Below are 138094 nucleotides of genomic sequence, written 5' to 3' on the forward strand. Positions count from 1 at the left end.
CAACTTGCCAGATTCGTCGACTGTGACAGTGATGTCTAGAAAGGTGATGGTGACCGGGTCTATAGTCGAGGTGAATCTCATGTTGATGTCATTATCATTCAACTTTTCCACAAAAGTGTTAAAGCTCTCCACTGTACCTGTCCACAGAATCAGCACGTCATCAATATAACGTAGCCAGAGCGAGATATATGGAGTCCATTGTTCGTGCTCTTCTGTAAAGACGAGGCGCTCCTCCCACCAGCCCAAAAATAAATTAGCATAAGTCGGGGCTGCAGAGCTCCCCATAGCGGTCCCCCGCTGCTGGTGGAAGAAGCGCCCGTCAAACATAAAGTAGTTTCTAGTCAGCACGAATTCTAGGAGCTCCAAAATAAACTCGCCATGGTCTGTTAGCTGAGTTCTCCTACTCTGTAGGAAGTATCTAATCGCCGCACACCCCTTGTCATGCGGGATCGAACTATATAATGCTTCAACGTCTAGAGACGCTAGAAACGAACCTGGTGGAAGATGGACGTCCTGTAATTGTCTCAGGACGTCCATCGTGTCTCGGGCATAGGAGGAAAGAGATGACACGAAAGGGCGAAGCACCCTATCTAAATAGATGCCCGCCCCCTGCGTCAGTCCCCCTATGCCCGAGACAATGGGTCTTCCTTTAAGGGGAGATACCCCTTTGTGGAGCTTCGGAAGGCTGTAGAAAGTAGGCACAGTGGGAGTTCTATTTTCCATGAACGCCAGTTCTTTTTTGTCAATGAGGCCAATTTCAAGGGCCCTTTTGAGGATGGAGTCTAATTCCCTTTTGAAAATACTTGTAGGGTTGCTATCAAGGACTCGATAGCCCTGGCTATATTATTTTTAGCTGATCAAAATAAAAGTTATATTTTATGCTAGTTAGAATTCGTTTGCAGCTTTTTTATTTATAATCCATGCTGGAAAATCAAAATTAATTCATATTTTGCAAATTTTAAAATTGACAGAAAAAATTCGGCATCAATTGCAGGAGAAATACATTTTCTCATTGACTATAATGCTCACGCTGGGTTCACACCAGCGTCCAGTCTCCGTTCTCAGGTTTCCGTCTTCTGCAGACCCTATCCGGCCATAAGCGCCGGTGAGCGTTTTGTGCTCTCCGCGGTGAAACTGTTTTTTTTTTAAACCGGACACAAAGTCCTGCATGTTCAACTTTGTGTCCGGTTTAAATAAACGGTTTCGCCGCGGAGAGCACAAAACACTCCCCGGCGCTCACACCTGGACACTTTTCAAACCCATTCATTTGATTGGGTTTCAAAAATGCCTGCAAGTTTCTGTCTCCAGCCCAGTTTCGGGCAGGAAACGCAAACCTGAAAGCGGAGACCCTGGGCGCAGATGTGAACGAGCCCTTAGGCTCTATTCAGATCACGTTTTTTTATATTCATTTAGCACATCCATTTAATGGATGCAAAAGAAAAAAATGGACTCAAACTGATCGTTATTAGCTAAGGGGGCGTTCACATTTGCACCGTGTCCGCCCTGTGCCATTCCGCTGGGTTTCCTTCCTCAGCCCCGAGAAACTGGACAGGGGACGGCTACCCGGGGGTCGGCTTTAAAACCTATTCATTTGAATGGGTTTTTAAAGGTGACCGCCGGTGTTCGCCTTCAGTCTCTCCGCGGGGAAACTTTTTTTTTTGGCCAGACACAAAGTCGGACATGCAGGGCTTTGTGTCCGGTCGAAAAAAACGGTCTCTTCACGGAGAGGCCGCAGGCAGATACTAGAGGTCACCTTTAAAAACCCATTTAAATGAATGTGCTTTAAAGCTGACCGCCGGGTAGCCGTCCCCTGTCCGGTTTCTTGGGGCTGAGGATGGAAACCCAGGGGAATGGCACAGGGCGGACACGGGGTGCAAGGGTGAAAGCCCCCTCACATAGACATCAATGTTTAAAAAAACAAAAGCGATTTTAACATTATTGTCTGTGTAAATGGATGACCGTCATTTGGCGTCCGTTTAATACATGATCTGAACAGAACCTACATTTCTCAAGTCCAACCTTGCAGTATCTGTATATTTGGTTACTTCAATGACACCCTGTCTACAACACATGCTCAAGGCAGCCAATCACTGGAATACAAGAGTCTTAGCAAGGGTTAAATATCAGATCACACACGTTAGATTGTTAGATTAAGGCGTAGGAAAAGAGGGGACAATGTTTGGAGCAGCTGCGAAGGGACTGCAGGGCTGTGGCCGCTATATCCTGTGTATCTGATGAGGTCCCAAAGTTCATTCTTCCCCCTCCCCCTTTCCAACAGTTGCTCACACAGTGTGTAGATAGCGATCTTTATAGGCAGTGTTAGGCTGCATGCCATTAACCATTTATGGTACTTCTCACACAGCCGAAATAGCTCAGTTGGGAGAGCGTTAGACTGAAGATCTAAAGGTCCCTGGTTCGATCCCGGGTTTCGGCAGTAACTTTTTACAGTACTGACAACTTCAGATTTGTCAAAGCTTAGATAATAAGAAAAAACATTGTCTCTAAAAGGAATCTCCCACCACTACAATCTCCTCTTTGCCACTTATATGCTGTTATAGGGGCAGTTAGTAACCTAGCAAACATAACTTTTGCTTGCCTGGAAATTCAACTTTTAAACCGGCGCCCCACGTTGCCAAAATGCAGTGTTTTATATTACCTGTAAAGTGGATGGGATTCTGGCTAATCCCATGTAAACATTGCAGGAAAAAAATCCACAACGGATAAACTGCGTTTTCAAAAACACTAGCATGATTGTAAATCACAGCATGTCAATTATACTTGCGTAAACGCTGGCGGTTTCTGTATCAGGAAAACTCTGCGGACTTTCTGTGAAAAAGGCTGCAGATAAAAAAATTATTTCGTTTGTTTCACCTTTTAATTTTATAGATGAAACATATATTGATCTAACATATCTAATGTTAGGTTCACACCTGTGTTCAGGTTTCCGTTTGTGGGATCCGCTTGGCGACCCCACAAATGGAAACCTAATCCGCTTAAAAAAGTGGTTTCCGCTGATGTTATACTACAGGGCTTTTCTTTCCGCCTACTTGAAGCAGAATGAAGTCCAGAGTCCCCGAACAGTAGTGTGAAGCTAGCGTTATACTGGGACTGTTGCCATATCCAGTATGTACAATCTGTTTTATTACACTATAACCCCCCCAAAATAAGTTCATTGCCAAGAACTGCCGAAACCCGGGATCGAACCAGGGACCTTTAGATCTTCAGTCTAACGCTCTCCCAACTGAGCTATTTCGGCTGGGTGATGGGATATTGGACTGAGATAAGAGGGACTCTGAGTGACATGTTGGCAATAGCTGTGGAGTGACTAGGCCAGATCACTGACTACGACTACAATTCCTTCATATGTGGCTGATAGCCATGGTCAGTCAGAGGCAGTAAAGATCCTATAATTCATTAACAAGCGAATGATAGAATTTCTATTAAATTTCCAGTAAATATGCAACAAACTAATTAATTATACAAATATACAATATTAAAAAGAGTATAATATCATTAAAAATCATTAATAATTTTATTATGAAGTCAGAGTAAGGCCGGGTTCACACTACCGTTGAATTTCGTTATGAAGGTGTCTGTTAAAAAAAACTAAATAAACAAAAACAAACAAACAAACCCTGACATCTATCATAACAGACATTAACGGACACTAACGCTCGGTTCACACCTGCGTTCAGGGTCTCCGTTCTGTGGTTTCCGTCTTCTGCATGCCAGAAGACGGAAACCACAGACCGGGTCCGGCCGTGAGCGTTTTATGCTCTCCGCTGCGAAACCGGATTTTTTAATCCAGACACAGAGTAATGCATGTCTGACTCTGTGTCCGGATTATAAAACCCGGTTTTGCGGCGGAGAGCATAAAACGCTCACCGCCGCACAGCTTTCTCACCCATTCAAATGAATGGGTATGAAAGAATCCTGCAGGTTTCTGTCTCCTGCTCTGTTTTATGCAGGAAACGGAAACCTGCAGTACGGAGACCGGGCGCAGATGTGAACGAGCCCTAACTGATGTTAATGTGTCAGTTTTTTTTAACTGATCCATTTAATGGATCAAAAAAATAAAAAAGGACAAACTAGCATCAGTTAGGGCGGGTTCACATCTGCGTCCCGGCCTCCATTATGCAGGTTTCCGTTTCCTGCCCGAAACTGGTCAGGAGACGGAAACCTGCAGTCAGTTTTCAAACCAATTCATTTGAATGGGTTTGGAAACTGTCCGGCCGTTAGCTCCGATGAGTGTTTTGTGTTCTCCATGGTGAAACAGTTTTTTTTTGTTTTTTTTTTAACCGGACACAAAGTCGGACGTCAGGACTTTGTGTACGGTTACAATAAAAAATGTTTCGCCGCGGAGAACACAAAACGCTCATCGGCGCTAACGGCCGGACAGTTTCCAAACCCATTCAAATGAATTGGTCTCACAGCTGGACACTGTCTGTCGGGTTTCTGTCTTCCGTCTGCAGAAGACGGAAACCCAACAGACGGAGATCGGGTGCAGATGTGAACAAGCCCATAAACTGATACATTTTAAACGGACAGCGTTTGCAATCAGTATGTGCATCAGTCCATCTTTAATCTCAAACTGAATTACCACAGACTGATGACATAAACATGTGTGATCCAAGCATTAGCGCACATTCATATTCAATGGCCTAAATAGACGTCACGCAGCCGCAGTACTTTCAATGTATGTGGATGGGGCTTATTCACATGAATATTTTTGGATACAGTTATGTATGAGGGATCCATGATAACAGCCACCCCCTGGGTGCAAAAGCACAGAGAAAAAAAAGGTGTTTTTTACTTCTGTTTTGCACCATAGTTGTGTGAATGTAGACTTAATGCCCCTTGGTGAGTCTAAACACCTGTGAACACTTAAAGAAGCACTTTCTGGCAAATCCCATCCCCACTTCCAAGTAAAATACACGCAGCGGACATGCTGCAATTTCCAAAAGCGTTGCGATTTTGGAGATCACAGAATGTCAATTATACCTATGGATACGGCGGCGTTTTCTCTATAGATATAATTGAAGCAGAAAGTCCACAGAGGAAACCTCTGCAAACTTTCTGTGTAAAGCGCTGCAGGGAAAAACGCAATGCATTGCCGCAACGATTTTTCCTGCATCGCTCTTTTGCTGTGGAACTCGCTGTGAGGCCTTCGTCCCTCTTTCAGTCCTGTAGTTCAGTATGGAGTAGCCTTTGCTCCACAGAAATTGTACCCAATTGGAAGCATTGGTTGCTGGAAACAACCCTTCAATAGTAAATTCCAAGGGAGATGTCTACTGTCTTTAATGAGACGCCACCTAGTGGAAGTCGTAAACACGACACAAGATTACTTTGTACTAGGATACAAGAACCATTGATATCGACAATATCCTCCTCAGAAATAACTAAAATGTGACTGTACGACCGGATCAAGTCCAGTTCTCGCCTCCGACCGACTAACCATGTGCTCGGCCCAGCCTTACTCCACCCACGTGGTGAGCGCCGCAGAAATTGCCGCATGCGCAGAGTCTAGCAGCCGCTTTACCGGAAGTGACGTACGCTCTACGTCCTTTTCCTTTTGTGCCCAAGTCAGACATGGCGGTCCCGGCTTCCAACGCCAACAATCCCATCGTGTTCTTTGATATCAGTATCGGGGGGCAGGTAATACGCAGGGGATAAAGAAGTGGACCCCACCATGATCGGAGAGGGGGAAACCCTGTAGTGCGCACTGGGAATAATGGCGATGAGATGGTCCATGTGACTCCATAGTGACAGAGACGCTGTGCTCACTACAATGTGGCGGACTGTTATAGTACAAAGTGTACAACACTGGAAAGATGGGGCTTTCATTCATTACATTGTAATTAGTGTATAGTGCTGGAGGAGAACTACAAGTGCCAGCATGCAGTGGATATTTGTGTGGGGGGAGGAGGTGAATTACAGGACCTGTTATTAAAGGGCTTGTCCTGGATATGATCGAAGTTGAATAAATAACTAGTGTATTACCTATTGGTTAAATCCACCAGTCTATCGCTGGTCCTGTGGTAAAGATGTTTCATATATCATTCACAGGATAGAGGACGAGTGTCCGACCACTGGCACCTCCAAACATCAGGGAAACGGGGGTCTGCGAGTGCCCAATGTGACTAAAGCGCTGGTGCAGACCTCAGCCACCGCTCCATTCTCAGAGCAGTGATCTCCTTCAGTCCTGTAGTAGAGAATGGAGCCGTGGCTGAGCATGTTCACCTCTCAAATCTGCAAAATGTGTAGTGCACTAATTTATATAACATAAGCCCTGCCTGTGCCCATATTGGCTCTGATCATACCCGGCCACATGCCTTTGTGCCCCAATACTGTGTAATGCCTCCTTCATAGGGGTTGCCACAGTATAATGCCCGCCCCTAGAGGCATAACTTGAAACTCCTAGGCTCCAATGCAGATTCTGTAATAGGACCCCTACCTACCAAATACTGATATATTTTATATGACAGGGATTTATGGGGCCCCCTCAAGGTTCAGTAGCCTCTGCTACTTTTATGCCCCTGATCTCTATAGTATAATTTTTCCCTTAAAGTTGCCGACATAGAAAAATTTACAAAAAAAAAAAGAACCAACACTGCACCCCCAAGTCCACTCTTGTTGAAAGCAGCCTAGGAGCGGTGTAATGGCACCACAACATTGCCCCATTTCCTTCCAAGTTGCTGGGAACAGAGATGGGCCAAATGGTAAAGGGAACAGACTGCTCCTGGCTTCACTCTTCTCTGGAGGATGCAGATAGGGTTGGAACTGGGTCTGGGTCATACTTCCCACTTCCCAGGACAGCACCTGAAATACAGGATGGTCCTGCTGAATACAGGATGGGCCTGATCTCTTGAGGGTTCCAGAAGTTAGACATTTTCTTTTCCCAAAGCAATTAGACCCTTATCCTGTGGATACAGGATACAACCACTTGTAATATAATAATAATAATAATAAAAAATTTTATTTATATAGCACCAACATATTCCGCAGCGCTGTACAATTTGTAGGGTTCAAATACAGACAGAGAGATACATTACAAAGAAAGTCATTTCACACAATGGGATTGAGGGCCCTGCTCGCAAGAGCTTACAATCTATGAGGTAGAGGGGGTGACACAAGAGGTAGCAGGGGCGGCATTGCTTATACAGGGGGTCAGACACTTTTGTAATAGAGGTTACTGTCATTACACTTGAAACTTTGTTACACAGCTTCTTCAATTCTCATTACACTACATCCTGGTTACACCATGCTGGCACTTTTAGTTCCTTTGCCACTCAATATACTAATCCTAGTTGAATGAATGAGGGTCCCATATTGGATATTCTGAAACAGTGCACTGTTACCATTCAGTGACCCATTCATTTCTGTCAGCCCACGCACATGACTGTGTATTACATAGACTGACAGTCTGGGCCTCAAAACTCTGGATAGGTCCTATTCCTGTCCGGTTTTGCTGCGGTACTTCTGCTATAACGGTTAATGGAAAGGTTGGGCACACGGATGACATCAATGAGCCTCCCCTTGCATCGGAGGGGCTGTTCCATAGTGGCCAGCAGTTATCTGCACACATACCCCCACAGAGCTAATATTGATGGCCCAATGTTATAAACCAGATAACACCTTTAAAATACATAGGAAATATCCAATTGAGGAATAACAGAATCTTTCTTAAAGAGGACCATTTACCACATTCAACAAGTCCATCACTGGCACCGAGACACAGATTTACGGATATGTGCTATGTTCTCATACACGTAGCAATAAAACTCCGATTTGTATTGGTTTATGTGATTATATATGTTCTTTTTGTTTGTCTGTTTTTTAATTCCAGGATGTTGGCCGCATGAAAATCGAGCTCTTTGCAGATGTTGTACCAAAATCAGCAGAAAATTTCAGGTGATGCTCCCTGCATGGGTTATGTGACTAGGAGTGGATATTCCTTTATTTCATTCTAGGCTATAGAAAAAAGATTTATTGTTCAGAAGTGAAATATTGGAATAGTTATGAGTGTCCTTCTACAAATCTACAGCCTCCTGTGCATTAAATTATGGCTCTGTACTGTCTGGTTAACGTAGCCTAAGTTTATATTCACATGCAGCAGACTTAGCGCAGAAGTTACTGCAATTTAGGCAAGACCATGCATTGAAATACAGCTTTTAGGCTACTGTGCGTGTCAAAACCAATGTGTACAGTCCCAGCAAAATGGAAAAAAATGCAGTGGAAAACGCAGTGTGCATATTTTAGTAGTGAAAACACTCCCCCCCCCTCCTCCCATGGACATAGGAGGTGAAAACACACAGTAAAAAAAACCACAGAATTTTTGCACTGGAAAATGGGTGCTTTTTTCTGTTGGGTTTTCTGCTTCATTTTATTTTCATAGCAGTTTTTTGTTGCGTTTTGCAACATGCGGCCTTATGGAGTAATTTTGGTGGCAAATACAGGGATTTCTGCCACTTCAATATAGGCAACGTCTCTACAACAAATCTGTTTATGAGTTTACCTTTACAGGGCCCTATTAATGTATTAGGGGGCCCTGTGCAAACTTTTTGAAAGTGGGCCCCCCTTTCCATGCTCCACTATTGTATTCAACCTCTATCTGTGTCCTAAGGATTTGAAATCACTGCATTCAACCCAGTATCCTGAAATGTGTGACTGTCATGCTTGATCCAAGGGGGCTCCTGCAACCATAGGACCCCGTTGCCACTGCACCATTGGCTCTGTGGTTAAAGTGACCCCAATTGCCCCAAAATTTAAATGAATCACCTATCTACATGACAGGTAATAAATGTCTACGGGTGTTCTGACCAAAGGAATCATGAAAACAGAGGTTCCTTGTCCACCCCATTAAATGTTTAGCATGAAAATAAATCCACTCATGCCATATATTAAAGCCTCATCTTTAGGCTAAGTTCAGACAACGAAAACGAAGAGTTATCTGAGGGATATTCCTCTTCATTTTCTTTCCCCACGATACTGGGGATCTGTCAAGATCAACACCAGATTCCACCGTAGGAATGGGTCCTTATATGTATAGTCCAATAATAGTCTTGCACAATAAAAATAACGAAATGTAGCTGTTCTTACTTTATTACAGTCATTAATAGACATGATTTCTTTTACTTTGTTTTTCAGGCAATTCTGCACCGGGGAGTTCAGGTCTGTATGTAGTATCTGACATGGACATCATGGGCACAAATAAATTCACCAAAAGATTAGACAGACCACCTATTCTGTAAAACAATATATCTTTGATAGGGTGTCTTGTATTACCCATATGAGTTAGATTTTTGGCAGGACCTGTTAGAAATGGGATCCTCTAATATTACTTGATACATTCTACAGAGGTATTGAGTGGGGGGACCCAGGTAGCCAAATTTGTTGCTTGGTGAGATCAGAGGTAACGTTAAGGTTTGTCCGGTAATATTGGGACTGGTTTATCTTACAATGGTTTATGTAATACTGTGGTGAATGTATAACATTGCTTATTCTTTTGCAGAAAAGATGGTGTTCCCATTGGGTATAAAGGAAGCACTTTTCACAGGCAAGTGGCAAGATTTTCAGGCAGGAGAACACTGGATAGTAAATCCTGATAACCCAGCTGTGTTGTGAAAGTAAATGTCTCTTTAGGGTAAGTTCACACGGGGTTTTTTGGTCAGGGTTTTGAGCCTGTATCCAAAAAGACGGCTCCCATTGAAATCAATGGGAGCCGCTCAGGTCTTTTTTCCAGGAGCCGTTTCTTCCGGCTCTAAAAAAAAAAGAAGTGAGATGCTCATTCTTCAGGTGGAGTCGCCTCTCGATTCAGTCTGAAGAAACTCCCTCGTCCAGACTAGGCCCATTCATTGGGCCTAATCTGGAGCAGAGTGCGCAGCTGGATGCCGCTGCAGTGCGCCGGCTTTCAGTCGCGGCTACCCAGTTTTTGGATCGGAACCTGAATACCCTGTGTGAACTTACCCTTATAGTGTAGGTGTCTCTTTGCTTCCTTTCCCTCCCCTCTCCTTAGGGGGCATTCACACTACCGTCTGTGTCTGACAGGTAGTGTCCGCTCCTACTGTCCGTTCAAAATCTCACGCGGACATTAGCAGCGGACACTAGCTGTGTCCATGAAAAACCTACATGTCGGGTTTTTCTGTCCGCTTGAAAAGTCGGACATCTTTACATGCGGACAGTGAAGGACAGGCACGGAGTGCAAAAGAACGCACCCGATCGCCATTTAAATGAATGACAAGTGTCACGGACACAGCTAGTGTCCGCTCCTAATGTCCGTGCGAGATTTTGAACGGACACTAGGAGCAGACAATACCTGTCGGACACTGACGGTAGTGTGAACGCCCCTTTAGACTTCTGCATTATGGATTTATGAAAAAGATAAAGTTTACTTAGTGGACATTCATACTACCATCTGTTGCTCCTATTCATCATAGCTTCTGTCATATTTTTTACATGGGAAGTGAATGCGGACAGACACCACACGGAGGGGGCTCCATATGTATATGGTATTTGTTGCTTTAAGGCTGCTATACACATTAGAGATACAGTCCTATGAAAAAGTTTGGGCACCCCTATTAATCTTAATCATTTTTAGTTCTAAATATTTTGGTATTTGCAACAGCCATTTCAGTTTGATATATCTAATAACTGATGGACACAGTAATATTTCAGGATTGAAATGAGGTTTATTGTACTAACAGAAAATGTGCAATATGCATTAAACCAAAATTTGACCGGTGCAAAAGTATGGGCACCTCAACAGAAAAGTGACATTAATATTTAGTAGATCCTCCTTTTGCAAAGATAACAGCCTCTAGCCGCTTCCTGTAGCTTTTAATCAGTTCCTGGATCCTGGATAAAGGTATTTTGGACAAACAATTCAAGTTCAGTTAAGTTAGATGGTCGCCGAGCATGGACAGCCCGCTTCAAATCATCCCACAGATGTTCAATGATATTCAGGTCTGGGGACTGGGATGGCCATTCCAGAACATTGTAATTGTTCCTCTGCATGAATGCCTGAGTTGATTTGGAGCAGTGTTTTGGATCATTGTCTTGCTGAAATATCCATCCCCGGCGTAACTTCAACTTTGTCACTGATTCTTGAACATTATTCTCAAGAATCTGCTGATACTGAGTGGAATCCATGCGACCCTCAACTTTAACAAGATTCCCGGTGCCGGCATTGGCCACACAGCCCCAAAGCATGATGGAACCTCCACCAAATTTTACAGTGGGTAGCATGTGTTTTTCTTGGAATGCTGTTTCTTTTTGGACGCCATGCATAACGCCTTTTTTTTATAACCAAACAACTCAATCTTTGTTTCCAAAATGAAGTTGGCTTCTCCAAATGTGCTTTTGAATACCTCAGGCAACTCTATTTGTGGCGTACATGCAGAAACGGCTTCTTTCTCATCACTCTCCCATACAGCTTCTCCTTGGCAAAGTGCGCTGTATTGCTGACTGATGCACAGTGACACCATCTGCAGCAAGATGATGCTGCAGCTCTTTGGAGGTGGTCTGTGGATTGTCCTTGACTGTTCTCACCATTCTTCTTCTCTGCCTTTCTGATATTTTTCTTGGCCTGCCACTTCTGGGCTTAACAAGAACTGTCCCTGTGGTCTTCCATTTCCTTACTATGTTCCTCACAGTGGAAACTGACAGGTTAAATCTCTGAGACAACGTTTTGTATCCTTCCCCTGAACAACTATGTTGAACAATCTTTGTTTTCAGATCATTTGAGAGCGGGCTGTCCATGTTCGGCGACCATCTAACTTAACTGAACTTGAATTGTTTTGTAAAGAGGAATGGTCCAAAATCCCTTCATCCAGGATCCAGGAACTGATTAAAAGCTACAGGAAGCGACTAGAGGCTGTTATCTTTGCAAAAGGAGGATGTACTAAATATTAATGTCACTTTTCTGTTGAGGTGCCCATATTTTTGCACCGGTCAAATTTTGGTTTAATGCATATTGCGCATTTTCTGTTAGTACAATAAACCTAATTTCAATCCTGAAATATTACTGTGTCCATCAGTTATTAGATATATCAAACTGAAATGGCTGTTGCAAACACCAAAATATTTAGAACTAAAAATGATTAAGATTAATAGGGGTGCCCAAACTTTTTCATAGGACTGTATGTCAGCTGAGCTCACTAGCTTGAATTATGTGCATTTTTAGCGGAAAAAAATGTTATGTGATGGTTTCTAAGATGACCATATGCTTTAGTTACCTATCAGCAGAACGCTCTTGTTTGACTACTTGGATTGGCGTTGCGGTGCATGTATACTGAACTGGAAGAAGCTTATATTCCCTAGAAAAATAAGTATCTGGCAATTGTAAACCATCATCTCAATCCCTCTCTCCCCCGTCATCTGCCATCAGGTGGAAATGGGGCTGACCCCCACACATATTAGATAGTTGGATGGTCCTGTTGAAATCGGTGGGTTTGTCTGATATACCTAAAAAAAAGTATGGCTTTACCTTATAGAGCTGTTTATTGATTTCTTGTCTGACTGAAGTAGAGCTGGGCAATTAGCAAAACCAAACATCAGCCAGGATAAGCGACATGTTTGTACACGTCAGTTATCTCAGATTGGTTCTTACAATATTTTCAAGGCCCTGCCTGCAGTTTCATTCAGACCGAATGTGTCCAAATTGGAACTGCTATTATATTCTGAGGTCTCTTCAGACCCCGGGGTATAAGAAGCGAAGGCCCAGGGTGATTCAACATAAAAAAACAATGTTACTCACCTTTCCTGGGCTCTGGCACGACTCTCTGCTGTCTTTGGCATTTCTTACTAATGTTTGGGATTGCTGAGGCCTGTGATTGGGCCTCAGCTGGTCATGTGCTTCTGACTGACCTCAGGTCACAAAAGTCACAAGCGTCGTGACACTTATGTCTGTGGGTCACCATCCTTGTGACCTGTCATCAATCAAAAGCTCCAAAATCATCAGAGAGTCGCACTGGAACCTAGGAGAGGTAGATGAGTTACATGGTTTTTTACGTTCACTCACCTCACCTGGGGCTCTGCTTATTATACTCTGAGTTATGAAGACAGCGGGAAGAATATGCAAATCTGTCTTCCATGATGTAATTAGGAAGTCAGCTGCTGCCTCAGTGTTGCAAACCAAAAGAGGGTGCTCACTGGAATGTGCAAGCCTGTCTTCCCTGATGTAGTTAGGAAGACAGAATTCCAGTGAAATAACCCACATCATGGAAGACAGATTTGCATATTCTTCCCATGGTCCTTTGGGAAGTGGAGTGCTAAAGGCTTAATAAGTCTCCACACACCTACATGGTGGTCTCTCCCCAAGGAGTGACAATATCCCCTTAACCTTATGAAGACAGCATAATAGAAGTTGCAATTCGGGCGTGTTTTTAACTACCACACAAACCTCGCAAGACAAATCCCTCATAGTTCACCCAGCACATAATCATACTGTAAAGAGGGTGTGGCCTAAATAATCGCCATTAATCATAATTGAGGTAAAGTGCCCAATTAATCCCAATTTTTCTTTAGGCCGTAATCACCCAGCCCTAGCTGACAGCTATTCCTTCTCTCACGTTTTTTCTCCCCGATACACTTGCACACTGGGCTTGGCAGATTGTTCATATCAATGGGGATGGGACAAAACATTGGGCATATTGGAATCCAATATGTCCCTTTTTTTGTCTCCTAAAATCAGTTCATGGGGAAGAGTCATTTACATGAGATGGTCAGTCCTGCCAGAGTGACAAGGTTGGCGGCTGTTATGTGCTTCACTGCCGTGTATGGACACCACAGACTGAGATTTCCAGCAGATTTCATCCTATTTAGCTGAATCTGCCAATGGCCTAATTGTCAAGTGATTGCTATTTTTATGCAACCTAAATGGTGCCTGTAAACAGGGTGATGTGCTGCCGGCAAACTGTACGGATTTCAGCGATTCATTCATCCCCATACAGATGGCGTGTTTGCCGTGAAAGTCAGGCAATGATTGGGAATAAATGTTCCTAAACATTTGTTTTCGATCATTGGCCCTCTCTTTCAGCCCATGTGAATGGGGTCTTAGTTGACTTGAAGGAATGGTCATCGTTCTTTCAGTGAACATTGTAAGTCTTTCATCTGGAGTGTTCCTTTAATGGAGGTGGGGGTCTCCAGCTCTGGAAAAGTCTTAAGATTTATTTAATCTACCGTCATTTTATACCTTGAAGTCCTAGGAGTCGGAGATGTAGCGACAGGGTAACAAATCCAGTGTTATTACTCCTATAAAGCCTTAGTCACTGGGTGTTTCATAGTCGTGATGCTGTTGATTTGTGACCTCTCGTTTCTTTGTATCTTCACTTTCTGTGTATTCATCCCTGCAGGGTAATAAAAGACTTCATGATTCAAGGAGGAGACTTCGTAAATGTGAGTTTTCTACTTTATTGTGGCAGAGTTTCCTTTATTTTGTAGCTTTTATTACTCGGTACGGTCTCATTAACACATTAGTGATTTGCATCAATATTTGAAAGGCAAAACCAGGAGTGGAGACTACACAGAGGTAAGGTGTAATGGAAAGACTGGCACCTGTTCTGTGTTTAACATTGACAATCAGGAAATAACCCAATCTCTAAGCTGTATCAGTCCTCTTCCATCCCTTGCTCCTCATTGGGGACTCTCATTATTTGACCCAGTAACAGAAGAAGTCTCCCAGTTCCTTTCTTCTTCTCACCCCACTACTTGCACAAGTGATCCTATCCTGTCACATCTCCTCCGGTCTCTGTCCCCTGCTGTTACAAGTCACCTTAGGGTGGGTTCGCACCAGTGCCCAGACTCCGCTTTGTGGGTTTCCGTCTTCTGCCAACGGGAGACGGAAACCCGGCAGTCAGTGTCCGCCCGTGAGCGTTTTCTGGTCTCTGCAGCGAAACCATTTTTTTTTTTTAACCGGACACAAAGTCCTGCAGGTCCAATTTTGTATCCGATTAAAGAAAAACGGTTTGGTTGCGGAGACCAGAAGACACTCACGAGCAGTCACTTTACAAACCCATTCAAATGAATGAGTTTGAAAACTGACTGCCAGTTTCCGTCTCCTGTCCAGTTTCTCAGGCAGAAGACGGAAACCTGAAAGCAGAGACTGGGCGCTAATGTGAACCTGCCCTTACTAATATTTTTAACCTCTCTCTTCTGGAATCTTTCCTTTCTACTTCAAACATGCTGTCATAACCCCGCTACTGAAAAAATCCTCCCTGGACCGGTCCTGTGCTGCTAACTACCGACCCATCTCTAACCTTCCCTTCATCTCTGAACACTTCTTATGTTCCCACCTAATCCACTATCTCTCTGCTAACTCTCTTCTGGACTCCTTACAATCAGGTTTCCCTTCACTACAATCTCTTGGTATTCACTTCTTATTCTTCTGGATCTCTCAGCAGTATTTGACGCTGTAGACCACCAATCCCTCCTCACTATGCGTCACTATGTTGGCCTCAGGGACAGCGCTCTCTCTTGGTTTTCTTCCTATCTGTCTGACCACATATTTAGTGTATTATTCGCTGGTAATATTTCTTCTCCTCTTCCTGTTGCGGATTGGGTTCCACAAAGCTCAGTCCTAGGCCCCCTCCTCTTCTTTCTGTACACAGCCCAAACCATCACCAGTTATGGCTTTCAATACTATCTGTATGCTGATAACACCCAATTATTCACATCTTCCCGTGACATCACCCGTGCACTAATACAGAACACCAGTGACTGTCTTTCTGCTGTCTCTAACATCATGTCTTCTTTTTATCTACGAATGTTCCTTGTGTCCCGCACGGGCCTTGCTTACACAGCTCCTTTCATTAAATGAAAAGGAACCACAGAATCAATGGCCGCAAAACAGGACAGGAATAGGACCTATTCAATATTTTGTGGCCCGGACACGCACACGGGACCGTGAAATTCACAGTCATGTGTATGGGCTCGTAGAAATAAATGGGTCCGTGTGCTATCCGAGAAATACACATTGATCACGGCCTATGGTTTTGCAACTGTGTATATGCCATTTAGAGTGTGTGTAACATTAGGTGATAATTCCATATGCACAAACCTCTCTGTCTTGTAAAACATTTTACACTGCATATATAGTAATATGATGATTTTAATGCAGGGTGATGGCACAGGAGTGGCAAGTATTTACAGAGGACCATTTGCAGATGAGAACTTTAAACTCAAGCACTCCGCTCCCGGTCTACTTTCCATGGTCAGTACTGCATTCATGTGAACATATAAGTGATACTCTATACATTTTAGCTGTTGGTATAGTAATATGCTTCTGTTACTGCTATTCCAGTAATGTAAAGGATTTTTCTAGGACTATAATATTGATGACTTATCATTAGGACTCCCACCACTCCTCTGACAAGCTGATAGAATGGCGTGACAGTGAACGCTACAGCTTTTGCTCAGACGAGTGGTGATACAGCTAATGGTCGCATGGCCATGGTGCAACTCAGTCCTGTTCAATAAACATTGATAAAGCTGTAATACCACACACAGCCACTATACAATATATGGCGCTATTCTTGTTTTACAGTAAAGAGGACACAGCGCTGAGCTAAATGCCCTAACCCCTTCAGTCTGATCTGCAGGATACGGAGGGTTACAGGGCGGTGGAGACAGTTGGGACCATTTTTTTCCTGGAGTCAGAAAAAAGTTACTAAATAAAATGGTTCATTACTTTTTATTATATTGTGTAATTATTACATAATTAATGATATGTAATTACTGAGATGAATAGTTTGTTGCATATTTACCTCCATAGGAATACAGTGACTACCTGGATAATGAATTAGCGGAGCTTTGCGGCTTCTTACTGAATGAGTTGGAGCTGGTTTGTGGTTTGGCATGTCACCCATAGTCTGAAAGTAATATCCTAAGGCTAGATCATTCATGTCATAGTGCTAGAGAACCCCTTTAGAAGAACATTAAAGATATTCTCATATAAAATGAATATTTATATATTCTCCACTGTCAATTTGCTGTCACCAGCATGCAACAGTGCATTTGCCAATGCAGCAGATAATGTGTGCGACATGTGACCATATAATATGTGACGCCTCATAAAAGAGATGTCACAACACCAGTTTGTATGCTGGACATGGTGGGAAGTAAGGCGAGAACTGACTGCTTAGCCGTTGGGATATCACATGCTTTTTATTAATTTTTTTTGTCCATAAGTGCAGTAGCTTCTTATGGCCTCTAGGTGTCACTGTTTGCATGATAAATGGCCTTAGATGGCACAACCCTTGATTCAGAATTTACCGTATTTTTCGGACTATAAGACGCACCTAGGTTTTAGAGGAGGAAAATAGGGAAAAAAAATTTTGAAGCAAAAACTGGTAAAATATTTAATATATGGGAGTTGTAGATTTGCAACAGCTGCAAGGCCACATTGACAGGTGACCCTGCAGCTGTACGGGGATGCATAGAGCGTTTTTTTTGCGGGGCCAGCTGTAATTTTTAATTATACCATTTTGGGGGATATCTATTGCTTAGATCACCTTGTATTGAAAAAAAAAACAAGAGGTGATTTAGAACTTTTATTTATTTCATATTTTTAAAGCTTTTTTTTTTTTTTACTATTTTATTCCCCCCCGGGGGCTTGAACCTGCGGTCACTTGATCGCAAGTCCCATAGACGGCAATACAACTGTATTGCCGTCTATGGGACATTCTGTCTATTAGTATTACGGCTGGTCATAGACCCAGCCGCAATACTAATATAGCCGTGACAGGCCGGGGAGCCTCATTAGGCTCCCGGCTGTCACCCGAACAGGTCGGCTCCTGCGATATCGCCGTGCAGGAGCCGGCCTGCAACTTTACAGGTACGGGGCCGGTGGGGACCGGCCCCGGGGGAGAAGGGGCCACCGATACTGACCCGGCATCCGCTGTACTAGAGAGGCGGATGCCGGGGAGGGATAGACGCCGGGGCCTGAGACATCGCTACGATCCTCTGCCCTGCATGAAGCCAGCGGCGGGGGCACGGAGGAGCTCCTGCCGCTGCTGGCTTCATGCAGGGCAGAGGAGCGCAGCGATGTCTCAGGCCCCGGCACCTGTAATGGCGTCTATCACTTGCCGGCTTCCGCCTCTCTATTACAGCGGATGCCAGGCGCCACCTTCAGACTATAAGACGCACCCTTCTTTTCCCCAAAAATTTTTGGGGAAAAAAGTGCGTCTTATAGTCCGAAAAATACGGTATTCATTTGCTGGAAGTTGTATCTTTGCAGCAGTTGCAGATCTGCATGTTAGAGAACTCAGTTTTAGGCTGCGGTCATAGTAGTGTTCAGGGACTCCGTCTCCAATTCCGATTAAAATTTGCAGACGGACGGAAATCAGGCAGAAAACTGTTATAGCCTGAGGGGTCCGCGGGTTTCTGAACATTGACACTTGTTTATATCTATTATTATTCCCAGTACTGAATAATCTGACAGCTAGAGAAAAATATGAGTCCCATAGGAGTTGTCACAGTCATTGATCTTAGTTTGGGTTTCATCCAGAGTCTTCATATTCAGGACTTCCGGCTATTCTGATAATTGTCCTTTTTGTGTATTTTTACATTCTCACCTGCTTGGTACCACATTGTACAGCACCATGGAAGATGGTGGTGCCATATAAATTATAGTACTATAATATAGTATGTGTAGATACATGATCACTCTCTATACTAAAGGCTTCCATTTTCTTATGTTGCTGTTGGATGGGATTTACCTGTCTGGATCCAGCCTAATACAGCAAATATTTCAGCATGGCTGGGGAAGAACATGATGTGTTTCAGCGATTTTACCATTTCAGTGAAGTGTTGCAGATCTCATATTCTTCAGTGAGGGCCTTGAATTCGCCTCCATCTTGATGCAGCTCTTCTCTCTGATTTCTAATCATGCCCATGTGATTTCCTTACTACCCTCTATGTTAAATGGGCAGATAGGTAGAATAGTTAAAGCTTGAAGATAAAGAGCGGTATTTGAGTTCCCAGCAGGGGGCTGTTTTGTTCCCGGACCACCTGCTGGGTACAAGGAAAGCAATCAGGCCTTGTTGTCAGGTATCCATTTACCCTGCATGCTAATGCTGGCCTCTCACATACAGCTGTCTGCTTATCATTACACTGCTAGAGCTTGACTAACCTTTAGGACGGGGATGCATTTTATACTTATCCTACCCACTAGCAGGTAATCTTAAAGGGTCTTTTCAGGACTGTATCATTTATAGGTCATCAATATCTGATCTGTGGGGGTCAGGCACCTGGCAATTGGGGTGGGCAAACTTTGCCTAAAAATAATATATAAGTTTTATGCAAGTTTATGGGCAGTTCTCAATCTTAATGTTTATTTTCATGTTTTTGCTGAAGTTCATTGAGCTGGTGTAGGAGGATGGAGTCGGATATATTTGATACAGACTTCCTGTCCTACCACCCAACCATTGACTACAGTGAATAAACTATTGATCATAGATTGTGATGGGGGAGAAAGCTTTCATGGAATATACAAGTGTCCAGAGCAGGGATAACATCGAATTTCGCAATTCCGTTGACAATTCAATTCTTTAATCGTAATCAAATGAACTCCATTAATAGCACATCCCTACCTGACACCCCACCCAGTAACTGAAGAGGTTGCAGCATTTAGGAGAGCCACGCTTCCTCTTCTGAGGCCAGTGACCAGGACGGAGATGTCAGTAGGCCAAACCAACCAACTCCAACTCCTCTACTTTTCCACAGCCTGACTTTGACTCCTTCATAAATGGCTGACAGCCATGATTAAGCAGAAACTGCAAAGTTCCTTTAATTTAGGAAAGACTAGTGATTGAAATACAATATAAATAATTGAATTTATTTTGTAATAAGTAACTTTTTTCTCGACTCCACCCAAAACCGGCTCTGACTTTACCTCCACAGCCCTGCCATGTTCGTTGTTCACATGGTCCCATTCATATAAGCACAATCACCATGTCATGTACAGCGCAGTAAACAAGTCCCAGTGCTTGTCCAAATGCCGCAGCCTTTTTGGACAGCTGATTGTCAAGGATCCTGGGCCCCCACTGGTATAAGAGGGTTAGGTCATCAGTATAGGCTGTACAGATGAGAAGTTTAAATGCTTCCTTTATATTTCTTTTTGAAGCCTCTCTTGATTTTGGCTGAAAACACTGCAGCAAAAAATGCAGCTTCTCTGCGATGTGTGGCCTCAGCCTTAAAGGGGTTATCTGGTTTCTATATCCTTAGGATAGGCCATCAATATTAGATCTGCAGGGGCTCGAAGCCCAGGACCCCCCACTGGTACTGAGAGAGCGCATTTTGCGTACAACTCACTCTCTATACAAACTTTAGCAGCGAGTGTAGGCACTGAGTGTGGGTACGTCAGCCGGGGATTCTGGGTGTCGGACCTCAGAAGGATAGGCCATCAATATTATAAACCAGATAACCCCTTTAAAGGAACATAAACACCTGAAGTGTTCTTAAATGAATAGGAATCCAGTAATATTCCTGCACCCAATGCTCACTGTTTCTTCTCTCAAATCCTTTACATACTTGTGCTATATTAGTAATTCTCTATAATGTAGTCCTATAAGCTTTGGGGTTAGTGCCCCTTTAAAATCAGCTCTACTTTTTTTTTGTTCTTATGTATCTGTGGTGTATACACATGTAAACATGCCCTGTGCTTTCTTCTGCAGGCCAACAGCGGCCCTGGAACAAACGGCTGCCAATTTTTTATCACTTGCTCTAAGTGCGATTGGCTGGATGGGAAGCATGTGGTTTTTGGTGAGTATTGGGTTACACAATAGCCCAGACCACACAAACACATTCTCTTAAATTCAGAAACAAAGGCTTTGGTTGTAAAGGCAGATCCTACAATACAGCTGTTGTAATCCCTTCACGGAGATGTACAGAGGTTTGATATGGGATTAAGACTATGGATGAATTATCTGTACTTGGTCGGACCTATTCCCCTTTGTCTTAAGAACGTAACCTCAATCACATCGCTGTTCAGAAATGTAATCTTATCTCCGTACTCCACACCGATGGCCTTTACCAATATTATCCTCCATTAATGTGCTCGCAGTTCATCTGAACATAGGTATTTAAAGGGGTTAACCACTTCATACTATTAATTCCTAAATACCCCTAAACTACCTGTGGTGGAATAAACTGTAAGCATACTCTTATTTTACCTGCAAAGGCAGCTACATTATTTATTCCCATTACTGATTTTTCGGGTGTCCCCGACTACATCTTCTTCTGTGCAGACTCTTCCTTACCGCAGTCCACAGCCGAGAATATAAGTGAATGAATTGCATGACCCCCCACCATATTGCTTTCCATAAATGTGGATGGCCATGTTTACATAGCCTGTAGACTGGCAGCCAGTCATGCTTCTAGTTTATTGTGTCACGGCATGCAGTTTTAGAGCATTTACGAATTTTATGACATGGCCAACCCTTGACACTGGTCATCTTGTTTCCAATGTCAAAATCAGCACCCAATCCTGCCTAAACTAGTCACTAAATGAATTCCAATAAATTTTTGCTGAGGCTAAGTTCACACTTGCACCAGACTCTCCAGCGGGAGACCTGAATAACAGAGAGCTTGTCCGCTAAAATAGCGGTTACCCACAGGCACCTGCGGATCCCATAGATTATAATACTGTAACCGTGCAGGACTTTTCTCTCCTTCAGTTTTCTTTTTTTTTTTTAAATCCCATATAGGGATCACAATCTGCATTTTTTCCTATCAGTATGTCTTTGGAGTGTGGGAGGAAACCCACGCAAACACAGGGAGAACATACAAACTCCTTGCCGATGTTGTCATGGCGGGATTCGAACCCAGGACTCCATGCAGGATGACACCTTTAATTATGTTTTTTTTTTTGTTGTTTTCAGGTAAAGTCATCGATGGACTTCTAGTAATGAGAAAAATTGAGGTAATTATCCTTACAAAGCAGCAGCTTTCAGTTTATGAATGAAGAAATGATTTACTCCTCGGCGCTGGGTGTGTCCACAGACTTTAGAATATGGGGCGTGCAGGAAACGGTCAGAGATAAGGAACAGATTATCTGCCTATAATACAATGTACTTTGTGATAGGATGACACTGCGAAGCTCAGTGCTCTTGGCTGCTCTCAACAATTGTCTTATCTGCCCCAAATCATGGAGTAAGAACTATAATACTGATGTTGAATATAGGACAAAACAAAGCCATCTTTGTCCCAGTGCGCCCAGCTGTGCTGCCCTGTTTACTGAGGGAGGGAACTTGTTTAGTTTGCTCAAAAGGCAAATTATATCACATAGAGACGTCACCATCAGTCAGGTCAGTGCGGAACGTAAAGGAGTCCGTGTACAAGTTCAGTGGTTTTGGAGTACCACTCGGCAATATAAGACCTTTCATGTCTTCGGGCACATGCGGTTTTATATACTTCTAGAAAGCCGACAGTGCGCTGAATTCCTAGTATGTGCCCTGGGGCTGGAGATATCGATGATGCTAGTTTGGGCATCAATAACTCCCCACTGTCAGAAGGGTGTTCCTCACAGCTCACCGTCATTGCTTTGCAGTGAAGTACGACACCCCTCCCCTCCCTGACAGCTCTTGTCCATAGATTTTTACTGGGGGTGTTCCTCACAGCTCAGCATCATCTGTGGGCGGTAAGGCATTGCCCCTCTGACAGTATGAGGCTATATTATAGTACTGCAGGGGGTGACACTGAGCTATGAGGAACGCCCTTCTAACAGTGGGGATTTATTGATGCCGAAACTAACGGCACAGATATCTCCAGCTCCTGGGCACATAACAGGAAAGCCGACAGTGTACTGAAATCAGCTGTCGGCTTTCTAGCGGTATATAAAACCGCATATTTATGAGGACATGAAAGGTCCTCTTTAAGACTGGCAGATAGTATGCGAGTCTTAATAATCGTCAAAATATGCCAAAATTATTAAGAGGCTCATACAAACTCCATGCAGATGTGTTTCTTGGCCGAATATGAATCTAGGACTTCAGTGCTGCAAGGCATCAATGCTAACCACTTAGCCACCATGCTGCCAGAAACTGGGGTAAAATGTATAATTTCCCATGGGTTTTGGGGAATCCAAACTCTTCCAGGCATCTTGGTAACAAACATGAAACAAATGCTTAGTAGATCCTTCACTTATGTCTCCTAAGCTTTACTAACTGAGACTTGGTAGTAAGTAAGACATAGGGAACAGATGGAAGCAGGATCAGACTACACAGGGTTTGTATGCAGCGTGTTACCTATCGGCCTGTTGGGGAGACACAAAGCAATAGGAGATTTGTAATAAAGATGTGTTGAATAATAGAGAGCCTATTATATATAAGTATCATATCAGGCACCAAAACCACCTGCACTGAATGCCTGGGAATGGTGGACACAAAAGAAAAAATTCCAACCACAAGGATGCATAGAGCTGGAGTTGGTGAAAGATCCTATTTAAGACGCACATTTTATTATACCTACAGTTTCGTATTAAAATACTGGGAACAAAGATCCTAATGATATTTCTGTTCACACATACAATTGAAGCCAGTTAAAGTATGTTTTAAAGGCGAATGATTCCGGGGGAACCAAAGCCATATTTTGTGCTATTGTCGTGAGTATTAGGAGTATTAAAGCAGGAACGTACAAGGTGTTCTCCTTTTGTCTACATTACTGTACAGCTCCTGTAGGATGCTTTATTCAGTGATAATTCAATGAACCCTCCAAGTTAGGACATCTGTATAATGTGTTGTGATCTGGTAGTGGGTACCAGACAGGTGCTGGGTGAAATGCAATCCCTATAGAGCCCTCTCAGGCCCTGTGTAACACTTTCTACTTGTCTAGTACCTAAGAGATGCCAATATGCAAACCCTCCAGGTACTTCCTAATAGCTGAAAAAGGACAGTAAGGGTAAGGTGACTCATATACTTACAGGGGACCTGCTACATGAAAAAAGCCGTCTAATCTGTAGGCAGCATGTAATAGAGCAGGAGGAGCCGAGCAGATCGATATATAGTATTGGGGGAAAGATTCAGTATAACCTGTCATTTATCCATTGAAATTAAGGAGGCGGCCCTATCAGTGACGGACAGCTATCTCTGTATACAGAGTCATAGAGGGGAGGCTATAAAAAAATCAGTCCATGGTCATGTGATGTACAGTCTACAGTCATTGATATACACATAGGTGCTGCTCATTATATATTACTAGCTGGTACCCGCGACTTCGTCTGCGGTGATTGTAGCAGTGGGTATATACAGGCGCGGGTAAGGTTTTCGTACTGTGTATAAGGTATGGGATATGAAATGTAAGTTTGTATCTTGTTTTTGCTGTAATTCAGAGAATACGTGAGACTTTTGTGTTGGATGTAATTTGTATTTGAGCTGCTATATATACACGGTGTTGTGAGAAACTTTACATAGTGACTTTGGGACAGAGGTATTTGAAGTTAACCCTTTCCCGCCGATGGCATTTTTTGATTTTCGTTTTTGACTCCCCTCCTTCTAAACCCCATAACTTTTTTATTTCTCCGCTCCCAGAGCCATATGAGGTCTTAATTTTTGCGGGACAAATTTTTCTTCATGATGCCACCATTAATTATTCTATATAATGTACTGGGAAGCAGGGAAAAAATTCAGAATGGGGTGGATTTGAAGAAAAAATGCATTTCTGCGACTTTCTTACGGGCTTTGGTTTTACGGCGTTCACTGTGCAACCAAAATGACATGTCACCTGTATTCTGTGTTTCATTACGATTCCGGGGATACCAAATTTATATGGTTTTAGTTACATTTTGACCCCTTAAAAACAAATCCAAAACTGTTAAAAATTTTTTTTTGAAAAGTCCGACAGCCGTAACTTTTTTATACGTGCGTGTACGGGGATGTATAGGGCGTCTTTTTTTGCGGGGTCGGGTGTACTTTTTAGTTCTACCATTTTCGGGAAATGTTATTGCTTTGATCACTTTTTATTCAAATTTTTATCAGAATCAAAACAGTGAAAAAACGGCGGTTTGGCACTTTTGACCATTTTTCCCACTACAGCGTTTACCGAACAGGAAAAATATTTGTATAACTTTGTAGAGCGGGCGATTTCGGACGCGGGGATACCTAACATGTATGTGTTTCACAGTTTTTAACTACTTTTATATGTGTTCTAGGGAAAGGGGGGTGATTTGAATTTTTAATCCTTTTTTTTTTTTTTTTTTTTAATATTTTTTTTACTTTTTTTTTTACTTTTTTTTTTGCATTTATTAGACCGCCTAGAGGTATTGACATGGGTGGGCGGTGTCGCGGATTGTCAGAGCGGTGGGGGTTGGCAAACATGGCTGCTCCGGAGCGTTAAAGAGCACCTCCTGGAGAATCGTTAAGGTGAGGGGCAAAGTGGTAAAGTCTATGTATATGAGATTGTGTGGGGTTAGGGGCGAGGCTGTAGAGGGTAATATGAATTTTGTGGCTTGCTATGGTCCAAAGTGTGTGAGATTGCAGAGATGGTGATGTGAGTTTGGGGTTTGTGGGGTCCTGGGAAAAACGTATGTGCGCTATTGTGACGAAAAGTAGCCTATTGCGCAATGGGGTGTATTAACTATGTTTGTGGAAAATTTCAGCCAAATCGGTCGAGCGGGTTTTGCGTGATTGACTAACAAACATCCGAACACATAAACCCACAAACATCCAAACTCACAAACTTTCACATTTATAATATTAATAGGATATTATAATTAAAATCAGACATCTGCCTGGTACCAGACATCCCATGACCATGGACCAGACATCACATGACCATGGACTGATTTGTTTATCTACTGGGTGTAAGCAGAATGAATGAAAACCAAAGAAGAAACTGAAAAATGGGAGGAATTGACACAGAAAGTATATTGGAAAATTATTGAACCTTTCATCAAGTAAACAATAACATTTGTCTAATATTTCTCTGAAACTGGACAACCCCTTTAAAGGGATTCTACCACTAAAACACATTTTTTTCTAGTTAACACGTCGGAATAGCCTTTAGAAAGGCTATTCGTCTCCTACCTTTAGAAGTGCTCTCCGCCGCGCCGTTCGTTCAAAATACCGGTTTGTACCGGTATGCTAATGAGTTCTCTCGCAGCGATGGGGGCGTCCCCATCGCAGGAGCAGCGATGGGGGTGTCCCCATTGCAGCTCGAAAACCGACCGCAGCGCCGCCTCTATGGTCTTTGGTATCCTCCCCTTGCTTCTTGCGTCCTGTCAGAGGCCTACGCAGTACGCTCTGTTCGGCGAAGATTGCCGAACGTACCGCGCATGCGCAAAATTGCAGTGCCCGCACTATGGCTGGGACCGCAATTTCGCGCATGCGCAGTATGTTCGGCAATCTTCGCCGAATAGAGCGTACTGCGCAGGCCTTCGACAGGACGCTGAAGGGGAGGATACCCAAGACCATAGAGGTGGCGCTGCGGTCGGTTTTCGAGCTGCAATGGGGACGCCCCCATCGCTGCTCCTGCGATGGGGATGCCCCCATCGCTGCGAGAGAACTCATTAGCATACCGGTACAAACCGGTATTTTGAACGAACGGCGCGGCGGAGAGCCCATCCAAAGGTAGGAGACGAATAGCCTTTCTAAAGGCTATTCCGACGTGTTAACTAGAAAAAAATGTGTTTTAGTGGTAGAATCCCTTTAAGCTTAAGGGTGCGTTCACACGATGTAAAATGGAACGTGATCTGGCACGTTTACGGCGTGTCAGAGTTTGAGCGCTCAAAAAGATCCCATTGATTTCAATGGGAATTACAAGCGCAAAATAACGCAGCGTATACGCTCATAACTCCCATTGAAATCAATGGGATCTTTTTGAGCGCTCAAACTCTGACACGCCGTATACGTTCCAGATCACGCTCCATTTTACATCGTGTGAACACACCCTAACTTTGTTTAACATGGGGCTTTGACATTAGAAATGGTACTCGTCTCTCAACAATTTCTTGTTAAATGTTGGTCTTTACATATCCATAGGGTAGGTCATCAGTATCAGAATAGTCAGGGCCCCTGAAAGCCATAATTTAAGGTATTAGGCCTAAAGATGCCCTGCTCCTATTCAAGTAAAAGGGAGCGTGGCTGCAGTCCCAGGCACTACCACTACAGTGTATGCTTCCGCTCCTTACAGTGTAGTGGAGGCGCCCAGGACTGCAGCCTTACCTTCTATATATAAACAGATGATCTGGAGAAGGGTCCGGGTGTCTGACCCCAACCATTCTGATGACCTGTCTTATATATAGGTCATCACTATCCACTACCTTCAGATCCTGGACAATCCCTTTAATGCTAGCTATATACTTCAGATAGCTGTAGGTCTACCTGACCAGCTATGCGCATGCACACTTGGTCCAGCCAAGAATGCCTATATTCTGAATAGGGAGAAGGAAGTAAGCTGCAGCCAAACATCCCTCCCATGGGAACAAGTGAATCAGGAATGTTGAAGTCTTACTGCCTGATTCTTCTTACAGGACACATTAGACAGCTGGCCGGAAGTCGCTCTCATAGTAACATTTGGTCACAGCATGCTGCATATGAACCTGACAGACCTCATTGTAAGCCAGTGCACAAGGCACATGTGAAAAGGGTCTTGCTGCGACTTGTGTGTAACATGACTGTTTTCCAAAGGGTGGAGAAAAAAAGAGGTTCGAGGAACATTAAAGGGATTGTCCTGTTATGGACACTTATGTCCTATCCACAGGACAGGGGGATAAGTATCCAATTTATGAGTCCGCCAGTGATCAGAAGAATAGGGGACCAAAAGTCTCCCTAAAGCGTCCTTGTGAATGGAGCGCTAGTTCGTTTGAGTGACCGCTGCTCCATTCACTTCAGTGAAGTTGATGGAAATGTAATGCCAGCAGCCCCATAGAAGTGAATAGAGCGCAGTCCTTTGGAGACTGTGGCAGTGTCTGCCTAAAATAGGTCAAGAATAAATTCCTGCATGTAGGACACCCTACAGACCTCATAATAGTCAATGGGGTCCACGGGGCTCCATTTGTAACCACTATTTTAGCGGTTCCCCAATGGACCCAAACGACAGCGACTTTTCTCTTCCTTTTGGTGCCGGCTGCAGATATCTGTCTTTCGGGTGGGGTACTGAGTGTTGTACTCTCTACTGATATCTAAATTCTGGAAGACCCTTTAATGTAAATATCCTGTGTCAAGGAAATAAAGTGGGGGAGGAATTAACACATTGGGTACAGAGGGCGTTGGTATCTTTGACGCTTTATATTGCACTTTTCACTTTTATGGCACTTTTTTTATAATGCCGTTCCACTGGGCACTGAAACTTATCAACATGTTCTTAAGAAATTATAGGACACCTGTCATTTGGCTCGACATCAACTCTCTCCTTCATATCATCTTGGCTGTGAGAGAGTGACAGATATAGTAAATGAGGGCACTCATGGGTCCTATCTCCTCCGCCTCCATGTACAGTTTCCATCTGCAGACTGGAGGACATGTTTACTAGAGAGGCTGACACGATTTCATCATCTCCTGCTTGTAGCAATCTGTATTTTACTCTTAGAAATCTTGCAGGAAGTTTCCATTATGTAATATTTTGTGTCATTTCTGGTCGTAACAAATGAAGCCGATTTTCTGGGACTGAAATATTGATGGATAGGGTAGGTCATCAATAGAGGCGTAACAATTGCATCTTTAAATAATGTCCGTGTGCTCCCTTAAATAGTACCCCTTATTAATAATGCTTCTGAATTAAAGGGTCATCCATAAAAAATCAGTGGGATTCTGACACCCAAGAACCCTGCTGATCAGCTATTTGAAGGGGCCACGGCACATGTGCAAGCACCATGACCCCTTCTCTATTTACATAGTCCTATACACTTGTATGGGACGAGGCTGTAGTTACAAGGCACCATGACTACAGACAAGGTATTACCTCTGTTTTACTGGCTAAAGTGTGCGGCTGTTGGTCACTAGATTGGTTGTTTGCCTGTCATGGCAGCCATGACATTGATACATAGCCTGAAGGAACCATGCCAAGAGTTTCATATTGCCTGAGCCACGGACGCCATGACTCTCCAACAGATTTCCTTGACAGAAACAACTATTGCGCCATTTCAAAGAAATCCTAGGGTGATAGCGAGGGGGGAACGGGAAGAAGAAGAGTCATGCAAGGTTGACAGCAGCAGAAGAGCTACTGTGATTCCAGCAGAAATATGGCGTCTTCAGTCACTATTGAATGTCCACAACAAAATTCAACAGCAGGATCATGCGATGGGAACCCAGCCTATATGACATGCCATTTTAGGGTGTGTCCCAACGCGATGTATACGCTGTAGATTTTCTGCTGCACAGTGTAAAGCAAAGTTAACAACTGTGTCGGAGGAACATCAAAAACGGCACATGGATGATAAGCTCCTATTCTGAGTTTGTCCCTGGGCTCACAGCCGTACGGGCTTGTGTATGGGACTGTAGAAACAAATGCGTCAGTGTACTAGTTGTGAAAAATACAGCCGGCACACTGACTAGTTACACGGTGTTGTGCATGAAGCCTATGTCTCATCCACTTTGCCACTGTGGTACATGCTGCAGATTTTCTGCTCTCAGTTCTATGGTAGAAAATAGCTTAAAGGTCCCATATGTAATACCTAAAGATGACTTATAAATATAAGAAGTGATGGCATATTGACCTCTTCTGACCTTCAGAATGAAGTATCTGCAAGTATAGCAAATCTTATCTATTTACTAGCAGATTCCCAGCAGAAACCTACAGCAGACAATAAGATTGTTGTGGGTCTGAATAAGGGTTTGCCCCATTGCTTTGGGCTGATACTCATAGGCAAATCCAAAGGCTTTTCTATGTGGAGTCCACATGAATAAGAAATGTGCCCCAGCCACATGCATGTGAATGAGGATACAGAAACTCCATTCAGTTGCATTGTAGGCAAATTTGATGCAGATTTTGCAGAATTGTTTTCTGCTAAATAACAACTCAATGCAAGCTACAAATAAAGCCTGTTCTTCCCGTGGCGTCTTCTTACTTCTAGGCCTCGGGCCTTGGACAGAGCAGAATGTGCATGCCCACAGGCCACGAGAAAATTGCCGCTTCGTCTACCTACCTACCTACCTACCTTCGATGATACGAAGATAGGAGGAATAGCCAACACTAGAGAGGAGAGAGAGTGTATTCAAAAGGACTTAGACACACTGGAACAATGGGCTGAGGCGAACAAAATGGTATTTAACAGGTACAAATGCAAAGTTCTACATCTGGGTAACAGAAATGTAAAAAACATATATAGTATGGGAGGAATAGAACTAAGTGATAGCATAGGGGAAAAGGACTTGGGCATAATAGTAGATCACAAATTTAACATGAGCCAACAGTGCGGTGCTGCTGCAAAAAAGGCTAATAAAATTCTGGGATGTATTAAGACAAGCATTGAATCTAGATCAAGAGAGGTCATTATTCCGCTGTACTCTTCCCTGGTCAGACCACACCTGGAATACTGTGTACAGTTCTGGGCGCCTCAATTCAAGAAAGACATCGATATATTGGAGCAAGTCCAGAGAAGAGCAACCAAAATGGTGGAAGGTCTGCAAACCATGTCCTATGAGGAGCGGCTAAAAGAACTGGGATTGTTTAGTTTGCAGAAGAGAAGGCTGAGGGGAGATTTAATAGCAGTCTACAAATATCTGAAAGGTAGTCACAGTGCAGAGGGATCTACCCTATTCTCATTAGCACAAGGAAGTACAAGAAGCAATGGGATGAAACTAAAGGGAAAGAGATACAGATTAGACATTAGGAAAAACTTTCTGACAGTGAGGGTAGTGAGAGAGTGGAATAGGCTGCCACGGGAGGTGGTGGGCACTCCATCAATGGAAATCTTCAAGCGGAATCTGGATAAACATATAGCTGGGATGATTTAGGAAAACCTGCACTCGCAGGGGGTTGGACCCGATGGCCCTTGAGGTCCCTTCCAACTCTACCAAAAAGAAAAAAAAAAAGAATACTGTGCAAGCGGCCATTTTCTCGTGGCCTGTGGGCATGCGCAGTCTGCTCTGCCCAAAGCCCGAGCCTTAGACGTTACAAGCCACCGCCGGAAGAAGAGGCTGAAGATGAAGCTGCTGAAGAAGAAGAGGCGGTGCTGGAGAGAGTTATCTCGCAGCATTGGAGATGCCCCCAGTGCTGCAAGAGAGCTCATTAGCATGCCGACAAGAACTGGGATTGTAGGCGACCGGCGGCACGGAGAAGACGACGAAAGGTAGGTAGACGAATATCCTTTCTTAAGGCTATTCTGACGTGGCACTTAGAAAAAATCATGTCTGAGTGATAGGATCCCTTTAACTCCATAAAACCACTATGGTTATTGTTCGTTAGTCACTATGTGATTGTGTCATAGGTGAAAAAAGTACAAAGAAAAGAATCTGAGTTGGTAAAATTGGGGAAATCGCGTCCATTGTCCTTAACTTGACTCAGGAAATAAATTTTTAACCTCAGAGTCAGTTGTAAAGAAAAAAAAAATTGTGAGATCAGATGAAAACGGTTGTGATGTAATTCTGACACTTTGGTTGTATTTTCCAACTTGTTAACCAGTCTATAATAATAATAATAATTAATAAAGACATATAAGACATATAATTAATATCTTTTGCTACAAAATCTATCAAAGTATTTCTATCAGTTTTTAGACATAAATACCACCCCCTGCTGCCCTAAACCTTTTCCTATTCGTTTCTGCTAGAGTACATTCACATGAGATGGTTTTTTGCTGGAATATTGTATTGTGACAAACATGCACCAATTTTTCCAAAATTATGGAAAAATTGGACTATGTCGCGATCGCACAGTGCACTGTTTTTAGGGTATAGTTATATAATGAGGTTACTTTTTCCAGACTCGCAGCCTGTTTTTTCATGGCACTTGGTTAGGTGTCTTTGTACTGACGGACTGTAGACTTTGGGCAGGGAGTGCCAGAGACTCGGAAGTGAATGAATGTGATAAAGACGACTACCAGAATTCCAGGCGTTTATGGTGCTGGGAAGATTATCTGTGTGTACACCTCAGTACTGTGCATGACCTGCAACTTTCTCTTCTCCATAGAATGTACCAACCGGCCCCAACAATAAACCTAAACTGCCCGTGGTTATTGCCCAGTGTGGAGAAATGTGATTAAAGGTAAGGGTAAATGTGAATACGGACCTATGATAATGGGAATAATCTGAGGCCTCGGATCATTAAATATTTCATCATAGACTGCAGCTGATATATACGGTATGTAAGGCTGGGCAGTTTTTCCTAAGAATAAAATACCAATTTGTTTTAGGATTAAAGGTGATTCTCAATTTCATCTTGATTTTCCTATTTTCTCGAGAAGGCGATAGATAGATAGATAGATAGATAGATAGATAGATAGATAGATAGATAGATAGATAGATGTAGATAGATAGAGATCATAGCCTGCATGGAATATGGAATTTAATTTCATACATTGCCCTAAATGTATATAAAATTGACATTTGTTTTTAGGCCCCATTCACATTTCGGCTTTTGCTTACTTATATTATGGGAACGTCCCTAATGAACGTCCTTTTGACTTCCTCTGGGTTTACTGCTCTTCGGTAAAAGAAATCACCTGACCCACCAAACTAGATGTAGGGCTAGGCAATTAATTCAGTAACAACCAAAGCAAATGTCAACCAAGATAACAAATGTGATATTTTTTTTCACATCTGTTATCATAATATTTGCAAGGTTCTGCTATTGTTATACTTAGGGGTTTTCAGACCCACAGTATAATGATGAGAGACACAGAGTAGGTGATCAAACATAAAAAACAGTGTTACTTACCTCTCCTGGGCTCCGACCTGTCCCTGTTATCTTCAGCGCTTCTGGCTGACATGGACCCCAAGGCCTGTGATTAGGTCTCGGGGTCTGTCCGCGGAGGAAACCTCTGTGAACTTTCAAATTCAAAGTGCTGCGGGATAAACCACAACGCATTCCCACTGCAGTTGTCCCCGCAGCGCTTTAGCGTGGCGTTTCCTACCCGTGGGGCCTTAGCCTAACTATTGAGGCGGAATCCATGTCAATCAGATATTGGGTATTCCATAAATGTCTACGATGGGTTTAGCTCTTTAGTCTGAAGACATTTTATATACTGGTGACATGGAGGGTGCAATCTTCGTTCTCCTGAAATTGATTCACTTTGTCTTTTTTTTTTTTTTTTTTTTGCAGACGTCCTTCCCCAGCCCCATGTTATGTGTCGCAGGAAGCCTGAACGGTCCACCTTGTATTTCTATATGTTATACAGCTGCCCATGCAGGAGCCTCCAACAAGGTTCTCAATGTGAAGGAGACAACTTATCTAAAGGACTGTGTCTTGTAAAATGATGGACTTTATGTGCAGAGCTGTTGTTCTATTATTTTCTGATATATTTTGTAAGTTTTCTAATTAAAGAGAAAAACATGAATTCTCTGTGGACCTGCTCGACACTGATGGACCTGAATACTCACTATGAATATATATCTTGTCTCTTGTGTTAGGAAATCACTGCACACAGATATCGGAATAGTATAGTATGCTTGTAGCTGTATACAGTGATCTCACGGCCCAGGAATGTGGTATACCCACACCTGTACTCTCCGCCACATTTAGCTGCTGGCAGGTTAAACATACTTGTAGGCAATCTTACATTCTAATCTACTATCATTTACTACAACATCTATTCACCTGTTAGGCTTTATGCACACACGCCAATGTGCTAAGCCAGTGCCTCCCAGGCTTCCATTCTGATCACTTTATAGTCAGTCCTATTTAGATTTGTCAGAACCCGTACACGGACCCAGAAGACAGGCGACTAGACTGTTATTAGCCGTAGATTTCAGGACTCCTTCAATATAACCAGTCAGGAGTGGATAAACGTTGGATATGGATGGATATTACTGTCACGAGTCCCCATGCTTTAGGGCAGGGGGCAGAAGTCTCAGCAGTTCATGAAATTACCCACCCTTACAGATGGTAACCAAATCTTACAAATATCCCATGTGTTCTCTTACTATATACCGGCAGCATGACCAGATCACACATGCATTTACTGACACACAGACAATGAATGAATACTATTCATTCCCAATACTTTACATCTCAGGTCCCATCTCTATACTGGAGGGACAATACCGGTTTGGCAACTTCACAGAGAGGCATAAGGGTGCTGTCTTTGCATGTAAGAGGCGGGGTGATGATTCATATGCTCCATCTTGGGTGCCCATCCTTATCTGTACTCTTCCTTCACTACCGTACCAATCGTGCCCACACATCTAGAAAAAATATACAGTGAATCCCACAGAAAAGTAGCATTTATAGGGGTGATGCTCTCAAAGAAAAAAATATGTACATAATGGTAGTTTAAGTGTCTCATGGAGTCAAAAAGTATATACAGACCACCCCCTTAAAAAACATAAAAACAAAAACAAGTCCCTAAGAAAATAGCAATGTACTGAATACAAGTCACCCAACCCACACAATAACCATAGGAGGCCCAAACTCTTTCTGAGTCTTCTGGTGACCTATGCATTTCCTAGTTCAAGACTACCCCATCCTCATTATCATTGGTCTCCAGCATGGTTTCCAGGTTTTTACAGGCCTAGTAGCAGCCAGCCATTTTAGACCCTCTTTTCTACAAGCTGCATGCTGCGGCCTAGTGGGGGCTGTATGGAGTGGTGCATGTACTATGGGAACAGCTGAGCAAACAGTAAAACCTCCATTCCTCTAATAGATGTGGCTACTAGAGACAAATATGCCATAAATGTCTTTAGTAAGAAATTCCCTTTAATGTACATGAAACATATGTGTGTATGAGGGCTGATCTAGGAATTTATTTAAAGGCAATGGGGCAAATTTATTAAGACTGGCATATCACAGGGGCCAAGATATTTATGAAGAGTCTGCAACTTCTTCATAAATCCACCAAAAGTCCCAGCGTCAGAATGACAATCCACGTTAGCAAGGAACTGGCGTACATTTACTTTGTAACTCACGCCAGGAAGCTGACATGAGTTTTAATAAATCAGCAAGCATTCGCAGTATTTGGAGGCCGAGGTGCAGACCAGGGCTTGAGGCTACATTTGGCGCAAAAAAGGGCCTAGTGCCAAACGTGTGCCTCAATATCATCCCTTCGCAACTGTTCTAGCCCCACTGCTGGGGACACAATAAAAATTACAGTGAGAGAGAGGAAAAAATTGTAAAAGATTTTTTAGTAGCTCTTTGTGATGGTTAATAAAACATTATACAAAAATGAAAACAACAAAAAAATAAAGCCTTATGTGTCACCGAAAAAAGCCGCAGAAATTAGTGATAAAAATGTTACAGTCCTCAAAACTGCACATGCAAAAAACTCAAAAATGTGGCTGGTCTCTGAACCAGAAATTGGCCCGGTACAGAAGTGGTTAAAATATGCAAGCAGGAGTTTTTTCTCTACTGATTTCAGGCAGAAACCAGGTGGACCCCATTATAGTCTGTGGGGTTCGGAGCTTTCTGTGAGTAACCGCTTTTTAAGCAGAAAGGATTTCCATTTTTCGAGTCCCCAAGAGGATCCAAAGAATGGAAACCCAAACACTAGTGTGAACCTAGGATAAGACTGACCCCCACAATCCCAAGCTTCAAGAAGACATTGAAGACTCGCCAATTCAGTAAGGCCTACAACCTTCAATAGCACTACTGCCATGACACCACCATCTGAACAGCTTCTACCTCCACCTACTGTCTCTATCCCCCTTCCCTCATAGACTGTAAGCCCTTGCAGGCAAGACCCTCAATCCTACCTACCAGTTGGTTACTGGTATTATTGTACTTGTTTTGTGTATTGTATGTATACCTTCAAAAGTGAAGAACTGTAACTAATATAATAATATACCGCACCATGGAGTTAATATAATAATGTACAGGACCATGGAATTAATATAATAATGTACAGCACCATGGAATTATATAATAATGTACAGCACTATGGAATTAATATAATAATGTACAGCACCATGGAATTAATATAATAATGCACAGCACTATGGAGATAATATAATAATGTACAGCCGCAAAATCACGGCTGCAAAATAACGCGGCGTATACGATCCTAACTCCCATTGAAATAAATGGGAGTGTTTACAGCGCAAACTCTCACACGCCGTATACGTGCCACATCACGCGGCACGTTACTCTGTGTGAACGCACCCTACATGTGTAAAAAAAAAAAATGCACATGCAAAAGTAAGACTCCCAATGACTTCAATGACATTTTACAGGAGTATTTTTACAGGCGTATTTTTACACGTGTAAAAAATATCATTGAAGTCAATGGGAGTCTTATTTTTACACGTGTATTTTGCAAAACTACACGTGCGTTTACTCCGTGTGAAGGCTCCCTAAGGCTGGATTTACATTTGCGTTGGAGACTCTGCCACAGAATCTGCTTAAAATCTGTAAGGAGGATTTTTTTTCTCCACTAGTTTCAGTACAAAACTGGGTGGAAACCCACTGTGCCCCATTAAAGTCTATTCTCCGCGTTAAACTGCTTTTTAAGCAGATAGGGTCTCCATGCGGACCCAAACAACGGAAGATGAGAGCCCCAGAGCTTGTGTAACAGAATCTTATACAAGGTTTGTTTTTTGTTTGTAGACCCTCTCCCACCAACCAGATTCCCCTCCTAAATCAGCTATATTTATGGTTACACATTGACATTTTGGGTCACTGCCAGTGGACTACCTTTGAAGTGTTGCGCGGTTTCCAGTGTTGCGCTGTCCATGTAAGAACACACATTTTAGCCTCCCGGTTACTCATACTGCTCTACACTATGGCTGCTCACTGCTTTATTTTGCATTAGAAATATGGAAATACAAGGGAAGAAGCCTTCTGGCTTTATTTAATATAAAAGTTGCTATAAATGGAAATTGTTTTGCTTGTATCATTTATTGTGGTTGTTTTAATGTCCATTGTTCTTATCATCGATCAAATCAGAACAATGGATATTACATTGCAAATAGGGTACATGAAATTGGGTGTTCAGAGGTTGTTTGCAATTTCTGTATAGTCAGAACACATGAATATGAATGAGACAGTACATATAGCTATAGGGTGATTCATTCTACACACAGCTATTCCCTCCAGCTCAGTCAAGTGTGCATGTGTTCTCCATAGGGAGAGGGAAGTAAGTCTCACATTCAGACATCTCTGATGTTGAAATCCAGCTTTCCAGTCTTTCTCTCCCCCTACAATGACCACCTGGAGGAGAGTCTAGTGGCCCCTGTTAACATTAAAGGATCAGCCAGTCCCTCCAAAATAGGTAGCCATACACATTCAACAGAATGTTGGGTGAATTGTGACTTCTGGATCCATCTACATTGCCTCCTGTCACCGCAAAGGTCCTTTTAATGTTCCCCTTATATAAATTACTAGCCTCTGCCTGCGACTTCGTCTGTGGGTTGTTGGCATCGATGAGCCGCCTATATTCAGCAAATTTCTGCCGTCGATGGTTTGCTTGTTTCGGCAGCTCTAAAGCTGTCCTGCTGCTGAATTTGTTCTTCACACCATGCCTGTGATTGTTCCAACATCTCAGCAGCTTGCTGGGACGCCATATAATGAGCATGTTGCTGACACTGATAAACCACCTGCTCCAGTGTTTCAGCAGCTGTCAAGCTGGCATGCTGCTGAACTCATTCCTCGTGTTGTGCCTGTGATTGTTCCGGCATCTCAGCAGCTGGCTGGAAATCCATATAATGAGTGTGTTGTTGGCGTTGTTGATCCACATGCTCCGGCGTTTCGGCAGCTATCAAGCTGGCCTGCCACTGAACTTTTTCCTCGCACCATGCCTGCGATTGTTACAGCATCTCAGTAGCTTGCTGGGATGCCATATAATGAGTGTGTTGTTGGCGGAGAGCATAAAACACTCACCGTCGCTCACGGCCGGACCCGGTCTGTGGTTTCTGTCTTCTTGCATGCAGAAGACGGAAACCACAGAACGGAGACCGGAACGCAGGTGTGAACCTAGCGTAAAGCGAAAGACCTTTCTTGCGCTCTACATTTACCTGACCACAGTCAGGCTGAATGTGGGCAGGACTGGTGATGGTCGGTGGACACATTCGCTTCAATGGGTGCGCCGGATATAGGTGAGTGCTGTACTTCGGCCATCTCCAGTGGTCCCAATGAAGTGAATGGGAGTGCCGACCGTCACCAGTCATCGCCCCATTCAGTCTCACTGGGGTCAGGTTGAATGTGGAGTGCGAGAAAGGTCCTTTCACCTTACTCTGTGGAACAACCCCTTTAAGTCACACCTCTGGCTGTAAGGGTAGAGTCTGGAGGCCTCTGCGCACATTCAGTGGTTGCTTAAAACCTCACAAATACAGGGTTCAGCGGACACACATCTGAAGTGTACGGCTTGCTCAATAGGCGGCCTGGGCAGAAGGTCACATAGATCAGTTCATCCTTAGGGGACGTAAGGCTGGTGTTATATGTGTATAATGTGACTGCATCCTCGCATCCTAAGGCTCTGTTCACACTGCAGGGTCAGTCAGGAGCCTGTGTCTTATAGTCCGACAATAACGCAATAGATAATATTAGGCTGCAGGACGGAAACCTGATGGATCCCACTATAGTCCACAGGATCAGTCAGTGGTGATATCCGCACTATGTGTATCAGTATCTGCCTCATTTCCATTGTTCTCTTCCTATGACCGAGCAGAACAATAGGAATCCAGGTGGACATGTGAACAGCGCCTTATTGTGGGCACATACCCAGACTCTCCTGAAATCAGGGGACAGATAATGAAATATTACATTCCCATGACAATGTTACTATATGTTACAGGACACAATAGCCTGGAGAGAAGAGGGGACCGGGGGAATTTACTGAGAGTCAATCGGTCCATTGCGATCAATGCAGCGAATCTCTAGGTGAAGAACAGCGCAGTGTGAACAAGGACTTGTCGAGTCGTCCATAGATCTGTCTGCAATGACAATTGTTTGCGCTAGTGTGTGCGATCAGTCATTACCCCTGTATTGTGTCTGTGGAGAGGAATGGTCTGATACTATTAGCGGGTTTTCTTCCAGACTGTACCATGGCTGACATTGGGGAATCCTGTCAGACATGGGGTACGCCCGGGGCGCCCCTAGATGTGCACTCGGCACGTTGTCCTCTCCCCTCCCCCACCGCGGCACTATGTGTTAGTATTCAGCACAGCTACGGTGCCGTCTGAGGCCACGGTCGAGACTAATCCCACCAATCCTGTGAGTGACACGTCTCCCACCCAATAGGAGCTATCCGCGGAAACCTGCAGCCAATCACAGTACACTAGCTCCAGACTGACACTCCCATCCACCTATCAGCTTGAGCGCTTTGGACTGACGAGTCTCTCGACCAATGAGAGCGCGCGTTAGGCGGGCAGTCTGCGATGATTAACCCGTCTGTAACGTCATTTCAGGCAGTTCGATCGGTAGCGGGAGCGGAGAGCGGACAGCAGGGAGCTCGAAGGCAGCAGCCCCCCACCGCCGGCCTAAGTTACCATCAACACCCGGGGTCAAAGTAAACAGCGAGCCACCGCCGGCCCGAGTCACCACCTCTGAAGGGAAACACAACCATTTATAACACCATGAGCGACGTCGAAACTCAACAGCAGCAGCAGCCAGCCGCCTTGGAAAGCAAGTCAGGCCCGGAACCGGCGGCCACTGTGGGGGAGAAGAAGGTCATCGGTAAGTGGAGTAATAAGGCGGGAGTGTGCCCGTAGTGGTCGGGGTGACGAGCCGGCGGGGAGGGGGTTAACGTGGCGCGTCGGTTGGTGCAGTCCGTTTAACCATCTGATGTGAGGCGCTTGCCACGCGTTGTGAGTGGCGGTTCTCCCCTCCCTTCCCCCTCCTCTTTCTCATCCGCCCGCCTGCCTGCCTCACGGCCGTGACGTCATCGCTTCCTGGGGCCTTCAAAATGTCCGCTGCCTGCTTGCGGCCTAGTCGTGTCTTCTCGGAAGCTTTTGTGTACCGGCTCCGCCCGCGTGGCTGTGTCTCCTCTGGTGTAGTGTCCGGGGGAGACCCCGTCTATGCTCGGTAGTGACTGGGGGTGCATGTGTACGCAAGGGCCTCAAGGGGGAGCCGCGTAGTGACTTGGCCGAGCTCCAGCCACGTGGTGACTGAGTGCTGCTTTCTATAGTGAAGGCTGTGCTGCTCCCTGACCTCCAGGCCTGAGGTGTCCTCATCCCATACACTACTGCTTATTAATCCTCTGCTATATACATGGGATTATAATATATCTATAGTGATTTACATCTAATCCGGTCACTGGTGTATACTAATCTATATCATTATATGTGGCCTGATGTGTCCTCACCCCATACACTACTGCTTATTAATCCTCTGCTATATACCTGGGATTAATATACTATAGTGACTTGCATATAATAATCCATATACTATAATCCTGTCACTGATGTATACTAACCTATTTCATTATATACGTGGTCTGATGTGTCCTCACCCCATACACTGCTGTTTATTAATCCTCCTCTGCTATATATGTGGGATTATATACTATAGTGACTTACATATAATCCTGTCGCTGGTGTATACTAACATATATCATTATATATGTGGCCTGATGTGTCCTCACCACATACACTATTGCTTATTAATCCTCCTCTGCTGTACACGTGGGATTATTATATACTATAGTGATTTACATATAATCCTGTCGCTGGTGTATACTAACCTATATCATTATATATGTGGCCTGATGTGTCCTCACTCCTCCAGAACTGGTTATTTGTCACCTCTGCTATATACGTTGTAATGGATTTATTATATCTAGATCTCAAACTGAATATTCCAGTGACTACAGGTTATATGAGTGCACGTGCTCCATGACCTCCAGGGCTGAGGTGCCCTCCCCCACCTCCGTAGCTTACTATTCCTCACCTTTGCTATATACTGTAAGGGAATTATTCCATCCCCTAGTTTCTTATACCTAATATTCTAGTCACTGCAGACACTACAAGGCTATGAGTGTTACATTCTCTCTGACATGCTGGCTTCAGGTGCCTTCACCTACTACATAGTGCTCATTCTTCACTGTAATATATTTATTACATTATATAGAACTTGCACCTCCTGCTCCAGAGTCTTCTGCAGAGTACATGACTACTTGGTTTACACTATGCTCTTTGACCTCCACCGCTGAGGTGCCTTCACAAGCTGAATTAATGTGTATTGCTCTCAGCTATGTACACTGTAATGGGATTTTTTTTTGTACATCCTATAGTTTACACATAATTCAATGAATATAAACCTGTATTAGGTTATACAATTCTATTATCTCCAGGCCTGAGGGGTTCTTGACACCCCCCCCCCCATAATGCTTATTCCTCACTACTGAATATATTGTATTGGAATTGTATCAAACATTAATGTGCACCTAATATTTGAGGCCGCAAGTTATATTAAGAGATCCTGATTACTCCTAATGCTGCTTTCAGTGATTTCTTGGGTTGTGTTGAGATTAATATTGAAATACTCATGGTGTTGTAGGCAAAGTTCACACATGACTATGCAGGGTTTGGTGTGTGCTGTCCAAATCTGCATTTTGTTAATCTTGCTATTTATACATCAATGGGTGACTTAGAATTTGTGCATCAGTAGAAATGTCCTACTGGTAGCTTGTGCTGCAGATCTCTATGGGTCACACTTGTGGCAGCGGGGGAGGCCAAGTGCAGACTATTCTAGTCTGTACTCTGCAAATCTAATGGGGGCGATGGCAACACTCATCTATAAGCAAGCCTGTCTATCCAGAGCAGGAAGTGCACGATGAAAACTTCCCCTCCTCACACACCTTCTACTGTATCTCACAATATACTCCTAAGGCCTTATTACACAGGCTGATGGGTCAGTTATGGCAAACGAACTTATGATGCCTGGTGTGTACAGGGATGTGCTGCTAACAGTATTTAGGAAGTATAATGGCTTTCAGCTTAGTTTGCTTTGTGTAAATGTTGTATTGATCACATCCTACAATGTAATAGTCTTCACTGCAGTATTTGTTATCATAGACTTTGTCCTCATCTGATAAGTGATTATGTGGATCTGACCAGCAACACAGATCACTGAACTTTTTTTTTTTTTTTTCTCTCCTTTGGCAGCAACCAAGGTTTTGGGCACCGTCAAATGGTTTAATGTGCGTAATGGATATGGCTTCATTAACAGGTGAGTGTAACATCTCTGGCATTGCTAACCCTTGTTTTGTGTACTTAGTGGGTACTTTGTATCCTGCATGTGACACAGGGTACCATGCTGTTTACCTTGGTGAACAGTGCTCATCTGAGCATGAATGTTCAGGGAAGCGGCTCAACATGTCAGGGGTGACCACTGGAGCCTGGGTGATGCTAGCTAGCACTGCTCAGCAAATGGTTAAATGACCTCTTAGATAACTGTTCTCACTGGCTTGTGATCTCAAATACAGATTTAATAGCTTTCATTAATATTTTAGCTCTCGCTCTGCAGGCCTTGTTGCCTGTTTAGTTACTGAATATGAAAGGACATGTCACGTGCTTTGCGCGGACTTTAATAGACCTACTAATCTGTTTTTGTCTTTCTCCTACAGGAATGACACCAAGGAAGATGTGTTTGTACACCAGGTAAGCTGTTTCTGTGGTCTTTATGCTGATAGTCTCATAAGTTAGGCTAGATTCCCCATGTTATAGGAACAGAATAAAAATGATGGCAGATCAATCTCGTGACTTCAATGGGGCCCATTTGTCCTTGTTGACAGTAGTGGGGTCAGTTAGACTTACATAGTGCAGCTTTTATGGTTCCTTAGCACTGAAAGTAGATACTAAGAGGCAGTAATCAAAGGTGTGGATGACATTGTTATAAAAGTGCCTTATTAGATGTAGTGATTCAGAACTGGTTTGGTCATCTCTTAAAAATAAAAAATAAAATTTTCTGCGTCCTTCACTTAGGCCATATTCAGTTATAGAGCGTTTAGTGTCAAATGTGGGAGCTATCTAAAATCCCACTTATATTATTCTGTAAACCACAATGCAGCCAAGTCTTAGGATCTGCAATTTTATTATGGACCCTTTCACCCTGGTGTGACTTACGAAACCTTGGCTGCTTTTGTCTCGGGAAGTGAGCTAATGTCCATTGTGCACATGGTGATGCTCAGTTCAATCCACTAAAATATACCATGAAGGTGTAACACTTCATGGTGGGAGAGCAAGGGCCTTCAGCAACTGTAAATGCATTTCTCATTTTGAACTTTTTTTTTTTTTCTCTAGACTGCTATTAAGAAGAACAACCCAAGGAAGTATCTTCGCAGTGTGGGAGATGGGGAGACCGTGGAGTTTGATGTAGTGGAGGGAGAGAAGGTAATGTCTCTTGCATTTGTCGTACAGCTCAGAATGGCTGCTTGTACTCTGACCTTTCAGAGGGTCTTCACTAGTAAAAATCATATTTGCCTTCATAACCTGAGCCAAATATGTGAGCATGTTATAGGAATAAATGAGAAGTGACTTAATCTATGCACAGGCAATTCAGAGGGCTGGTCACAGGGAACCTCAAACTGAAACCCAAAATTTATCTTGTCAAATGCAAGTGTAAGAAGCTTGCATACATGCTGTACCTCCTGTCACCAGTAGGGCTGATGGGGATTTGATGGAGTTCCCCTTTAAGTAATGCCACTATAGAATGCTTATCTGCTTTGGTAGTGGATTAGTTCACTTCTAGGTTTAGCTTTTAGCTTAAATTAATCTTTCTGAGCCTGTCAGTTTCCTATGCAAGTTTTTAGGAAGCCCTCTGGCCACCTCTAGGACAAGGCCTGAATATATATATATATATATATATATATATATATATATATATATATATATATATATCCTCTCTAACTTTTGTCCTTTCTTCAGGGTGCAGAGGCAGCAAATGTAACTGGTCCTGGTGGTGTTCCAGTCCAAGGCAGCAAATATGCAGCAGATCGCAACCATTATAGGCGCTATCCACGTCGCAGAGGTCCTCCACGTAACTACCAGCAAAATTACCAAAATAGTGAGGGTGGAGAGAAGCCCGAAGAAAATGAGAACGTGGTAGAAGGAGAGGGTGCTAACCAACAGCGCCCTTACCGGAGGCGTCGTTATCCTCCATACTACTTGAGGAGACCATATGGGCGCAGACCACAATATTCTAATGCCCCTGTTCAGGGTGAACCAGTTGAGGTAAAACTTCAATCCTAAGTATTAAAAAAGTAAAAAATGTAACTGTTACATATCTTATTTGTTTTCCTCTATTTTTAGGGAGAAGGCCAAGGCACAGGCGAACAAGGCAGACCAGTGAGGCAAAACATGTACAGAGGCTTCAGGCCACGATTCCGCAGGTATGTGTAAACTGTTGGCTTTAATAGTCTTGCTCCAGTCTAGGGTGTAATGTTAGATATTATTTGTACAGCTTGTTTGTAAAACCAAATTGAGTGATAAGAATCTAGTTACCTAATACCTACAGCAACAATACTTACTGGTTATATAAATGCTGTTCTTGTAAACTCTGTAGGGGACCTCCTCGTCAGAGACAACCAAGAGAAGATGGAAATGAAGAAGATAAAGAGAACCAGGGGGATGGAACCCAGAGTCAGCAGCCACCTCAACGTCGGTACCGCCGCAACTTTAACTACAGACGCAGACGCCCAGAAAACCCTAAACCACAAGATGGTAAAGAGACCAAGGCAGCCGAAACATCAGCAGAAAACACGTCCGCTCCCGAGGCTGAGCAGGGCGGGGCTGAGTAAATACCGGCTTACCACCTCTACCACCATCCGGGTTAGTGTCTAAGCCTGAGTACAAGTTTCATATTTGCAATGAAATTTTTTTTTTTTTGTACTGAAAGAATTTTCCCTCCCAGAGCTCCTCACATGAAAAGTGCAGTGTCTCCTTTTTACACACTTTGTTAAATAACTTAAATTAAAGAATTTTTTTGAAAGTATGAAGTGTGAAATGAATGTTAAGAAACTTGTTTTTTCCTTGCAGTTTTGTCATCAAAAAAAGTCAAGATTGAAATTCCAGCAATAAGAAATTGAACAAAGAATTGGAACTGAAGACCTTAAGTGCTTGCTTTTTGCTGTTGACCAGATAATGTCGTCCTGCATGGTTTCTTGCAGCGATGTTTTTATTTTTTATCTAAGATCTCCTTTTGGGAATGACAAGTTTTTTAAAAACATATTTTTTCGCAATCTTACCTGCAAAGGTTTTTAAATTGTTTCTTATCTGGTCAAACCAAGATTTTTAAGAACCTCATTTTTAATTTGTAATAAACGTACACCTGATTTTTTTCAAACAGTCAACAAATTGCAAGCATCTATTAATAAAGGTCTCAAAGTATCATATGTGTGGCTGGTTTGTGATAGGGGCAAAGCCCATGTTAGTGCAGGGATTTCTAGGAAGCCTTTCCTATATTGTGAAAGGTTCCTGAAACACTTAGGAAATACCACTTAAAGCATTTGTCTTGTTAGGGGAAGACATGGGTTGAGCACACGGTTGTGAAGCTTTGTTACTCTTCGGTATATCAGAATGTGGCAGAGGGGTCCTGCCTACTCCCTAAACAACCAAACTCGATGTTTCCCAGATCTCACTATCTAGGAAGTTGCAAAATGCACATCAATTTGATGTTTTTTGGCACATCTCTGCTCCTGTACCTTGCTGGCCCTGTCTCTTTAGGCTGGGTTGTTCATGACCTCCCTAGATTCTTACCCAAATTTTGCTAATACTGATATGCCAGACATTGTTAAACCACAATTTTAAAGAGGACCTTTCATGGTTTGCCCACAGGCAGTTCTATATACTGCTCGAAAGCCAACAGTGCGCTGATTTCAGTGCACTGTCGGCTTTCCTGATCTGTGCCCCAGGTAAAGGGCTATCTGCGTCAGTATCGTAGCTCTTCACAGTTAGAAGGGCGTTCCTGACAGTCTGTCAATAACGTCCTTCTCCACAGCAGTGCCTATCGAGCTGTACAGTGTGAGGAGGCGTTCCTCCCCGCTCACACAGTACAGCGTGATAGGCACTGCTGTGCAGAAGGACGTTAATGTCAGTGTCAAACGCCTTTCTGATAGTGAAGAGCTACGGTCCCGGAACCGATAGCTCTTCACCTGGGGCACAGATCGGGAATGCTGACAGTGCACGGAATTCAGCGCACTGTCGGTTTTCCAGCGGTATATATAACTGCCTGTGCCCCAAATTCATGAAAGGTCCTCTTTAGACCAGTTCTTGACTGGTATAATCTTCAGTTCAGATGCCTAAGGGTAGGTTCGGTGCCAAAAATCAGCATGAGAAGTTCTTCATGGAGGACTTTTCTCTGGCAGACCATTATGGTCTATGGCAGAGGTAAGCAACCTTCAGCACTCCAGCTGTTTGGGGGTGGGGGGGTCTCCCAGCATGCATGCTTGCTCTGCTGTTCTTGGAACGCCCATGGAATTGAATGGAACAACATTGGGGATGTAGTTTTAGAGCCGAAGATAACTGACTCCTGTCCTATGGAGTCCGCAGGCAATGACTGTTTTAGAAGAGCTTACCATTGTTTGGGTAACCTACAGATCTGAACGACTGACAGCCCACAAAGTGTGAGGCTAGCCTAAACTCATTCAACAGGAACAGTGTGCCAGAATTACTAAAACTGGCATGAGTTGCCATCTTAAACTTTTAGATTTCATAACTTGGCTTAAAGCAGACTGCAAACTACTGTACTTGGCATTTGCACGTGCGATCGGCTTAACTCTTAATTACAAACCATTCTGGCATCAATCTGCTATGGATGGAGATGTTCTACAGAACAGGGGCTGGATGGAGTCCTCAAGTCTAACTAGTGAAGCCACTGGGGATTCTGTGGATATTCTAGGGCTGGGAAATCAAAAAGTCAGCTCAATTTAACTGATATGAAGTTGTTCTATCAACATTGATGCCATGCCACCTTGTCTGACCCTGCTATTGGCTGAAGGAGATGCCAGAGCCTACACTGTCCAAGGGTTGCTGATATCACTAACATGGATAGGGGATGTGGCCTGTAGAGGGAGTGCCCTAAGACATTACTCATCCCGAAGCTAAAATGGTCAAAATTGCCCGGCCCTAGAATATTACAGATGACTGTCCATAATGAAGTAGCCCCTTAAACACATCTGTAGGCCTTCTACAGCAGATTACACCCTTGTGTTAAGGAAATATTTCATTAACACAAGGGGATACATCTCTTACCAGTCCAGCCACACACTACACGTCATTCTTCCACCCCTTCCTTCCCCCACTGCTGGTCTGTAACAATATATCAGAGGGCATTACAACTGCATACTTCCTTACACCAGGATGGAAGTCTGCACCAAGCAGGTACTGGTGTAGTTGATTTACTAGTAACTTCCACTAGTTTTCTAGTGTTAGGTAGAGGTATCACTGACCATATTGGCATAAAATGGCAGGTTAGGTGCAGAACAAGGGATGTAGCACAGCTTTGGCTCATGAAAGGTTTTTCTTTGTGCACATCCGTGTTAGAAACCAGGTGTAGATGGATCCACCCCATATAGTTTCAGCATGGTTAAGGGCTAGTTCACACTGAGTTGTATGAACTCCGCATGTACGCATTCCGTCACAGCATTCCATAATGGATTAGGCCCAAATGAATGGGCGGGAGCCTTGTGCCGCAGCTGATGAATCCGCAGCAAGATAGGGCAGCTCACTGCTTATTTCCGCTACTAGCTAGCAGAAAAAGCAAGCAGCTCCCATTGAAGTCAAAGGGCGGATTCAGTGTCAAAATCTGCTGCCAACTTCCCCCACATGAACTAACCCTAAGGGAGTTTGCTAGAAAAGGCAACTTGTCAGGTATTGCACACTGCCAAGTCTGTCCTCTGCAACCTCCCTTTTTCACAAGTGGTTTCTTGCACCATCTAGTGATCCAGGTTCTTGTAATCATTTAGGACTGTCTTAGAGCCAAGTGCTCTACTCCCCTCTGGAAATCTCACCATGTCATAGGCCACAGTGTTTCTCCATTGTCTGTGATGGGGATCTACGTTTTATCTGCTAGTGGTGAGCAGTGTAAGGGCTCGTTCACATCTGCGTTGTCCTCTCCGTAATGCAGGTTTCTGTTTCCTGCATAAAACAGAGGCAGGAGACGGAAACCTGCAGGACTCTTTCTCACCCATTCATTTGAATGGGTGAGAAAGATGTGCGGCGGTGAGCGTTTTGCGCTCTCCGCCGCGAAGCCGTGTTTTTTAATCCGGACACAGTCGGACATGCAGTACTCTTTGTCCGGATTTAAAAAATCCGGTTTCGTGGCGGAGAGCATAAAATGCTCACTACCGGACCCGGTCTGTGCTTTGCGTCTTCTGGCATGCAGAAGACGGAAAGCACAGAACGGAGAGTAGAACGCAGGTGTGAATCTAGCGTCAGTTCTGTGGCCACAGGAGGCAGACGGGTTAGAGCAGGGGTCCTCAAACTTTTTAAACAGTGGGCCGGAGGCAGAGCAGGTCACACAGACATCGGGAGCGGTGCCCTCCAATAGGTAAAGTGAAGTGCGCTCCATGGCCTGGCCCGAGCTCCCCAGGAGCTTCATTATAAATGCATGCCTGCCAGCGTTGTCGGCGGGGCCAGACAGAAGTGCTTGGAGGGCCGCATGTGGCCCGCGGGCCGCAGTTTGAGGACCCCTGGGTTAGAGTATGTTACTTATGTGACAATGTCACTGTTGCTATAAACTTTAGTGTAACACTGGCCTAGACAGTGTCCTGTTAGACGTCTGTGGCAAATGCCCAACAACACTGGTTACAATCTGCTTTAAGTTGTCCAAGAATATCCGTGAACACTTGTAAAGTCTTGAGCATGTACTGTATTATCCTGATCCCAAATCCCTGCTTACGTCCTCAAAGAAGATAATCACATTATGCCGATGTGCTGCATGGAGCCACTGAAGACGTCTTATATGTGCATTGACTTATTCCATTCCTGCCACAAGTGAATTACCTACTTACTATACTACAGGATATATAACTTGCAGAGCACCCTATATGCTGAAGAGTTTATGATCAATATATCGACATTGAGGGTTTGTGGATTAAGTTGTTGGGTGGAAAGTGCTTTTAGGGCAGGGTCACTCCATTCACAGGTATTGTTTCACATGCTGGAATACACAGCAAGATTCGATGACGCTTGCATCATATCGCAGACTGTCACTCTGGCTTTCTACCTTTTACAGTACAGAAATGCCAGGATGGAAGTTCAGTGGTGGTGCAGTCATGTGTGAATACTCCTCTAAAGCGCTTAGCCTGTGCACATAATAGCTATAGTATCTGGACTCCCATGGTTCCACTGAACCTCACCTAAATCAGAAATAGTGTTGAGCGAGTAGTATTCGATCGAATCATCACCACCACGAGCCACCACCTCGCTGGCATAGGAATGCATGTAATCGGCCGAACACCAAGGGGTTAAACACATTGAATATTCGAAGCGTTTAACCCAGGGGTAGGGAACCTTTGGCTCTCCAGCTGCTGTGAAACTACAACTCCCATCATGCTCCATTCACTTCCATGGGAGTTCCAAGAACAACAGAGGAAGTATGCATGCTGGAAGTTGTAGTTTTGCAACAACTGGAAAGCCGTACGTTCCTTACCCCTGGTTTAACCCCTTCGTGTTCGGCCAATTACACACATTCCTATGCCGGCGAGGTATTTGATCAAATACTACTTGCTCAACACTAATCATAAACTCTACAGCTGATATACACCAGTCTTGTATATTCTAAAAGTATATAATAGGCCATACTGCTGTTACTTGATCTGAAAAGCAGCTGCTCTGATTTGCTCTGATTTTCTTACACCAGGAGTTGGGCTTTGTTCACATCCAGCAAAGTAGAGGTTGATACAGTATATATGCACCTGTAGCCTTTGTGTGTTTTATTTTCCTCTGTTGTGCCATAGATGATGGAATTTGTATAGGTTGCAGTTGCACGAAAACTGGGTGAACAGGTCTGTTTATCATGGCTTTGCATGAATCTTTCCTCCTACGCCCAACAGCAGCACAACTGGGGTATTCCTGCCCCTATGAGCTGTTAGGACAGGTGGAATTTTTAATTACCTAACAGCTTTTGACCTCTATAAGAGGCCGGAAGACCTGCTCCTCCCTTGTGTTTTTTTCTGTCCTGTGGGACAGGACAGGTGGTCAGGGGGGGAGCAGATGTTCTGACCTCCTATAGGGGTCCACTACTCTCCCCCACCGGTACCTGACAGCAGAAGATCTTTTTCTGGACATCCTCTTTTTTCAGCAGAGGTCCCCTTCTCCCGGCGGGGACCCTGCCGGCTCGTGCACGCTCCTGTCCGGCTGGGGCGCCGGGTCGGGGCTTTCCCCTAGGAACGCTAGACCTAGGAACCTTTCTCAGGTTCCTCCGGTCCGCCGTCTAACAGGGTCCGCCGCACATGTGCAGTGCGCGGGTCTCGCGGCGGACGGGAAGAGAACAACACGAGCATTGCACGGTAGTTCGGGAGGGGGGTCCCCCGGTCCTGGGGACCATACCTGGGTCAGATCCCCCTCCCCCTGTCTTCTCCCCTTTTTTTCATGAGATTCTGGCTCCGTTGTAGCCCCTACCCCTTGGGCGGGGCTCCGGGCAAAACCCCGCCCCCTGGCCTATTTAAGTCCCCTTAGGGCTAGTTCACACGTGGGCAAAGGGGAGTTTTTTGACAGCGGATTTCGCTTCAAAATCAGCCCCTTTACAATGGAGCCCTATGTGAACAGCTAGCTTTTTTTTTCCGCTAGCTTTTTTTTCCACTAGCTTTTTTTTTCTGCTAGTTATTTTTCAGCTAGCAGAAAAAAGAAGCGACATGACCTTTCTTCAGGCGTTTTCCGCCTGAAGAAAGCAATAGAAGTGAATGGGAGGCAAAAACAGCGCAGGTTTTTTTGCAAAAAACCGCACGGAAAAAACCGCTAGCGTTTTTTTTAGCCCATTCACTTCTATGGGAGGGGAAAACAGCCTGGCTTTTTTTGGAAGCGGTTTTTACAAAAAAAAGCTCCAAAAAAAGCCTGGCAATGTCAAAAAAAAGCTTCCTAATTAGGAAGCGGTTTTTTTCAGGACCAAAATAAGCCAGGAGGTTTTTACGTGTGAACTAGCCCTTAGAGCTTCAGTTAGTGCTTGTCACTCCGGTTGCAAGCACATCAGTTGGTGAAGCTCCCTGGTCAATTTCTGTGCTGGAGAACTGTCTTCATTGACTAAGGTTTGGGGGAGGGAGGTTGGAGAGTTGCATCTCTGAGTGCAGTAAGTAGTTAGTGTATCCTTTCTTCCTCCTCAGAATGTCTTCTTCTTCCTCCACTGTTCTGCCTAGAAGGAAGGCTACTTCCAAAAGGAAGCATCTGGCGTGCGCTTCTTGTAGAGTGCCGCTGCCTGATGACTCCCAATATCGCTTCTGTCAGGGGTGCAGGGCCCCCTCTGTTGAAACAACTCCCATGCGAGAGATGGTGTCCTGGGTGAAGGGGTACGTCCAGGACTCCATGAAAAGAATGGAAGCCGTCTCCCTGGCCAAGAGGCCACGGCTGGATTGCGAATTGTCCCTGCCGCCTCTGGAAAAGCTGCGCCTCAGGGATGTGGAGTCGTCTTCTAGTACGGAGGAGGAGAAGGAGATTTATCCCCTGGACAAAATGTCCAGAGTATCAGAGACCGGGAAGGCGGGGAAGGCTCTAGCCGTAGGTCTCGTACCTTCAGGCCCTCTTCGGAGATGCTCCGCCTGATGGAGGGCGAATGGAGGCACCCGGAGAGATCCTTTGCGCCATCCACACGCTTCAAGGCACTTTTTCCCGTCTCTGAGAGTCAACTAAAGGCGTGGGGTCCCCCGCCAAAGGTGGACGTCGCCGTGGCCAAGTTATCAAGGCGCTCCATCCTTCCATCAGAGGACGGCTCGGGCCTCAGGGACCCCATGGATCGCCGAGTCGAAGGATCTTTGAGGTGTGTATATTCATCCGCCTCTGCCCAGGCCTCTTTGGGCATGGTCGCGAATGAGGTAGCAACTGGCTTACGCGCAGAACTGTCATCCCTGGCCAAGGACATCGATTCCGGCGTGGATCGTGATGATCTCCTCGCGGCAGTGTCCGACATCACGCTGTTGGTGGATCACCTGACAGAAGCTACCCATTTTCAGACCCGTCTGGCGGCTAGATCCATGGCACTGGCTACTGTGGCTCGCCGACCCCTATGGCTGAAGCCCTGGAAGGCTGACCTTACTTCCAAAAATAGCCTTTGTGGTCTCCCCTTTGAGCCCGGACGGCTGTTCGGAAGGGAGCTCGACCCCATCATGGAAGGCTGGGCCGACTCTAAGAGCAAGAACCTGCCACAGCCCTTGAAGGTCGGAGTACCTCCTTTCGAGGAAGAGGCACTCGAAGAGGCACCAGAGGCCAGCGGCGATCCGGGAAAGGAAGAGGTCGGGGCTCATCTCGTGGCCGTAAGAATGCCCCCTTCTAATTCCCTCTCAGTACACCTCCCCCTTCCTACTCCCCCCCCCCCCCCTCCCCTGGGGTGGGCGGTCGTCTTTCCCACTATGTGGAGGCCTGGCGGCAGAATATTCGGGACCCCTGGGTCATCCAGATGATCCAGGAAGGTTATAAAGTTAATTTTGTTTCCCAGCCGCCAGAGAAGATGGTAAGAACCCGCCCTCTTCAGGGCCCCAAACAACTTCATCTGGAGAGATTGATTCAGGAGTACGTGGACAAGGCCACGCTAGAGATGGTTCCTCGCGCAGAACAAGGCACAGGCGTCTACTCTCCAGTCTTCTTGGTCCCCAAGCCATCAGGCGAGTGGCGTATGATCATCGATCTCAGGTATCTGAATCACTTCATCCGCAGGCTGCGGTTTCGCATGGAAACCATAAGGTCAGTACTACCTTTCATGCACCCTGGAGATCACTTCGTCACTCTGGACCTGAAGGACGCCTACCTCCACGTACCCATCTTTCTGGCACACCGAAAGTTCCTAAGGATTGCCGTAGACATACAGGGGAAAGAGGCGCACTTCCAGTTCGCAGCCCTCCCGTTCGGCATATCCTCCGCCCCCCACACCTTCACAAAGGTCATAGCTCCGGTCGCTGCCGCCCTGCGCCTTCAAGGCATATTCATAGTCCCGTACCTGGACGACTGGCTTCTGAAGGCTCATTCAAAGGAGGTTCTTACCACGCAGGTGCAGACCGTCGTAGCTCTACTAGACAAGCTGGGGTGGCTGGTAAACTGGCAGAAGTCAGTGATGGTGCCATCAACACGAGTTCAGTTCCTGGGACTTATTCTAGACTCTCTCAACATGACGGTCTCTCTACCCTCTCCTCGCAAAAGGAAAATTGCTCGGGCGGCACATCATTTGTCTTCCACACGGAAGGTCACCATCAGGACGGCGATGAAGGTCCTCGGATTGATGTCCGCTGCCCTAGATGCAGTTCCTTGGGCCCTATGGCATATGCACCCTCTACAGAACGAGATCTTGAGAGTCTGGAATCACAGTCCTTCAGGTTTACAGAAGCCAATCCAGTTAACCATCAGCACCCGGCAAACCTTGCCCTGGTGGACCCATCTGCGAGATGGGAAGTCCTCGGTCCAGCCCGCCTGGACCCTGTTGACTACAGATGCCTCCCTCACAGGCTGGGGAGCTCATCTGGGGGAGACCCCGGTTCAAGGTACATGGAATCAGCGGGAGAGGATACACTCATCCAACTGGCGCGAGCTTACCGCAGTTCATCGAGCCCTTCTGTCATTTGCACCACTTCTACGAGGGAAAGCGGTCAAAGTAAGATCAGACAATCTGACGACAGTCCACTATATCAACAAGCAGGGAGGAACCAGGTCCCCCTCGCTCATGCAAGTCACCAACCTGATCTTCTCCTGGGCAGAACAAAACCTCTCCCAGCTGGCCGCGGTACATATCCAGGGCCGCCTGAACATCCTAGCGGATCAACTCAGCAGAGGCCGGCCGACCGCAGGCGAATGGTCCCTGAACCAGGACATCTTCCACTACCTGACCAGGAGGTGGGGTCTCCCCGAGGTGGATCTGATGGCCACCCAACACAATGCCAAAGTAGAAAGGTTTTGCTCCCTGTACCGGGAAGACAACCCTTTGGCTGTGGATGCCCTGTCAATACCATGGAGGTTCGAACTGGCATACGTGTTCCCTCCCATCCCGATGATACCGAAGGTATTGGCGAAACTCAGGCAGGACCAGACTTCGGCAATAGTGATCATGCCGTTCTGGCCAAAAAGGGCATGGTTCACCGACCTTATCCTTATGAGTCGGGGGAACTACTGGAGGCTTCCACCAGTCAGGAACCTGGTGTCACTGAACAGTCGGCCGTGCCTGGGCCTAGACAAATTCAACCTCACTGCCTGGAGGCTAACCGCGCCATACGCGCAGACAGAGGATTGTCCCAGGGAGTGCTAAGTACCTTAGCCCATTCAAGAGCAGAGGCAACCAATCAGAGCTACCAAAGGATCGCCCGGATATTCCGAGATTGGTGTACAGGCAGCCACCGTGATCCAGACAGAGATGCAGTCCTAGAGTTCTTACAGAACGGCTTGGAGAGAGGACTAGCACCTGCCACCCTCAAGGTTCAAGTGTCAGCTCTATCTGCTCTCCTGGAGACACGGTTATCACAAGATCCTCTTGTCAAACAGTTCCTTAGGGGGGCTGCCAGGCTCCGCCCCCAGGTACGGCCCCCTGTCCCCAGGTGGGACCTGGCCGCGGTTCTACAAGGGCTATGTGCGCCCCCCTTCGAACCATTATCTGAAGTGGACTGGAAGTACCTGTCATTTAAAGTGACCTTTCTGTTGGCAATAACCTCCGCCAAGAGGGTTGGCGAATTGCAGGCTCTAGCAGCCTCCGAACCTTTCATAACTTTCTTTCCTGACAGAGTACAGCTAAAGTTCGTCCCAGGATTCTTGCCGAAGGTACCCACACTTCAGAACACCAATCAAGTGATCACCCTACCGGGCTTCTTTCCCTCCCCTGCCACTGAGCAGGAGGAGAAGCTACACACACTGGATCTGGTAAGAGCACTACTTATCTACCTGGATCGTACAGCACCGTTCCGAAGATCAGAGAATCTTCTGGTTAATGTGTTTGGCCACAATAGAGGCGCTAAAGCATCAAAGGTAACCCTGTCTAGATGGATCAGAGAAGCTATCAGCTGTTCCCTACGGGCTCAGAATCTTCCTGTTCCAGATTTCCTACGAGCCCATGCCACCCGATCAGTGGTGACATCATGGGCAGAGACACGGTTCCTCTCTCTAGAGCAGATATGTGCTGCAGCCTCTTGGAGCTCACAGCTGACTTTTGCCAAACACTACAGATTGGACTGGCGTACGGCCGATGCTACAGCATTTGGGCACTCCGTCTTGGCATCAGCCTGCCAGGAGGTCCCGCCCTAGGGGAGATAATACTTGCTAAATCCCCAGTTGTGCTGCTGTTGGGCGTAGGGGGAAAGAAAGATTATGAATGATAATCTGTTTTCCCTTAGCCCAAACAGCAGCACAAGGCTCCCTCCCTAAGAGGTGCTATTGTACAGATTTTGTGTATGTGTGTGTGTAGCTCTTGGCATAGATTGCTCTGTATATCATACTTGTTACTAACACAAGGGAGGAGCAGGTCTTCTGGCCTCTTATAGAGGTCAAAAGCTGTTAGGTAATTAAAAATTCCACCTGTCCTAACAGCTCATAGGGGCAGGAATACCCCAGTTGTGCTGCTGTTTGGGCTAAGGGAAAACAGATTATCATTCATAATCTTTCTGTCTTAGACTTGAGTCTGAGGAATTTGTGAAAACAAAGAAAAACAGCATTTCCGTATGGTCTGCTATAAAGACGCCTTCAAATCACCTTTAACATAGTTATTAATATTGTAAAAGCAAAACTGTCTTAGGCCTGGTGCACATCTGCGTTCTGTATTCTGCTTGGAGACCCCCCCACCCCCCAACAGAATACCGAACGCATTAAAAAGCTGTGATCAATGAAACCACACGGACCCCATAGACTATAATGGGGTCCGTGGTTTTCTGCGCGGTGTCCACACAAATTATGCGGAGAGGAATGTCCTGCTTGAAGTTCTTTTGCCTTACAGTGGTGTAACCCGGCTGCACAGATTGCTGAACATCTTGTAATGTACCTGTTATTCCCCCATAAGAGCTATGCTGAGATGGTTTGCTAATAATGCGCCCTAATTTTCTGTCCTGGTGACACATCCTCGTTAAGTATTCCTTAATTGCCAACACTTTCCACAGGTTTGCTGGGGAGTGGAAGATTTTTGGGACGTTGTCTTGGAGATGTGATGAGGGTGGGTGCTATTTTGGGCATGGCACTGTAGTATCCCTAGCCACATCTCACAAGGCTGCAAGATCTTTTTATGTGCGGGACTCTGGGGAGTTGGCGACTTGTGTTATTATGCCGTCCACAGGGGCTTCGTCATTATTAGGACAAGACCCGCTGAGGATTGTAAATCTAGCTAGAGACCCCTGCTTGACTATTGTGTGTATATATTAAGAAGCCTGCTCAATTGTCTCTGCACGCACTCAGCATTGTGCATGTGTCCAGCAGCGGGCCGAGACAGTTTTGGAGTATTTGTTTCTCCCATGGGATCCTCAAGGTGGCATTGTTTCTCCAGACAGCGATGTAAACACAACCATTCACTATAAGGCTTTTCCAAGTTAAAGAAAAGGAGCAGGTGTCCAGGCAGATGCCCAGGAATGGTGCCCAGCTAGTTTTACCTATTCTAATCATTTATGTACTATAAATCATAAACATCAGCATTATGAATGTTTTATGGCCCTTAAAGTTTCCACCTAAACCAAGGTAACTATTTCCACCAGGCTCTTCTGGTGTAATGGAGATCACATTATGTTCTAGTCCAAGATTAGGAATATTGAGAAGCAGAAATGTGCTATATGAAGCAAAATTCTGCAGGTACGTAATGCTTCTGATGGCATTCTCTTAAAGGGATCCTATCATTCATATCACATTTTTTGTCCCTAATACGTAGGAATAGCCTTAAGAAAGGCTATTCGTCTGCTACCTTTACATGTCTGCTCCGTGCCGTTGTTCCGTAGAAATCCCGGTTTTTGCCGGTGTGCAAATGATTTCTCTCGCAGCACTGGGGGCGGGCTCCAGCGCTCAAACAGCACTGGGGGCGGGCTCCAGCGCTCAAACAGCACTGGGGGCGTCCCCAATGCTGCCAGAGAACTCTCCAGTGCCGCCTCCATCTTCTTCAGAAATGTCTTCTTCCGGCGCAGGCGGTGAAACTTGTAGGCCTCGGGCAGAGCTGACTGCGTATGCCCGCGGCCACAAGAAAAATGGCTGCTTTACACAGGCGCGGGGCAGACATCTAAAGGTAGGAGACAAATACCCTTTCTTAAGGCTATTCCTACGTGTTAGGGACAAAAAATTCGATCTGAATGATAGGATCCCTTTAAAAAGATCATCCCGTCAGGATGCCTTTGAGTATAAGATGTCTCAGTGCAAGATCCCCTGTCAGATTCTTCTACTACGCGGCACATTGGAGAACGGTTAAAAAGCCGTGATCTCCTGATCTGTTGTGAGGTCCATCTATTACATTGGTGGTCATACTTTGGAACAGGATCCATGTAACACCAGCAAAGAGCAAGATGGGGCTCCAATCTAATATTGGTTAATGCAACCTTGGTGCTAGTTTATCGCTCCCACTCCCGCTCTACTTAGGTTGATCTAACAGGTTCTCACCATCCAATAAAACAAGTTATTTGACCAACATCTTCTTTCCTGGGGCTCCTTGCCTCTACACTACATGGGCATATACTGTAGATACAGGAACATAACTAGTTGCCCTGGAGGACTGACTGGGCCTAGCAGTCCCTCTGCCACCAGATCTAGTGCTATAAATATCTTGTGATATTTGGAAACTGATGGGGGCTCAGGATATTACCGCCACCCTCCTGATATGAGTCCTTCATGAGCTTCCACGTCTAGATTCCTAAACCTGAACAGCGCCTTCAGTGAAAGGAGCACAGCGTGCATTCCCTGTTGCTGAAGTTCATTTTCCAGCTTTTTGCTCTATTATACTTCAGAGGGTTTTTCCACTTAGACGGACACGGTCGACGAGTGGCATAGAATGGGCAGCACTTGTGTGGAGGTCCTGAGTCTTGTCCTCGCCATCCTCTCCTTTGTATCTTTCATTGTGTGCAGCACTACAGACTGTTGGAGGGTAAGAAGTCTCTGTGGCTTTTTTATGCACTAGTCACTTCTGTGTCTAAGATCTCCATTGTATATAGATGAATAGACTTATACACATATGGTTATTATGTAATCTTGTACTTTAAGCTGGCCTTACGCATTGGATTCATGTTGGCTGAACACAACTACTTTTGTAGTATTAACCAACCCCAACCATCTTGTGTATGGAGGCATCCTGACTCCACCTACGTAAGATATTGGGGAAGATAAGGATCGGGATGAGTGCCCAATCCTTAAGGAAATAAGTTGTCACTAGAGGCTTCACATGACACCAAGGTCAATGTACAAATGTATGGCAGGGTTTGGGTGGTATAGCTGTTGGCTGAACAGTCTATTAGGCCTTATTCACGCAAAAGTCAAAAACGGATGTGTAGTGAACGCTCTTCTAACAGCTGCGACCATGGGGGTGAATAAGTGTGCTCACGTGTGCCTGTTTGTGAGTGACAGAAAAAATGGCCACTTAAAGAAACTTGTTCTATATTTGTCTGATATGACTGACACGTTACATCTGTTAAAAAAAAAAGAAAAAGACTAATGAGATTTATCAGTTTTTTAACAGTCCGCAATAAAAGGATGCAAAATGGATGACCCTCAGCCATCAAACGGGCAAGTAGATATGGAACTGATGTATAACAGATGCAAAATGCCTATTAAAAATGGAACTATTTATCTGTTTTTCACAGCCAAGAAACAGACGGGTATGTGAATAGAGCCTAACAGTTTGTAATAACAGATTCCATAATAAGGCAAAAACTTTCCAAAGGCGGGTTCACACCTGTGCCCATGCGTGCTTTAGCCAATCCAGCTGGGTTTCCGTCTCCTGCTCCGAGAAACTGGACACGGGACGGAAACCCGGCAGTCAGTTTTCAAACCCATTCAAGTGAGTGGGTTTGCAAAGCGAGTGTTTTGTACCTGTCCGTGGTGAAACCAGTTTGTTTGTTTTTTAACCAGACACAAAGTCCTGCATATCCGACTTTGTGTCCGGTTAAAAAAAAACAAAAAACGGTTTCGCCTCAGACAGGTACAAAACGCTCACGGGCGTGTCACGGGGTGACTAATGCTATACAGTCTCAGAACACTTCTCACTGACAAGTGTGTGATGTGATAATAGCAGTGGTAAAAGGAGATGTTTCTGTAATGAAAAATTCTATTGTAGTAATTCTTTTTGACCACAAGATGCCGCTGTGTTAGGTAAAGGAAAAACCAGGAAGTGACGAGTTCAGGAAGTGGACTGCTGTAGTGGGGGAGAAGAAGCTGGCTGTGAGCAGTGAGAGAGCTGAGGGACAATCCATTGCCATCCGCTGCCCTGCAATGCTTGTTTCAGGCCAGGGCCAGCTCTGGAGAAGCCTGAACCTGTTGCTGGTTCCCATGTCAGGAGAGTTGGAGACGATTGCTGTGCAGACGCCGCGGAGCGGATGACAAGAAGGACCAGCCCTTGTGACACCGTGTTCCAGTTGCCTGGAGGCAAAGAAATTCCTGTTTCCTTCGGAAAGTCCATCTGACTATTCGCCCCCTTGCTAACCCGGGTAAGCGGAGCTCCGATTCACCTTTCATAAGGGTGAATAGTGTATACACGCAGTAAATAGTTTTTTTTTTTTTGGCGCCAAAAACCTAGCATAGACTGGTTCCGGCCATTTTGCTTTAAAGCGAGTTCTATCCAAACGGAGATACAGCACGGGTTGTCCTGCTATTCAAAAGAGACACTATATCCTGGATTATAGTACCAGAAGTATGTCATAAGAGGAGTTATTTGTTTCACTAAGACTTGTGCAGCTAAGCACCAACTTCTGATAAAACAAAACCGGTTGCTGAAGTCTTCCCTGCAGGGTTGGGGTAGTGTGTTGAAATGTGGATATTGGGGAGTGGGTAAGTTAAATAGTAAACTGTGATATTGTTAACCCCAGTGTGACACCGCAGGTGATCTTCCTCTGCATACTTACATTGTTTTGTTAGCTTGGTATTAATAGGTAAATTGCAGCTGCTATATATATGTAGCCGCTAGTTAAAGGCCTAGTTCACTAGTTCTGACATATTAGGTCACGGTGCAGTGTCACTCAGGGGTCTCAGCCCTCGGCTGAGTGTCTTGTAATTATTGATTTCATCAGGCCTGTTAGCCTGGAGTTCACCCCAAAAGGGTATAGAGTAAAATTTATATTTCTTACTTCGTGTCTGGTGTGGTTGTGCCTGTCCGTGGAACCGCTGTATCCTAAAAGTTCCTGCAAGAGCCCCGGTAGCCAGTCGGCTGCCGTGTCTTTCCCTTCCTCCTCCCCCCTTACATTTTTGGCGTAGTCGGCAGGATACGGTGCCACCATGGACATGGACAACGCATCTGGGGACGCGCCCTTGGTGGACGCGGACCGTGTGCCTAATGGCGGGGTGGCTGTAGGTGCTGTCCTCCCGCCTGTTGCACCTACCCTTGCACCGACAGCCCCAGTCAGGTGTTTACCAGCAGGTGCCATCTTAAACCAACTGACTAAATTTGACGGACATAACATGTTGCTGACCGATTGGACTGAACGACTGAGGAGTGCGATTAAACTGTGTAATCTAGCCCCCGAACTCCAACCGGAGGTAGCGATAAATGCTCTGGAAGGGAATGCCCGACGGACAATCACATTACTGCCAGAGTCCCAGAGGAGTACGGTGACAGACATAGTAAACAGGTTGGAGAAGGTTTACGGGAACCGTGCCCCGTCAGTTGATTTACTTGCCCGGTTTGTTAATCGGAGACAGGGGGAGGGGGAGACCGTCCCTGAGTATGCTAATGAACTACAGGGGTTGTTAGCTGATGTCCGGAGGGCCGAATCCCACGCCCAGCGTGCCCCTGAGGAAGATGACGAGCTGTTGAGGGACTATTTTATTCGGGGATTATGTTTGAGTACGGTGAGGCGGGAACTACAGAACCGCGTGCTGGCGGACAAGACCCTGACCTTTGTCCAGATTCTGGAGGAGACCATCGCCAGGACTCAAATGGAGGAGCCAGAGGTGGGTCAGGTCGCCATGCAGAGAGCTGGAAGGGTGATGACCAATGCTGTAGGGGGTGAGACAGAGGCCCAGATGAGAGAAATGCAGCGTACTATAGATGCGCTAACCCAACAATTGAGCCAGGTGCAGAGTAGGGTACAGACTCCTGCTGCTGGGAACCCGTTACCAACTCCCTCAGACGGGCCCCTATGTCAATGCTCAGCAAGACCCCCCATGTGGCAAACAGAGGAACCACAGGGAAGGCCATCTCCATCACGGCCGTGGTATCGCTCTCCTCCTGACCCCCAACTGCGACAAAGGCCACCACCTCGGGAGTGGGACTATAGCAATGTTCAATGTTGGCAATGTCAAGAGTTCGGGCATATCTCAAGGAACTGCCCAGGACCGAGAAGGGCCAGGCCCAGCAACTCACCGCCGTTAAACGGGAGACCTCCGCGATAAGAGGGCGCACCGCGGGGGTATCAGGGGGCCCAAGTGCTCCAAAAAGCCCACATGATTTGATCGCAAAAAGCCCCGTGCTGGAAGTGAGTTTTGAGGGAAAGAAGGTCCCCTGCCTAGTGGATACGGGTTCTGAAGTAACAACAATGCCCTTAGACTATTTTGAACGGCATCATGGCCACCTTATGCGACCAAACACCGGAATGGTTATCCGACTGAGAGCGGCAGATAATGGAACTATCCCTGTACATGGGGTAGTCTGGATGCGGCTTCGGGCCTGTGGCCAAGAATTAGGAGTCAAGGGAGTTATCCTTGTCAAGTCTACCTACTTGCCGGAGGTCCCGGTGATTCTAGGCATGAATGTGTTGCGAGACCTGAACCACGTGCTTTTCACCAAGAAAGGACCGGAGTACTGGAAGCGGACTACGGCACATAGGCCAACACAGCAAGTTTTCCGGCAAATTGTCCAGACTTGCCGAATCCAGAAGGGACTCCCTGAAAACCACCGGCTGGGGGCGGTGTATACCCCGAATGGTGCGCCCGTAAAAATACCTCCCCGGCAGGAACGGACATTGATGTTGCCTGTGGGGACCAATCTGAATGTGGACGGATTGGATGTCGAGCTGGAACCGGTAGAGCGGTGTGAAGAGATAACTGGTGTGATGTTTGGGCGAGTGGTGGCCACAGTCCGAAACGGGCGAGTGCCGGTGCGGTGCGTGAATCTACAGGATCATGAAGTGACACTACCAAGGAGAGTCAAGGTCGCCAGAGTCTTCCTACACCAGGGTGAGACAGCCCGGAGAAGACCCTTTACTCTTAGGGAAGAGAGAGGGGACGTTTGGACCTTGGCGGTACAGATGGATCAACCTGAAAAACCCACGCCCGAGTGGAATGGGAGGAAGATCCTGGAAATGATGGGAATAAACCGTCCCTCTTTGAGTCCAGACCAAGTACGGCTAGTGGAAGCGACCCTATGGGAGTTCCAAGCTGCATTTTCTAGGCATGACGAAGACTTTGGCTGTACGTCTGCTATCGAGCACCGAATACCGACCGGGAACACGGCCCCAATCCGTGAAAGGTATCGACAGATCCCACCAAACATGTACCAAGAAGTGAAGGAGATGTTACATCAAATGTTGGATAATGGCGTGGTACAACCAAGTCAGAGTCCGTGGGCTGCCCCGGTGGTGCTGGTCCGAAAAAAAGACGGCACCTTACGCTTCTGTGTCGACTACCGGAAGCTGAACGCAAAGACAGTGAGAGACTCTTATCCCCTGCCGCGGATCGAGGAATCCTTATCCGCATTGGGAAAGGCGAAATACTTCTCATCCCTAGACCTGGCGAGCGGATACTGGCAAGTGCCAATGGCAGCAGAAGACAGACAGAAAACAGCGTTCATCTTGCCGATGGGCTTGTATGAGTTCAGAAGGATGCCCTTTGGATTGTCCAATGCCCCCGGCACGTTCCAAAGACTCATGGAGTATTGTCTTGGTGACCTAAACTTTGAGTCAGTGCTCATCTATCTGGACGATATTGTGGTCTTCGGATCGTCCTTCGAACAACATCTTCAGAGGCTGAGACAAGTCCTGAAGCGCCTGATGGAGCATGGGCTCAAGGTCAAGCCCAAGAAGTGCCAGCTGTTCCAGACACAGATTGAGTACCTGGGGCATATTGTCTCTGCTGAGGGGGTGCAACCGGCAAGCAGCAAGGTGGAAGCGGTACAACGCTGGCCTGTCCCAAGAACCCTCAGGGAACTTCGCGCATTCTTGGGCCTAGCTGGATATTACCGGCGCTTCATAAGAAATTTTTCAAAGAAGGCAGGACCGCTGAACGAATTGCTGAGGGGGACCTCCCGGGGGCCAAAGAACCAGCCCATTCCATGGGGAGAGAAACAACAACAGGCGTTCGAGGAGTTGAAGGAAGCCCTGACGAGTGCACCAATACTCGCCTATGCGCAGTTTGACAAGCCCTTCATGTTATACACAGATGGGAGTCTCCATGGCCTAGGTGCGGTGCTCGCCCAAGAACAAGATGGCCGTGAGAGGGTCATAGCCTATGGAAGCCGGTCCCTGAGGGAGACAGAGAGGAACTTTGACAACTATAGTTCATTCAAGCTGGAACTAGTGGCCCTAGTGTGGGCCATGACGGAGAAATTCTCAGAATACTTGACAGGAGCGGAAGTGACTGTTATGACCGACAACAATCCCTTGGCGCACCTAGACAATGCAAAGTTGGGTGCTTTGGAGCAGCGATGGATGGCCAGGTTGTCCAGGTACAAGTACAAGATCAAGTACCGATCCGGTAGAGAAAATGCAAATGCGGATGCCCTGTCTCGAGTGACGCCGGATGACTCCGGACGAGATAAGGATGGAGAGTTGGAAGACTCAGAGGTTCCCCACTTGGGTAGAATACCCTTGTTTGTGATACTGGCACGGACAAGTGGGGTGGTGACAGACCGACCAGTGTTGCTTGGGAAAACCCATGGAGATTGGGTATATGCTCAGAATGATGACGTGACCCTAAGAAAGATCAAGCAGTGGGTGATGGCAAAGGAGTGGCCTACCCCGATGGAGCGCAAACGCTTGCCACCTATGGGGGCAAGAGTAATGCAACAGTGGGATAGACTGAAGTGTGAGAATGGGTTACTGTACCGTAAAGTATATTTAGAGACTGAGTTGGAGGTGAGATGGCAACTAGTAATACCAAGTACCAGTGCCAGGGAAGTTGCCCGTGAGGCTCATGTGAGAGGGGCCCACTTTGGTCCTGATAAAACGTTCAAGTGGCTCCAGCGATTTGTCTATTGTCCTGGTCTTGAGCAGACAGTGCAGGACGTGTGCCAAGCCTGCAGGGCCTGTGAGCTCGCTAAACCCCCAGAACAAAGGGCCCCCACTCAGACGATTAGGACCACTGCGCCATTGGAGGTGCTGATGATTGATTATGTCCTGATAGGACACTCCAACAGCGGACATCAGTACTGTTTGGTAATGACCGATCACTTTACCAAGTTTGCAGTAGCAGTAGCTACGAAAGATCAGACTGCCGAATCTGCCGCCAGGGCTGTGTGTAAGCACTTCATCCAAGTGTATGGGTGCCCCACTCGTATTCACTCAGATCAGGGGGCATGTTTTCAGGGGCGGCTCATGTCGGAGTTGTATCGGGTGTATGGTATCCACAGATCCCGGACGACTCCTTATCACCCAGAGGGGAATGGGGCCTGTGAGCGATTCAATCGCACCCTCCTTCAGATGTTGCGAACGTTGGAGAAAGATCAAAAAGCTCGGTGGCCAGAGAGCTTAGCTGAGTTGCTCTGGGCCTATAATAATCGGGTCCATAGTACCACCGGCTACACGCCATACCTGATGCTGTTTGGGCATCCCGGACGGGAGATTGAAGAATTGAACTTGACAAATCCTGAGAGAGAGGGCGCTCGCTCGCCCGATGACTGGGTAGAACTACACCGTCGAAAACTGCAGACCATACACCGATTGGTGATTGACAAAACCCGACTGTCCAGTCACCCAGACAAGACCCCGGTTCAACATGAACCCTTCCAACCTGGGGACAGGGTGTTAGTAAGGGCCAAGAGACCCTCGGGAAAGTTGGATGATCGGTGGGAGGCAATGCCATATCGAGTAAAACGAAGGGTCATCCCTGACGGACCAGTGTATGAGATAGAGCCTGAAAGGGGTGAAGGAGTTACCCGGACTCTTCACCGTAATATGCTCAGACCTTGTAATTCAGAGACTCCCACAACGGAGACTGAGGTGCATCGGTTGAATCCGACAGCCCCAACCTTCACACCTGCTGCACAGATTGATCCCGATGAGTGGTGGGATGTACCAGTTCCCATGTCTGAAACGGTTCCAGCCGTGGTGATCTTACCTCCACGGGAGGGGACGACACTAATGGCTGCTCCTGTACAGGAACCTGAGCCGACCTGTGGGAATGAAGTGACTGATGCCCCGACTTTACGCAGAACGCCAAGGTCTAATGCTGGGGTTCCCCCACAGCGATACGCCCAGGATGAGTTTGTCTGGGGAGGTCTGTCGAGGACGCCGACCTCTAGTGGGGTGGTGTGTCACGGGGTGACTAATGCTATACAGTCTCAGAACACTTCTCACTGACAAGTGTGTGATGTGATAATAGCAGTGGTAAAAGGAGATGTTTCTGTAATGAAAAATTCTATTGTAGTAATTCTTTTTGACCACAAGATGCCGCTGTGTTAGGTAAAGGAAAAACCAGGAAGTGACGAGTTCAGGAAGTGGACTGCTGTAGTGGGGGAGAAGAAGCTGGCTGTGAGCAGTGAGAGAGCTGAGGGACAATCCATTGCCATCCGCTGCCCTGCAACGCTTGTTTCAGGCCAGGGCCAGCTCTGGAGAAGCCCGAACCTGTTGCTGGTTCCCATGTCAGGAGAGTTGGAGACGATTGCTGTGCAGACGCCGCGGAGCGGATGACAAGAAGGACCAGCCCTTGTGACACCGTGTTCCAGTTGCCTGGAGGCAAAGAAATTCCTGTTTCCTTCGGAAAGTCCATCTGACTATTCGCCCCCTTGCTAACCCGGGTAAGCGGAGCTCCGATTCACCTTTCATAAGGGTGAATAGTGTATACACGCAGTAAATAGTTTTTTTTTTTTTGGCGCCAAAAACCTAGCATAGACTGGTTCCGGCCATTTTGCTTTAAAGCGAGTTCTATCCAAACGGAGATACAGCACGGGTTGTCCTGCTATTCAAAAGAGACACTATATCCTGGATTATAGTACCAGAAGTATGTCATAAGAGGAGTTATTTGTTTCACTAAGACTTGTGCAGCTAAGCACCAACTTCTGATAAAACAAAACCGGTTGCTGAAGTCTTCCCTGCAGGGTTGGGGTAGTGTGTTGAAATGTGGATATTGGGGAGTGGGTAAGTTAAATAGTAAACTGTGATATTGTTAACCCCAGTGTGACACCGCAGGTGATCTTCCTCTGCATACTTACATTGTTTTGTTAGCTTGGTATTAATAGGTAAATTGCAGCTGCTATATATATGTAGCCGCTAGTTAAAGGCCTAGTTCACTAGTTCTGACATATTAGGTCACGGTGCAGTGTCACTCAGGGGTCTCAGCCCTCGGCTGAGTGTCTTGTAATTATTGATTTCATCAGGCCTGTTAGCCTGGAGTTCACCCCAAAAGGGTATAGAGTAAAATTTATATTTCTTACTTCGTGTCTGGTGTGGTTGTGCCTGTCCGTGGAACCGCTGTATCCTAAAAGTTCCTGCAAGAGCCCCGGTAGCCAGTCGGCTGCCGTGTCTTTCCCTTCCTCCTCCCCCCTTACAGGCGCTCACTTTTCAAACCCATTCACTAGAAACCTGTCCCCGTCCAGTTTCTCTGGGCAGAAGACGGAAGCCCAGCTAGATGGGCTAAAGCGCGCACGGGCACAGATGTGAACCCACCCTAACCATGACTAGAACTAAGGTCAAACACTGATCTAAGAGACTGTCACTGCAGACTGGGTTGTGTGTATATCAGGACTATTGGGCTTCATGCACACAGTCATACCAGGTCCAAGCTCCATGGATTGATGAGGCTGTTCAGAGCCATGATGCAGAAGCCATGTGTACCTATGGGCTCATACTATTCCACTGTTTGCTTCCCGTTTTGTTAGGCTTTGTCTCTTGAATCCTTACAGAATCTGAAAGACAAAAACAAATCATATTAGATACAATATGTACAGAAATTTCCTTCTAGGGGAGAACACCTCCATAATATGGTACTGTATGGAGGACAGCACTAAGCACTCCTTTGTGCCTGTGGGGCATTATGGCTTAGAGAGGTCTTCTCACTGTACACTTTATGGCATATTGCTAGGATCTGAAAGCGAGATTTTGGTGTCCTCCATTTGCAGCAGTGAGAAGCCTGCACATGTACAGCCGTCATGTGTTCTAGTGATCGGGATACTTGGAGGCTTTTCCTGTAGACCTTAGGCCAGTTGCAGACGACCAAGCAGCACACGGGGGACACAGGGATGTACATGGGCTGTGCTTCTGCAGCTTTCATTAAAGGGGCCCATAGAAAAAGAATGGGTCAGTGCGCTATCCGTGAAATACATGGATAGCACACTGACCCACAACACGGTGGTCTGCCTGGGGCCTTAAACCAGAGATCAGAGATTTTCAGCACTCCAGTTGTAGCCAACCTACAACTCACAGCATACACACGCGATTGTTTGATCTTGGAACTACTACAGAAGTGAATGAAGCATGCTGGGAGTTGTAGTTTTCCAGCAGGTGGAGTTCCAATGGTTGCTAGCCCCGTGTAGACTATAAGGGCATGTGACTGCATGTATAGCCATCTCCTGCACAGGATAGGGAAGAAGTTCTGGTTTTGGAGTCAAATTTCTTGAACCACCACCAATCATGAATGGAGGGGTAGAACACATGCTCTACCATGGCTACCATCAGGGAAATACAAGACCCTGATTACTAGTCTTAGTGGTCAGACCCTCACTTATAATATAATCCATATTTCATGGTAAAACTGGAAGAAAGGCTCTTACAATCCCTTAACACAATTGAATTGTTTCCATTGCAAACTGATAGATTTTGGCGGAAATAAGTGGAAAGAAAATATAAAAGGCAGAAATGAAGTAGCATATGTTAAAAGGGAACAAGACGCTAAGCTATACGAGGTCCATCTGCTGCGTTCACTTGTCCTCTCTTTTCCTTCTAAGGGTCCATTCATATGGAGTAATTTGGTGTGGAATTTTCCACGCTAAAAAAAAGCCTCCCATTGATTTCAATGGGGTCTGCCAGCTTTCTTTTCCACCGTAGTGGAATTTTCTGCTAGTGGAAAAGAAAGCTAGCAGAACCCATTGAAATCAATGGGAGGCTTTTTTTTCAGCGTGGAAAATTCTACACCAGATTTCTCATCATTTCCCTCCGTGTGAATGGACCCTTAGGGCTTGTTCACACAGGGGAAAGAGGGGGTGGATTTTGGATCTGAATCCACATCAGAATCCGCCCCCTCTTTGTAGACCACTAGCTTACTTTTTTCCGTGAGCGGTATGTTCCCACCCCCAAAAAAAGGAAGCGAGCTGCCCTTTCTTCAGGCGGATTCTGCAGCTGATTTAGCCCCGGTGTCTGCCTTGCGCCATTCATTTGGGCCTACTCCGGAGCAGGAAGCCGCGACTGTCGGAAGCAGCAACAGTCATGGCAGGCGCATTTTGGCCCTATTCTGACGCGGCTTTCAGACCAGACCCCTTCTACTCCATCCATGTTTTACATTCAGATTACAGACAGTTTAATACTGGTATATTATGCCATCTGAGTGATGCCTGTTCTGTCCTTACTTTACAATTGTAAAGGTTTTGTACTCCACTTATGGCCATATTCAGACATCTGCAACAAACAAATAGGGGGACATTTATTAAGCCTAGAGTTCTGTCTGCCAGTCTCACTCCATTCCCCAACTGGTGCAAGCTGCCCCTGGGTTATTATAGGCACGGTCCTCGTTATTCAGGCGCATCCGTCAGGAACTACTTTTGGGTGTCCAATACAGTAAATTTGTTGAGCTTAGATGTCCTTGGTCCACTTTGGGCTCGTAAGAAGTGGTGAGCAGGGTGCAGAAGGGACATTGGCACAAGAGATGTTCGTACGCCAAAGATGCTCCACAATTACACCCACCTACACCAGAAAACTGGTGGGTTAGTAAATTCTACACACAATGTTTTTTTTTTATACCTGTATTTAGTCCCTATGTGTATGAAGCAGATGAACCAGGAGGCCATCAAAGGCAAATGTCTTCCATAGTCTTCAAGTCTGTGTCCTCTGTAAATGCACTGAAGAAGCACATGATGCCATATTGTCCAATACTGACCATTTGTCTGTATGGAATAATGGTGATGTGCAATGTGGCATACACTACTATGGGTCTGTATGTGGTGTCCATGTGCACAATGTGTTTAATATGGACAGCCCATGGACAAAAATTACAGCAATCTGAACAAGGCCTTATTTACTGTTACTCTGAATTGTCTACCAAGAGTGGACACAGACCGCTGAGGAGGAACAGTTATGAACCCCTTGTTTTCCACTAACTAACCATAGAGCACCCACCTTTCTTTATGTTCCTCTGACAACCCACCAGTTTAGTCATGAAGTTCATTAGCGTAGGCACCTACCTGTAATCTAATAGACAGAAGATAGCTTCTAGGAGATAGGGACCCTTAATCTACTGGGCCCAGTGCAGCAGCACAGGTTGTACCAATGGTATGTGCACCCTATTGTCTTCTATTCAGGCTGCAGATGGTATATGCCATATGCCAATTACTTCCCCCTACACAAATGTCTGTAACCAGATGTATATAACTTACCACCAACTGGCCAAGTAAGATTTAAGGGGCTGTCCAGTTTAGATTCCTGTAATAAGCTGAGCTCTCCAATCAGCTGTTTATGGGGGCCAAGGGGTTGGCTATTCTTTATGTTGTCCATTTATTTAATAGTGGTGCACTACACATACTTAAAGGGGTTCTATCAGCAAAACTAAGCTGTATGAGCCCCACATATGAGTGAATAGCCTTTAAAAAGGCTATTCAGGCACAGCTAATCTTATTTTAACCCCTCTGTTTTAAACTAATACCCTAAAAACCAATATGCAAGTTATACTTACCGTGCACGCTGGGCGGTTCATGCACTGGTCGACGTAATCTTCGGTCCCGCCTTCCGCTGGTGTCTTTTTTCAGTGACGTCCTCCCGGGCTTGCTCTTCCCCGCCTCCATCATCTTATCTTCCTACGGGCGCTCCGAACTTCCATTAACAAAAATGGCGTCGGAGTGTGCGCTACTGTGTACGTCCGGGATTTGAACACAGCCCGCAGGAAGATAAGAAGATGTAGGCAGGGAAGAGCAAGCCCGGGTGGAGGTCGCTGGAAGAAGACACCATCGGAAGGCGGGACCAAAAATAACATCGACCAATACCTCTACTATATTGCTTCTCGGCCTTTTGGCTAAGTGTAGTATCTGTTCTTATCATTGGTCAGTAGTTACCTCTTCCAGTGTAAGCGGCGACCCACTGTAGGGGGGGTAACAGAACGTTAGTGATAGAGAGCAGGGAACCACACGGTGGGGCGCAAACCACTGGATGGAAGCCACTAGGTGCTGAAATGCTCCAAGGGTTGTTGTCTCCTGGGGTGCCTGAACTCGCTGGGGATGGGATCCCACTGAGTCTGACATATAGCACTGCACTTCCCGTTCATAGCTCGTGAGCACTCGTCCTTTATGCTCTGTCTTTCTGCCTTGCACAGAGAGTTTTTATAGATCTGGTATATGTGCCGGGCCGTACTACGGCACTCTTCCCACTTATTTTTTTTTGTATGTTCACCGTTTCCCTTAGTCACTGGATTGAGGGATGTGGATGCCCTTTTGGGACCCTCCAGAAGTGGGAGAAGTTGTTGTGTGGCCATTAGGTTCCCTGCTCCCCTGATACCTGGTCCACCTCTTCCTCTGTGGAGGAGGGTAAGTTGTCGTCTCATGGTAGTACACTGGGGTTAGAGGCCATGTGGAGCCGCCTAGGCCAGGAGCAAGAGGTCTCGCTTGTTTCAGCGGGGAAGCCATTTGTGCCCTTACCCTTCACCCTTTTGATGCCTTTTGTCACGGAGGGTCGGATTTGTTAGGGGGTCCCTTCTCAGAGAGGGATTTCGATAGACGCATCCTTGTGCATTTTTTTTAGTGTGCCAGTCCCCTTTTTTTGGCACATGAGTGAAAGACATCACAATCTGGGGCCTTCAGAAAGGACAGGTTTTATAATGTATTTCTGTCCTCTGAATGTTAATATTTTATGCATTGATACGAGACTTTGTATTACATTTGCACTTTGATCTTGTTGTAGCCATTAGTATAGAATATTCTCAGTACCAGGAATGACAATGCTGCTTAGTGCAGTGTAAATGTCAGATTCCAACTGAGAAATAATCCTGTATTTGAACTCCATTACACAGCAGCGTTAACCCCCCGAGAGCCATAACTGTAAATATCCATCTGCATCCAGGCCAAATGTGTACATTTTACGCCTCTGTATCCTCTATAGGAAAACTTCTGCTGATCAGCCGTGGCCTGTAATTAGGAAAATTCATGAGCTAATAGGAAACTGGGCAAAAGTACACTAGGGTATGTTCACACATTGCAGATTTTTTGTTGTAGAACTGCATGAGCAAAATCAATATCAACGCAGTAACGAAACACTATCAGTCCCAGCCACATAGCTGTACATGACTGGCAAAGTTTTCCAAATCAAATCTACAAGCTGCAAAAAAATCCTGCAACATGTCAGTTTATGAATTGTGTGAATTTAGCTGCAAATCCAAAGTATTTCTGCAGAAATAAAATGCATCATTTGGTGTTTTCTAGAGATGAGCGAGTAATATTCGATCGAGTAGGTATTCGATCGAATACTACTAGCTATTCGCAGCAAATATTCGATTCAGAGCCAGCGTTGATTGGCCAAATGCTATACAGTGTATAGCATTCGGCAAATCAGCGCTGGTTCTGCAGCAGGCTCGTCCTTGCTAGTCAGGAGAGCTGGCAGCTTGCTGTTACGAGGCAGCTTATTTTTTCTCATAGGAATGAATTGACCAGTGTTGATTGGCCAGTGTACAGCATTCGGCCAATCAACGCTGGTTCTGCCAGAGGCTCGTCTGTGAGGAGGTGGAGTCTAAGATCGGACCACTGCAGTCTCCATTGTGGTCCGATTTTAGACTCCGCCTCCTCACAGACGAGCTTCCGGCAGAACCAGCGTTGACTGGCCAAATGCTGTACACTGGCCAATCAATGCTGGTCAATGCATTCCTATGAGAAAAAAGTCAGCTCCCTTGTAACCACAAGCTGCCAACTCTCCTGACTAGCAAGGACGATCCTGCGGCAAATCAACGCTGGTTCTGCAGCAGGCTCGTCCTTGCTAGTCAGGAGAGCTGGCAGCTTGCTGTTACGAGGGAGCTGACTTTTTATCAGCGCAACTGCAAGCGCTGTGTAATTAAGCGCACGGACCCCATAGACTATAATGGGGTCCGTGCGCTTTAACTGCACAGCGCTCCTCCTAAACACTCTCCTCCTGCTATTCGTGGACTTGGTGACTCTCCTTTAGTTGAATAGTGGTTTCCCCTGAAACGAGCATTTTTTCCCATAGACTATAATGAGATTCGATATTCGATCGAGTAGTAGAATATTGAGGCTCTGCTCGAAACGAATATCGTCTCTCGAATATTTCACTGTTCGCTCATCTCTAGTGTTTTCTGCTACAGATTTTCAGCAGAAACTGGTAACAGCATTTTAGTCACAATTTAACACACCCTTAGGCTACATTCACACAACAGAGATGCAAGATGTTTTTCATGGCAGTTTTGCACTTGTTTTCACAAATCTCCCAAACATGAGAGTGTATGAAGGGATCTGTGAAAACGGACAAAAATAGGACATGACTTATATTTTGACGGTCCTTGACAACAGACCAACAAAGTAACGGTCATGTGAATAGTCCCCAACCACTGACATTAAATTTAATGCTGCCGCGTGACATCAGTTAAAAAAAAATAAAAAAAACTGATGCCACATGGCCGTTAATCAGTGTCGTGTGAATATAGGCTGATGCTGAAGCCCCACACTGTAAAATCACAGTGTTTTACAGTACCTACAAAGTGGATGGGATTCTGGTGAATCCCATCCACGTGTTGCAAAAAATTACACACAGCAGACATGATGCGATTTACAAAACGTAGTTGTGGTTTTTGAAATCGTAGCATGTCAATTATACCTACGGAAATGTCGGCAGTTTCTCTATAGGTATAATGGAAGGAAACCTCTGCAGAGTTTCTGGGAAAAGTCGAAATGCGTTTTTTTCCGCAGTTCTTTTTTTGCCGTGACCCACTATGTGGGGCTTTAGCCTTAGGCTGGAGCCACACGGGATATGAAAACATGTTCCCTTGCAAGCTGCCACAGCAAAAAAAAAAAAAAACACACAGAAATAGGTGTCTTTAGCTCTGGTTCACCCTCTGGTGTCTCCGTGGGCTTCCTGCATCTCTTAATTTTTACATCACTAAGGTTAAAAACTCTGGAGGACGCCAATAGTAATAACTGAATTTTTAAAAATCACATCCACCATGCTGCTTCTGTAGATCGCAGTGTGTTAGCTGCTGGCGAGTTTACGGTGGCTCAGTCTGTACATTGTAGTGGATCCATAACAGGCAGGACAGGTTCTATTTATGGCCCTTTTCACCAATGGACTGACCAGTACAAGTGTCAATCGGTCCAATTTTTACGTCTATCAAAATGGATTTTCACCCCTTTAAAACCGATGAGCGGGTGGGGTCAAAAAATATCCCTACGTGGATTAGTATTGAGCAGGAACCAGAGAGGACTGTAGGTGAGATTTACCTGGCCCTGTTCTTGCATGAGGGGAATATAAGGTTTGGCGACTTTAAACATGGAGGCCTAAGGAGTGATGCTCGGCACAGCTTCTCTCAGGGGTATTCTTTTGTAATCCTTTTGTCATGTCCTGGCATGCCAGACCCTGTGATAGGTATAACACTATTTGGGCAGATTTACTAACCTTGTCTAAGAATGAGATGGAGGCAACAAATTTATCACAGGGGCTGATGCTGGAGGATAAATCTGTCCATGTTTATGCCTCCTATTAGTTGGCTTACTTTCGTCTATATTGTCCTATCACACCCCCTTTTTGTAAGCCACTACCGCTTATCAGATTGTGTGAAAAAATTGTCTAAAGCCAGTTTCAAATCTGTGTCCAAGCCTCCGTTCTGCAGGTTTCTGTTTCCTGCACGAAACTGGACAGAAGATGGAAACCTACAGGCATTTTTCAAACCCATTCATTTGAATGGGTTTGAAAAGTGAGCACCGGTGAGCGTTTTATGCTCTCTGCAGCGAAACCGTTTTTTTTTAACCAGACACAGAGTCAGACATGCAGGACTTTGTGTCCGGGTTAAAAAAATTGGTTTCGACGTGGAGAGCATAAAATGCACATCGTCGCTCACGCATGCATGCAGAAGAGAGAAACCTCAGAATGGAGACCGAACGCTGGTGTGAACCCAGCGTAACATACATAGGGGAGGATTTACTAATCCATCTATGCCAGTTTTCTAATGTAGATGGGCATGTTTGGCGTACAGAACATTTTGCAACAAAAGTGTGCCACATTGTTATTGGCCCTCTTGCCTCCTTTTACTAAAGTGACCAGTATTGGAAGAGGCCAAGGATGGCTCCTCAGCCTGACAAATTTACTACAAGGTTGCATTCACCGACCGAGTTTCAGCCATGAAAGTGGGTCCGCGTGACAGATTTTCGGCCTGCACCTTATGCTGGGAGAAGGACCCCTAGCAGTATAGCTATCTATGATGCTAGGAGTCCCTGCTTCCATGTGACATACTGTTCTATAGTGATTATTGTATGGGCTGGGAGGCAGGGACTCCTAGCAGCATACATAACATTATTGCTAGGAGTCCTTTTCCCGACATAAGCCGCATGCCAATAAATCCAGCCAAAACACGCACCGAGTTTCACGGCTGATTCAGTCATGTGAGTGCAGGGTAACTCACACTAGAAAACAGACATGCGTTTCTGACTTCCATAGATTTCTATTTTGGCACACAGGACCTCCCGCAATGCTCCAGACATTAAGAGGCTGGCGAGCACCAGCAGGGGGATGGATGAAGACTGTTAGGCTGAGTTCACATGGGGTGTCAGAATACACCTCAAAATCCTGACCAAAAAAACGGGTCCCATTGAAATCAATGGGAGCCAGTCAGTTCTTTTTTTCCAGGAGCGGTTTGTTCCGTCTCCTGGAAAAAAGAAGTGACATGCTCATTCTTCAGGCGGATGCCGCCGTGGGTTCAGCTGCGGACGTCCACCTGAAGACACTCCCTCCTGACTAGGCCCATTCATTTGGGCCTAATCTGGATCGGAGTGCCACGACTGGATGCTGGTGAACTGCATCGGCATCCAGTCGCGGATACTAGCTTTTTGTACCGGAAGCTGAGGCGGCCTCTGCGTCAAATTCCGGTCCAAAATACCCTGTATGAATCTGGCCTTATAGGACACATCAATCTTAATAAATTCCCCCATGATACATATAGTGCACAGTATGTAGACTAGTTTTATGCCACAGATTAAGCAAGAATTTTGGTGCGTTCTCCCCCAATGTATCCATGTTAATGTATTTCTTGCAGGTTTCATTCCTTAGTGACTCACATTTACTATTCTATTGTTCGTAACTCAAGAGCTTCACACATTTCCTATGTACAAACTTGGAGAAATTCCCAATGATATTAAACTTTGTTATTTACATGCAAACATGAGTGCGGTTGCTAAGAAAAGAGGAATAGATCAATGTGTAATCTGGCGCGTGTGCCGAGGATCACACTTACTCTCCTGCTGCTGTCATTTTTTATATATACAAGAGGACGGGGCGGTAATTTTTCACTCTGCTGCGGTGTCATGTACAGACTGTATGTTAGTCATTGATTTTTTTTTTCACCTGCTGTTTCTGCTTTAAAAAAAATATTTCAAGCCAAAGCAAAAAAAAGATGGTATTAGGTAAAATTGAGTGAGTAATATAGGATGACAAAATGTCTGTATTCTAATGCCATATACTAAAGACTATATAAAACAAACATGAGAAAATCATCAGTTCACACGTCGTCTTAAAGAGGACCTGTCCGCTCTCCTTATAAAAATACTTGAATGTCCCACAAAACATCATATTTATTTAGACATCTGCCTCGTATTGATCCTCTGTTTAGTTCTTCTGGAAATGTAGGAAGTAATTGATAGCTGGGCATTACTTTCCCGTTTTCCAATAGGGTGCGGTCTTACATTGTCAACCATTGGCGGTATTACTATTCCCCCTATCAATAAGGTATGGCCCCATTCTGTCAACCATTGTCAGCACTGATTGTATAGTGTCAGACTATGTAGGGGCACACATCCACACAATCCATGGGACCCACTGGTTAGCTACAGATGGTGGACAATAATGAATGTTTGTTTTGTGATTTCAATGCTACGCAATTCGTGTAACGCTGCCGATTCTCATTTAGAATGAATGGTGGCCGCACTATGCAGATTACATAGGCGAACAACAAACATTCATTGGTTAACTGCTATATCTGTACATGCTAAAAATTCCTGATACCCTTGTAGCGGGTTCCTAAGAGGGCTCAGGCAAGAGCTGGGGCAGTGTCAGAGGCCTACGTTGGCTCGGGACACTCCGGCGAATTCACCTGCTCACCTGTGCACTGGAAGGGCCACATTGATCAATGGACTCCTTGACTCTTCCATACAGCACTTCTTACTCATCACAGGTCATGTGCATACAAAATACTGTTCTTAAAGTTGCTTTTGGGGGTTTAGGGTGGTAAAACAACCTGACTGGTCCCCTTTAGTTTTCCCTAATTGTATAACTGTGCAGAGGGTAGACTATACTTGATGTGATGTCAGAACTATGCTGTATGCTCCAAGCCAATTAGATGTCTTCCCCCGCTGCTCCTCTTCCCCTCTCACAGCATGGCTGACAAGTCTGTAAAGCACTTTGGAATATGTTGGTTCTATACAGTAATAAAAAGAGATAATTGACCTAATCCTTCTAGATTCATTTCATTGACTGGTAATATCAATGTCTCCTGTGATAACTAAAATGAAATACAATTTGTGATCTAGCAAGATGCAAAGGATCCTTACTCCTCCGTAGGGCTGAGCTCTCGATGTCGTGGCCTGTGGAGCGAGTGCATCTATGATCATATGGCCAATATTTGGACCTGTGATATTCCCATCTCATATCTCAGTGAACACTCAGGTGAGAATACAGATGTCATACGAAGTACATAGACAATGGAAACTAAAAGTTTAATTCTTGCTTTTATTACCCCTGCAGTGGTGCTTGTGGTCACACGTGCACTAGTCATAGTAAATGGCATCCTATGCATTGCTACTACACCGATATTGATCCTGGGAATGAAGTGCACCAATATCATCCGTATGGAAGGGGATCACAAAATGTGGTTCTGCAGAGCTGCTGGCATAATGCTGTTTGTAGGTGGTAAGAACTATATATCTATGTATGTAGCATAATTATATCTACCTACACTGCAAAAAAACAAAAAGACATCTCATCATCATGTTGCTATGGCTGCATAATGGGCAAACAGTATCTGAAGTTAAAACTGCATTACTGTTATAGTGTTATCTATGTTTATAAATATGAGGTTCTTGCCTAACCATTTGATCAAACCATAAGAGCCCACGTCCCTGCCTAAAGTTATTTTAACTTGGAAAGAGTATGTCTCTGGATCCTACTGTGTTCACATTCAGGCCATGCGAGAGTTATGTCTATATAGTGAATAGTGCTCCCATCTGAATGAGATCACCTTGTCGGGGCAGATGGGCTTTCACACTTTTGTCAAATTGTGTACCAAGAACCTATATTTATTTACCTATGGATACAGTATTTATTATATGTATATGCGTTACTGCCCACTACAGCGTGCTACTGCATATCTATCTATCTGTCCGTCTGTCCGTCCCTCCCTCCGTCCGTCTGTCCCTCCCTCCCTCCCTCAGTCCGTCCGTCCATCTATCTACCTATCGGCTTATCTGCCTATCTATCCGTCCGTCTATCCATCCATCTATCTGCCTATCTATCGGTCTACCTATCTGCCTATCTATCTATCTATCTATCTATCTATCTATCTATCTATCTATCTATCTATCTATCTACACTAGTTTATTGATATTACTGGCACCAGCACCATAACTTCTGGTTCTAGCTGCTGCCCATATGTTTCTCTCTTGAGCTGGAGTTTAGACTAGAAAATGACATGATTCTATATTTTTACACCCCTCATTGACCTGGTTACCCTCATAATGAATATCCATACATAACTGATTTAATGTTCCTCTTATCCCCCTCTTATAACCTATACATATGTATCCCTCTTTTTCTCTTGCACCAGGTGCTTCTGGCGGAGTTGCTATTTTTTGGTATGCTCTCGACACTGCGCTGAAATACAGAACAGAAGTAAGTGGTTTCTATGTTTCTGCATTAGGGTCACATTTTTGTAATTCTTTTATACATTAACCCTCTTGTTATGTCAGGGTTTGCAACTTTATTTTATGGTTTTCATCAGTAACAGAGAGGCGCATACAGATTCCCATGCACCACTAAGCTGGATAGTCTGCTAAAAGTTCCACTTTAAAGGGGTTTTCTGTGCTAAAAATACTGATAACTTATCCTAAGCATAGATCATCAATATCAGACTGGTGGGTTTGACACCCCCACCCATCAGCTATTCTCAGCATCTGATGGAGCAGGGAGCAGACAGCTCTGTTCTGAGTAATGGTCAGACCAGGTTACTGTATGCCATTCACTTTAAAGGGGACTAAATAGCAGTGACTTGGTTCCACCACTGCACAGAGAACAGAGCTGTCTGCTTCCTGCTCCATTCACTGTGTACCAGTTGCAGAGAACATCTGAACAATGGGGGTGTTGGACCTTCACCGATCTGATATTGATGGCCTATGCTTAGAGTAGGTCATCAATGCTTTTTAGTACAGGAAACCCCTTTAATAGAGGATAGTCCCTTGTTTGCTCCCCATGGAGCCAAAGAGGCTGCAAAAAGTATCTCTTGCTCTGGCGGACCCCAGCATGTCTTTGCATTACATAAATAGTATATAGGTTTCCACCATGTAATGCTTTATATTGCCTATGTTGGCTCTGCAGGGCAATTTACCACCTGTCTCCACTTTTTTTACTGCAAATTACAGCTGATGGCTGGATGTCCCATCAGGAGGACACCCTCCGCTCAGCTTATTTTTAGGAGACCCTTGTAACAATCTTCACGTCTAGTATGGTGACATCACTAGTCTCATCCCAACCACTCAAGGAATCTGTCCATGTATGGAATCACACATAACTACCAGATAAGTAACACGTTCTGTATTTCTCTTCCTGCAGGTGGTTCTGGCAGTACCAGGGATTACATATGAACTCGGATACTCCTACTGTTTTGCTGCTGCTTCGGCCGGGTTCACCAGTATTTCAGCTTTACTGCTTATTTGTTCAAATTGTACAAGGAAAACCAGGGTGGTGGCAAAACCCAGAAGTGGCAATGCATGTAGGAGGCTGAACAATGCTATGACCTATCTATAACTGATCCAAGGCTATGGACTCCATCCAAGTGCTGGCCACTGTCAGATACACGAAAAGGTATAAAATGTCTGCAAAGTTGAGAAAGAAACTGGCCCTGTTACAGAAGTGTCGCTGTAAATATCTGGATATTCCTATGTAATTGGGTATAACTTGTATGACTTCTGAGACATCACATAGAAGTGTAAGTGTGACATGTATTAAATAAACATTGACTAGACATAAGCATATCCGAATATGGATGAAGAAAAAGAAGAAAAACCAGGTGGCACTAATGTTATCTAGCAAAAATTGCAACAATAAAACCACATTTTGAATCAGACGAGTGATAGGCCTGCGCCTATACGGGTAGTGCTCTGCATCCCTGTAAAACAGTCTACAATAGATGCAATAGATGCAGACACCACACATGACCTAATTGCATCTCAGTCCCATTCAAGTGAATCGGCTGAGCTGTGACAGCAAACACTTCTGCCTATTCAAACAGTTTGGTTGGGGGCCCAGGTGTCAGACCCCCGCCAATCTTTAACTGATGACCAGTCCTAAGGATAAACCATCAATTAATAAGTCTCTAATAGGCCCTATTGCTTGGTACCCTTTATTGTTACACATGTGATTTTCCATAGTTGCAGACTTCACCATGTGTGACATGTATACATGATATGTCCATATGGCGCATCAGTACTGCAGAAATGTGAGCCGACACCACTGGGGAAGATGGGACCTGTTGTGCCGGAGTTGCCTTATGATGACCCATATGAAAATTGTTTAAAGGCTTCATTATCATATCAAAACCTATGCCCAGTGTAAATTCCTTTATACCCCATACTTATGTATCACGAGGACTGAGGCTGCGTTCACATGGAGTAATGCGCCGCTCATTCTGACACGTAAACACGTGTCAGAGTGAGCGCAGTAAAACAGAATCCCATTGACTTCAAAGGGTTCGGTCTACACGCGTATGACATTGAAAGCAATAGGTATAAAAGCCTCCCATTTGAGTTCCATGGGTAGCGCGCGTAAGACCGAACCCATTGAAGTCAATGGGATTCTGTTTTACTTCGCTCACTCTGACACGTGTTTACGTGTCAGAATAAGCGGCGCGTTACTCCATGTGAATGCAGCCTAAGGGTTTGTCCAGGTCACCATATTGTACAGTCCATATTTTGTCCATAAATTTCTAATTGTTCTAACTAGCAACAGCATGTATCCATCCCTATGAGGCTAATAGTTTAGGCCTGTGATAAATGCTAAAGTCCCACGTAGCGAGCCGTAGCCAAAAAAAACCGTGAGAGTTTTTCAAATGGCAACATTTTCAGCAAAATCATTGCGTTTAAGCTACGTGGGACCCTGGCCTTAAACAGAATTTGCAGCTGTATATGGTCACAGCACAGTTGTCTGAATAAGCCTTAAAATTCAGCTCAGTGTCGCACCACATCCATAATACTCTTTGTGTTTTTTACCATTTATTATTGCGGGGGAAGGGAATTTAGCATCACAAAGCCGTAGTGAGCACTTCCTAGTGGTTGCAGAAATGATATTGTGTATGTAAGATTTATCTGCTCATGGTGTAGGCCGTGATCCATCCCTATAGTTGCTGGGGGCAAATACCCTTTGACATATCACACGTAAATGATGCAAGTCACATTCTCCTTGACATCTTTGAAGTCTATGCTCAGGACAGATGAATTAGATATTGGGGATGACAAGAACAAATTTTGAGTAGAAGGGAAGACAATGACTTCAGATTAGCGGCAGATTATCACGCTGTGAAGAAATGGACATATTTGTAATTGCAGCCGCCCCCCTGCCGGGAGCTCTCATGCTGAATCTGGCAGATTTCTGGCGCGCTCCATAAACAGGAGATTAAGTAACAATTAGCGAACAAACTCAAGTTTTTTTTATAGCTTTATTACTCTGTAGCCAAAATGATCCACATCAAAGTAGCTGTATATTTCACACCACATCTCCCTAACTCAAGATGAATGGAGCGTCGAGTCAGGGCCCGTCCTGGATGTGGCTTATGCCAAGAATATGTGACAACGCGACCTGGATTTACCACCTTATAACAAGCAGAGTAACCTGAAGATCCTGGGCACCAATGCAAAATCAGTAACACCGCCACCTATCACACATCTTTCCCAAATTGTTTCATCTCTGCAGAGGTTGTTAGGAAATCTCAATGGCAATGGTATAATTTCCATATAGGCAACTTTATGCGTCAAATATTCCTTCAGGGGGCCCCCACAGGTTCCAGGGTCCAATACAGACATCTACCTCTTCACGCCTTATAGCTACACCAATAGGTAGAGCTCTTCGGACTGCCGATGTGCCACAAATGACACCTACAGCAGATGGGAGCTGACATACAATTCAGATATATTCGGATGTATGTATTTATGGATGTATGTATTTCGGATGTATTTTTCGGACTATAAGACGCAGACCCGGCATCCGATGTAATAGAAAGGCTCCTCCAAACCCCCCCCCGGAATAGCAGCATCGCTCCTGCCGCTGCTGGCTTCCTGCAGGGCAGGAGCGTAGCGATGTCGCAGGCCCCGGCACCTGTGCCGGCGTCTAACCCTCCCGGCATCCGCCTTTCTATTACAGCGGATGCTGGGTCTGTATGAAATAAATAAAAGTTCTAAATTATCTCCTTTCCCTAAAATACATATAAAAGTAGAAAATCATATGTCAAACACATACATATTAGGTATCCCTCTGTCCGAAAATGCCCGGTCTACTAATAGTTTTCCTGTACGGTGAACGTCAAAATCAAAAGTGCTAAACCGCCGGGGTTTTTTTGCCATAAAAGGTGATCTAAGCAATAGACATTCCCCAAAATGGTATAACTAAAAAGTACATCTGGCCCTGCAAAAAAATGCTCTATGCGTCCCCGTACAGCTGCAGGGTCACCTGTCAATGTGGCCTTGCAGCTGTTGCAAAACTTCAACTCCCATATATTAAATATTTTACCATTTTTGCTTCAAAATTTTTTTCCCCTATTTTCCTCCTCTAAAACCTAGGTGCGTCTTATAGTCCGAAAAATATGGTAATTTAGACTCACTTATAATAAATATGTCTGACTACTCGCCCAATTGGTTGCAATTTTCTACACAAGTCAGACATACATCTAAATGTGCAACTTTTTGATTCCAGAAGGCTGGCATAGTGGTTTAATAAATGTGCCCGTGCCGTCTTCTTCTAATTGTTCCTGTCACGGAGCAAAGGTATACGTCTTCCTCCGGATGGTCTTTTGAATCAACACGGACACAAGAGGTCGGGAGACAACAGCAATTTATTGTAATCCACAAAGTTAGTAGCCGGCGGCGGTCACATCAACCGTAATAACAATAAGTCCACAGAAGTCACAATCCAATGATAACTTTGGTTCCTTGGTCCTGTAACTAAATCCTGGCTCTCTGCAGAGCTGTGCACAGGCCGGCTAACACATACTAACTCCAGCTACAACTATATACTAAGACTGTTACACCTATATCTGTGGGTGGGAAGGGCTGAGTCACAGATCCTTCCCCCCTCACCTATACCAAGGAGAGCAGACTCCCTGTCTACTATGGACAATGCACCATCCAACATCTTCTTGGAGACACTGATCAGATTATCTCCACCCATTGTCCTCACTAGTTAGAGGTATTTGCATACAATGTGCTAACACACTAGACCCTAATCAGCCAATTACACATTGATGTATACAACAGGTTAGAGAATACATTCCACATGAAATATATATTACACATTGCCTATAGTATAGACTCTAACCATCCCGTGACAACCCCTCCCCCTCTCAAAACATGTGCATGACACAATTGGCCTACACAGGTAAATTGGGGAATGCACATCAGTCTCTATAGCTCATATGTCCTCCTGCCGGGATAACCCATCTGCGTTCTGGTGTTGGTTCCCTCAGCGGTACTGAATGGTAAAGTTGTAGGGTTGAAGGGCTGGCATCTGGCAGAAAATCCGGTCAATCCATGTTGGCGTCTCTCTGAGCTTGGCTTCGGGTCACTGCTCCCACAAAGTGGCACTGTAGATTTACAACATCGTTGCCTAACAGAACATCGGCCGGCAGCCCGCTCATCACACCAATTGTGCATCGTTTTGGTCCATAACCATAGTCGAGTTCCACAGTAGCTTTAGGAATACGTTTCCGAGTACCTCCTGCCAACTCGATAGAAAGGCCAGGGCCCTCCTCTAGGGCCTCGGGTCGAACCACTCGGGGGTCCGCTACCGTTAGGAAAGCTCCCGAGTCCCGGAATCCAACAACTGTTCGGCCATCCAGGAGGACCTCCTGCAAGTGCTTCCGCTGAGGGTTTGCGGGATGTGTGGCGGAAGGCTGAATCCCATAGACCCCTGGAGGTGGAACAGATGGGTCATTCATGGAGTCATCTGGAAATGGGGCCAAACTTTCAGTCCTAGGGGTGGTTCCCAGGTAGTGAATAGGCCGGGATGCCACGGTGGCCCGTGCCCCCATGTTAACAGGGCAACTAGCTTGCAAATGTCCAGGCCGCCCGCACCCAAAACATCTGCGCTCTAGCATTCTTCCAGTAGGTCGTTGTCTAGGGACAGGGTTGTTCATAGCTGGAGGCCGATGGGCTGGGGCAGGGGTAGAGGGGGAATTGTAATCCTGAGGCCGGGCACGAAAGGTGGGTGGCTGGATGAAGGGTGTCTGGCGGACTGTGGTAGTTTTCCGCTCCTCTGCAAACAACCTCTTCCACTGCGGCTTGATGGTCAGGCCCTCATCTGCAAGGGAAGCAGCTTGCTCCACTGTGGCTGGATTCCGTTCCAGCACCCACTCACGGATCTCAGCGGGGCACTGGGAAAAGAACTGTTCCTTAAGTATGACTTGGAGGAACTTATCGACTGTGACAGCCTCCTCTCCTTCTAGCCAGCGCTTGCATGCTTGCTTCAACTTGTGGGCGAACATGTGGAAGGAGCTTCCCCCATTGTAAGACAAAGAGCGGAACTGAACTCGGTAGGTCTCTGGAGTGACTGCATAATACTTCTGCACCGCTCTTTTAATGGCCTCATAGTCCCGCTGATCACTAGGGTCCATAGCTCTGAGAGCTTCCGCAGCCCCATCTCGTAGGTGCCCCACCAGATACCGGACCCAATCCTTCTCTGGGACTTCCATCAGGTGGCACTGGTGTTCGAAGTCCTGAAAATATCCATCAACATCCCCAGCCGCTTCATCAAAGGTCTTGAAGTGTTTATGGGAGACATATGGTGGTTCTCTCACTGTTGGGCTGGGGGTCGACGTTTGATTATAATTCCGCGTAGTTATCTCAGCCATTCGCATTTCATGCGCAATTCTTTCCTTTTCATGCGCCATTCTCTGTTCCTCCTTCTCCGTTTCCTGAGCCCTCTGTAATGCTCTACTCCTTTGCTCTGCAGTTGCTCCTAGCCCCAGCACTGCCAATTCCTCCTCATACAAAACAACCCATCTGCTCTTTTGGGTCTGTACCTGCCACTCCCGTATCTCTACTGTCTCCTGGAGGCAGCCCTCCTCATGGTCGCTTTGCAGGGTCATCTCCTCCAGTGCCTCGATCAGTTGATCTTTCGTTCTTCCCTGGTAACTCAGGTTTAGTTCCCGGGCCCTTACTTGTAGACTTGCCATAGTCCAGTTCCTGTATTCTGAGGTTGTGGCTCCATTAATCGCTGGGCTGCTGTAGTCCATCTCGCTGTCCGCTGTTGATCCCACTGCTGCCACCAGTTGTCACGGAGCAAAGGTATACGTCTTCCTCCGGATGGTCTTTTGAATCAACACAGACACAAGAGGTCGGGAGACAACAGCAATTTATTGTAATCCACAAAGTTAGTAGCCGGCGGCGTTCACATCAACCGTAATAACAATAAGTCCACAGAAGTCACAATCCAATGATAACTTTGGTTCCTTGGTCCTGTAACTAAATCCTGGCTCTCTGCAGAGCTGTGCACAGGCCGGCTAACACATACTAACTCCAGCTACAACTATATACTAAGACTGTTACACCTATATCTGTGGGTGGGAAGGGCTGAGTCACAGATCCTTCCCCCCTCACCTATACCAAGGAGAGCAGACTCCCTGTCTACTATGGACAATGCACCATCCAACATCTTCTTGGAGACACTGATCAAATTATCTCCACCCATTGTCCTCACTGGTCCTCACTAGTTAGAGGTATTTGCATACAATGTGCTAACACACTAGACCCTAATCAGCCAACTACACATTGATGTATACAACAGGTTAGAGAATACATTCCACATGAAATATATATTACACATTGCCTATAGTATAGACTCTAACCATCCCGTGACAGTTCCATTTCCAGGATTACGCCGCAGTGTAATTCTTTATATATCTGCTGTGGGAATCTGGTTATAGCGAGCGTCCAATCGTATCAGCGGAGTAACCATTGTAACAGTTATTGGTTTGCAATGGAATAATTTCAGAGCTCATTAAGAAGCCGCTGTATTTAGTGCCCCCAGAAGGAAAGTGTATGTGACATGTTTCCACCGTAGCAATTTACTTAAGAGGCCATACTGATAATAGTGCATATCGGAGAGCAGTGAGCGGGTGAGTGGGAGTGGTGGGGAGGGGGTTTGATGGTTCTAGTCTAGTATTTAATTCTTAAATGAACCTCTGCGTGTAGATAATGGATGGACTTCCTGTCAGGAAATGGCTGACTGCGCTCCAGGAATACGTTGCGATGGATCTCTTGCTGATATAATTGTCATATAATGCACATATTTACTAATTGGTGCTCTGTGCACACGGGCGCCCTCAGCCTGCTGGGAAATACTCAGAACATGGACAAGGCCTGTCATCATGACAGACGTTCCTGTTTTCCATGTGAGAGCATTGTTACGGTGATTGTGGTTACACAGACACACGGGCAACTTATTTGATCAGTAAACTCACTTGTTTTATTTTTTTTGTGTGAGGGGCTAAAGCCTGAAGCTTTTCATCAGGGTCTATTCTGGTGTATGACGAATATATAGAAATGGGACATCTCAGTGGGGATAATACTATATCACTTCTGCAGGGTAATGAGTGCGGATTCCACAGGAAAAGCGTTTAAGACTACCTTACTGTATGGCATTCCTCTATTGTTCCTCCTGAAAATGCATGATGAAAATTGTCAAATGATAACATCCCATTGTCAATAAGGCATGTTCTTCACAGTCTCACACTGCAATGTAACACGCAACATCAACATGAGTAATAGTAGTGCCCATATAGGGAGATAAATAGTGTCAGCCACTTCTGGTGCCATTTATCTCATGCCAATAGGATCAACCGTGTTGAAATTCAACATGTCCAAACCTTTTTTTTTTTTTTTGTAGATTGTGTGTTTTTGTACATTATTCCCCTATCTGTATGTCTTTGGAGTATGGGAGGAAATCCACACAAACAAGGGGAGAACATACAAACTCCTTGCGGATGTTTTTGTCCTTGGCAGGATTCCAACCCAGTATTCCAGAGCTGCAAGGCTGCAGTGCTAACTACTGAGCCACCATGTTCGAACCTTGTTTCCCACAGGGGACAATTTAATAGTACCACAGGTGTTAGATTAGGAATTATCTTCCCAAAAAAGATCTATGACTAACTGAAGGAAGATCCTGAGATCCCAAGGGAGATCAACACTACAGTTTCTAGCGAGTAAATAATGCTGAGAGTTGAGTTCCCATAAAAACTTCTCATCTAGCTTAAGGATAGGCCATCAATTTTTTTTTTTTTTTTTAAAAAAAAGATAATTCCTTTAAAAGTGACAGTCCAGTGTCAGGGGCCCACAGGGGGATTCACCTGTTCCCCTATAGACTAGTCCGAGCTGGCAGGGACAGAGAAGGAGCAGGAAAGTATTTTCACAAAAGATCTATAGGAAAAGAACAGGGGGAGATCAATCTGTTACCTTAGGTCACAATGGTAGTTTTCAATAGTAATAGGCAGCAGAAAGATTTCCTGTGTACACAGCAACCCACGGTATAAAAAACAGGTCACACTTTGATAATGTGACTTACTGAAGAAGGTGAAAAGCAGGATAAAGAAAGGCACTATGAGCAGACAACTGTTACTATTGAGGGGGTGGTCTTTAACAAAGCCAGAATTTATGGAAAAGTGAGCTCTTCCACTAACCCATTTCACCAAGAGGTAGCCAAGACAGACAAGAAAAAGGCCTGAATACCTAGACTGAATTGCATTACCTTTCCTCTGGTTTCTACAAATATTTCCTTGTAACATAATGAACAACCTTATGCACAATGAAATATCTTTCATGATTTCATTTGATGTGCACACAACAAACTTTTCAAGGTGCCTTCATGACACATTTCTAAAAAAAAATAGAGCCATATAGCCGAGAGTTAAACCTGTCACAGTCCACATGTATACAAATGATATTCTGCAGTAGCATAGTCCTCATAGTAATAAGTCACACTCTAGAGTCCATGGCGTACATCTTCCCAGTGGCAGTTCTTCCATATTTGTATACAGATCTTTGTTTCCTCGAGGATGATCCCATGTCTAGAGAAATATAAAAAAAACAAAGTTAGCCTAAAGCCCCACGTTGGGGAAATGCAGCATTTTTTGTTGCATATTTTGCTGAATCTTTTTGGGTCAAAGTGAGGAATGGCTTGAAAAGGAATGGAAAATATAATGGAAGCTCTTAGATGTATGAGATTATAAAAACATAGAACTCACTGATTTTCTACAATGTAAAATAATTAGTATTTTCTTCTATCCCATGTTTGAATATTGTCAATATTTTCTAAATTTTAACAAAGTATAAAAAAAAGTACCTCTGAATATGTAAAGACAACACGTGAGGACTATTGATGCCAGAAAGCAGCCAGTGGATCCAGCCATCCCCAACCAACATGACCATCCAAATTCATAGTGAATTCCCAAGAAGATGTTCTGTAACACCAAGGTGGCTCTCTCCACATAGACATCCACTGCGTACCACACCGAGCCAATCATTCCTGGAATACCTGCCAATCACAAAAGCAATTTGTGTGAGTAGCACAAGTTTTAAAGACCTAGAAAAGATCTTCAGAAGACCAATAAGCAGTGGCGTAACTAAAGTCATATGGGCCTCACTGCAAACTTTTGTCCAAGGCTCCCGACAGCGTAGTCTTGATAGTGACAGTTATGGGTGCTGCAGTGATATCTCAGATATTTGAGAGGGGTATAAATTTTAGTACTCTCAACTGCGGTTATCAAGAATACGGTGAGTGAGTGGCACCAGGCATGTAAATAATACTGGGAGCTGTGTGTGCTGTGAAGCAGCTGATCGGCGGGGTCCTAACAGTCTAAGAGATGTGAGAGATCAGTGGGGGGTCCAACTCCTGGGACCCCTGCTAATCAACTCTTTGAAGATACTGTGGTGCTTTTTCAAGTGCCATGACTCCTTCGATATTTACATTGCACAGTATTGGTTTTATAATCACAATGCAATGTTGTTACAGACTGTAATAATAGTGCACGGCTGCTATAAAACAGATGGCGTGTGATGTGAATAGTGAAGGGTCCCCACACAGTATAATATGCTCAACAATGGCTACACACAGTATAATATGCTCCACAGTGGCCCACACACAGTATAATATGCTCCACAGTATGATATGCTCCACAGTGGCCCACACACTGTATAATATGCTTCACAGTGGCCCACAAACAATATAATATGCTCCCCACAGTGGCCCTTTACAGTATAAAATTCAACCAGGAGCCCCCCTAGAGCTGCTTCAGGTGAACCCCAATATTTGCTGAATATTATCCTCAAACCCCAGAGTATAATACGTAGGCGTCCAGGGGAAGTGATTATAAATAACAAACACTTATACTCACCTTGCCTTTTCTTTTCACCCCTCCTAGGCATCCTCACTCCATTTGGCTCTCTTCAGCATCCTCTTTGATCCTCTTCTCGCCTGTGACTGAGCTGACGTCATTACACCGGTGTGACTGAGCCCAATCACAGGTCTGAAGAGCCCCAGAGAGGATGCTGGGAAATGTCAGAATCCCAGAAGAGGTGAGTATAAATATTTTTAGTCACCTCCCCTGAGCTGGCTTGTATTGGAAACAATAAGTATAGTCATGGGGAACAGGGCTTTTCCCCGACTACTATCATGGTGATCAGCGTCTCCAGCCATCTCCAGTTGGCCATGGGCTCTGTACCCCTCCAGCCACTGCAATAATGAACATAGTTAGCAGCAACATCTAAGAAAACACAGAGAACAAGTAGGGCAAGCCAACACCATTCATACACATAGAGTAGACATAAACAAACAAAAGCTCTTTTTCTGAAAAAAATTCAGGTGGAGACATGGAGATGGAGACAATCATAGAGTTGATTAAAAAAAACCTGAAGATACTACAAGATCACAGAATATTTGAGCTTTTTCATTTTTTGGGAGCATCAAGTAAGTCAAGAAATTGAGATCTTTTACAAATATCTTAGGTTACTTTAAACATTTTTTTATAGTAATTGTATACCACAGAAGAGATAGCTCATACCTCCTATCCCAAATATGAATCCAGCCATGTAACACATGCGCAGCTTGATATAAGGTTCTTCTTTCAGGAACTTCACAGTGTCCATTCCAAGCACCAATATGATTAATGCAAAACTTGCAAGGATGTCAGCTATGATCATAAGGGCTCGTGCAAGGACTATCTTCACTGCAGAATAAAGTAGCATTGCATTTATATAATATAAGATATTGGATTGTTAAACATATGGTAATGGTTTTATTAGAGATGGGAGAACCAATTCACCACGAGCTGGGCTCAACCAGAATATTCCAAATAGTTTGGTTTTTAACACAATCAAATAAATGGGGATTCATATTGGATGAACTTAAATGGTCGCCACTGATACGTGTCTTGTGAATTACTGTAACATTGTGGTGCCACCTGACAGCCTCATAGCCAATAGTCAGCGGTAGACACCATGCAATTGTTATATGCAATATATAGAGAGTACTGAGTGCTGCAAATCTTGCAATACGGCTAGGAGTAGGAGAATTAGAAAACAGATTAGTCAGATTGAATCACTTTCAGGCAGATTAGATAGGACTGAGGGAGAATATCAGTGCTATGTGAGCCTGACTGCAGCAGTAATAACTCCATCGTATTAATCGATACTTTATTGCACTGCCATCTTTGTTCCTAAAGCTACCACCACGACCACCACTCAACCAGACATGTCCTGTGGCCTGGTCTGTTACAATCCTCTATACCACACTGTTGGCTCCACAGTGTTGGCATAAACAAGAAAACATTTTTATTTCAAATTTGATCCCACAAAGGGATATTTTTTTTTTTTTTTTTTTTTTTAAAGAAAAGTCAATTCTTCATCCTTTTTCACCTAGGCTCAAAATAGCCACACATTTATCCCATATAACAAAAAGCCTGTATAACTCCCAATTCTCCCAATCCAAACCAAACAATGTATATGTAAGGCTGCATTCACACTGAGTAACGCTGGCGTTTTTTGTGCTTATTTTTGCACATAGCGCCGCGTTAATGCCGCGTATACGCCACGTATATGCCGTGTTTGCGCCGCGCTATTTTGTGGTGGCGTTGCCCGGCGTTAACGCGGCGCTATGTGCAAAAATAAGCACAAAAAATGCCAGCGTTACTCAGTGTGAATGCAGCCTTAGAGGGACAAATGGATCCGCGCTCACCAACTGTAGTCTTTGTCACAATTCTTTAATAAAGCCTTTGACACACAACGCGTTTCGAAACCTTTAGCTGGTTTCTTCATCAGGTGTACATAAGAACAGCATGAGTATAACTCCCAACACATCAAAAGGGGCTAATTTTCCTATAAAACCATTGCTATTTGCAATATAATCGCCATGTATGTCTAAAAAAGATTTCTAGCAGTGTATTACACTGCATGTGCCCGAGGACATGAAAGGTGCTTTTTAAAAAAGGACATATGTCCACCTAGTTCTGCCTAGGATACTACAGTGTTGATCCCAAGAAAGGCACAAAGCCCATGAGGTAGAAGTCAGTTTTCCTAATTTTATGAGAAAAATTCCATACTGACTCCAATCTGGCAATTAGAATAAACCCTAAATTAACGTTGCAACAGCAAAAATGTAATAATAATGATGACCTGTAATATTGATGCTATCAGGAAAGGCAATTTTTGAGCTCTTTTATCGAATTCCCCTTGATAATGTCCTCTGGTAGAGAGTTCTTAGTCTCACTGCCCCTACAGCCATCAATGAGACCAGTTATCGTGCTCAGTTCTGGATCACAATGACAATTATAATGTTACAGACCCATCAATACTTACATGGATGTTCTGCCAAGATCGAGTCATACTGGTCACATGTTTTGATCCCATCCTGGGTATTGGTCACACATTCCCACCATAACCCTCTACATTTTTGGCTGACCTGAGAAAAAGAGAAAAATTACAAAGCGTAACATTATATATATATATATATATATATATATATATATATATATATATATATATATATATATATATATATACACTGTTGTTTCAGACCTTTTCAGAACTAAAAGGTTTAAGGATTGTTCATATTGGGATTTTTTTCCCTACTCTTACCCACCAGATGACCTGTCTACTAATCTGCTTGAGATCAGCCTCTGCCAACCTAAATGGGTAGTCATGCAGAAGAGACACAGATGTATATAGGGTAGATATAGGTGACAGATGTCTCACTAATGGTAATGGTCAAACCTGGCCATTTACAGACAACCTAGCTGAATATTGTTCCCCAACCCCCCATCGTATCTTATATGTAAATGAGTGTGTCTTGAGGCCTGATTGGTAGGAAGGTCCCATGTGTTCACAGCCAAGACCCCACTATGGTGTGGTAGCCAAGACCACATGATGTCCCTCTATTCTGGTGTTATTATCTATAGAAACCTCTTCTTAAATCTGTCTGTCCTGCTTGCAAATGCTCCTAAATATCCCCTTCTCTCTAATTATAGACAGGTGTTTGCGGCCCTCTGGGCACTAGTTGTCTGGGTGCTTAGGTAGGGTCCCAACCGCCATACAGTGGTAGTGGTTTCGGCCTAGTGGACCTTCTTCAGACTCTGTGCGGAAAGTGAAGCGGCAGAGGCAGAAGTCGGCTGTTGTAGTGTCCACAGAGTCTGATGAAGGCTGAATACACGTTACTCTGCTTTTTTTTTTAATTTCCTAGTGATAGTTCTTATTTTTTTTCCCCTAGTCTTGCACTTTGTTAAAATACCATTTAGTATCTTCCATTCTGAATCTGGAAAGAAAAATATCCTCAATGACATCAATCGGCCTCATAGTAATTTAAGCGAATAATGCAAGTGAAGAGGAAATGGCATGCCTGTCACGTACAATGTGGCCTAATGGAATAGTAGCAGATAATGAGGATTTCTTAAAGACGGAACTGTCTGAATTTTATCTGAAGTCTGGGAAGCCATAGCATAGAGAGCGAGAGCTATGAGCTGTGATTTATGCAGTCATAAGAAACGCTGCCAAGAAAGTACATCATTACACTAGTTGTCCTCAATGTGCCATTCTGCTTTCAGGGTAGTGCCAGGAATATGGATGTCATTTTTGTTGCAGGTGCTGACTGAACCAATACCGTAGATATGAGGACTATATTATGAGGAATAACTGCTTTGAAATTTATTCTGATCCCTTTTCAGTGACTACTAAGGCAAGTTCATTTTTCAGCTCTATCCTTTTTTTTGTATTGTATTAAAAGAACCTTATTCAGGAGCATTTCTCCCTAAAATCAGACGTTTTGAGCTCCAGGGCCGGACAGGTCCGCCATAGTACCATCTCAGGTTCATGATCCCGGTAGTGATATAATAGGTGCAGCAGACTGAGTTATAGCTATGCTTTCCCTCACCTGGGGAAAAGGTTCAATTTGGTGCCCTAGATGTGTATCTAATAGAGATGAGCGAACAGTGTTCTATCGAACACATGTTCGATCGGATATCAGGGTGTTCGCCATGTTCGAATCGAATCGAACACCGCGTGGTAAAGTGCGCCAAAATTCGATTCCCCTCCCACCTTCCCTGGCGCCTTTTTTGCACCAATAACAGCGCAGGGGAGGTGGGACAGGAACTACGACACTGGGGGCATTGAAAAAAATTGGAAAAAGTCATTGGCTGCCGAAATCAGGTGACCTCCATTTTAGACGAATAGTGGATTTCAAATCCGGGTCATATGAGAATGTGAACTTTGTGACTATGAGACAGGGATAGCTGTACAGGCAGGGATAGCTAGGGATAACCTTTATTTAGGGGGGAATGTTATTAAAAATAACTTTTTGGGGCTCTATCGGGTGTGTAATTGTGATTTTTGTGAGATAAACTTTTTCCCATAGGGATGCATTGGCCAGCGCTGATTGGCCGAATTCCGTACTCTGGCCAATCAGTGCTGGCCAATGCATTCTATTAGCTTGATGAAGCAGAGTGTGCACAAGGGTTCAAGCGCACCCTCGGCTCTGATGTAGCAGAGCTGAGGCTGCACAAGGGTTCAAGCGCACCCTCGGCTCTGATGTAGGAGAGCCGAGGGTGCACTTGAACCCTTGTGCACCCTCGGCTCTGCTACATCAGAGCCGAGGGTGCGCTTGAACCCTTGTGCATACTCTGCTTCATCAAGCTAATAGAATGCATTGGCCAGCGCTGATTGGCCAATGCATTCTATTAGCCCGATGAAGTAGAGCTGAATGTGTGTGCTAAGCACACACATTCAGCTCTACTTCATCGGGCTAATAGAATGCATTGGCCAGCGCTGATTGGCCAGAGTACGGAATTCGGCCAATCAGCGCTGGCTCTGCTGGAGGAGGCGGAGTCTAAGATCGCTCCACACCAGTCTCCATTCAGGTCCGACCTTAGACTCCGCCTCCTCCAGCAGAGCCAGCGCTGATTGGCCGAATTCCGTACTCTGGCCAATCAGCACTGGCTAATGCATTGTATTGGCGTGATGAAGCAGTGCTGAATGTGTGTGCTTAGCACACACATTCAGCTCTACTTCATCGGGCTAATAGAATGCATTGGCCAGCGCTGATTGGCCAGAGTACGGAATTCGGCCAATCAGCGCTGGCTCTGCTGGAGGAGGCGGAGTCTAAGATCACTCCACACCAGTCTCCATTCAGGTCCGACCTTAGACTCCGCCTCCTCCAGCAGAGCCAGCGCTGATTGGCCGAATTCCGTACTCTGGCCAATCAGCACTGGCTAATGCATTGTATTGGCGTGATGAAGCAGTGCTGAATGTGTGTGCTTAGCACACACATTCAGCTCTACTTCATCGGGCTAATAGAATGCATTGGCCAATCAGCGCTGGCCAATGCATTCTATTAGCGTGAACTGAGTTTGCACAGGGGTTCTAGTGCACCCTCGGCTCTGCTACATCAGATTGCTACATCTGATGTAGCAGTGCCGAGTGTGCATCAGATGTGTAGTTGAGCAAAACTGACTCAGCACTGCTAAGTCTCTGCATTCGCATAGGAATGCATTGGCCAGCCTTCGGCCAATCAGCGCTGGCTCTGCCGGAGGAGGCGGAGTCTAAGGTCGGACCTGAATGGAGACTGGTGTGGAGCGATCTTAGACTCCGCCTCCTCCAGCAGAGCCAGCGCTGATTGGTCGAGTTCCGTACTCTGGCCAATCAGCACTGGCCAATGCATTTCTATGGGGAAAAGTTAGCTTGCGAAAATCGCAAACTGACAGGGATTTCCATGAAATAAAGTGACTTTTATGCCCCCAGACATGCTTCCCCTGCTGTCCCAGTGTCATTCCAGGGTGTTGGTATCATTTCCTGGGGTGTCATAGTGGACTTGGTGACCCTCCAGACACGAATTTGGGTTTCCCCCTTAACGAGTTTATGTTCCCCATAGACTATAATGGGGTTCGAAACCCATTCGAACACTCGAACAGTGAGCGGCTGTTCGAATCGAATTTCGAACCTCGAACATTTTAGTGTTCGCTCATCTCTAGTATCTAATTGTACCCTGGCCAATGTAAGGCTAAGGTCCCATGTAGCGGGCTGCAGCAAAAAATGCTGTGGGAAAAACCGCGGCGGCAATGCATCACAGTTTTTCCTGCAGCGCTTTTCACAGAAAGTCTGCAGAGGTTTCTCCTGTGGACTTTCTTCTTCAATTATACCTATAGGGAAACCGCCATCTGTTCCATATTTGATATACTGTGATTTCCAAAACCACAACAGTTTTGGAAATCGCAGTGTTTCCGCTGCATGTATTTTTCTGCAATGTGTGGATAAGATTCGCTGGAATCCCATTCACTTTGCTGTGACTGTAAAATGCTGTGCTTTTTGCCTCAGTGTTTATGCCATGTGGGGCCTCAGCTTAAAGTGCCTTGCTGGTGCCAGTTCCAGCGTCAGCACTGGGCAAATCCAGGCAAGTGCTACAGGCCAAAGCTCCTGGAAGGAAGGGGGGCCCACTCGGTTGCTGGGTGCTGACTGCCTCACATTGTCCCCCACTGAGTCCCTCACATTGTCCTCCACTGAGTCTTACTTTACAACTAAAGGTGTCCATGCAGGCTGACAGCTCCCTCTTCTTCCTGGAGTCTTATACTGCATGAAATGATAGGCTGATCCATTACATTGGGCTGTAATCAATCCCTGACCCTGGCTTCGGGGTGTCTTCTGTGTGTGTGTTCTGTTATATACATACAGCATCTGCAGGGACCCACTCATACAGATAAAAGCATTCATTGTACTAACAGTATTAGGTCCTGTTCACATGGCAAAATCAGTGGCAGATTCAGCATAGATCAGAGCAGGATGCTGAAATAAATAAGTGTCCTGCATAACCTTGCTGCAGATTCTGTAACTGATTTATCCATGGAGTCCTGAGCTTGAGAATCCTCAAGGATTAGGTCTATTCATTTGGGCATAATCAGTAGCAAAAATCTGCAATGGATGCATTAGCATTCCGCCATCGTGAGCCAGGGGACAGAAAGCGAATATAAATAAGAGGCATATGTCCAGCCCAAGTTTTTGAACGGGCCAAACACTTATTTACAGCATCTGTATTACACTCTCTTTTTGCACGGAATGGATTGTATAATAGCCTGTTCCAGAAGGTCTGCCTAAGCAAAAAACACCCAATTTCAGGTGATTTTTTGGTGCGGCGTGCATGAGTTGCTCCACAAATGGGCCCACTGAAACTCTACCACCCAAGGGCCCACACAGTGCTGGAACCAGCCTTGCTTGTTGGTGCCCTCTTGCCAGCTTCCCTGTCTAGACAATCATACTAGGAGATATCTGCCACTAGAATCTATCTCTTGACCTTCAATAGTGCTTCAATAGCCTACATATTTTTCTTGAGAAAATGTTAATTTCCTTACCTCTAAGCTGTCATCTGCATTAATCATCCAGCAGTCAGTCCAAGTGGCCACAACCAAAAACACAGTTGACACGAGAGCCAGAAATAGTGCCATAAACTGAAGGACCACGGTCAATCTCAAGTCTGGAGGACTCCAAAACACAAAAAACTGTTTACACATCAAGAAAAAAATTGGAAGGTGTATATTTTATGGAAACATGGCAAAGTCTGAATGTGTTATCAATTATATACTTTACAAGTCTTGTGCGCGATAGTCCTGAGAATATTCCTCAGGTCAGGCATGTCTTCCTTGAGACGTGAGCAATGGTTTATGTCCTACATAATGACCAAGACTCCTAGACCCTTTCTCATCAATGACTTGAGCCTCCCCAAGATTTCCTCATCCATGACCCAAATGTCTGAGAGCTGTGACCAAAGATTCTGAGAAATATGTTCCAAGAATCTTGTAAAATCCTCTTTCATATTGGTGAAAGAAACTTCTGAGGGAACAATAATTCTCACTTGATGGCTTTCTGAACATTTTCATTTTGCCATTCACAATAGATAGAGGCAGATAAATGACTAGAGTGTTCCCCATTTGTGATTTTACTGAGAAGATCATTTGTTCCAATGTAATTTAATTTCCACTATGTCTGATATTGCTGCTCAGTTAACTAGTAGATAGATGTTCAGATAAAGCATGTATTCATAGACTGTGACTCTTGTTCTCATCCTTACTGTCCTTTCATTACGCAGTCGCTATGTGGGAGAAGACGGATATAGGTAACAAGTATATGTATGAGGGTATGACTGTAAGTGGTGCAGAGGTTGAAGTCATAACCAGGCCCTTGGAGCCTAGTGGGCACTCTAACAAAGAGGACACCAGTACTTAAACTGACACATAAGAACTGGGTACTGCCAAGAGTGTAATACCAGGGGATTACAGGCAGACATAGTAGGCGCTATGGGACCAATAACTAAGGGGGGCCATTTCTATTGAGAACTAGGGTAAAGTAATGATAACTATGGATGATGGAAGTGGATATGGAAAACTGAATGCTCCCCCATTGCTTTATGAGGACATCATAATGCCTGCATTTGACATCATTAGGGTGAGTTCACACAATGTCTTTTGGCTCGTAATCTGGCACGTCTACGCCGCGGGAGCTTTTGTGGGCCGTATACGCTCCCATTGATTTCACTGGGAGCCGGGATTGTATACGCAGCGCTATTTTGCGGCCGTAAAATCACGGCTGCAAAATAGCGCCGCGTATACGATCCCGGCTCCCATTGAAATCAATGGGAGCGTATACGGCCTGCAAAAGCTCCCACGGCGTAGACGTGCCAGATTACGAGCCAAAAGACATTGTGTGAACTCACCCTTAGAATTACTTTCTTTATAAGTTGTGATATCACAGCGCCAAAAGTGATCTTTTTGTGTGTGCATTATCCCTGTGCTATGATGTCATAGTGGGTATTATATCCAATGCCAGTGAGTATTATCCCTGTACTGTGACATTACTGTGTCTTTCATCCCTGTACTATGATATCACTGTGATTATAATCCCTGTATTGTGACATCACTATGTGCATTATCCAAGTACTGTGACATCACTGTGTCCCTTTATTGCAATTTCACTATGTGCATTATTCCTGTACTGTGACATAACTGTGTATATTAACCCTGTACTGTGACATCACTATGTTTATTTTCCCAGTACTGTGACATCACTGTGTGTATTATCTCTCTATTGTGACATCACTGTGTGTATTATCCCTGTACTCCTGTACTATGACATCAATGTGTGCATTATTCCTGTACTGTGACATCACTGTGTGTATTATTCCTATACTGTGACATCACTGTGTGTATTATCCCTGTACTGTGACATCACTGTGTATATTATCTCTGTACTGTGATATCACTGTGTATTATTCCTATACTGTGACATCACTGTGTGTATTATTCCTGTACTGTGACATCACTGTGTGTATTATTCCTATACTGTGACATCACTGTGTGTATTATTCCTGTACTGTGACATCACTGTGTGCTTTGTCCCTTTACTGTGACATCACTGTATGTACTATTTCTCTACTGTTTCTATCCCTGTGTGTAAAGGAGCAAAATAATTGTACACTTTTCAAATTCTGAACTTGCTACTTAGTGTGTTCATGGTACCGTGAGCCCTCTTACAAATTTTATTATGGGACTGTATGATTACTTATTACACCCCTAGGTATAGGCATTTACACACAGCAGCTCTGAGTTGCCCATCTAGAATACCATACTTGCCAGCAGTCCTGATATAGGTATGTTCGACTGTTTCTGCTTCTTTTTGGGGACCCTCACTGTCTTAATACATAGTGTTACCATAGGTGAGTCACTCACTTAGCAAACATCTTATACTATAGATATGCTGTAAATGTGATTATTCGGATTACCCCTGTAGCTCAAAAGTGCAATTCTCCTCATTATGCTTGATGACTTAGTTTTTTGTAGTACAGACCATGTAAATGTACCATAACTATTGTGGCATTGCTATACTTGGAATGTGCAGCCCATTTGGCTCAATGCACACCACATAGCTGCATGTATCAATCCTAAACAACATTCCCAGGCGCTGTGGGTGGTGCTGTATAGTATCTTTGTGCGACACCTCAATTACAGGATGCAATATAACATTCTATGATACAGTGTAGGTTATAGTAGTCTATGAGGTCCAAATTACAATGCAGAGATTTAATAATTGGACTTCATTCTGTCACTGGAGAGAGTGGAAGGGTTGTCATGATGGCCGCCAAAATATCATGTCAACCAATGGCGTAACTAAAGTCTTGTGGGCCTCGTGCAGTCTTTTGTCCGGGTCTCCCTACTTCATCCCTACTGCAATCTCAGTATTGATGCCAGTGCTTATGGGCCTCCTGAGGCTCCTGGGCCCCGGTGCGACTGTATCCTCCCTCAAGTTACACCTCTGGCTCTTGGTGTCTGTCTTCTCCGCCAAGGATTTTGTACTTTTTTTTACAGCTACTGTCTTATAACTATCTTTGCTCTTACTAGCAATCACTTATTCCGCTTTCACATGTCATAATTTCATCTGTGAATGGCCGAACAGTGTCCTGGGAGAGGGACTGCTAGCATAATAGTTACCCATGGTGCTAGGCTTCCCATACTATATGTCACTGGACGGCAGGGACTCCTAGCACCATAGATAACAGTATTGCTGTATTGAAGTCTCTCTCCCGACTATTCAGGCCGGTAAATCCGACTAACACATGGACTCAGGTGAAATGGGGTCGTGCGAATGCATTCACCAATATACAAGAAAAGCTTCATAAAAGGGCCTAAAACGATTTACCACTAATCCACCATAATGCTGATGAATAAGTTATCAGCTCAGAATTGTTAAAAGTCAAAGGATAAAAAATATAACAAATGTAAGTCCTGAATGTTTGGCTTCTGAGCTTCGTCCTCTTTGTCAGGGACAGATTTTAATTACTGTAATGATTAATATTCAGAGACATTTTTTCTTGCAAAGAAACAAAAGAATGGAAATTAGCTAAAATCCCAAGGTAACTTTTACAATTTGCATATTTTAGCTCTTCTGTCGCACGCTCATGCTAATTATACCCATATCATTTTCCATAAACCTCACCATAATGTGTATTCATAGCTACAGAAGTATTTCATGTTGTTCTAAACTTAAGCATTAAATATGTCAGGTTGTATATACGGCTGCCTGGACCATACTGGGATTTGTGGTCCAGCTATTATATACTATATACCTGATGACATGTTCAATAAACTATACTCAATGGACTATTGAGAGTCCTTGGGTGTACAAACATAGACAAGTAACAAACTGAATATATAGTAGGATTTCATGATAATTCATTCTGTTTTCATCTATACATCTACCTAGAATTATTGATTGTGTCTAATCTTTAATAAGATAGATAGATAGCTAGATAGATAGATAGATAGATAATTTGTATCTCAATGCTTCAGTCCTAGTAACTAGGAACTTTCTTTAGCTCAAAAAAGGTCTGAATTACCAGGACTGAAACATTGTGTATAAACCAATAAAGTCCATTAAGTGTTTTCTGAGTGCTGTGTTTTATACATATGTTTGGATGGATGGATGGATGGATGGATGGATAGATAGATACTAGATATACAGAGATAGATAGATAGATAGATAGATAGATAGATAGATAGATAGATAGATAGATAGATACACGCAGACATCGAATCTCCTTTTCCGCTGTGAATTAAAAGGTCCAAAAATCACATCTCTACCAGCTTCTTGAGAAAAAGATAAGATGCCTTATTGGACCACAAAACACCAAGTATCTGCCCTCCCAGGAGCCATTTGACTCCAAAAAGGGATTCCATTATTTTCTCAATATTTATTTACTTATTTTAGATAAAGAAGCTAGATGGATAGATAGATGATAGATAGATAGATAGATAGATAGATAGATAGATAAATATTAGATAGATAGATAGATAGATAGATAGATAGATAGATAGATAGATAGATAGATAGATAGATACTAGATATACAGAGATAGATGGATAGATAGATAGATAGATAGATAGATAGATAGATAGATAATAGATAGATAGATAGATAGATAGATAGATAGATAGATAGATAGATGAGACATACAGATAGACAATATTATTTTACCATGTGGATCTACAGTGTTAAATTATTTGATTAAATCTAGCTTGTACTATCTTAGATAGAAATAAAATGATAGATTGAAATAAAATGAGTTATGTAATGTTACCTCGGCTTTCTGCTCCCAGGACTCATGGCTGCTGTTCCATGCGGATGAGAAGTGTAATTTCTGGCCCTTTCCGGAGTTACAGACCCGTGATAATGGACTTTGTTTCAAAAACGGTTAAATTAGCCAAAAGATAAACTAAAGTGATCTGGCCAGGCGGGCCGCGGGTGCACCTTCCAGCATTGGAAAGAAGGAGAAAGTGTAGGATGGGGAGAGGTGGAAGTCAATATCCTTGTTGAACTATTTTAAGTCTTTCCAACTCATGTCAGATGTGCTTTGCATTCTCCAATGTGATTTCTGCAGTCATTAGCATGGTAATGGGGTGGAAATTGTATGCAGTATCCAGGAAATCATGTGTGAGCATCATTATGCTGCGGTTACTGTGGGACAACGTGTGATGGAATACAGTGATCCCAGAAGGAAGAAGTTTGTACCAGTTCAAGTACAAGATGCAAATATTTCTTATTAATTTCCAATTAAACACCCTTTCCCTTAAAAAGATAACACTTCCCAGTAAATATAAGACGATCAGTTGGCCTTTCCCTGTAGAGTGTGGACAAATGGAGGAATATTTCTAATGGGGGTATGCTGGGGGAGCATTATTACTATAGGGGGGAAATGGGGAACTGTTACCAATGGGGAATGTTGGGGGAGCATTATTAATATTGGGATTACTATTATCAATGGGATACTCTATGGGAGTATTATTACTACTGGGGATACTATGCTGGTACTATAATGAATAAGTGCATGTAAGAGGGGCATTTTTACTACTGGGGCACTAAGAGGCATTATTACTAATGGGGGTACATTGGGGTAGCTTTACTACTATGAGGGGCACTATTACTCATCTGCACCAGATCTATGGCAGACATCTATGGCTGTAAGTTCCCTATTACATGCACCAATAGTTGGAACAACTATATCAAACAATGATTAGCCCATTAAATCTGATTTTAGCATAAAAAATTGTATAAGAAAACCTCATTGTGTGTCCTTACAATGATTGTAATAGCCTCACCCCCCTCCATGTAATTTGCATTGGCCTATCTAAAAGGTTCATGCAAACAGGTGCCGATCAATGTGTTATGTCACCGATCAAAGCTCATCTTTCCTTGTATTGTAACAAGTAATAGACTTATAAAACATAATAAAGAAATATCCAGAGGAACAATCCCTACTTATAGGGGTAGTTGTAGTTCTGCTCACTTTGGCCATTTTTGTTAGTTGGGTCTTCCAACTTTACACTGATCACAAAGTCCCCATTACACATACACAGCCCCCATTGGACAAACCATCACCAGATTTGGCTTCCAGTACAATCCTTATGCTGATGACACCCAATTATACACATCTTCCCGTGACATCACCCCTGCACTAATACAGAACACCAGTGACTGTCTTTCTGCTGTCTCTAATATCATGTCTTCGATCTATCTGAAACTAAATCTCTCCAAGACTGAACTACTACTGTTTCCACCATCTAATAGATCTGCCCCTGATATATCCATTGCAGTCTCAGGCCTTACTATAACTCCTAGGCAGCAGGCCCACTGCTTCGGGGTTGTGTTTGACTCAGACCTTTCTTTCACCCCCTATATCCAAACACTCGCACGCTCATGTCACCTCCACCTCAAAAACATCTCCAGAATATGCCCTTTCCTTACCAGAGATACATTAAAGACACTTATTGTCTCTCTGATTCATTCTCGCCTTGACTACTGTAACTCCTTACTAATCGGTCTTCCCCTTACTAAACTCTCCCCTCTACAATCTATTCTGAATGCAGCGGCCAGGCTCATCTATCAGTCTAGACGCTATAGCGATGCCTCTGGTCTATGCTAGTCACTACATTGGCTGCCTATTCATTATAGAATAAAATATAAAGTTATTACTCTCATCCACAAGGCTCTCCATAATGCTGCACCTCCCTACATTTCCTCCCTCATCTCTGTCTATCACCCAACCCGTGTTCTCCGTTCACTCAATGACCTAACACTTACATCCTCTATTATCAGAACCTCCCACGCTTGTATACAAGACTTCTCCCGAGCTGCACCACTTTTCTGGAATGCTCTACCCCGGACAATCAGATTAACTCCCAATTTCTACAGCTTCAAGTGTAATCTAAAGACACATCTCTTCAGGCAGGCCTATCACAATCCCTAATGTAAACTCTTCCGTACCGTAATTAGAATCCCTAATACAAACCCTCCTCTGTCCCCGCTCCCACATTACCCCACACGATATGATGCCATTTCAGGCTAACTTTATATGTCCAGGCACCACCTGCATGTTAAAGGACAAGACGCTTATGTTTGTGTAATGACAGTCACCTCTATTACAAAATTGTCTGACCACTGTATAAGCAATGCCGCCCCTGCTACCTCTTGTGTCACCCCCTCTACCTCATAGATTGTAAGCTCTTGTGAGCAGGGCCCTCAGTCCCATTGTGTGAAGTGACAATTTCTTTGTAATATATCTGTTTGTCTGTACTTGAACCCTACAAATTGTACAGCGCTGCGGAATATGTAGGCGCTATATAAATAAAATGTATTATAGTGTCCTGCTGCTGTCTTGGGAAATATGGCAGCAAATTCCCCTGTAGCACCATCATAAGGCAAGTGAAGTATTATGCACCTCCCAGTCAAATCAATAGGTTTTCCATATACTGCATTGACGTGCCTGTCCTCCAGAGAAGAAATCCTCTATATTAGAGAGGATTCCTCATCTAGGCAAGTTCTTCCCTTATCTACATTATAGGGGATAGCTACCAGATCTGTGGGGGTCTGACTGCTCAGGACCCTACAATCAGGAGAATGGGGAATTTTTGTACTTCAGCTATGACTCCCATCAAAGTGAATGGAGTGGTGCATGTGTCGCCCAACCACTGCCGTATTGAAAAATCTCCCATTCTCCTAATCAGTGAGAGCCTTGAACGGTCAGACCCCTACCAATGTGCACATTATATCCTATGCTGAGGATAAGAGATAACTTGCCCAGATAGGAAAATAGGGTGTTTAAAAATGAGGTTTCTAAACCAGAATATTCATATAACAATAAAAACCAGAATTTCCCCTGCCTTTTTACCCCCTCCCATCCCCATCCTTTAAGTATAGACCATTGTCTCTTGTCATATAACGCGACATTCCGAACTATTACAACTCATTACCTTCATTTTATTTATTAGTAGACAAAAAGTTACATTCACAGCAAAACCTTTTAAGTGTTCTTCACAATTCTATATCCGGTATGTACAGATCCATATGAAAAGATGGGGGAGTTAGCTGTTATTATATCAATGACGACTTTCTCATCGGACTCTTCGTAGGAAGATACAGTAACGCATTGCCAGATTAGTATATTAAGACAAGTGCTGGATAACTGAACCTTGTGACAAGAAAGTTTTATGGGATCCAAAACCCTTCAAACAGATGGTTGGTGGGGTTACCAAGAGTCCTCCAGCAATATGGTATTAAGGATAGGACTTCAAAACCCTGGAGAACTCCTTTAAAATAGAACTTCCATAAAATAGAATTTAGAGTACCCCAAAATGGTCCATAGCTGTAAATTGTATGTTCATTTTGCTGCCCAACTCCCCCCGCCCCCCATCCCCTTATAATGCGCTACTAGAGAGTAGAGTTTATTGGATACTATAAAAAAGGAAGGTTTATTGAACACTACTAGAAAGAAGGCTTTAGAGGTCACAACCAGGGACTGAGGTTAATAGGACAATAGAGGGGAATAAGGCTCATTTAACACTGCTGGTTAAAGGGATGAATAGGATACTGTAAAGGACTGGGGTTTATAGGACAAAGAGAGTAGGATTTATAGAAACACAGAAGGGAAGAAGTATATTCATTGTATACTAGAGAAAAGTGGCCATACACGTACATAAAAGTAGGTTCAATGTTGAACAGCTACTGAAAGAATGATCATTGGTAAAAGAGACCCACTCGTACATATTGTTGCCCATATTGGCTTTTACAGATATCCAACTGGCCACAGATGAGTATAGAAGACACCGATGAGGGGCAGGGGATTGTAGAAGAAGGGTGATGAGTAGGTTTAGGACACAAATGCAATTTATATGATCCCAGTGAGAAGCATTGTTTATGGGATGAAATCGGAAGAAGGGTATACAGTTAGGACATTACTAGAGGGGTTTACACTATAGGAAACCACAGAGAAGTAGGCTTTATAAGCCGGAAGTAACATTTATAGGACACTCCTGACCCCCTATAAAAATTCTCTTCTACTTTGGAGTCCTCACAATTACAAAAGATCTGCCACAATTTCTTTAAAGTGAAAGTCTCTCAATAAGGCGACAGTCTTTTTGTTGGAGGAAATAATCCTTGTTCTGTTTCGAGGATCTTCCATTGTTTCTTTCCCAAAACATATTCAACATGGATTTCATGGTGGACTCTCACATTAACTTGTCTCTTCTTTTTTCTTTATGGGGACTTTTGTAATTCTGGATAAAAGAATGATCGAATTACAAAACGAAATGATGTTTTATATTAGTAAGTATATTCATTTCTAGTAACCTTAGAAAAACAGATTTTCTTTTTTTGTATGTAGTATCTTATTTTTTCCTGTAGGTGTCACTGTAAGAAATTCATGCTTCATGTTCTAGGCCAGTGATGGCGAACCTATGGCACGCGTGCCAGAGAGGGCACGCAGAGCCCTCCATGCTGGCACGCGTGCGGTCGCCCGGATCGCTCAACAACAGGGAATCCGGTACAGGATTCCCCGTTGATGAGCGATCACTGCCTTCAGTTGTATGTGCAAATGCACATACAGCTGAAAGCTGTCAGGGTAGGCCGCGGATCGCGCGACCGCGGCCTACACTGGCTGCAGAGTTTGACCTCTGCCCCGACGCGGGCGCGATGATGTCATCAGCGCCGCCAGTGACAAGAAGGTGGATGCCGGCGGCTCTTCAGGGGTGAGTATGAGAGTGGCTCACTGTGTATATGATGTTGGGGGGAGCGCTTATAATACTTGGTGGGGTGTATGATACTGGGGGGGAGTGTATAATACTGGGGGGGCTTATAATACTGGGTGGGGTGTATAATACTGGGGGGAGTGTATAATACTGGGGGGAGTGTATAATACTGAGGGGGCTTATAATACTGGGGGGAGTGTATAATACTGGGGGGGCTTATAATACTGGGGTGGCTTATAATACTGGGGGGTATACTAAAGAGCATATAATACTGGGGGGGGCTATTTATAAGCACACAATACTGTGTGTGGATGCCACTGTGGAGCATATAATCCTGTGGGGGGGGGACACCTACTGCGGAGCATATAACACTGGGGGGCTACTGTGGTACTGTGGAGAATATAATATTGTGTGGTGGGCCCACTGCAGAGCATATAATACCGTGCTGGTTTTGGAAATGGCAGCATGTCCGCACTGCGTTTTTTACTGCAAAATGACCATGGGGTTCGCGAGAATCCCATCCACTTTGCCCTTACTGTAAAACGACACAATTTTTCCCGTGGCGTTTCCACCGCGGTCATATTGTTGCGTTTCCATCCCATGGGGCCCCAGCCTTAGGCTAAGGCCCTACGTTGTGGAACACAGCTTAAGAACGCTACGGAAAAAAATGCAGCGGAAACGTGTTGCGTTTTTCTCTGCAGCATTTTTTATTGCGTTTTTCTAACTGCGCTTTTGTGGATGGGATTAGCCAGAATCTAAGTCATTGCTGCTACTGTAAAACACATAGCTTTTTTTTTCTACTGTGTTTCCGCAACTGGAAAAACGCTGCATTTCCACAACATGGGGCCTTAGCTTAAGGATAAAGCCCCATGTAGCGAAGTGCAGAAAAAGATGCTGCGAAAAAAAATGTGGTAGAAGCACATCACATTTTTTTTTCCGCAGTGTTTTCCATTGCAATGTCACAGATTTTTCCTCTGCAGATTTTCTGTCCCTATTACAGTACCTTTGTAGGTACTGTAAAATTAAATCTCTGTGATTGGTTGCAATGAGCAACAAACGCAGCTTTGCCTTTAGACCATTGTAATAGATCTGCCCCATACACAATGACAGAATGTGAGGACTGTAGCTAGAACTGCGCCGCCATTGTAAGAAGCCTGAAGACTAGAGACAGAATTCAATGATTTACAGTTAAAGGGATTGCCCTGTCGGATGCTTTTTACCAAAAAAGTGCTACTCCTGTCCAAAGATTGTGGGTGATTCTCCCATTCACTTTTATTGAGATGCAATACCACACACAACCTACGGGCAGGAGGTGGCGCTGTTTCTGGAACAAAGCAGCCACAGTTTTCTAACGCTGGACAAGTCCTTTGACGGCCCCTGGTTAGGAATTAGAGGGCAGTTACATAGGTTATATGTTATACTGTCATATTAGAACATCTAATACATCTTGGTGACAGAGTCTCTTTAATGTATCCTCTGATGCAGATTAGAAAGACATTAGAAGTTATTGCAGTCACATATTATAGAGGCTGTCCTTTCTACAATGATAATAATTAATATTTGTTGAAATTTATTTACAAAATATTAAAATTGTAAAATTAAAGTAAAACGAACAACATAAAAATGTATAAAAACATAAGTAATAAGTGATGTAGTATTATTGTGCATGGCTGAGATGAGAACACCTGGAGGCGCCGCTGACTAAGGGGTGTTGGAATGGGCTGGGTGTTACACGTACTCTCTGGTTGTTCCTGATGGTTGGGATTGTCTATAATACTGTTGTCCTCTTCTCTCTCCATTGGGACATGAACAGCACAGGAAGGATCCTCCCAACATGGTGAGACTGGCTGCAGCCCACCCCACGAACAATGCTGAGCCAAACTCATACCTGCAATACAAGAGATGCTTTAATTTAAGGATATGATAAGATTTTCTGAATTTTTATGGATGAAACTCGTTTGCGTGAATGCGACATAAGAGTAACTCTTGGTATCCTGATCCGCCCCTTAAGGTCTTACAATAAACATATCACAGTGCATGAGTTTAGACTGGAGATTTACGCTCTGGACCCACGTAACGTAAACCCCACGATTTTGCAGTATCTACAAAGTGGATGGGATTCTGGCTAATCCCATGTACACATTGTAGAAAAATATCGACAGCAGCAATGCGGCGATTTCAAAAACTGTCACGGTCATTGACAGGAGAACTCTGTGGACTTTCTGTGAAGAGTGCAGTGGGAAAAAAACGCAATATGCTACCACCACGTTTTTTTTCGGCATTGCTTTTTGGTTGTGGCCTCAAAAGGTTTTCCCATTAACGTAAACCTATAAATTTTCAGATAAATAAAGATTTTTTAAAAAGATAAATGGTTAAAATGTTTGCAGACTTTTAAAGATTTTCTGCATCCATCTTAGTGGTGACAACCGTTTGTACCAATGGATACGGCCGTGAGTGCAGGAACCTTCTATGTTCTGGCACTTGTCAGGCTTGGTTCACATCTGTGTTCGGGTTTCCATTCGGGGAGTCTCCTTGGGGATCCCCGAATGGAAACCTAATTCGCATAAATAAAAGCGGTTACCTAAGGAAACCCACGGAACCCTCGGACTATAATGGGGTCTGTGTGGTTTCCGCTCAGTTTCCGCACGAAAAATGTGGAGAGAAAAGTGCTGCTTGCAGGACTTTATTCGCCGCATATTTTATGTGGATAGGGGAACAGAACGGTCCGAATGCAGATGAGAACACCCAGCCAAGATTTCCTTATTATGGCCGGGTTACCTTCTGATACGTGTAATGTCCTTCTCTGATAACCTGTCCACAATAAGGAAACCATGGCTGGGTTTTGACAAGTCCCAGACCATAGAAATTTCCTGAATTCTTGGTCATATCCATTGGCAACTGATCAAGACAAAAGACTGTCAACCACTCTCTAAAACTCTGCAAAATTTGTAATTATTTATATTTGCAAAATTATTTCACTTTTAATATACTACAAATCTAAATATAGTCATGTTCATCAGGAAATTCCTTTAGATTCATGTTCCTCCACTTTCTATGTCACTCCCTACTGGAAAGAGATTAAGGCTATGGTCCCACATTGCAGATACGCAGGCTTTTTGTTGCAGATTTTTGCTGTGTTTTTTTTGAGCCAAAGCCAGAAGTGGATTGAGCAGAAGGGAGAAGTATAAGAACTTCCTATGTATTTCCCATTCCTTTTCTATCCATACTTGGCTTTGGCTCAAAAAACTGCAACAAAATCTGCAACAAAAAAGGCTGCGTTTCTGCAATGTGAGGCCTTAGGCTGAGGCTCCACATTGCAGAAATGCACCTTTTTTGTTGCAAATGTTGCTGTTTTTTTGTTGTTATTTTTTGAGCGAAGGCCAGTGGTGGATTGTGCAGAAGGTAGAAGTATAAGAGCTTCCTAGATATTTCCCATTCCTTTTGTAGCCATTCTTGGATTTGGCTCTAAAAACCGCAGCAAAATCTGCATTAAAAAAAAGCTGCGTTTTGGCAACGTGGGGCCTTAGCCTTAAACAATTTTTGTGACTTTTAAGAAAGTTACATTTGATGAATCTGACATAAAATTAACTTAACAGGCTACATGCCAATTTTCCCATCTACTTTCAAAAGTGGGGTAAGAGACATTAAAATGCAAAAAATCTTCCAACTTTTTGAGGCCAGAATTCTAGTTTGCAGAACTTCATAAATTCACTCAAATGCATAGAATTTCACTTGAGTGGATGCAGACATCTTCTCCAAACCACAAAAGTCTTACTTACACTTAGTACAATATTTAGAAGGCTTTGCCATTTGGCTGACCAGTAGCCGAACCAACCAAGGAAAAAGACAGACTCCTAGTGGCTCAAGGAGCACAAGCTTGGACCATGCCTTGGCATGCTGGTCATACTCCGTGTATGTCAGCCCTACCTGCCAACTTCAGAGGAACCAGCTGACCATGTAGGGTTCTACTGAGTCACGCCGATGAGAGATTTGCTATCATCATGCATGACCCTTTTGTCCTCTTGGAGATGACCATTGCCTCTTCCTCCACTCTCATCACAACATGTGCATGCTTGGACGATGGAGTTCGACTATCTAATATTTATAGTCAGCTTGACACTTATAGGGAGGGGGTTTCAATTTGTTTCACAAGCTTTATTTCACAGTTTTAGTTCTTTTAAAGAGAACCTGCTGCATTTCTATTTTACTATGACACCATTAATTATATTTCCCCTCCCCCTCAACCTATTTCCTTCCTGGACTATAACTCTGAAGCATGGAAACGTTCCAAGCACCTTGTAAATTTCGCCGGCTCCCAATACTTGGCAGCACTTTTGCTGTCTATCGCCTTGAATGACACAAACTCTATATAGTGCGTATAAATGGAAGGCTCTGTATAAATTACATTGTAGGATAAAGGTGCGAGGTTGGTTTTGGCAGTTTTCCAAAGACTTAAAATGCAAAAAGCCAACATTACAGTCAGATCTTCATAGTGCTCCTCTTTTCTCCACTATCTGCCTCATTCATAATGTTATGTCTACACGTGACTGTATATGTGTCCACACACCTTATTTATCCTCCAGTTATTCCTTCTCATCCCCTATGTACATGCACATGGTTCTCCTGTGTGTTCTCAATAGTGAGAGGGATTATCTTAAAAGGATGGGGCATGTTTTCCATGCATGATACCCCATGCGCTGGTAGAGGATATCATTATAAAGGAGGCACATCCTACAACCTGGCATAAAGTCAGCCCTTCATTGCACCAGAAAACTGAGCCAAGCGCTGGCAGTGGTCCTTGGTAAGCTCTGATTCATTCTTGTGACCCAATAATCGGAAACTGATTGTATAACTATATAGTCCAATAGAGGCACTATTTCCTTGAAAAAGCAGTGTTTAGAAATATGCAGATGAATACAGAACCCTGGAGTCTTATTTGCATATTTCTAAAAACAGATTTTTTTCAAGGAAATGTTGCATCTATTGGACTATATAGAGCAGGGGTCTCTAACTTGGCTGGGCAATTGGACGGGCATAGAATAAATTGAATTTGATGGGCCGTACACAGTTATTCAGAGCCTGTACCATGTGAACTCCTCCCCCCATAAATGCCCGCAAAGTTAATCTTTGCAGAAGATAGTGGGTGAAAACTCTTTTGTATTGGAGTGCTCTATGTAGTGAGAAAGTGGTCTATGTAGGAAATGGTGCAGGTCTAGGCTTATATGCTCCCACTTTTTTGCAATATTTGTAGATAGAAGTGCCTGGCTACCGACTGTGGCTACTGTTTTGTGTTGTATTGCAGCTCATCCCTATTAACTTTAATGCAACCGAGCTGCAATACCAGGCACAACCTATGTACAAGAGTGGCGCTGTTTCTGGAAGAAGACAACTATGTTTTCCTCTGTACAATGCCTTCTCTGTAGAAATATATATATATATATATATATATATATATATATATATATATATATATATATATATACACACACACACACACACACACACACACATCCTTTATCTGCTGTCTCTGCCCCACTTGTTGTAAAAGTGGGCCAACTGTACAGAAAATGGGACAGCTGGGAGGTACAGTAAGTAAAATATGTCAGTACTTGGCGTAGGTGTAGATAGAGTTGCTATAGAGATAATATTTGGCCCACATTTGTTATATCTAATGTAGGCAAAAAGTGGTGCGGTAGTAACATCACAGTATCAGATCACGTCTTGAACTTCCTAATCCACCATAGGGCAGCATATCTACTGTATACCTTTATTCCATGTATTAGCTTACCGTGCATTAACCGGAGTATTGGGGTTAAAGAAGTCATGAGTGACTTGGGTGGCATACCAGGAGACGGCTATTAATGTCAGCAGACCTATAACACAGAAACATGTGACATGACTGTCCAAACCAACACGTAACACGTAACACGGGTCATTCCAGAACAGCATCAGGGTATTACATAGCTGAGGGACATGAACTAGATCTCAGGAGTCTGTAGGCTCTGCTATCATCTTGTTGACCAGTGTAGATATGGACAAGGCCCAAACTTCTACTTCATATACAAGTATTAGACGAAGACTGGCACCATCTGCCGCTTCATCAAACATGATCCTGAGGAGAAGAACCAGCCCTACACATGGACATCTGGCCAAGCATAACACAAGCATAGGATGACATGACATATATAATATTACTACTTGGTTTTGGAGTTGAAGCAGGTATATATGGGCTCCTTTGCTGGTCTACAATGCAAATCCTGTACCCATGCCCCTATACTTATGCTATAGTAACGATATATCATAATTTCCATAGTACAGAATGTTTTACATCTCTGTTCACATTGCATTTAAGCCTTTTTAACAGACATATACATTAGTAGTATTTGCCATAATATAGCTCCGACAGAAGGCTCCAATGTTTGCAATTGTATAGCCAGTGGCATATGTCGTCCATGTGACCACATTGTAAATAGACCATAATGTCAAGTATGGTATACATTTTTTTTGCTATATTGCTCTATTGGAATAATGTAGTCTACTATGTTATTCCTTACAGTGAATACAGTATACAGTACAGTATAAACCAACTTGACACTCCAGTACTCTTTTGGTATATGATGGCTCACTTCGGCCATAGGGACATGTTTGATGTATGTGCCAAGGATTTCCCAGTACATCCATAGAATGTAGTGGTAAAATGTATATAACACTAACTACCATGTGTCTGAGAGGTTTGCAACCTCAGCGGTGGCCACCAAAACGTCTACAGATACACAATTGCAGAGACCACCCTGGTCCAATGGCCTGGGGCAAATGACATTATTGCACCCACTGTGAAGACTTTGCTTACTATAAGACACTTGGTGTGTCTTGAATGGTGGTGGACTTTACTGGCGTTCACATTGGGACATATGGATACCATCAATTGTACTGTGTATTAGAAGTCTCATGTAGAGAAGCATTGTACCATAGTTACCTGTATAAAAATATTTAATACATTGTCGGTTTATTACCTGCGAGCACGAAGAGGATTCCACCTGACACCGCGATTCTGCTTTTTATGACGGGATTGTTGTCCCCCACTTTAGTACATTTCATTCCAACAACACTGATAATGATTCCAACGAATCCCAGCAGCATGGCCACCACCATGAGAGCTCGCGTTGCCTGGATGTGAACTGCAGGACAAGTACAGAGGTACACATTAAGTGGTATAGTAACATTTTTAGGGGAAATACAAGACTTTTTGCCAAGATTATTGACCTGTCCAGGTATTTCTTTTTTTTTAAATAAATTCTTTATTTCTGAAATCAGGATAACAGAGGAGGAAAAGTAAAAGATATCCAAATAAACAAACAAACAACAACACAAGGAGGACCCCATTGCAATAAGGGCCACCAGACAAATTCAGAGGCCGGACCTCACCACAACCAACAATTCGGGGGAGGAGCGGTCAACACAATGTCAAGAAGGAAAGTGAAGGGGGACGGAAGAGGGATAAAGGGAAGCGAGAGAAAAGTTGGCTGGGGAAGAGGAAGAGGGGTAGATCAGAGAGGGAAGAGAGGGAGGAAAAAAAGGGGAGCAGTCAGGAGGAAGGGGGGAGTGGGGGGGGAGCCCCGGGGCACGCCTTCCACACAAACCTCACACTTAGCCCATTATGTCCCTGTATTGACCGGACCCCTGGAAAAGGATCCAGGGGGTCCAAGCCTTCAGAAAAACATCATGGGCGTCTCGAAGAGACGCCGTGAGGTCCTCCATAGATTGGAGGTCCTCCACTTTGCGAAGCCAATGGCGAAGAGACGGGGGGTTAGGGGACTTCCATAAGGCTGGGATGCAAGCCCTAGCTGCATTAATCAAATGCCGAACTGCAGATTTTCGGTAGGCCTTGCGGGGGGACCCAGAAAGATGAAGGAGGAAGCAAGCTGGGGTATTAGGCAGAGCAGTCTGAAAAATCTGGGACGTTAGACGATGGACACCATCCCAGAACTCTCTCAGGACCGGGCAGCTCCAAAAAACATGAAGAAGTGTCCCCTCCTCCGAACCACACCTCCAACCTGTCCAGGTATTTCTAAGGATTTTGCTTACTTAAGTTGATGAATTATCTGATTTTAATGAATGGTAATTGAAATAAGCTAAATAGAGATGATTAATACAGATGTAATAAATTCAAGAATTTAGACTTTCACCTTTCACCACCTCTGCCAACTCCAGTTCTTAGTATCTGTTAAGTGGTGATTCCAGTGCAGTTGGAATCTTTTCTCTAGCCCCCACGTTTCCTGACCGATAAGTGCTGTTAGTTTTGATGCCTCATATGCTGCTTAGGCTCTGCACTATCTGGTGGGTGGTGTCAGGCAGGGGGTGTGACTCAGAGCTCCAATCAGAGGCAGCCAGTGTCAGAGCTCACGGTCACACCCCTTGTCTGCTCCTGCCTGACACCGCCCTGGCTGACAGTACTGAGACTATATAGTATATCAGGCACCAAACTAATGTGCTGGGAACAGCTGGGGCTAGAGAAAAAATTCCTAGTATGCCAGAGACAGTGGAGCAGCACCTATTTGTTACTGGATTTGGTGGGGGCCGTGAAGGATAGAGATTTGCTTGGATGTCCACACTCTGTGTTCAGATACTCCTGCCATTTTTAGACCTAGGAGGGGAGATAATTTGGATGTAGGGTGCGCATTGTCCGTGATTTTGGATTCTTTCTTGACCTGGGCTCTACACTATAGATTTCAAAAGCAACTGCCTTTCCTCCAGCTTAGTTATTACCACTGTTAGGTTCTCTGCCATCTGGTGCAAAGATTTAGCATGGCACCCTTCTATTACAAAATAATATAAAGCATACAAATCCTTGTATGCCGCCGTGCAGTAGCTCCTTGTCCATGCAAGGTTAAACGTTAGCAAAAATAACATGAGCCTCCATTGCAGAGTCTGTCTAATACTACAGACAAAAAAATCCTACACCATAGAAACTAATTGTTTTTTTTTGTTGTGTCTCTTTAGCACCATTTTAAGTCGTGGGACAAATGTTGGGGCCGTGTTGCCTTAAAATAAAGTAGTATTCCAAGGAATGAGTACACTGGTCACATCTGAATAAAAATGTGTACATTTTTCTGCAAGTTGGAAAATAACCTACAATTAACATTCTTTGATAGTCTTAAAGGGGCTCTATCAGCAAAATCATGCTGATAGAGTCCCACATATGTGTGAATAGCCTTTAAAAAGGCTATTCAGGCACCATAAATGTTATATTAAGCTACCCCCCCCCCCCCCCCCCCGTTTTAAAATAATACCCTAAAAAAGAATGTTATCTACTTACGGAACGTGCACGATGGGCGGGCATTCAGGGTGTGTCTTCTTCTTCATCCACGCCTCCTCTTCCTCCGATGTCCTCGGGTCCCGTCTTCCTCCGGCGCTCGCGAACTGACATTGATAAAAAAAAATGGCCTGGGCACTTGCGCAGTAGCATGCGGCTTCTACTACAGCTACTGCGCAGGCGCCCAGGCCATTTTTTTTTATCAATGTCAGTTCGCAAGCACCGGAGGAGGACGGGACCCGAGGACATCAGAGGAAGAGGAGGCATGGATGAAGAAGACGGCGCACCCTGAATGCCCGCCCATCGGGTTTTATTTTAAAATGGGGGGGGGGGGGTAGTTTAATACAACATTTACGGTGCCTGAATAGCCTTTTTAAAGGCTATTCACACATATGTGGGGCTCTATCAGCATGATTTTGCTGATAGAGCCCCTTTAATAATAACGAATGCTTTCTTCTAGAAACAGCGCCACACCTGGGCGACATTTCCAGACACAACTCATAGACATTGGCAATGGTTTTAATATGGAAATTTCCTTGAATCTTGAGTTTTAAGCAAAGTGGCAGACCGGAAAATTCTTCTGTGTATTTCTATTACTGATGTTTGCTTGTCCTTTTTTCCCAAGAACATTTCCACTAAAGTCACTAAAATCTGAAGAGTCTTTAAGCTTCTACAAGTGGAAAAGCAACTACAAATTGGTATCTATCACAGAAATTTACCATATGCCGTCTATACCACGTCGTCTATATATAATTTCAAGGCAGCTTGAAAAAGTCCATAGGCTATTGACTAGCACCCCTCACACAATACTGCACCGGAACTTGCCCTTATTGCCTGTGAACAGCCTAATACACCAATGAAGTGGACACTTATATTTATGTGGTATGCCACTATGTTATTAAAGGGGTTATCCATAATGGCTGGTAGTGTATTCACTGCATCAGAAGGTGAAGCTTACTGATATAGATGCTCAGAGTATAGAGGGGTCAGTTACATGATCCAGACTTGGAGCATCATTAGGGAAGCCAAACTAGAAAACCTCTATCCTCCAAGCAGTGCTATTGATCTGGAGAAGGTTTCTGGAGAGGATATGGGGCCTACAACTGTCATCCCTGAAGAGACAGTAGCCCTGACAATCCTTCTGAGTAGTTGAGGACTGCTTCCATCGCTCAGTCCTGGACTGGCTTCAAGTATGTTCCTGCACCAAGAGGAAATCGCCAAGATGTGTGTCGCAACATGTAATCACTAAACTTTATATGTGCTAGAAACTCTAAGCCCCAGGCTATAACTTGTAACTGCAAAGCTGTAAGCCCAATAGAGACTGCAACCGTCATAATCTAACCCTCTTACATACTGCATTTTCTGGGTTCATCTCCTGGAACACATCAGTATTAGACTAAAGCTCCACATAGTGGTTTTCCCATCAGCATTTCCATTGACACGTTGCAATTTACGCTGGTATTGTATGTTGCAGGGACTGTAAAACACTGCGGTTTTTGCTACAGTGTTTCCACCACGGCCAAACCTGTGGACAGGTCATCAATATGAAAAATTCATTAGGGGATGAAAAACCCCTTTGAAGAAGACCTTTACCACCTTCACCAGCTCCAGTTCTTATCAGTTGCTCTTTTGATTCCAGCGTAGTTGGATTTTTTTCTCTTTTTTTTCTGAGCATTAATTTCAGTTGGTTTTAGTGCTCGATATTCAACATAGGCTCTGTTCTGTCAAGTAGGCGGGACCAGGCAGGAGCAGGCAAAGGGGCGTGATTTAGAGCTCCAATCAGAGACAGCCACTGTCATTGCTCAGAATCACACCCCTTGTCTGCTGACACCACCCTCCTGACAGTACAGAGCCTAAATAGTACAGTATATCAGGGACCAAAACTAACAGCAATGATTGCTCAGGAATGGTGGGGGCTGGAGAAAGAATTCCAACTGTGCTGGAATCAGTGGAGCAACAGCTATTAAATGATGTAAAGAACTGGACTTAATGGAGTTGGTGAAAGGTCTTCTTCCTTGTAGGTGTTGAAAGCTGCTAATGGAGGGGAAGCACATGTGGCATTGCTCTTATTCATGTAATAGGAGCAGCACAGCATTCCCAGGTACCAAGGAACTGCAGTGCCGCTATACAGTGCTCTGGGAGAAACCACAGTGGCAGCGCTTTGCTGCTGCCATAATACCTATATAGAAACTGCTAGTGTTTCCGTAGGTATACTTGACATGCTGCGATTTCCAAAACTATAACAGTTTTTGTAATCGCAACTTTTCCATTGCGTGCACTTTTCTGGAACGTGTGGATGGGATTTGTCACAATCCCATCCACTTTTGCAATGACTGTAAAATGCTGTGGCATTCCTGCCGTGGTCAAATCACTGCGTAAACGCCACACGGGACCTCAGCCTTATTCCGTTTAGAATCTGTGTAAAAGAATGAATATTAATTATGAATTATGACATGTATTATACTTCAGAGCTGCATTTACAATTCTGTTACTATTGGAAATAGTCAACAAGACTGTTCCTAATATCTTCTAGCTTTTATTATGCAGCGGGACACTTAGCAGAATATAAATTGGAAAGTCAGCAAGGAATGCTGGAAGATTTCAGCTCTGAAGACTGCAGAATTATGAATGCAGCTCTTGAGTATAATGTAAAAAGCCTAATATGCTGTATTTAGTCAACTATATATGTATTAATTCTATAGAAGCGGACATTTTGGAAGAAAAAGAAGTTGATATACATTACAAATAAATAAAAAATACATCAATGGGAGCGATCATAACTTGCTGTTGTAAGTACAACCACAAGCAATGCCTAACATATAACTATCTTATATAGAGTACAATAACCACTAGGACCAACAGGCTGGATCACTGAGCAATATCTAATGTCACATGCTACAGTTATCACCGGGGTTCTGGGCGATATCGCCACTAGAGAAAATATTCCAAGAATTTGCTAATTTTTATGGGATCTTATTAAATTGTGGTTAATTACAAGGGACTTGTCAACATCACAGCACAGTATTAAATACAGACTGGTCTACAAAATACATTCCAGATCTGAAATAATCTCTTTGTTTTCCAACATCCCCGAATAAGAGACGTCTGAGTTTTGTTGTTGGGGTTTTAGAGTAGGGGCTAATCTAATATAGAGGGCTCCAAAGCTGCAACAAAGAAGATTGATTGACATGAAAGGATTTAAGATATGGGAATGGAACATGCGATTTAATGACTAAATATGGCGTAATTGGCTCATAAAACCCGCTATTGTTGGGAGTCTCATTAGAGAGTGTCAGTCAAATGACAAAAACAAAAAAAGAACAAAAAAATCCCCCCAAAAACTGGAAAAACGGCCAAAATATATCTTGCAACACTGTTCAATATGTGAACTAAAGATAACTAAAAATCTCTGGATTTGGGGTCTGAATTGTGGCCTTGTTGTCTCTAAACACTATTATAAATTTACGTTGTCTATTAGGATCCAGCAGGGTAAAAGATTTTGCAAACTTCTCATGAATAAGAATAAATTCACACCTGCGTTTAGATTCTATTTGGGGATATCATCCCCAAATCTGTTTGAAAAATGCGAGCAGGACTTTTCTCTGTGCATTTTTTGCATTATTCTGGTGGAAACTGGGCAGAAACCTGGTGGACCCCATTATAGTTTATGAGGTCCACAGGTTTCTGCGGGTGACCGCTTTTTAAGTGGATTGGGTTTCCATTTTTCAGGTCCCCAAATGGACCTGAGGAACAGAAACCTGAGTGGTGGTGTGGTGTAATATAAAAGGTCAGGGGCCAAATAACTAACTTTAAAATGGGCACCCTTCTGAAGCTGGGTGACACTACTGAATCCTTATTCATGTTTATGCTGCTCCATGGCAGTAGGAGTTGATCATCCCACTGCTGCAGCACTATCATCCCTTGGTGAGTCTCATGCATGCGCAGCACAATCTTGTCTTCGTATTGTATGATCATACCATGGCGGGAGGTACAGACGGCACATGCACAGTATGCTTATACATATACTGTGCATGTGCAAGATTTGGCCAAGGGGATGGTGATGTCAGAGCAACTTTCACTGCCCAGATGGAGGTACAAACATGAACAGGGGTAAGTTTTCAATGGCGAGAGCAGTGCTCTAACTACTCTGTGGGCAGGGTTGATTGCTGTGGGGTGGGTTTTGACCATATTTTGACTCGGAGAGCCAAGTCAAAATATGGTCAAAACCTGCCTGCCACAATGTCGCGGTCGCGGCTTCCTCCACCCCGGAGTCGGCTCAAATGAATGGGCCGACGCCAGAGGTTGTGGCTGCCAGGCGGAAGCCACGGCTCAGCGAGCTGCGGAATCCGCCTGAAGAAAGGGCAGCTCGCTTCTTTTTTCCCGCTATCGGCAGTTGCCGATAGCGGAAAAAAGAACGCTAGTGGTCTCCATAGACCACTATTGTAAAGGGGCGGATTATGACGTGGATTCCGCTGTCAAAATCCGCCCCTTTGGCCCCGTGTGAACTAGCCTTGAAAGGGATTCTATCATTACAATCCCTTTTTTAGCTAAGTACACGTCGGAATAGCCTTAAGAATAGCCAACGGACATGTGCAGTCAACACTTATGGATGAAGATACGGCCAGTGACGTGGCAAAGAAGTAGCCGGCAGAAGAAGACAGAGGCATCCCTGGAGAGTTTTCGGACAGCACAGGGGACACCCCCAGTGCTGTCTGAAAACTCATTTACATATGGAAAACTCATTTAGATATGGAAGAAATAAGAAATTTCTCAGGATTGGCGATGTGGATCAGAAAAAGAAGGTAAGAGAAGAATAGCCTTTCATAAGGCTATTCTGATGTGTACTTAGCTAAAAAAGGAATTCTAATGATAAAATCCCTTTAAGCTTTATTCAGACAATAAAGTCGGCAAAATCTACAAAAATCGGTGGGACCAGCCTACCATCTAACATGTGTGGGAGTGTCCTGACTCTCCCCCCATGGCAGATGTCAGGGGAAAGAAGGATTAGGCATTTGGATTGAAACATGCCCAATCCTTTTGCCTTAATCTATGAGCAGACACATATACACCCATCTGACACCTACCTAAAGTGTATGGGCAGCCTTAGAATGGCAATGTTTCTGGTTTTTGTTACTCAGGGTTTTCTTCTGCCCTTCAGTCAACCCCACAGCCATTTGGACAATGTTTGGACAAGGTAAAAATCAAAGTTCAGCTTTTGTACAAATCATTTCCTTTCCTACAAAGAAAATGTTGACGTCTTATGTTTTGCCTGATAGGGAAGAGTTATCTCTCAGTCGCCTACGATTTACAATGACAATAATGTCTACTTATATCACTTACAGCTGAAATATTAGTCCGAGCATCAAACCTTCGTGTGTATTAACAGGAAAGTCCTGAATAAACAAGATAAGAGGAACACCGCTCATTGTCTATTATGGCTTATGAAGTGATGTAATGTAGATAAGGCCAATGAGGGGCTAACTAGCGGTCTGGGATATAATGTGTCTGGTTTTTGATGACTCAAAGAGTTTATTTAAAGGGGTTGTCCAGCCAATAAAAAATATTTTCAGAATGGCTCAGAATGATTTAAAAAAGGGTCAAATCTCAACAATCTACTTTATCTCATGATCCGAAACAGTTATTCCCCGACAGTCCATATCGTCTACTCCAAACAGGGGCATATGACCACATCAGCAATTCACGGAATGTAGGTGTTTATCAATGTGCAAAGAACCAAAATCAAGGCCAAATCACTTGAAGAGAATGAAATAAAGGACTCCTGAGGCTTCGTTCACACTAGCGCCATGTGCTCTGTTCTTTGGCAGCGCTGGGGGACCCGAGCAATAGAATGCTGGACCACTAAGACAGCGGTTACACATGGACACTGGAGGGCCCACTGATTACAATGGGGTCTGATGGATGTCTCCTGTTTCAAACGTGAAAGCAGCATCGAGAAAAGTCCTCCGTGAAGGACTTTTCAACGATTTTTCGCAGTATCTGTGACAGAGTACAGCGCAGATCTGAACCCAGCATGCCCTTGTTCTCATGACTACACTGATTATAATGTTATATCTAGTCACTCACTACTCTAGATAACATACATATATATACACTAAGAGATAGGGGCGTAACTTGAGGGGTTGCAGAGGGTTCAGTCACACCGGGGCCCAGGAGCCTTAGGGGGGCCATAAGCACTGGCGTCAGTATTGAGATTGCATCTTCCATTTGCCCATAAATCAAGGAGACTACAGATTACCCTAACCACACTAAGGTGGATTAAACTCCTTAGCACCCGTAACCATCACTATCAAGAATTCGCTGTAGGGATGAGGTAGGGGCCCCGGACAAAAGATTGCACCGGGGCCCACAAGACTTTACATCACTGCTAAGAGAGCACATGGAAAAGGGTGGCCATTGTGCATTAATCCCACAGACCATTCCTTATCACCTATCTAGAGAATTGATGATAAATATATTTGTTTGGGGATTTCTAGCCCCTGGGACTTCATGGGAAAGAGAGGCCCCGTGTGTCTGTTCGGAAAGAGCAGGGGTCTGACATGGATATTACAATCAATTCAAAGTCTTTGGTGATGATGGAGATAGATACGTGCTACTCCCAGGGGTGTAACTCCTGGAAAATCTGTAATGGAGCCTCATACCTTTTGCCATTAAAAGGATCCTATCATTAGAATCCCTTTTTTCCAACTAACACGTAGGAATAGCCTTAAGAAAGTTCAGTAGATATTCTGTTTTCCGTCTTTATGCAAATGAGTTCTCTCGCAGCACTGGGGACGGGCCCCAGCGATCAAACAGCACTGGGGGCGTTCCCAATGCTGTGAGAGAACTCTCCAGTGCCGCCTCCATCTTCTTCAGGAACCAGCCTCTACGTGTCGTCTTCTGGCCTGGCTTTCAATCTTCTACGTATGCGGGCAGAGCCGATTGCGCATGTGTAGAATATTGAAAGCCAGGCCGGAAGACGATACATAGAGGCTGGTTCCTGAAGAAGATGGAGGCGGCACTGGAGAGTTCTCTCGCAGCATTGGGAACGCCCCCAGTGCTGTTTGAGCGCTGGGGACCACCCCCAGTGCTGTGAGAGAACTAATTTGCATAAAGACGGAAAATGGAATATATACCGAACGGTGGCGCGGAGAAGACATCTAAAGATAGGAGAAGCATAGCCTTTCTTAAGGCTATTCCTACGTGTTAGTTAGAAAAAAAGGGATTCTAATGATAGGATCCCATTAAGAATAATGATATATGTTGGATGGCAGTGGGACATCTGGGGTCCCCTCAGGGCCTTGGGTCCGAAAGTGACTGCTACCTCTGCACTTCCTTCAGCTATGCTGTTGTCTATACCATCTCATATAAACCCATAATCCCATACAAGTTAAATGAAGCAAATGCATGACCACCACTCTAGCCAAAAGGGGTACACAGGAAGTTCATGTGATCAATGGGATTAATTAAGTAATCCAGTGGCTAGGTAATAAGTGTATACTATACAACTAATTATATATATATATATATATATATATATATATATATTATCCCTGCATTCATTTATTTTTTTCCTAGAAGTTACTAGTGATTTCTCAGTGTACTCTTCCCTTGTACCATTAATGGAGTGTTACAGTAACATGCCATAGTTATTAGCAGATTCTTAGGACATGCGCCTTGTGCCTTATAAATCTCGCTCACACTAATTAGGTCGGAATGTTAAACTCTTCTTTGTCCTTGGATTTCTCCGCCAGCGCAGTAAAGCTTGTACATGATTAATAAATACATCATACTTTACTAAAAAAAATGAACTTGACATTTAATGAGCTAAATTATACTAAATGAAAGCAATGAAGATATAAATGAAAAACCATGATACTACCTATAAATCATATCAGATAACTATAACAATGAAAAAAATATATATTATAAATATCATTACGTTATTATTGTTACACTCGCCACCATTTTATCTCTTTTCATTCATGAAATTTATTTGTATTATTTTGATTATATAAATAAAATTATTAGAATTGTTCAAATATAATAATACAGAATGGACTATAATACCAAGGTGACAAATATTATGTGACGACCTGTAACAAGTGGATGAATCACAAGGACGAGTTTCATTTTATTTTCGTTATTGTTTTCTATACGCCTATAGTTTATATATTTTTTCCCTTTTAAGTGCTATTTTACTGCGTGATATTCTACGTCAGTGTTTCCCAACCTTTTCAGAATTAGGGAACGGAACCCCTGGAGAAAAAAAATCCCATGGAATAAATTTTTGCAAAAATAAAAAAAAATCCAAATATTGTTGTATAAAGTCGTGTGTCCATCTTCCCTGGTGGGTTTCCAAGGCACCACTGTTGGGAATTGTTGCTCTACATACAATGTTCATGTTCGTGGAACAGAAAAAGTCAAGCAACTTTTTGAAATAAAAATAAATTGTGTCTATACTTATGGTCATTTTATCATTGCATTGTGTATCGGGACAGATTGATAACTTGACCTTTTTTATGTGGGGCAAATATTCAGTTTGATACCCCATGCCAGTATTTACTTACCTTGAGTAACTTCTTGGCATCCTCCTCGGCACAAGATGATTAAAGTTATTGACTTCAGTTCACTATTCACTTGAGTCCTAATCCTGAATTACAGCCAGTATTATACTCCAGAGCTGCATTTATAATTCTGCTACTTGTTCTTAATATCTTCCATAATGTACTGGAAGCTCCGCCAGCTGTTAGTGCTATACTGGTGCTATTACAATAAATACATAAATGAAGTACTTTACCTAATCTATGATATAAAACATTATACTGTATCTGTATAGTTTAGTGCATTAATATATGAACCCCTGATATTTCAGCAGTTCTCACTTTACATACCTTCCAGAGAGAGAAGAGAGTCATAGACTTTGCACTGCACCTGCCCAGTACTTTGGGAAGCACATGACATCCACAAGCCTTCATATAGTCCCACTGCTGTGATGATGGCATCCCCGGCATAGGACGATTGCTTCCATTGAGGTAATGCTGTAGTAGAAATGATTCCAATCCATCCTCCCAGAGCCAGGAAATAGCCGAGAAGCTGGATCCCTGAATTAGCCATGATTTTGGTAATAAAGTTTAATTATTTCAAATGAATGAAAGACAATCCCTTTAATCTGCAGTTATAGACCAGGAGAGATGATGGTGGTTGTAGTCTCTAGTCCCAGAACAGTCACTTTGCCTGCAGTTTGGTGGATGGGAGATGAGACAGTTCAGTAGCAATTCATGGCAATGCTCTTCCAGGATGAGATGTACATAGGACACTTGGCTGTCCAAAACTTCATGGTTACACTTGGCTGAATCTCTAGGACACTTAGGGGACAAAGTGGTAATAAGAAGATGAAAAAAGTCCACGCACTAATGTCTTGAAGCAGCTCACAGAATGCATGGAGGCTGGTCCTGAGATTAATGGAATTCATAGGAACACCCACAGAGGAAAAGGCAGAACTCAGGGAATTTAGGATTAACACTTTCTAAACTGGAGAGTTACATTGTAACCAATTACGTTTCTACTCTGCACCTGGAAAACCTAGAATCTAATTTGCTCCTACGGACACTCATACTGTGTAATAAAATAAAGGGACTGTCCAGTAAGTCACCACCTGTAGGATGTGTATCTGCCGTGTGTCTTTCTCACTGCTTGCTCCTTAGCTGCTTTTTACCTTATCTTCATTAGCTGTGATCTTTAACTGCAGTGCCTACAGGGAGTCTCAGGTAGTCTAAGACACACCTCCTGTCTCATCAGTTGCTCAGGCTGCTCTTCTCGCCTTCCCACACACACAACCTGTAGACAGGCATGAAACTTTTTAGGGAGAAATTATCCATGTTTTTCTAATCCCAGACAACCTCTTTAACTAACTTTGGACTATTGGAAGAAACTGAATTCCCAGAAGGAAGCACAAGACATTAGGCCACTCCTTACTTAGGCCGATTCACATCTGCGCATGGTATTCCGTTTGCGGAGTCTGCTTGGGGACCCCCCGAACGAAATACCGAACTCATTAAAAAAGGGGTTAGCTAACAAACCACATGGACCCCCTAGACTATAATGGCATCCGTGTGGTTTCAGCTCGGTGTCCACATGAATTATGCGGAGAGAAAAGTGCTGCAAGCAGCGCTTTTCTCTCCATGTTTCATGTGGAAACCGAGTGGAAACCACCCGGACCCCACTATAGTCTATGGGGTCCGTGTGGTTTCTTAGCTAACTAATTTTTAGTGCATTCGGTATTCTGTTCGGTGGATCCTCAAGCGGACTACATACCTCGAACGAAATACTCAACGCAGATGTGAACCGGGCTTTAAAGAGGTATACGTTATATGGCCATGACTGCCATATTAGTACATCAAAATTGCTTTCCAATTTACTTCTATTACAAACAGTTCTGAATATATTAGCTAGGCCCTGTCCAGGCCTGCATATGAACTATACAGCCAAGGCTCAGCCCGTATATGGCCTCCCTCCAACCCATTCCATGCATTAGCCATATATTCACTTTATTCAATAGAGCTTGCCCAGTTTATGTGCATTGCAACATCTATTACTATTCATGATCTTTTGATATGGTCACCCAACAGAGGAATCTACAAGATTGAGGGGACGCCATTACAGACCAGCTGGGTTCACACTAGCGTTCAGGTCTCCGTTTTGTGGTTTCCGTCTTCTGCATGCAGAAGACGGAAAGTTGTCAGAGCGGGTCCGGCGGTGAGCATTTTATGCTCTCCGCCGCGAAACCATTTTTTTAAAAAAATCGGACACAGAGTACTGCATGTCTGACTCTGTGTCCGGTTTAAAAAAACGGTTTTGCGGCGGAGAGCATAAAACGTTCACTGGAGCTCATGGCTGGACATCTTTCAAACCCATTCAAATGAATGGGTGAGAAAGACTCCTGCAGGTTTCTGTCTCCTGCCTCTGTTTTGTGCAGGAAACAGAAACCTGCAGAACGGAGACCAGGCGCAGATGTGAACGAGCCCATACATGTATCTATGTAGCAGAATAAGTTAAAGAACTACTCCGATACCAATCATTCACCCCCTTAGATGCCACAGTCAGTAGAAATATCTGTATCTGACTTGTTTTACAGAGGGAGAGGGATCCAAGATGTAAATGGAAGCCAGGACCCTAACAAAGTGGGGTATGACTGTATGCCTATTAGGTCCTGCCTAACGTCTAAAAGGTACAACTGGTCCAGTGAGAAACAAGCTCCTCTTGGTATGTGATGATCAAAAAACAAACCAAAAAACATTGCAGGGGGGCAGAATAGGGCTAATACTGAAGGTGTTAATATTACCATAGACAGGTAGAATTTGCTGGCAGGGTATGTTAGGACTAGTCCGCCAGCAGCTCTAAGCTGTTCAGTACATCATACTAGAAGACGTGGATCAGATATATAATACTTTGGCCTTATCCAATTTTCAGAGGACTGCTGATTTTTTGGCCATGTTGTGTCTTTGATTAATCGTTTTTTAAGGCAAAATTGCTATAATGTATCCATGAAAAATGGAGAGTACATTTGGAATGGAAAGTACAAATGGCGTCTGTGATTGTCACGGCTTTATACACTTTAATGGCATGACTGTGTATGGACAATAATAAAGCATGTCTCCATTTTGTTCTTCACAGGCCATCAGTCTGTAGAAAACAATGTACATCTGCAAAGACCGTCTGTCTTTCTGGTTGGTGAGCATATACATGTGTATGGGTTTCACTATGATCCTGCTATGTGCTCGATGTGACCCCCAAGCTTCTATAGCAGAGAATGCATTGTCTTCCCTCTCTAGTTCAGTGGGTTAATGAACATGTGTGTGGGTCCAAACTCAATCACGTCAGGATTCTGTAACAAAGCCATTCATTGAAAAGGATTTACTGAGCAGTGTGTGCTGCCGAATGAAAGCGCAGCCATATAATCATAGAGTTGTGCTGCCCAGAAACAAACTTTGGACAGCAAAGACATATAAAACTCATTGTGTGATCCCGCACAAAGGAGACACCATTAATTCAGTTTTCTATGTAACGATTGCAAAAAATGTGATGTTTTATTATTTATTTTAGATGATGAATTCCTAAATTCCATGTATTTACATAGTGTCATTATGTATGGAGCACTTCAGTGTTAAAACGGCATAGAGTGATGAGGCATAGACTCTACTGTCCAAAGCAGATGTCCCTTAGAAACACCTCCATGGCAAAAAAAAGAAAAAGGGTCCTCCACCCCATTGGTATAGCTTCATGTCACCCCTAGAGATGAGCGAGTAGTATTCAATCGAATACCTCACCGCCATAGGAATGCGTGTAAGCGGCCGAACACCAAGGGGTTAAGCACATCGAATATTCGATGCATTTAACCCCTTGGTGTTCGGCTGCTTACACGCATTCCTATGGCGGCAAGGTATTCGATCGAATACTACTCGCTCATCTCTAGTCACCACCATGGATCCTGGGATAATGTTTCACTGTCATCCAGAATAGAGGATCGGGGTGTTTGTTTCCTTTACTGCAGCCTTTATGACTCTTGTAACAATTCTTTACTCCCTTTTGTGGCTAACAACGCATTATATAAGAGCAAAATGGAATGGAACCGACAAGCTTGGTCCCCATAGTTATTGTCTAACCATTCTGGTTGCCATTGCTATGTACAGGTTAAAAGGGACGTTCCACGATTTTGATATTTATGACTTATCATTAGGTTAGGTGATCAATGTCAAATTGGTGGGGATCCAACACCTGACACCCCCACCAATCATCTGATATCAGCAGTCATGGAGCCAGAAAAGCCATAGTGTACAGAGCCAGAAGTAGACAGCTTCAACTGAATGGGGGCTAAGCTGCAGTAACCCATTTCAGCCACTACACAGTGTACTGAGCTGTTTGCTACTAGTCCTATAAACTGGGCTTTGGTGTTGTGGCTGCTGTGATCAACTGATCAGTGGGGATGTTGGGTGTTGGTTCCCTACTGATCTGACTTTAGGATAGGTCATCAATATGTAATTTCTGGACAACTCCTCTAATATCTATGTATAATTAGTACAGACGAGTATACTTCTCCTGTAATCTGTATTAGGTACATTATCATTTATTTATGATACTGAAGGTTGGACCACACAGGGCAGCAAGCAATGTAGGCCATTGTAACGTATGCCAATTCTTCCATATACTCTGTACATCAAGGCCTTCTGTCAGTGGTATATGCTTGGAAAACCGTACACCTCCATAGCTCAAATGTTACGTGAATAGAGCCAAAGGTCTGTATTACAAAGTCACTTGCCTATCTGATGACTTTATCTGTAGAAGTTTTGACCCCCTTTAAGTCTCATTTGGACATTTTTGTCATAACTTCATTTCTACATGTATTTATGTGCGTGTTAGATTTTTTTTTCTATGCATACTCGGTTCTTGTGACTTGTCCATCCAGCAGGATTAATATCACCATGGGGAACCCCGGCGCGGTTGGACCTTCAGGCTCTCACATGTTCCCAGCAGGGACCAGGCTGTTTGTGCTTCACTAGTTCTTGTATCACAGTTTGCTCGGTTCCAGCTGGTGAACATGACAGAATTTACATTCCACGTCTGTATTGTGAGAAAGGACCAGTCAAGCAAGAACTCAAGTTACCATAATTACCTAGAGACTATGTGGCTCAGTAGTTAAGATCCCTCAAACATACATGTATAGGGGTGGTGCAGACAACACGCCACCCTTATGATGTACCCTAAGATTGTAGATAAAGCCACCATCATATTGGTTCACACCCACATTGTCACAGTGACTAAAAGTCAACCCGAGGTCTCACAATGTTTTTACTAATAATAATGCCATCTAGTGAGGTATTAACATAGCCCGGGGCCATTATACTCCGACTTCTCCACCTGATCTGTGACAAAGCAAGTTTGGAATGGTCAATGAGTTTATAATTATAAAATAAAGTCGTCTGAGAGGTGAAGTTAATGTCCTCATTACCAGTAAAACCCAGTATGATTAATGGTGCTAGAGAGCCAAAGCTTGACTGGGACATCTCCCAAGCAAGTAACAGAGTAGTCATGCTCTGATGGATATGATATAAGAGAAGTACAAGGGAATCTATTCATGAGACAACTTACTGTAATTGTTATTACAATACATTATAGTGAATCATAATAATCCACAAGAAAAAGATCTTCACGCAGTGACTCCCTGGTGCTCTGCTGCTAACACACAAGAGCCAGTCAGATCAAGGAGAGCTGCAGGGAAAAGATCAAAGAAGAAGGTGCAGAAGGAGCCTTGTTGTTTAATGGGGTAGGAGGTGGATTTCAGACTACATTGCACTTTATTTGATCATAGATGTGTCCTAAAGAAGATACAAAGGAGCCAACACACTAAAACAATAAGTAAAGATAATAGATAGCCCTGGACTGTATAAGGAAAGGGCTTTGGACTCATTGGCTGATTTCAGTGTTTATTTTGAAAATATTGGTGACGTTCTGGCAATAGTCCATAAAAAGGGGGCACGTAGGTGGGTTACTCACCTTCTACCAGGACGTGGTGAGAGGAACAGGACCTGCTATGGTGGACTCTTTGGAGCTTTTGGTGCGGGAGAGGGTGGCTAGCCAGGGCCCTGGCTGGTTGCTCAGCCTCCTTCAGCAGACGTGCGAGTCGGGGGTCGGCGGGTCGGTGCCCAGGGCTGATGGCCGGACACAGCGGGTGTCGCGCCCGCCATCACGGCAGAGTCCCAGCCCGCCTGCGCGTGGAGGCTCGGGGACATCCAGGCAGCGGCGGGAGAACAGACCTCGCGGCGGGCAGTCGGCATCCAACAGCGGCGGAACAGGTGAGCGCTCCGGTCGGGTTGCGCAGCGTGCCCGGGAGGGTGGGGCGGGCGGGAGGGGGGGGTCCCCAGCGCCGGCTCAGCTTACCTCTGCTGTCCCCAAAATGGCTGCCGCCACGCGGCCTGCATCTTCGGTGGTTGCGGCTGCTCCCGTGGGCGGGGCTTCCCCTCTGCTGTTCGATGACGCGCCGCCGGGCGGAGCTTCCCTGGCGGGCGTCATCGCGGCGGCCGGATGTGACGAGACGGAAGGGGCGGGGCTTCACGACGTGCCCGCCGGAGCTGCCGAGGACGCGGCTCCGGCTGTTTTTCCTCCTCCCCCTGCGGCTGCTGGCTCCCTGAGCTATGGAGCGGTGGATATTTCGGCTGAATCCCTTTCAGCCGCGCGGGTCCAAGTAAGTGGTGTGGGCAGAGCGGGGCAAAGGGGCGTGGCTTCCGGGTCTGGTGGGGGGGCGGGCCCCAGTGCGGTTGCGGCGGTTAATGTGGAGGGGGTAGGATGTCAGGTGGCGTCCGGGGGTCCCACAGGTCACAGGGGTCGGAAGGTCACCCGAGGGTTGCGTTCCGCCCCTCACCTTTCTTCAGAGCATTTGCGGGGGGGGGGGGGGACTGGGGGCAGGGTTTTCGGGGCTCGCGGCATCCCTCTTACGTTTCCTCTTTTTCTGAGTCTTCTTCATCAGAAGACGACAAGTACCGCCGCGGAAGTGGGCGGCACTTGGATTCTTCAAGGAGACACGGCAGCCGGAGAAGTTCTCGCAGTCGCAGGAGTCGGACAAGGCATCGCACCCCGCGCAGTCGTTCGTCCTCCAGGTCCAGGCGGAGCTACAGTCGTTCAGACCGAAGGCTGCGGGACGGGTCACATCGGACCTCTTCGCATCGGGAGAGTCGTCGTCGATCTCCAGTGGAAGGCCGTCCGGAGAGGGCTACATCATCTTCGGCTGGACTGCAACATCAGGATGCACAGCCTCTACCGACCGCTCCCATCCCGGCTGCTCCCCTTCCGGCCCATCCGGGGCCGCAACCCGGTGAGTACGCCTGCCGTTCGGCTTGGGCACCTCACGCCGCACCTACACAGACACTTACACCTGGACAGGATCTTTCTTCTTTTCTTAGACAGTTGTTAGAGGTTTCGGGTAGTTCTCAGGGTAGGGCGGACGCGGTGTCCGCTGCCGCACCCGGAGGGGGTTCCCCCGCTCCGGCCGTGGATTTGGTTTCGAGTTGTATGCTCCGCGACACTATGTTCTGCGGAGTTGCTCCGCTAGGGACGCACGTCCCGGCGGACGTTAGGGACAAGATAGTCAAGGGTGAGTTCGTAGATATCTGGTCCTTATTGTCGGCTGACCACATTGCCGTCGATAAGGAGCGGACGTTTGAGAAAGGGTCAGAGCGTAAGCAGAGAGTGGCGAAGACATTTGGGGTTGCAGGCCTTCGCTACTCTTGCTTATATCACATGCCAGGCTTCCCCGATGAAAGGCCCCGAGCTTTTTGTTTATATGGACACGATTTACAGTGCGTATAAGTTGCACGGGGGTTCAGCCTGGTGGCGGTACGACGAGGAGTATCGTCGCCGCCTGGCTTTGACCCCTGCCGTCGGTTGGGCCTCTAAGGCTACCGACGTTTGGATCCAACTGATCCTTTCCCAACGCCCTCAGCGGCCCTTTCAGCCCAGTGCCGCCGGTGCGGGGCAGCAGCGGCACAGCGCCAGAGTGGAACATGCTGGCTCTATAATGAGGGCCATTGCCGATTCCACTCTTCCTGCCGCTTCAAGCACGAGTGCTCGATCTGTGGGGGGGTCGCACTCAGCTTTGCGCTGCTTCCGCCGTAACCGGCAGGGCGGGAAGCTGGGTGCTGCCGGCACCGCAGAGAACGCCGGTGAACGTACGGCTGTTGGAGCAGTGGCTCGCCCTCTACCCCAGGAGGCGGGAGGCAAGCCTGCTTCTTGAGGGTTTCTCCTGCGGTTTTTACATTCCCCACGCCCCTTCTTCCGTTATGTTTCTTTCCCCTAATTTAAAATCTGTTAGAGAAAATGAGGAGATGGCGTGGGAAAAGGTTATGAAGGAGGTGATGTTGGGCCGGATGGCCGGCCCCTTTTCCGATCCCCCGCTGTCAAATTTGAGGGTCTCCCCTCTGGGTTTGGTACCTAAAAAGGAGGCGGGCAAATTTCGGCTCATACATCATCTCTCATACCCTCCCGGGTCATCGGTTAATGACGGCATCTCAAAGGAGGATGCGGCTGTATCGTACACCTCTTTTGACAGGGCTGTTTTTCTGGTTGGCAGGGCTGGTCCGGGGGCATTGTTGGCTAAGTCCGATATTGAGTCGGCTTTCCGGCTGCTTCCGGTACATTCAGACTGTTTCCACTTGTTGGGTTGTAGGGTTAGGGATAGTTTTTTCGTCGACATGTGCCTGCCCATGGGATGCTCTATTTCCTGTTATTATTTTGAGCTGTTTAGCTCCTTTTTGGAGTGGTCTTTGAGGTATGAATCGGGCATCCCATCGGTGTTGCACTATCTCGACGATTTCTTGTTTGTCGGTCCGGGAGGGTCGCCTGTTTGCGCGTACTTGTTAGCTACATTTCGGTCCTTGATGGCCCGGCTGGGCATTCCCCTTTCAGCCGAGAAAACGGAGGGCCCGTCTACGCAGCTGTCCTTTCTCGGCATTGAGATAGACTCGGTTGAGATGGTTTTCAGGCTTCCGCCTGACAAGCTCGATCCTCTTCGGGGTACGGTTGAGGACTTCCTTCTCGCCAAAAAGGTCACATTGCATCAGATGCAGTGTCTCCTCGGCCTGCTGACATTCGCGTGTCGGGTGCTGCCCATGGGGCGCGCCTTTTGTCGCCGGTTGTTGCTGGCTACAAAGGCCGTGCTCCATCCCGACCATTTTATCCGCATGACGCGTGCGCTGAAGGAAGATCTGCGTGTTTGGAGCGTTTTTCTTTCTCAGTTTAATGGTCGTGCGATCTGTCAGCAGGGGGAGGTTACCAACGCTGAGCTTTCCTTATTTACGGATGCTGCAGGCGGTGATGGCTTTGCGGCTGTTTTCGGGGATGAGTGGTGCAAGGGGTCTTGGCCACTACTGTGGTTCGAGACGGGCCTGGTTAGGAACATGGCCTTGTTGGAATTTTTCCAGATTGTAGCCGCCATAGAGCTTTGGGGTGATAGGATGTCCAACCGTAGGATAGTGTTCTGGTGTGATAACCTTTCTGTGGTGCAGGTCATAAACAGCCAATCTTCTTCCTCGCCTCCGGTACTGGCGCTGCTTCGGCATTTAGTCTTGGTTTGCTTGCAGCGTAACATTTGGTTCAAAGCTCGCCATGTGCCTGGTGTGCGGAATAAGATTGCTGACGCTCTGTCTCGCTCACGTTTTCAGGTCTTCCGTGCCCTGCATCCGTCGGCGAGACTGGAGGGATGGAGTTGCCCCGATTCCTTGTGGAGCCTGGTAGGGAACAACTGCTAGAGCTTATTCGGGGGTCTGTTTCTGCTACTACTTGGAAGAGTCATTACAGTGCTTGGGTCCTTTGGTTGTCCGTGTCTGGCGGTTCAGTACCCGCGGACGCTCCGAAGCTTCTAGATGTCTCTTTGGAGTTTCTAGCCAGATTGAGGAGTCAGGGGTCGTCTTATTGCGTGGTTGTTAAAAAGTTAGCTGGGGTTGCTTTTATGCTTAAGCTTTTTGGTCGTTTTGACATTACCAAACATTTTGCTATTAAACAAGTTTTGAAGGGGTGGAAGAAGGAGAAGCGGGGAGGGGATCGGCGTCGACCGGTATCCTTTAGTTTGTTGACGCGTTTGTTTGTGGTTTTGGAGGTAGTATGTCAGGATAGCTTTGAATTGGTTTTGCTGAGGGCCGCTTTCGCCTTAGCCTTTTTTGCGGCCCTCCGTATTGGGGAGTTAGTCAGTCCAAGTAAATTTAAGCCCGGGGGTTTGGGTGTGGGCGATGTGGTGGCGTCTGATAGCGAGATTAAAATCTGTCTTCGTCGCTCGAAAACGGATGGATTACGATTGGCCGCACGGGGTCTGAGTTTTGCCCCGTGTTTTTGATACGGGAGTATATTGCTAGGCGTCCCGCAGGGGACGTCTTTTTGTTGCATGAGGCTGGTGCGCCCCTCACTCGCTTTCAATTCTTATCTGTTTTTCGTGCTTGTTTAGTTGCAGTGGGACTGGAGCCTCGGGACTTTGGCACCCATTCTTTTCGCATCGGAGCCGCTACAACGGCTGATGCTTGCGGCTTGGGAGATGAGGCGGTGAAACGCTTGGGGCGCTGGAGTTCCGACTGCTTTCGGTCTTACATTCGGCCCGACCTGATGACTCCCTGAGCCTTGGCGTCCGCTGAGTGCGATGGGGTGCTGATTTGGGCCTTTACATTGTTGTCTGGTGCATGCTATGTTTTCTGTTTTTCTCTTTGTGTTTTGTTTTTTCTATAGTTAACGTTCCAGTGATGGTGTGGCTCATTGGCCACTCTTTCCTTTATTGGGCGGAGAGGAGAGCGGCGGTTCGGCCTGGGGGTCTGCACTTCGGCCTAGACGGAGTGGAGGTTCGTTGGAGAGGTTGCCGAGGGTTACAATGGAGGCAGGTCCTGCCGGATATAGTGGCCGCGAGCCGTTTGACAGCGGGTCCTGCAGTCGTTATCGTCCACGCTGGAGGTAATGATCTGGGCCATGTGAAGCTAGCGGAACTTATAACGATGATAAAACAGGACCTCCGCCGAGTTTATGATTTCTTCGGGAAGGTTGTGCTGGTATGGTCAGAGATCGTGCCTCGCCTTTGTTGGAGGGGCGCGCGTGACCGCAGTGTGTAAACGGCGCCGGCGGCATGGGCGCCGCCATGTTTCGCTGATCGCCGCCCTCCTGAACGTCACATGAGGGCGGTGATCGGTTGTTATGACAGCCGGAAGCCTATTGAAGGCTTCCAGGCTTGTCTCTGCATGAGATCTATTAGACAATGCCAGAGGCATCGTCTAATAGAAGTGCTGTGATTTTCCTATTCACTGCAATACTGTAGTATTGCAGTGAATAGTATGAGCGATCAGACCCCCTAGGTTTCAAGGTACCTAAGGGGTCTGATCATAAATGTAACAGAAGAAAAAAAAAAGTTTTTAAAAGTATTAAAAAAATAAAAAAAATATAAAAGTTCAAATCACCCCCCTTTCCCTAGATTAGCTATAAAAGTAATTAAAGAACATTAAACATAAACATATTAGGTATCCCTGCGCTCCAAAATGCCCGAACTATTAGAATATTAAAACATTTATCCCGTACTGCGAACGGCGTAGCGGCAAAAAAAATAAAAACCGCCAAAAAGCGTTTTTTTCAACACTTTGCCTCCTATAAAAAATTGAATAAAAAGTGATCAAACCATCAGATCTTTCCCCAAATGGTATCAATAGAAACGTCATCTTGTCCCGCATAAAAAGACACCACAACCAGCTCCATACATGGAAATATGAAAAAGTTACAGGTGTTAGAACATGATGACACAAATTTTTTTTTCTATTTTGCAAAGTTTATCATTTTTTTTAAAAGTATCAAAACATTTCAAATACTATATAAATTTGGTATCACCGCGTTCGTACTGACACGTAGAACACAGGTAACATGTCATTTGTACCAAACAGTGAACGCTGTAAAAATTAAACCCATAAGAAAATGGCGCAAATGCATTTTTTCTCCAATTGCGCCTCATTCTGAATTTTTTTCCAGCTTCCCAGTACATTGCACAGCATATTGAATGGTGCCATTACAAAGTACAATTTGTCCCGCAAACAATAAGCCATCATGTGACTCTGTGAACTGAAAAATGAAAAAGTTATGGCTCTTGAAATGTGAGGAGGGAAAAACGAAAATGCGAAACCAAAAAATGGCCGGGTCCTTAAGGGGTTAAAAGTGAATCTCATTTCACAACATCTGTTCTTGTAAGGCCCAAATCTTCTGCTGATTTATATCTCAGTATAATTTTATAGCTGAGCTTGTTTATTCTGATCCTGAGATGTTTATCCGTTGAATACACATAGACTTAGAGAGGACATGTCATCACTCCTGACGTAAATCATTATATTACACATACTATACTGGGAAACAGGGCCAGCTCCAGGTTTTTATGGGCCCTTGGGCAACAGAGCCTCAGTGGGCCCCCTTGTGGAGGAGGCGGGAGTCGGGATCACTGCGCGCCGCTGCGGGTGGACAAAGTAAATGATGTCACGCAGGAGCACAGCGTCACCTACGCCATGCCTCCCAACTTTTGAAGAGTAGAAAGAGGGACAAAATGTGGCAAATTTGGCTCCGCCCACTTTTATGTTGACTCCGCCCATTTTAATTAATTTTTCATGTACTCCCACACAGTATAATCCTCCTACAGTGACCCGTAAATTATATGCCCCCCCTCCATCTCTCCCCCAATTTCATATACACCCTTCCTCTGCCCCCAGTTTCATGTCCCCCCCTCCATCTCTGTCCCCAGTTTCATGCCGTTCTCCCCCCTTCATCTGACCCAGTGCCATGCCAATCCCCCCCCCTTTCATCTGCCCCAGTGTCATGCCGTTCTCCCCCCCTTCATCTGCCCCAGTGTCATGCCGTTCTACCCCCTTCATCTGCCCCAGTGTCATGCTGTTCTCCCCCTCCCCCCATTTGCCCCCAGTTTCATAGGCCCCCTACATTATGTTCCACCTTAATGTTTAACAGAAACAAACACTTACACTCACCTTCCAACGCTCCCCCGCCGCTCTCTCTGCTCTCACTCCACTCACACAGTTGTAGGCCCGATGCGCCTACAAATGCAGAAGCCGGACCGCAGCGTTAAAGCAGGAGCTGAGCTGTGACAGCTCCTGCTTTAATCGCCTATGTATTCAGCTCATCGGCGTCTGACGGACGCCAATGAGCTGAAATCGGGATAGGCAAGTGCTGGGGTGGGCAAGTGCCGGGGGACCCCCAGAGGCTCTGTGGGCGCTGGCACTTGCCTGACTATGCCGTATGCTGACGCTGGCCCTGCTGGGACATCTTCTTCCATAACCGTGTGTGCTGTGCCTCTGTTATTCCTAGCAGAAATTTATGTTTAACTGGAAAATGGGGTATTACAAGTTTTTTTTTT

General features: G+C 44.7%; 5 protein-coding genes and 2 non-coding genes across 7 annotated transcripts; 4 read left to right on the forward strand and 3 right to left on the reverse strand.

Annotated features, from left to right (window-relative positions):
- Window positions 1–2361: 2361 nt before the first annotated feature.
- On the forward strand, window positions 2362–2434 carry TRNAF-GAA (transfer RNA phenylalanine (anticodon GAA)). The gene has a single exon. It is a non-coding gene; the product is annotated as a tRNA-Phe (tRNA).
- A 749-nt stretch (window positions 2435–3183) lies between these two features.
- On the reverse strand, window positions 3184–3256 carry TRNAF-GAA (transfer RNA phenylalanine (anticodon GAA)). Its single transcript has one exon. It is a non-coding gene; the product is annotated as a tRNA-Phe (tRNA).
- A 2319-nt stretch (window positions 3257–5575) lies between these two features.
- Window positions 5576–33370, forward strand: PPIH (peptidylprolyl isomerase H). The gene is made up of 10 exons (XM_075279907.1): window positions 5576–5655; window positions 7847–7911; window positions 9148–9171; window positions 9512–9556; window positions 14352–14394; window positions 16115–16207; window positions 20670–20757; window positions 21876–21916; window positions 32059–32133; window positions 33190–33370. Exons 1-9 carry the CDS (start codon window positions 5590–5592, stop codon window positions 32125–32127), a joined length of 534 nt encoding a protein of 177 aa, XP_075136008.1. The 5' UTR covers window positions 5576–5589; the 3' UTR covers window positions 32128–32133; window positions 33190–33370.
- Window positions 33371–39416: 6046 nt separating this feature from the next.
- YBX1 (Y-box binding protein 1) lies at window positions 39417–45342 on the forward strand. Its single transcript, XM_075279882.1, has 8 exons — window positions 39417–39690; window positions 42120–42183; window positions 42581–42614; window positions 43257–43346; window positions 43881–44186; window positions 44265–44344; window positions 44518–44783; window positions 44991–45342. The coding sequence occupies exons 1-7, from the start codon at window positions 39591–39593 to the stop codon at window positions 44750–44752; spliced, it is 909 nt and encodes a 302-aa protein (XP_075135983.1). The 5' UTR covers window positions 39417–39590; the 3' UTR covers window positions 44753–44783; window positions 44991–45342.
- A 12731-nt stretch (window positions 45343–58073) lies between these two features.
- LOC142209510 (claudin-16-like) lies at window positions 58074–79926 on the forward strand. Its single transcript, XM_075278510.1, has 5 exons — window positions 58074–58176; window positions 77323–77458; window positions 77537–77701; window positions 78615–78679; window positions 79616–79926. The coding sequence occupies exons 1-5, from the start codon at window positions 58084–58086 to the stop codon at window positions 79808–79810; spliced, it is 654 nt and encodes a 217-aa protein (XP_075134611.1). The 5' UTR covers window positions 58074–58083; the 3' UTR covers window positions 79811–79926.
- Window positions 79927–88239: 8313 nt separating this feature from the next.
- LOC142210617 (claudin-16-like) lies at window positions 88240–97304 on the reverse strand. The gene is made up of 5 exons (XM_075279901.1): window positions 97146–97304; window positions 92116–92218; window positions 90324–90488; window positions 88607–88798; window positions 88240–88331 (listed from the first exon to the last, which is right to left on the reverse strand). Exons 1-5 carry the CDS (start codon window positions 97302–97304, stop codon window positions 88240–88242), a joined length of 711 nt encoding a protein of 236 aa, XP_075136002.1.
- Window positions 97305–105095: 7791 nt separating this feature from the next.
- CLDN19 (claudin 19) lies at window positions 105096–125597 on the reverse strand. The gene is made up of 5 exons (XM_075279902.1): window positions 125067–125597; window positions 113876–114040; window positions 112651–112735; window positions 108601–108750; window positions 105096–106391 (listed from the first exon to the last, which is right to left on the reverse strand). Exons 1-5 carry the CDS (start codon window positions 125287–125289, stop codon window positions 106349–106351), a joined length of 666 nt encoding a protein of 221 aa, XP_075136003.1. The 5' UTR covers window positions 125290–125597; the 3' UTR covers window positions 105096–106348.
- Window positions 125598–138094: the final 12497 nt, after the last annotated feature.

This window comes from Leptodactylus fuscus, chromosome 6 (assembly GCF_031893055.1).
Source record: "Leptodactylus fuscus isolate aLepFus1 chromosome 6, aLepFus1.hap2, whole genome shotgun sequence".
Classification (NCBI taxonomy): Eukaryota; Metazoa; Chordata; class Amphibia; order Anura; family Leptodactylidae; genus Leptodactylus; species Leptodactylus fuscus.

Coding starts and splice junctions, on each gene's coding strand:
- YBX1 (XM_075279882.1), top strand. CDS start 39,591: ATGAGCGACGTCGAAACTCAACAGCAGCAGCAGCCAGCCGCCTTGGAA. Junction 43,347..43,880: donor ATGTAGTGGAGGGAGAGAAG/GTAATGTCTCTT, acceptor TCCTTTCTTCAG/GGTGCAGAGGCAGCAAATGT. Junction 44,187..44,264: donor TTCAGGGTGAACCAGTTGAG/GTAAAACTTCAA, acceptor CTCTATTTTTAG/GGAGAAGGCCAAGGCACAGG.
- PPIH (XM_075279907.1), top strand. CDS start 5,590: ATGGCGGTCCCGGCTTCCAACGCCAACAATCCCATCGTGTTCTTTGAT. Junction 14,395..16,114: donor AAGGAGGAGACTTCGTAAAT/GTGAGTTTTCTA, acceptor ATTTTAATGCAG/GGTGATGGCACAGGAGTGGC. Junction 21,917..32,058: donor TAGTAATGAGAAAAATTGAG/GTAATTATCCTT, acceptor TCTTCTCCATAG/AATGTACCAACCGGCCCCAA.
- LOC142210617 (XM_075279901.1), bottom strand. CDS start 97,304: ATGTGTAAACAGTTTTTTGTGTTTTGGAGTCCTCCAGACTTGAGATTG. Junction 92,219..97,145: donor ATGCAGATGACAGCTTAGAG/GTAAGGAAATTA, acceptor TCTTTTTCTCAG/GTCAGCCAAAAATGTAGAGG. Junction 88,332..88,606: donor TTGTCTTTACATATTCAGAG/GTACTTTTTTTT, acceptor ATATTTCTCTAG/ACATGGGATCATCCTCGAGG.
- LOC142209510 (XM_075278510.1), top strand. CDS start 58,084: ATGGGCAGCACTTGTGTGGAGGTCCTGAGTCTTGTCCTCGCCATCCTC. Junction 58,177..77,322: donor GCACTACAGACTGTTGGAGG/GTAAGAAGTCTC, acceptor TTTGTGATCTAG/CAAGATGCAAAGGATCCTTA. Junction 77,459..77,536: donor ATATCTCAGTGAACACTCAG/GTGAGAATACAG, acceptor TTACCCCTGCAG/TGGTGCTTGTGGTCACACGT.
- CLDN19 (XM_075279902.1), bottom strand. CDS start 125,289: ATGGCTAATTCAGGGATCCAGCTTCTCGGCTATTTCCTGGCTCTGGGA. Junction 114,041..125,066: donor CTCTCTTCTCTCTCTGGAAG/GTATGTAAAGTG, acceptor CTTGTCCTGCAG/TTCACATCCAGGCAACGCGA. Junction 112,736..113,875: donor AATCCTCTTCGTGCTCGCAG/GTAATAAACCGA, acceptor TCTGTGTTATAG/GTCTGCTGACATTAATAGCC.